This window comes from Rhea pennata, chromosome 6, assembly GCF_028389875.1.
Source record: "Rhea pennata isolate bPtePen1 chromosome 6, bPtePen1.pri, whole genome shotgun sequence".
Classification (NCBI taxonomy): domain Eukaryota; kingdom Metazoa; phylum Chordata; class Aves; order Rheiformes; family Rheidae; genus Rhea; species Rhea pennata.
This window is the reverse complement of record NC_084668.1, coordinates 42,845,653-42,987,950: the sequence shown is the minus strand read 5'-3', so window position 1 is coordinate 42,987,950 and position 142,298 is coordinate 42,845,653. Positions and strand designations below refer to the sequence as shown.

At 41.8% G+C, this 142,298-nt stretch overlaps 7 protein-coding genes across 18 annotated transcripts in view; 2 read left to right on the top strand and 5 right to left on the bottom strand.

Moving 5' to 3' along the window:
- Positions 1–35,697, top strand: part of SH3BP4 (SH3 domain binding protein 4) — a 67,096-nt gene extending 31,399 nt beyond the window's left edge. For all 3 annotated transcript variants that reach the window (XM_062578962.1, XM_062578960.1, XM_062578961.1), the window contains 4 exons: positions 14,130–14,394; positions 18,257–20,619; positions 31,986–32,174; positions 32,500–35,697. In XM_062578962.1, coding sequence (XP_062434946.1) covers positions 14,277–14,394; positions 18,257–20,619; positions 31,986–32,174; positions 32,500–32,724 — 2,895 coding nt within the window. In that variant the 5' untranslated portion in view covers positions 14,130–14,276 and the 3' untranslated portion in view covers positions 32,725–35,697. The remainder of the gene's footprint in view (positions 1–14,129; positions 14,395–18,256; positions 20,620–31,985; positions 32,175–32,499) is intronic.
- A 12,659-nt stretch (positions 35,698–48,356) lies between these two features.
- LOC134142377 (UDP-glucuronosyltransferase 1A1-like) lies at positions 48,357–55,320 on the bottom strand. Its single transcript, XM_062579365.1, has 5 exons — positions 54,460–55,320; positions 51,548–51,679; positions 51,203–51,290; positions 50,158–50,377; positions 48,357–48,654 (listed from the first exon to the last, which is right to left on the bottom strand). Exons 1-5 carry the CDS (start codon positions 55,318–55,320, stop codon positions 48,357–48,359), a joined length of 1,599 nt encoding a protein of 532 aa, XP_062435349.1.
- Positions 55,321–56,559: 1,239 nt separating this feature from the next.
- Positions 56,560–57,429, bottom strand: LOC134142376 (UDP-glucuronosyltransferase 1A1-like). The gene has a single exon (XM_062579364.1). The coding sequence runs from the start codon at positions 57,427–57,429 to the stop codon at positions 56,560–56,562; it is 870 nt and encodes a 289-aa protein (XP_062435348.1).
- A 15,099-nt stretch (positions 57,430–72,528) lies between these two features.
- Positions 72,529–73,401, bottom strand: LOC134142375 (UDP-glucuronosyltransferase 1-6-like). The gene has a single exon (XM_062579362.1). It carries the CDS (start codon positions 73,399–73,401, stop codon positions 72,529–72,531), a length of 873 nt encoding a protein of 290 aa, XP_062435346.1.
- Positions 73,402–80,583: 7,182 nt separating this feature from the next.
- On the bottom strand, positions 80,584–81,447 carry LOC134142374 (UDP-glucuronosyltransferase 1A9-like). The gene has a single exon (XM_062579361.1). It carries the CDS (start codon positions 81,388–81,390, stop codon positions 80,584–80,586), a length of 807 nt encoding a protein of 268 aa, XP_062435345.1. The 5' UTR covers positions 81,391–81,447.
- Positions 81,448–84,352: 2,905 nt separating this feature from the next.
- On the top strand, positions 84,353–123,489 carry USP40 (ubiquitin specific peptidase 40). Of its 10 annotated transcripts, none has more exons than XM_062578729.1 (33): positions 84,355–84,373; positions 86,313–86,367; positions 87,271–87,487; positions 88,025–88,092; positions 89,115–89,228; positions 89,850–90,014; positions 90,641–90,787; positions 93,969–94,112; positions 95,020–95,148; positions 95,789–95,890; positions 96,264–96,371; positions 97,639–97,963; positions 98,463–98,544; positions 99,640–99,811; positions 100,678–100,762; positions 101,959–102,029; positions 102,901–103,220; positions 104,139–104,265; positions 106,437–106,494; positions 107,142–107,195; positions 108,879–108,967; positions 109,715–109,801; positions 111,181–111,217; positions 113,082–113,146; positions 113,762–113,836; positions 115,013–115,139; positions 116,305–116,390; positions 117,549–117,667; positions 118,039–118,104; positions 118,351–118,561; positions 119,334–119,429; positions 120,322–120,416; positions 120,861–123,489. In XM_062578729.1, exons 3-33 carry the CDS (start codon positions 87,289–87,291, stop codon positions 120,967–120,969), a joined length of 3,732 nt encoding a protein of 1,243 aa, XP_062434713.1. In that variant the 5' UTR covers positions 84,355–84,373; positions 86,313–86,367; positions 87,271–87,288; the 3' UTR covers positions 120,970–123,489. The 10 variants fall into 10 exon arrangements, with proteins under 10 accessions (XP_062434706.1, XP_062434707.1, XP_062434713.1 ...); XM_062578727.1 differs by having other exon boundaries at positions 84,365–84,429; XM_062578724.1 differs by lacking the exon at positions 84,355–84,373 and adding an exon at positions 84,425–84,429 and having other exon boundaries at positions 88,043–88,092.
- A 3,813-nt stretch (positions 123,490–127,302) lies between these two features.
- LOC134142335 (anterior gradient protein 3-like) lies at positions 127,303–132,891 on the bottom strand. Its single transcript, XM_062579282.1, has 7 exons — positions 132,750–132,891; positions 131,772–131,835; positions 130,939–130,991; positions 129,911–129,987; positions 129,282–129,345; positions 128,625–128,708; positions 127,303–127,352 (listed from the first exon to the last, which is right to left on the bottom strand). Exons 1-7 carry the CDS (start codon positions 132,889–132,891, stop codon positions 127,303–127,305), a joined length of 534 nt encoding a protein of 177 aa, XP_062435266.1.
- Between the last annotated feature and the right edge of the window lie 9,407 nt (positions 132,892–142,298).

Genomic DNA, 142,298 nt, shown 5'->3' with positions numbered 1-142,298 from the left:
CACCAAAAAAAGCTCCTTTTTAACCTGGACACAACACCAGAATCAATCATTCTGTGCAGCCAGGCAGTCACACCTTCATGGCTTGAAATCCTGGAGGCAGTGTCAAGGGAATGGGAAATGAGGGAGGAAAGATGGTTTTGCATTCTCCCTCCTAACCAAAACCTTATTCGTCCTCCTGGCACAAAGCTGCAACCAGATGTTTGGAGACCCTCATAGATGCTTGGAGACCCTCATAGGCCAAATAAGCATTTCCCTTTTGCTGGAGTAATTATCTGTGGTGTCTTGCAATGGCGGATGAGGCTGATACCAAGCTTGAAGCCCCTTTGTGGGGATAAGCATGGGGTTCCATGTGCCGAATAGGTCTTTCCCAGAACATACACTTTGGCAAGGCCCTGGACCGTGCCGCCTTCATGATTCCTTGCAGAAGTTGATGGATAGATACACAGGTTTTACTCTGCCAGTTGTGGAAGCTGAAAGTCAACTGCAATGCAGTCCATCAGTGGGTGACCTCAGAGATGAGCCTCAGGAGCTTTTACTTATTTTTTTTGCATTCTGCCATGCTAGGGTGGGTGCGAAGAGGCCACTGGCAGTTTGAAAAACTGTTCTGTTTTGTCAGAGGCTACAGTGGGGCATCCAGTGGGCCTGGCTGGGTCCACGCTGACTTAACCTGTGTAGAGGATGTTGTGTTATTCACCTCCTGCTATATGTTGGAAGATATGTTAATGTGAGCATGGAAAAAGCAGGTAAATTTCTAGATGGTTTGATCACTTTCTGCTGGGCATAAGCACATCAAGTGCTGGAGTATAAGACCAATGACAGGTGTCAAAGGTTGTGTTGTAGCGTGCAGTCATGAGGATGATATTGAAGGTGAAGATCTGGAATATGCAGGCTGAAGCTGAGTCCCTAAATTAGATAGTAACATAGTCTAGTCTGTTTGCCAGAAGTGTTCTTTTGGAGAATGTTGCAACTAAGAATCTTGTTTCTGTTGGTACTCCCCAGATATATCCTTTCCTGTGCAGATACATCAGCAAAACCAACTTCAATAAAACTCATTCTTGCTTGCACGACCACAGTAAGCCATTGTGAAGGAGTCTTGTTCAGGCAGTGCATAATCATTCATTTAATGGTTTTACTCTTCTTTGAAGAGTCAGGTGGGCTCAGCAGAATGGGAGATCTAGATCTGCCGAGCAGCCTGGCCTCAGACAGCTCCTGAGCCTAATACTGACCTACTTTCCCAGACACGTCTACTGGCACTCTCTGAGCAGATGGTGGTCATCTCTTTTGAGAATGGGGTGTCCCTTCTGTGTGCAATACCCTGAATTTCTGAAAGAAAACTCTTGTGACAGCTTGTGCAGCCTTGATTTAATAAAGATTTTGTAACTGAAATAAAAGCATGGAAAAAAAAAATATTAAAAAAATTATAAAAAATAAAAATAAAATATTTTCCGTAAATTTGTTGTGTAGAATGAATGCGGTCTGTGGATAACATTGGTGCTTCAAAATGAATTTCTAACTATGAACAGTTAAATTCACTTGAGCTGAGCATAAGTGTGTTTTCTAAAAACCTCCAAAAACACTTCCTCATTTGTATCAGAGTTGGGGAAATTTGACTTTGGAAAAGAAAGGGGTGAATTAAAGCTAATTACTAACAAGTGCCTAGAGTTGATCTTGGCTTTACCATGGAAAGTTGTAAGAGGATGGTGAGTGACTGATTAGAAGTTCGTTCTTTTCTTTCCATCTTTCAGCTTCTAGCAGGATCCGATATAGATTTGACTAATAGCTCAAGGTTGTTAAGCAAGGGATGTACCTGGTTTGAAGGCTGCTGCCTGGCTTTAAAGTGGAAGTCAAAGATGGAAGATTTCTGTTGAACTCTCTTGGAAACATCTAGGTGTGATCAAGAGGTAATGCTTTTGTTATGTCATGTTATGAGCGGGGGTCATGAAGCACCCACATGCTTTTTCCACTTTGCAGGATCTACTTGTCTGGTAGGGCTAAAAGCATATAGGGCTTTGTTGAATGAGTTCTGGCAAATTTTGTAGCAGTAAAAAGATATCTGCACCCTCTTGTTTCTCTGCCAGAGATGCCTATCTTGCAGCAGAGTTACAGGGACAAGTCCTGCTCCCACACTAGCACCCCTTGCTGTTTGCAGCCTGGCCCCTACTTGAGTCTCAGTATGAGGTGAGGCTGAGGAGCATCCTAACATCCTAAATCGTGGCAGTTTTGTGGGGCTATATGACTCGAAGCCTTCACAGTAGCTCCTTAATTTTGACTACTGCATTTCCACAGCTCTTGTCTGATTGGCCTCAAAACACTCTGAGACTTGAAAGAAGTCAAAATCCAGGAGCAGATGTTGCAGTAGAGAGCTCTAGCATAACCTTGCCCATGCAGCCACCTGGTCTGCGTTTGTTTTATAGCTCAAGCTTTGACTTGTTTTTTTGTAGAATAGCCATGGAGCGTGCAAATATGGTATTTAAAACAGGGTTAGCTCATCTTGTGTCATTCTGGCTACTTTCTCTGATGTTGCCTCTGGGCACAAGCATGTACCTTGATGGGACAGAGGGCCTTATGAGTAAGGTCCTGGGCTTAGTTGATCTTTTGACCCAGCTCGGTGATGTAGGGGGTGAGGAATGGAAGTGAGTCAGTCCCTCTCCCTCCACACCTTCATTCCCCGTCAATGAATATGCACATACTGGCTTTTTTCCCCTCACTCTTTACCCTGCCTGTTTGGCCATGTTGTGGAGGGATCTGGCTCCATCTCCAACTTGCACGGTACTTAGTACCAGGCAGCTGTCTTGGCCCTCCCAGATCTTATCGGCACAAATTCTCTGCAGTCTGGCATTTTTCAATCATTTAGGCTTTTGGATGAGCATGGACTCTCCCTGCTGCCATGTGATCCTTTCCCTTTGAACCTTGTGAAGTAGGGCCAAAAGGGAAAGAGCAGATCCCACATACCTTTGATTTGCAGTCAGTGCTTTAAGGAGAGGAGGTCAGACCCTGCCTGGCACCTGTCCCAGCAATGTGTTCTCCCCGTTCTCAATCAAGCCAAATTCTCTTCTCCCTGGAAATGCTGACAGCTATGATCTATCACCTGGGATGCATAAAGCATCCCCAGCAGGCTGGCTTATCAGCCAAGCATGTGAGAGCAGCCGTTCTCACTGGGGCAGGCAGAACTTGCTTGCTAGTGGAATTTGCAGCCTTAGAGACTAAGGCTGTTGGAAAGGGGGAGGCAGGAAAATGGGCAGGATGGTGAAGGAGGATATTTTCATGCAGCTGATTTGGGAAATGCAGGAGGGGCTTCTTATAGGTCGTTTGGTCTCTTGTGACACAGCAAAGAGTTGACTGGGACAGAAGTTGGCTTTTGGCCTCTTTGATTTGCTGTGCGTGATTGAATTGAGTACGTAGGTGTCACACTGTGTAGCAAGTCTTGGATAAAGTCTTGTTACAGGGTTCTGAGGTGTGCCCCTCTCCCTAGTGAGGCTTGGGTTCTCCCTTTGTATAACTGAGAATACTTGCAGTGATTGCCGACTCTGATGGGTCACTTCTTTGGGCTTGCCTGTCTTGTCCTGTGCTTGGGGATGTTCCCACAAAGCACCTGCTGCAACAGTTCAGCGGCTTGTGCTGAAGTTCTTGTAGTGTTGGTATCCTCAGCTGAGGAAGACTAGTTCAGACAGTGGCTAGAAAACAGGTATTTAATTGAAAAATGGTATTTGAACCCCCTTGGGGTAGAGCAAATATTGTTTACTGCCTTCAGGCTGTGAATTTGACTGTGCAGTGCAAGCATAAAAATAAATGCACAGCACTGTGATTCACTTAAGAAATGCAGGTTGGAATTGCACAAGCAGGGAACCATTTTTGCTAGTGCTCACACACCGAAATGGGGAGACTGTCTCTCCCCAAGTTGCATCCATCTATTTGTCCTCTACTTTTTATTGTCAGTCTGGAAAGCAAGTTATAAATGAAACTTTTCCCAAACAAAGCACTGGAGATGCACAGAGTTAAATTGGTAGCTCAATCAGGCAAAGGCACAGTGCAGTATTGGTAGGAACATAGCTGGGAAGTAAGGTGTTAGGCAGGAGTGGGTTGTCTAGGCTTGAGGAGCTACCTCAGCCACAGGCTGTTATTTGAAGTTTTCACCATCATGAACTTCTAGCAACAAGGCAGCAGCACACAAGCATCCAGCCATTGTACCATCCTGCAGTGGGACTAAGACATGCACCTCCACCTCCAGTGTGAAAGATTTAGACTGAGCAAGGCAGCCAGCAAGCGATGGCCTTGCAAATTCAGTTGAGTTGCTCAAGAAGTGTCAGCAAACTTTGCATTAAATTATAGATCTGTAATCACAGATCCTGTGCTCTTGTTGATGCCATCTGGAACTGGATCACCACTGCATCCTTGCACACCCACTGAAATCAAAGAGGACGTGGGTTGATCCTTTTTGAAGTAATGGGAGTTGAATAAGGAGATTACGTCTTGCGTGGGGCTTGAAGGGTGACTTATTGGATATGTCAGGGAGGAAGTAGGGCAGGACTGGGACAAGGGCATCTGTCCATGAGGCACAAGAGTGTGCGAGGAGTGAAGTCGCTGGCTCTAATCAGGAAATCACTTTGGATCATAGACTCGGTAAGTTTGAAAGGGACTCCTAGAGATCATTTAGTCCAACCCCCTTGCTCAAGCAGGGTTACCTACAGCATGGTAGACAGGGTTGCAGCTGGGCAGGCCTTGAAGATCGCCAGAGAAGGAGACTCCACAACCTCTCTGGGCAGCCAGTTCGAGTGCTCTGTCACTCTCACAGTGAAGTTGTTCTTCCTCACATTCGAGCAACACTTCCGGTACTTCAATTTCTGTCCATTGTGTCTTGTCCTGTCACATGGGACAACAGAAAAGAGTTTGGCCCCGTCCCCTTGACACCCTCCCTTCAGGTACTTATCCACAGTGATAAGATCCCTCCTCAGTCTTCTCTTCCCCAGGCTAAAGAGGCCCAGCTCTCGGAGCCGTTCCTCATAGGAGAGATGCTCCAGCCCTCTGATCATCCTCGTAGCCCTACGCTGGACTCTCTCCAGTAGCTCCATGTCTCTCTTGTACTGGGGAGCCCAGAACTGGATGTAATACTCGAGATGACACCTCACCAGGGCTGAGCAGAAGGGCAGGATCACCTCTCTCGACTTGCTGGCAACACTCTTCCTAATGCAGCCCAGGATACCATTGGCCTTCCTGGCCACAGGGGCATGATTGCTGGCTCATGGTCAACTTGTCATCCACCAGCACTCCCAGGTCCTTCTCTGCAGAGCTGCTCTCTAGCATGTCAACCCCCAGCCTGTACTGGTGCATGGAGTTATTTCTCCCTGGGTGCAGGACTCTGCACTTGTCCGTGTTGAACCTCAGGAGGTTCCTCTCCGCCCAGCTCTCCAGCCTGTCCAGATCTCTCTCAAAGGCAGCACAGCCTTCAGGTTTGTCAGCCACTTCTCCCAGCTTGATATCATCAGCAAACTTGCTGAAGAGGTAATATGTCTTTCATCCTGATCATTGATGAATGAGATTGGACCCAGTACTGAGCCCTGGGGGACTCCACTAGCCACAGGCCTCCAACTAGACGCTGCGCCACTGATGACAACCCTCTGAGCTTTGCCTTTCATCCAGTTCTCAATCCACCTCGCTGTCCACTCATCTAACCCACACTTCCTGAGCTTATGTAGGAGGATGTTCTGGGAGCCAGCGTCCAAAGCCTTGCTGAAGTCAAGGTACACAACGTCCACTGCTCTCCCCTCATCTACCCAGCCAGTCATACCATCGTAGAAGGCTATGAGATCGCTTAAGCAGGATTTCGCCCTGGTGAATACATGCTGACTATTCCTGAACACCTGCATGAAATGGGTGTAGAGGGGAGCAGTGTGTTGGGCTCTTGCCTTTATTTTTTTTCTTCTAAACTCAACCAGCAGTGCACTGGGAGGAAAAATACCAGTACAAAACTTTGCACACATGAAGATTTCTTTCACCATAGTTTAACTTCAGGCTTGATTCTGTTTTTCCTGTGGATTTGGGATGTAGCAGAAGAGCTCTGACAAAGTAGATGCGAATATCTGCATTTCAAGTGAGAAGGGAGAATTGCATATCCATTTCCTTGGCAGCAGAGCATTTAGCCATTACCATTTATTAGCGTACAAGTTTCAGTTGGTCACAACTTTCTCTGGGGAACTGGATTTGAATTAATGTTTGTGGGGTTTTCTTCAATCATAATATTTGAAGAGTTGCCTGCAAATGTTACTACTTAAATGCAGAGATTTATGAACATCATGACAGTTGCAACAAGTCTCCACACTTTGCTGGCATCCCTTCTCTTCTGTGCTGCAAGTTTTCTTGGTTAGGACTGTGTTTGCTGCTGTTTAGGGACTTGTCCTGTATATGGCTAGTGAAGCTCTAGCCAAAGTACTTGGTAGTTTCGTGGCAGCAAGAGATGCTTTGCAGCAGTTCTGCTCTCCATCTTGCCAGCTCTTGGGCAATCTGAACTTTTCCCTTTCCAGTCTTCGTGGTAGCATGCACATACATGAAGCAGCTTGCAAGGAAGTGTACTGCATTATGATTTTTCTCCTTCTTCAGAGAGCGCATTTGATGGGGAACTGTAAATCTGCTCTGCTTGGAAGAAGAGCACAGGGAAAATAGACCTGGAGTGATCATTGTGAGCCATCCTTGCCATTCCTCCCAGATGTCAGCAGGACCTCAGACCTTCCCTGCACAAAGGCTGCTCTTGAGCTATCCAAACTAGAGGATAGTGCAAATTCATGTTTGACATTTCAGTTAAGCTCTGGCCCTCATGGAAATTTAAGGCTGCTTGTTCTCCCATTTTATATTCCTGATACTTTTTGCTTTTAGGTACTTCCATATTTTCACTGTGTTTCTTTGTTCGTGGAAATGGAGCTTATAGTGCCTATGAGTAGTTTGCCAGCAATTGCATTTCTGTACTAATCTGGTTTAGTGTGGCTGGAATGCCTATGCTACATCTTTCATTTTTAATTTAGTGGTGACTAAATTCCCTAGATAAGATATGGACGGTTTTATAGGGAGACAAGGCTGATGTTGGAAATAAGCATTGTACAGGGAGAGACTGATGTATACTTTAATCCAGTTCAGCATTAGTATGTCCTGGCATGCTTGATATCCCCCTGGCTGTAGATGGGAGCATTCAGAAGGACGGAGTTTGCTGTTGGCCTAGACATGTCCTAAGCCCATGTTGAGGAGGACAGTGGGCATTCATGAGGAGCTTTGCTGGGTCTGTGGAGTTGAATAGATAGGAGAAATAAGGCGGATGCTGAGAACTGCCAGCAGCTGCAGCTTGGGGAAAGAGCAGCCCAGAGCACAGCTCCGTTTCCGGGCTGAATGAGCCCAGAGGTATTTTTGAAATTATTTTTAACTCTTTCTCTGCCCTTTTTCTCAAGAAAAGAAGCAGTCCGCCACCACCATGACATCTTACCAAGATGCGGACAGACCTGGCAGGAGTCCCGTGGGCAGTAAAGGAGAGGACATACCCAAAGTATGGGGAGGGAGAGCCTGTGTCACATACTGGGCGGTGGTGGGACCTGGTTACTGGGAACTGTCATTTTGGCATGTGATTTTAATACTGCTGGCCAAGGAGTCCTTCTCCCATGCCTGAGCAAGCTGCACTTCCCCTGAGCACCTTGAGAGGCTACCCTGCTCCTCCTGCCAAGAAACAGCAACAGCCAGAGGCAGACCAGGGAGGAAGTAGTTAATCTATCAGCCCCAACAGGCTGTCTTCATCATGCAGAGCTGCCGTCCCATGTGAGTGCTTGCTGGGACTCAGAGTCCTGCTCCACCCGGGCCACTGAGCATTGCAAAACTGTCTTAGACCTACTGCTACGCTCAATGCCGCACTGCAGGCCTCTCTGGGTATATCAGCAGGGCTTGCCTTGGCAGGGCTGTAAACGATGCTTGCTAAGAACGCTCCTCCTGTACAAGTGATCCAAAAGCAAGTATGGTTTTTTATTCACAAAACAATGCTGATTCAAGACCCTGGAAATTTTGCCAGCCTTTCCCCAAATCACTGGGGCTTGTGACAGCAATTTCATGTGGAGATAATTAGCCTTGAGAGGCTGAGGGGAGTGCTGCTACGGTTTCGGGTATTGTCTGGGTTGACATTTGTCCTGTGTGTCCCATCTGCCAGCGTCTCATACTCCCCCCTCCCCCAAATTCTTAGTAGCGTCAGCTAATGCAAAGTTGAATCTCTTCTGAAGGTCCCTGTTGAAAATAGTGTATTGGCCTCCTGACAAGTGAATCACAGGATATGAATCCTGTGACTAGGGTTGTCAAGCCAGGAACTGAAGTCTAGCAAACAGGGTGGGAGGAGAGAGCAACTTCTGCGTCACCCCATATGATGCCAGCCTCGAGGGTCCTGGCTTGCTCCAGCCGTGTTTTACGCTAGTGGTTGGAAGACTGGGGGGATATTTGCTGGCTGCAGAAACCAATCAGGTTGATGTTACTGTGAAACAAGCACAGTGTCAAGCAGCACTGAGCTGATTAAGTGCTAATGTAGCTTCCTATATGTAGAGCTAATACCCACACAGCTCCTGTGCGGTGGGGAGAGAGAGTCTCCCCTTGGGTCCTGGATGGGGTGACATCGTGGGCAACTCCCAGGAAGGAAAAGAGGATAAGTCTGCTGGGAAACAACGTTCCCAGCAAAAGGAGAACAGCTCCTTAGCTGATTTTCCCTCTGCAGCTTTGCCTTTCCCTCATGGGAGGAAAAAGCTAGCATTAAAAGAAGATGCAAGTGTTTCTGAGCTACTTACATGGAGCTGATTACATGTTGAGACACACTGTCTCCTTCCTTGCTCGCCCAGGGTGAGCTCTGGTTGCTCTGGGCTCCTCATTTTATCTTTAGGCACGCCGCCGGAGGAGGACGTGCTTCCTTGAGGATGATGTCTTCGTTAAGGTGTTGTCTGTTTGCTTTGCCCCACCCGTTTAGGATGTGGTGCATCAGTTTGGGCAAACAGATGTCACTGTTTTTTTTTTTTCCTATTCTATACTTAAAGTGCTTTCAGAGGAGTTTGCAAACCATTGTCTCAGCCTCAGTTATACGAAACATTTCTAAACAAATCCTACCCCATCCACCCTGTCCTGTTCCTCTCTACACTACTCCTGACTCTCCCCTTTTCTTCTTTCATAGTCTGAACTGGAAGCAGCAGACTTACTCTTGCTAGTTACCTGTCCCGCCTCTGCATTTAGAAAGGGCTTCAGTCCATCCCCTGGGGCTGTCGGCTCCAAAATGCTGCTCTCCTCCAACTCCCCACTGTCCAGACTGAAAATTGCAGTGGGGTGCATGCACCTGCATCCTTGTATATGTGTGATACTGTTGCTGCCTCCAGAATGGGCTGAGATACAGCTGAGATGCTGTTGCAGGGAGAGGAAATATCTTTCCATAATCAGTCATTTTAACATACATTCTTACTGTCTTTTACAACTTCAGGATGCATATGGGACATAACTTTTCCAGATGTTTCTCCATACAGTCACATCTGTCACAGACTTTTAACATAAAGCTTCCCATGTAGTTACACAAATACTGGAAGAGGGACTGTAACTGCAAACCATAAGCACTGAGGCTTGCGGATATGTCTGTGACAGTTGTCAGCACGCAGCTATAATTATCGATAGCAAATATATTAGACACTGAACTACGAAGCAGGTATTTAAAAATAGGCTTACACTCTGATTCACAGGAAAATCACCAATCTGTTACTCTTTTTCTTCTTGCTCAGTAAAACTTCATGCAATACTCACCAAAAAAGGGTGAACTTCAGGCTGTTTTTCTTTTTTCTTTTTTTTTTTCTTTTTTTTTTTTTTTTTGCCAAAATTGGAACAACTTTACCACTTGAGCTTTTTATGTGATGACTCACACCTGATGCCTGAATATCTGAGCTTTAACCCTCCTGTGACCTAGCTGCCGGGCTGTGACTTTGGGGAGGCGCAAATGTTTCTTCTCGGCAAGCAAGAAAAACCCTGCAGGATCCTACCAAGTTTCTGAAAGGTCAATTCAGGGAGTAGCGGGAGACAGCAAGAATTAGGGTCTTTGCACACTGCCTGAACAATGTATAATCTGTGTAATGTCTGTGCTTTGCAAAGGGGCAAGCTGGAAGTGAAAACTTTAAACCACCCTGAAAGGATCCAGCATGATTCCTCAGCTGGGGCCATGGGTTGGCAGATGTCTTTGATAGCTTTTTAATGCCTTCTTGGAGAGTGGTTTATGAATACTGCAGTGAGCTTTGCATTCGTTACCTACAAAGGTTTTATTCTGGTTAGGAGAGGTGTACGCAGAGGATTGCTTATAGGAGCCTCTTTGCTGAACAGCCTCCTGATGGACTAAAGGATGGCAGTTATGCCTTTGCTTGCCTAGCTTCCAGCAACTTAGTGTTGATGGTGCAGCATTTTTTGGACAAGCAGATGCCTCTTTCCTCCATTCTTCACTTCCCACTGAATGGTTGTTGCTTTTTTTTTTGTTGTTGCTGTTGCTAATGGCTGCTGCTTTTCTCCAAGTCTCCTATCTTACCTGGCCCGTATTCTTCGATAAGTACAGTTTTGACTCAAAGCCTCGTTCTTTGTGATTGCCAAGTCCTCTCCCTCTGGAATGCTCTCGGCAGGACCTGAAACAACCTTTTCACAAAGGGAAAAGTGTTTGCACAGAAGCTCTCTGTCCGTCTTCTGTCAAAAACCTCATGCATCCTTACAATTAGCTGCATTCCAGACATTCCGGCTGAGGATGGCTTGGGAAAGTGTCTCAAATAGGCTCAAGTATCTCATGCTCAAACTATCCTTCCTGTAATGCAAACTTTTTTTTACTGCATTCCTGAAAAGGGCACTCCACTCCTTCACGAGTTGATACTCCTTGTGTTGCCCGCAGAGAAACCCATTGGTTTAATAACAGCAGCCAGGGTAACTGGCAGCCGAGCACTGTGTTTGTCTTCACATTTTCATTATCTTAATACTTCTAGCACAGCTCTGCCATCTAAGGAATTTGGTTTGGGGGGTTATTTTCTGCTTGTTGTTTATTTTCAATTAGGAAAGAAAATTGTGCTGAATGGTGCGAGGAAGGGGAAAACAATGTTAGGAGCAGATAAAAAACTCTTCAGGTTGCTGAATTCAAGCAGTTTGGCAAGGAATTTGTATTTCGCTATAACTTTCCGTTGCATGGGGCTTTATTTTTAAGGTCTCTTAGTGGTTTGTGGGCAGGCCAGAGTTTGGCACATCTGTAGGGAGTCTGACCCCCGGTGGGTATGATTTGCCAGCTTAGAGCTGGGGTGGTGCCAGGTGCATTACCTGTAGTGGAGTTAGACTTCATACCTGCTCACTGGTGCAAAACCTGAATTAGCAAAGTGTGGCTCTGGCTCCAGCAGCTCTGTGCTGCAGCCTTGCCTTGCGCTAGCAGAGAGGCACTGGGCCTGCTTCTCATCCACGTGTCCCCAGCCTTTCTGGTCACCCTCAAAGCTCCAGTGGACACATGGATGACACAAGAGGAGGTCTTAGCCATGCTTTTATCAGACCCAAGGCACTAGGTTGCGGGTCAAACTCCTGGCATGTTCCCCAAGCAGGTGGGGAACGGGTTAATTTTTCTCCTGACATGGGTGCAGCTGTTCTTCCACAGTGTTTAACCCTTTAGAGCATTTTTTGCAAGTGTTTCTGAAAAAAAAAAAACACCTCCCCCCCAAAAAAAATCCCAAACCTATTTTGTTGTATTTTTCTCCTTCCAAAACAATCCGATTAGAAACTTACCTTCCCCCTGTTACCATCCCTCCTCCTCATATCAGTACTGGTTTCATGTAGCAGCTCAAGTGAGGCAAGATAGTCATTAAGAGAGGGGAAGTTTCAGCGCTTTCCACCTGATCTTGATTTTTAATGGTATTCTTGTGCCTTTTAGAAAGGGCATCTCCAATGTACCGGAGTGACTGATGGATCTGCCCACCGTCATCCCCAGCAGTGTCGTGGGAAGGGAGGGTATCAATGTAGAGGGTAGAGACGATGGGCTCCTACCTGCCAAAGGGACTTTGTCAAAGGGGAAAGAAGCATAAGGAGCAAACTGAAAATATGCCGGGATGAGGGGCATCTCTCCCTTTGAATGGTTTGTGTTAATCCCAGACTGGTCAAAATAGACATTGGGGACAGGCAGCAAACTATTATGAGCCTGGAAACTTTGTAGGAAGACACTGGAGAGGCAAGTTTAGCCTTACTGGGTTTTGCCAGGAGCTGAGGAGGGAGTGGACCAGTCCACTTGGCATGTAGCAAGCAGAGGAGCTATTTGGAGCTGGCAAGCTGCCTTAAGATCCTGTTAGCAGCTACACAGTATCAGAGCTAGCATGTGGAGTAGTAATTCGGAGGGGATTTGGAGGAGCATCCCAGGGAAATATTTGTGCATGTGGTGGGGGCCATGGGTCAAATACAGGCAGGGGACAGCTGGCTTTTCTTGTGAGCTGCTGCCTCTGGGTGCCTCAAACCTCGAGTCTACCACGTGATGCGACGGGTGCAGTTAAAAATACCACTGCAGTGCTTTCTCCTAATGGCCAGCTGAGATGATGATGGCATTGTGGTTTTGGAGGGGCCATGGTTTGTGTTTGGAGTGTGGTCTGAGAGCTGTGCTTAGCATGTGATCGTTCTGTGGCTGGTATTTCCTGCTCTGTGCTGTCTGGTGTCCCACTGAAGCAAGCAGTTTGCAAAGGAACTTCCTGAGCCCAGACCCACAGCCACAAAGTGCTGGTTTGTATTTGCTGTCATTGTCCTGTTACTGGATCTCGTGACCACTTCACAGGGGAGGAAGATCACGTCCCCTTCAGTAGCATTGTGCGTATTTCTGGGTTATTAGAAGAGCAGGTGTGTGCCCAGGTATTTTCTGGATTCATTTCAAGCACCTCGAAATCCATGTATGTTTTGGGTTTAATGGATGTAATCAAAATGGGAAAAGGGCAAGAGACTGGGGAAGACCGAGGCAGTATGAAGTTGCAAGACAGGAAAATCCACTTTACTTTTAGAGGTTCGCATCAGTGGATGACATCCAAGGCTGGTCACATCTCTGGCTGGTCTTGTTGGGGAGGCCAGTGGCAGACGTGTCTGTGCTCTGCACTAGCAGCTTCTACTCCTCACCCTGCTGGATCCGTTGACATCTCTTATTGATTGTAAAAGTTATTTATGGGTCACTGGGGAAGGAGCTTCTTTGATGCCCACCATTTTGCTGGCTTGCAAAGTGGTACACATAGACTGTGGTTGCTTCTGAGATCAGTCATTCCGCAGACATCTTGCAAACAGTTTCTGTGAGATGTAGGGCTCAGCAGGCTTTTTTTTTTTTTGCCTGTGAGGCACAGGAGATTAAATAGAGGCAGAGGAGGCAGGTGTCAGAGTGCTTGTGAATTTTTTTGCCTGGCTTAGGATCACTGGAAGGAGCAAGCAGGAAGAAGCACTTCTCTTTCCAGAAGATCCTGATACTGTGGTAGGAGGCAACAATGACCAGGTTTACCATGCAAAAATTGGTCACGTGAACCCTCTGTAAGCTAACTTGGTAATCGCTGTCCTGGGATCCCACAGCCTCAGGTGCCATCTGGGAGCAGTTTATCATTTTATAAATATGTATTGCAGGAGTGTAAAAAAATACCCTAAAGTTCAGAATTTTTACTAAATAGGAAAAAGGACCAGTTTGTGAGCCAGGGAACAACATACCCTGAGGTAACTCTTAGGGGAAAGAGGGCTGGTTTTGTACAAGGGAGATAGTGAGCAGCAAAGTAATGCAAGAGGAGGCTGTGTATGATACTCAAAGCCTTTGGTGATTTATATGCGATGCCTTGCTTGGTAGGAGTAGCACAGTGCTTTTGATGTGCTTTCTCGATAAGCAAATAAAGAGAGAAAGGAAGCATACAGCTGGGGAAGTGAACAAAAGGATAAGTAAGTTGCCCCCAGACTGACATGAGGTTGAAGCCGTGGAACACGGTTAGTTCTCATCTTTGAAGATGTGTTGCAGTGCTGCACTTGCTGCTTGCGTTCTCCTCTCCAGCTCGAGCAGACCATCGTTTGCTCGTGCAAGCTGTGGGTATTGTGCTGACAACTGGGGCCTTCCCTAATGTTTTGCCTTTCGTTTTCATTTGCAGGCTGGTTCCCCAAGCTGCAAGGGTGCTGTCGTGACAGCGGGATCCCCATACCAGCTTTGCCTGCGCTTGCCTGACAAGCAGCTCGCTGCAACCACCATGGAGAGGTCGTGATCACCTAGTGCTCCGTAGCTGTAAGGCGGCTTCGAGATGGCGGCTCAGAGGATCCGGGCAGCCAACTCCAGCGGCCTGCCACGATGCAAGTCGGAGGGGACACTCATCGACCTCAGCGAGGGGTTCTCAGAAAACAGCTTGAGCGACGTCAAAGGTGAAGGAGGCCAGGGCTGCTGCTGGCATGTGTCTTACGTGTTCTTTCTGGATGTTGGTGGAGCACCAGATAATATTTAAGCTGTTTGATTTAAGGTCAAACTTCTTATAGCTCATGGGGTTGGATGGTCCTTTATTTGTTTGCTCTAAAGTAACAGGAAGACTATCAGCTCCATCATCAAACTTTGTACTGTGGTGGAGGAAAGAAACTGCATCCCAAAATTGCTCTGCAGAGTTTGCTTGATATTTCAGGGAAATGACAAACCTTGGAGATGCCTTGATTGAAACTATCCCTGCCCCAAAGCCTGTGAGAATTTGCTGGGGGTGGCAAATGTGCAGCTGCACAGCAGCTTTCTGGTTGTGTGCTCACCTCATCCAGCACAGCCCCATGGGTCTCCCGGCTTGGTGCAAGCTTGGCCCCTAAGCATGCCTCTGTGCTGCCCCGCTTCAGCACCATCCTGCTCAGCACCAGCATGGGCTGGGCTTTCCCCTGGTGTGGCATAGTCCCAAGTGGCGTGTGGGATGAAGGAGAACATGGACATACATGTGGGCAGCACATGCACACGTATGGAGAAGTCTGCTTGGAAGCTGGATGCAACGCTGCTGGTTCAGCTCAAGTCGCTTTTAATAGCTGCATGCTGCATCAGCCCGGATATGTTCAGAGGCACATGTAGGTCTGGATGGAGAAAGAGAGAGGGGAAGCATGAGGATTATTTTACAAGGGAGACAAATAAAAAACAACCTGATTGAGAGAGACGGAGCGATGAATAATACACCTTCCTGTTTACTGTCTCTTCTTTTTTTTTTCCCAAGATCAGAACAACAGGATATTCAGTGAAATTGAAAGGCAGCTGATTTTACAGTTTATCCATCTCTTCAGGTAGCACATGGCTGTTATTGCTGTGAGATAAAGCTAAACGAAGAAAAATGCTTTAATTCATAAGGCTGAGTGGGGGTCTCTGTTTATCACAAACAGAAAATAAGCTCTAAGTGCAGAGTGCTTTCACCACCCCCTCTGTAGGAAATGGCTTTCAGCTGTTAAGGAAGGAAAAAACAGAAGTGAAATTGTGTCTCCTTGGTTCTGCAGACCTTCAGCAGCCAAATCTTTGTCCCATCCAGGGCTGCAGTTGAAACCACGTGCTTTTCCTGGTTGGAGGCCTGTCAGCTCTTCACTGTAGATAACTAAAAGTTGGATTATAAATTATATCTGAGGGGTTGAGGGGAGCTCTGTCTCTGTCCAGGTGGAAGAAAAAGTTCACATCAGATAAAGCTAATATTAGGGGCGGGGGGAAAGAAAATTATTAGAAGGAGAAAGATTGTGGAATTCTGCCTTTCCCACTCACTCCCAGTTTTAATATTGCCATTTTTCCCCCTTAATTAAAAAAAAAAAGTGGGGGGAATAAAACTTATTCAGAATTTCAGACCAGTTCTCACTTCAGGGGGGCAAGCAAAGCTGTGAGAGAAGGCTGGAGTTGTGCAGGCACAGCATTGTGCCCCAGCTTTTGAGAAGTGGGACCTGGTTGCCATTGGTATTGCCCTGAAGGGATGCGTCTCATCCTTCCTCCCACAGGAAGATTGTGGTAGCAGCTCCCGTGCAAGAGCCAGCCCTGTGCATGCCCATCCAGCCCTTCCTGCTGTGCTGGGGTGGTTACCCTGCATCCCTGAAGGACACATAACATCCTCAGGCTTTACCTTGACTTTACATCAACATTACAAATTGTGGGACCTGGACAAGGCTAAAAGACCTCAGCTAAGGAGCCTCTTCGAAACACAGAGGAGAGGTGCTGCTTTCTCGTGGTGCATTGCTTTCTTGAGCAGTGGCATCACATGGAATGGTCACAGCAGCACGGAGCATCCCTGGGAGAGCAAATATCAGAGAAGGGTTCACTTGTAACCCCGAGCTGTGGTTCTCACCAGCTGAAGATGTATAGCTAGTTCCATAGTGACTTCCTACCAAGGTGGCAGGAAGGTTTCAATAAGGATATTTTTAATGTGATTTTGACATTGAGTAAATGTCCTCACGACTTTCACTACCTGCTGTGAGAGGGAGGGATCAGGAAGCGGATGAATGATCAGTCATTTAGTGTGAATACAGACTCTTTTTTGCAAAATTGGAGGCCTTAAAATCCTTGCTCTTGTTTCTTAAGTTACTTTTTAATTCCGTAGTAGCATCGCAAGTTGCTCTATGGCTCCTAAAGGTCTACTGTTTTGTAATATTTTCCTAGGGTTTGTAAGGCTGGGAGGCATCCTAACATTCCAAGCATCCTCCTTTTTCATGTAACTTTAGTGTTCGAAAAATACAGACTATCTGTAATTAATGGCTGTATGAATGACTCTGTTCTGTCATCGGTTTGTCTCCAGATTTTAAAGACTTCCACATGAATTTTTATATTCCTCTTTTCCCTCCAGAGAGCTAGCAAGCATATTGAAACAGGTGTTGTCCTACTTCTCTTACTGCCCTGTGTTTGCGAAAACGCAACTCTTCTTCCTCTCCCCTGTCAGTGTTTTTTCTTAGGTTTGTCTAGTAAGATAATGAACGTTTGAATGCTGACGTAACATTATCTGCAGCTTGCTTAAAATCAGTAAGTCCTTAACGGGAGACCAAAAGCAATAAATACAGTGACGTCTTGAACATCTGTAGTCTTTCCTGAGCTTGCCTTTTTTTTTTTTTTTTTTTTTTTGTAATTGGGATCTGTTAGTACAAGCAAAAGCACTTTCAGCCAGATTTGCTGTTAAAAACACCATGCTGAAAGGGAAATTGGAGATGCTGCTTAGTCCTTGACAGCACTGTGGTAAGGGGATACTGTGCTTATTTCTGGTGACTCAGACTACATGGCTTTCTTTGCAATTGGTGTTGATATTTTTTGAGGAGCTTAGCTATAAAAGTGGGAACATGAAGTATCCTTAGTGGGTGTCCTTAGTTGTTTCTGATGATGAAATTTAGGATATTTCAAACATTCAGAAGAGGGATTATGGCAAGATGAAAACATTTTTAGCCTGCAGCCATTGTCTTGGGTTATTGTGTAATCTGCTTGAAAATCAGATGTCCCCCTTCAGCAGCAGAATTAAATATTCACAAAAATCAAAACAGCAGTGATTAAAAGAAAAAGTTGGTGGTCAAAGACATTGAGATACCACTGACCAAATTTGTAGGATAAAGGCTATGAAGGATCACCTGGGCCACATAGCCTCTTCCCCAGGTGGCATACCCTAAATTAATTTCTGTCATTTCGAATGTGAGCATTTATGTTTTTGTTTTTGTTTTTTTTTAGCCCTAGCTTTTAGGAGCTCAAATCCCCACATGCCGGGTGGAAAGAGGTTGTAGTAAAAATTGACTCCAATTCCCTCAAAACTCTCACCAACCCACCTTTTTGTGCAAAACCTATCAGTGAATTTAGAGGCTGTCCTACTCTGGCTTCTCCTGCAGAAGCAGCTGTGAGAGGCCCTAAATCAAAGGGTAGGCTATATGATCTTATTGCTAAAACACTTGACTGCATCAGGAGGAGAGCTGTTTTTCCTGCACCTGTGTTGCTATGATGGGGCTGTAACAAATTGCTTCCTCTCCTATCTGGCTCTTGCTCCTCTGCCCAGTTGCTTTGATGTTTGACCTATTAGATTACGATCTCTTTGGAGAAGACATTCTCTCTTGCACCATTACAGATACATCAAAAGCAGTGGAGAGAGACTTTTTGTTTGAAGATTTTAGAGGGAAGAATAGTCTCTCAAGCCTAAAGATATATATAAAACTAACTTGGCCTTACTGGCTAAAGTAGCATGGGTTGCTTACCTGAAATAAATGCTTGTAAATAACTTGTGACTCTTGTTGATTGCTTACACTGCTGTTTTTCTTCTTTACTTTGCAGTGCCTTCGCCTAGTGCCTTGTTGATTGACAATCCCACATCCTTTGGAAATGCAAAGGAAGTAATAGCAATCAAAGATTACTGTCCAACTAATTTCACCACTTTGAAGTTCTCCAAGGGGGACCACCTCTATGTCTTAGACACATCAGGAGGCGAGTGGTGGTATGCTCACAACACTACAGAAATGGGTTACATCCCTTCCTCCTATGTCCAGCCTGTAAACTACCGCAACTCTTCCTTAACAGACAGTGGGATGATAGACAATCTACTGGAGAGCCCTGACGAGGGAGTCAAGGAGTTGGACCTGCTTGGAGAATGGACTGATGTGAAAAGAAACTCTGCCAAAACCTACAATAACAATCCTTTCTTGAATGGAGTCCAGACGAACCCATTTCTTAACGGGAATTTGCAAACAATGCCCAGTTCTGACTATGAGTCCAACTCCAAAGCTGCTGTTGACTTGCTGCTCTTTGACACAGGAGCTCCTAATTCAGCAGTTTCCAGCTCAGCTGCTAATAGCAGCATGGGTAACATTTTCGATGAGTTTCCATCTACAAACAGGCTGGAGCTGGAACAGACTGCGAAACGAGACAATCCCTTCTTCAGAAGCAAACGCTCCTACAGTTTGTCTGAGCTGTCTGTTCTTCAAGCAAAGTCAGACACTCCGACGTCATCAGGTTTCTTCAGCGGCTTGAAGTCTCCCACTCCAGAGCAGTTCCAGAGCCGGGAGGATTTTAGGACCGCGTGGCTGAATCATAGGAAGTTGGCCCGGTCTTGCCACGACTTGGATTTGCTTGGTCAAAATCCTGGCTGGGGTCAGACACAACCTGTGGAGACCAACATTGTCTGCAAACTGGATAGCTCTGGTGGAGCTGTTCAGCTTCCAGACACCAATATCAGCATCCATGTGCCAGAGGGTCATGTGTGCCCTGGGGAAACACAGCAGATCTCCATGAAAGCGATGCTGGATCCGCCACTGGAGCTGAATAGTGACAAGTGCAGCACCATCAGTCCGGTCTTGCAGATCAAACTCAGCAATATGGAGGTGAAAACCTTCATCATTCTGGAGATGAAGGTGTCAGCAGAGGTCAAGAATGACATCATGAGCAAGAGTTTGGTGGGATTGCAGTGCCTGCGGAGCGACATGAAAGAGGGGCCATACACACCAATGCAGCTGAGCTATTCATATGGGGACACAATACAAGTCCAGCTGGAGAATCTGGAGCCTTGCATGTACATCGCAGCCGTAGCCCAAGGGCAGAACATCCTCTACCCTTACACTGTATGGGATTACATCAGCAAGAAGATCACGATTGGTGTTTATGGCCCGAAACACATCCACCCTTCCTTTAAAACTGTCGTGGCTGTGTTTGGGCATGAATGTGCACCCAAGACTCTCCTGGTGAATGAGGTCACACGACAGGCTCACAATCCTGCTCCCGTTGCTCTGCAGCTTTGGGGTAGACATCAGTTCACTTTGTCTCGGCCTCAGGACCTCAAAATCTGCATGTTCTCCAACATGACCAACTATGAGGTAAAAGCTAGTGAGCAAGCCAAAATTGTGCGAGGCTTCCAGATGAAGCTGGGCAAGGTCAGCCGCCTTATTTTTCCCATCGCGTCTCATGATCCCAATGAGCTCTCGGACTTTACACTGAGGATACAGGTCAAGGATGACAAGGATGCCATTTTGACCCAGTTCTGTGTCCAGACGCCTCAGCCGCCTCCTAAAAGTGCCATCAAACCCACAGGGCAGAGGCGGTTCCTCAAGAAGAATGAGGTTGGTAAGATCATCCTTTCACCTCTGGCTGCCACTGCCAAGTACCCAGTTTTTCAGGACCGGCCAGTGTTGAGCTTGAGGTATGGCAAACTGCTGAAAACTGTGGTGCGGCAAAATAAAAACCACTATTTGCTGGAATACAAGAAAGGAGACGTCATAGCCCTCCTCAGTGAGGAGAAGATCAGGTTGAAAGGGCAGCTGTGGACAAAGGAGTGGTACATTGGCTACTACCAGGGGAAAATAGGCCTTGTGCACACCAAAAATGTCCTTGTGGTTGGGAAGGTCAAACCCAGCTATTTCACCGGGCCTGATCTCACTACTAGCTTGTTGCTTGAGCAAATTCTGAGACCCTGCAAATTTCTAACCTATATTTATGCCTCAGTGAGGACTCTGCTCATGGAGAACCTCAGCAGCTGGCGGTCGTTTGCCGATGCGCTGGGGTATTTGAACCTGCCACTCACGTTTTTCTGCAGAGCAGAGCTGGACAGTGAGCCAGAGCGAGTGGCCTCCGTGTTGGAGAAGCTGAAGGAAGATTGCAACAACACTGAGAACAAGGATAGGAAATCTTTCCAGAAGGAGCTGATGACGGTGAGTCCAATGTCTACTGGGGCATATTCTCTGTGATGTATTCAGAGCGATCAGTATGAACAGGAGCTGGAAGTTTCCTTACTCAATGTGCAAAAATGAAATGTATTTTAAGGTCTTCTGCAGCCCATTCAGCACAGTCAGGTGGAAAATTCTGCCCTGTGATTATGTGTTGGCAAGTTTAAAGATACGATGTCTGTAAATGAGAGCCCTGCTGCACAAAATACATCCACATTGTTTTGGGGGAGCAGACAGACCTGCTAAGGTAGCTAATCTGAAACCATTCAACATCAGTGGTCATTTCGGTCCAGTATTTTCAGAGCACTCAAGTGAGCACGGACATATTAGTCCTTAGGGGTATGTAAATGAGGCATGCTTAAAGGAATCACTTGAAAGTTGCTAGTCCCTTCATCCCAGATGTGATAACAATATCTGTGATGAAGCTTTTGGCTGTCATGGCAATACCGGTGACAGGACAGAAAACTAGAAAAGGGCAAGAAACATAAAAGCTATTCCTATATTGCAGTAGGTAAGCCACCTCTTGATTCACATGATTTTGCATCACTAAGTAGAGCAAAGCGTGCTGGAGAGGAATTTATGGCTACTGTGAAGAATGGGTGCTGCATCTTTATGAGGCAACCTAAAATTATTGGGTTTTTTTTTAATAATCATAATAGTGATGATGTCTGATCCTTCTGGATCTACCTGGTCCTTGAGTGACATCTAAACCAAGGACACCTTTGAATTAGGATACTTTGTATTCAGCTGTGGATCATGTTTGCAAATTGTCTAAAATACCTGCCTGCCTTATGTCCTAAAAGGCTTTCTACTGGCCTCTGGGGTGAAGTGCTGTCTGTGAGTATCCTTGAGATGCCGTTAGGAAGTCTCTTACGAGAAATCATCCTCATGAGGACAATTCCTAACATATCATAGGAAATAAGCCAAAGAAAAGACAGGACTTACTGACTCAAAGAGATTTGCAGCTCTTGACTTTTAACAGTCTCTCCTGCAGAAGCAGATAACTGGGTTATAGCAAATCATGTGTTTTAAAAGGCCAATTTAATTATAGAATAGCAAAAACTTCTCTTGGCAGTGATGTGCATGGGCAGTGCAAGAACATGCAGCGTGCAAAATGAAGTTATGAAAATATCAATGAGTAACCTGGGTAAAAAGGACTGGAGCTAAATGAAATGAGTCATATCACTGCTTCCGTTTAATAAGAATGGTGAATTTTGAGGATTGAATATTAGGTGCAAGACATTATGAAGAGTGTGAAGCCATTCATTACTCATGGAAATCCTATCTAGCATGTTCAAGGGGTTACTTGTGGATTTATTTCCTCAGCCTAATAGTGCAGTAGAATTAATAACTTTATAAGAAGCCCTGTTTGACTTTTGGTGTCAGTGTGGAAAATGAGAAGGTAGTTTCTGGAAGGTGTGACTCACACCTGTTACATTGCAATTAAAGTGATCACTGGAGCTGTTGTTGTGCGTGTTCATTTAGGGTAAGTACGTTAAAGTACAGGATTGAACTGCTCAAGGGAGCCTAGGGAACTTCAAAAGCTTAGGCTGTAATTACTGGAGGATATTGCTGGTTCCCCTGTGCTCCTGTGGCAGGCCAGACCAGTTTTCTTCCAAGTTCGGCTGGATTCTTACCCCTTTTTGAAGGGAACTTCATGCTAGTCTGATGGAGTTGGGAAAGGAAGGAGGATGGTGTTGCGGCGAGCTTTAAAACCTGAGGGTTCCACCTCTTCAGAGAGGCTCCCGTTCTTTGCAGATGTCAGTTGGCGTGATTAGCCATTTTAGTGGCCCAAAAACCATGATTGCTCTAAACTATAGGTCAGTCACTGTGTCAAGGATCTGCTGGGTTGCAATCACTGATTTGGCCAAATCGAGATTAGAGGAGAGTGCAGGTAACCTTGCTTTGTGAGTAGCAATTTGTGGCTGATAGGGCTGTTTTGGCTGCAGACTCCAGGCAATATCACCAGTACTGCTGCTTTTTAGGGGTTCTTGCCGTCATATGCAGTTGTTTCTTAGTCTTCAAGGCCATCCAGGAAGGAAAAATACCGCTGTGCAATGTGTTTTCTTTTCTCCCATTGTTGAAGGCAGCTGCAGGCTAGCTGGACACTGGGCTTGGCATTGTGGATGGAGCAGCGTGTTCCCATCCATTTGTTCTGAAGAATGTCTATAAAGACTGAATAAAAAAGGCAGTAACAAAATGCCAAAGTGTCTCATGGAGACATTTAAAATCCTCAGTGGCCAGATGCTATGTTTGAGAGGTAGAGGTAGAAGTAGCTTGTAAGTGAAAACCTTCATGAGGTGAGATCTGCTTAAAAGGGATCAACTATAGCCATATTGTCCTGCCAGCCCCAAATGGTGCTGTAGCAGAGCATGGACACTAGTTACACCTGAGTAACAGGCAGATAGGAAGAGAGCTTAGGAGGAGCATAAGGGAAGAGCTGAGTCTGTAGCCCATGTCTCCCCTCGCAGCCTGCTAGGAAGGACTTTGTGCTGCTGCCACGTGCGCTTGCCTGCTGCACCTCCAAGTGAAGCTTGAGGTGATGGTTTGCATCTCCAATCCATATGCAGAATGAAATCAATGCATTTTGGGCACAACTATGTCCAATCCCGTGTTTTGCCAAAGCTCATCTCTTCTGGCTGGAGCGAAGGCTGCAGTCGAGGCTGGTTTCTGGCCTTGGAAGCAGCCCTGTGGTTCCTTCAAAGCAGGTTTTGGTCCTTGAAGCAATAGCCTCAGTGAACGACAGGGTGAAATACATATTTCCGTTGCTAAATACTTCAAGGGCTTTTTGCTGTTTGCCTTACTGCTTTGAAAACCTGTCGTAAGCATTACGGTGTCTTGTCTCCGAGGATCAAAGGCAATCTGTGGGTCATGGAAAAGCTGCGCCAGATCTAAATGGGTAGAGGAACAGAAAGTTTAGGCTTTCTAGATGCTCACAAACCAGCTAACTCAAGAGGAGAGCCATTACTTGCCTGAAAAACATATTGCTCCCAAAGGGATGCACCTAGTGCAGAATCCCAGAGCACGTTTTATTTTCCTTATTCAACTGGAGATTAACGCTGAACACTGACTCTGTTTCCTATTCTGTGTGAGATCTTTGTGAGTCTGAGCTCACTGCTGTCTAATCCTCCTTAACTTCCAGAGAAATTAGATTAAGCACAATCTTAAAAAAATAAATAAATAGGTGTTTCAGAGGACGACAACTGAGTGGTAATATTCTTTTATTATGTTTAAATCTGATTTTATTTAACAAGTGGACTTGCTGTTCGGCATTTGCTGGTGAGAAGAACTGGTTGGATTAAACTCTGATCTGGCCATTTCATGTTAAATTTGGGTGCCTCATTTCAAAGGAGGGGGGGAATAGTAAGCAGGCTTATCTAGATTTCGATGTTGATTGCACAAAATCATGCTTACAGAAGTATCCACCAGTAGCCAAGCGTAGAAAAGCCTCCCAAGTGAATGACATGCCCTGTCGTGAGGGCTAGTTAATAAGTAAGCTGTGTTTAACTTTTTTCTTCTCCCTTTTTTTTCATCCTAGCATTAGCAGCAGTGTGTGAAGGTAACTGAGGAGAACCTTCTTCAGAAATTAGTCACCACATCAGAAAGAGAGCTATACCCCTCCTCTCCTCTCTGCCTTTCAAAAGCAGACAACACACAGATTGCCTTACTAAAAAACCCTGTAATAATTAAAATCCCAAATTTGCAAGATGCTTTGAGTTGCATTTATGCCTCTCACTACTCAGGAAGACTGCACTTTGCCGAGTGGTGCCTCAACAGGGCCTGCATGTGCTATGTCCTTTAACAGTATTATGGACAGTATTACCTGCTCAGGTTGGCAGAGATGCTTGCACTGTGCTCAGTTCTTAACTGTCCACTGTGCTCACAAATAAGCCTTGTTTCTAAGCTCTGCTCCCATCGGGGAAGAGGTACTTTCTCCAAAAACATCTCAGGCAAACCTCATTCCAGCCAGGCCATAGTAATTGGCTGTGGGAAAAGTGTGTTTGCTTACATCTCCATGGAAGAGCTTTAAGGTAATTTGTTTCTCCCACATGTACAGAAAGCACCCCTGTGGCCAGTTACTGCAGCCCAGATGACAGGGGGAAACTCCATTAGAGTTTGCAAGCTTTCAGCATGCAAAAACCCCATAGGTTTCAGACTTACGAGAAAAAAAAACACCTGGGTGCTTTTGTAAATGTTACTCACCTACCGCCGCATAATCAAATACACTCAAGTTGCTACATGGAAACATGCCAAGTTTCATTTGAGAAACAAGACCCAACTTGCCATACGGTGACTACATTACCTGGTCCTTTGGAGCTGGAGTTAAACGTGTGATGGGATGCAGCATTTCTCTCCCTCTGGATTTTCAATAGTGTTTTTATACAGCCTTGCATTTTTCATCCTTTCCAAGAAATGCTGCTGAAGGGGAAAATATTGGTGCCACTAGGTATGTTAGCAGAGATTGCAGAACTTATTTAGCTTTTTCTCCTCCAGACTACTTCTAAAGTTCATACAGAAAAAGCTAATTTTTCCCCCAGTCTGTTTTCCATCCATTTGCTGTGACTGCAGGTATCTGTGTGTTGCCTTTTCCTACCAAAAGACACTGCTCAGAAGCATTGGAGGGATAAAGATATTTTCTTGTTCATAGTTTGTCCAGACCCCTAAACAGCTGCTGATGGACCTGAATAGCTCTGGGTCCCCTTAATCTCCCTCAGTGTAGGATGTATATTGCCTGGACTTAGCATGGGTGAAGCAGGCCAGCCAAAAGTTGCTTATACTAGTCCCCCATTGCTCCTGCATCCAGAAGCAATCTACTGGCTGGTCGTAGTGCCTGTGCAGTGCTGACTTGGTGTCCAAGGTGGAAGCCATCTTCTGCCTTTTCTCTGCATTTAGGGGAGCACATCCCCACCTGCATATGTAGATATTCTCATAAGGAACTTACCTAAGTGCCGCACTGAAGTTGGTGGGAATTTTTCTGTAGGATGTAGGATTATGACCTGGATGAGGGGACAGAGTGCCGCTGCAGGAAGTTTGCTGATGATACCAAGCTGGGAGGAGTGACTGATACACCTCAGGGCTGTGCTGCCATTCACAGAGGCCTGGACAGTCTGGAGAGCTGGGTGGAGAGGAACCTCCTGAGGTTCAACAAGGGCAAGTGCAGAGTCCTGCACCTAGGGAAAAATAACCCTAGGCACCAGTACAAGCTGGGGGCTGACCCACTGCAAAGCAGCTCTGCAGAGAAGGACCTGGGAGTGCTGGTGGATGACAACTTGACCATGAGCCAGCAATGTGCCCTTGTGGCCAAGAAAGCCAATGGTATCCTGGGGTGCCTTAGGAAGAGTGTTGCCAGCAGGCTGAGGGAGGTGATCCTGCCCCTCTGCTCAGCCCTGGTGAGGCATCATCTCGAGTACTATGTCCAGTTCTGAGCTCCCCAGTACAAGAGAGACATGGAGCTACTGGAGAGAGTCCAGCATAGGGCTATGAAGATGCTCAGAGGGCTAGAGCATCCACTACCTTTCCAAGCCCACTGAGAGTGCAGCACTTAATGTCTTTTCAAATGAAATGATGCCTTCAGCACCCCTGGACCTTCGCTGGGCACTGTGTTCAAGGAAACTGCTCTACTACAGAGCCTGCACCTTAATGTGTTAGGCAGAAATAATTTCATTGACAATGGTGAATGTGTAGCACAGTGGTTTGAGGGGTGTATGACTGCTGCAATGGCATGTATGAGCCAGATGGGAGCTGCTGAATGGGACCACAGTCTCTTCCAGCAATATTCTGCTGCGGGGATGCTTCCTCTGCCACGCACTTCCCTGAAGACCTCTCCTCCTTCAGCTTTTAACTCAAATCCCAATCCCTGCCCTCTCATGCATTCCTGTGGTAGTTAATAGGATACTAAATATTGCTGCTTCCTATAACCGCCATCTCCTCCTCCATTCCCCACCACCACCCAAACGCTGCCTTAGAAAAGTTTCAGACGTTGATTAATGTGTAATAACACTTGGGCTCTCCAGGGTGCTTTCCAAGTTAAATGCTGTTTAAGAAATCATTAGCTAATTAAAGTCCATTTCCATAATGACTTCCTTCTTGTGCTTCACTTGGTGGGTGTGAATGATTTTTGCATCATTTTACCCTGCTGGGGCAAAGAAGAAAAAGTTTTACACCTCAGTTTCACTGAAGGCCAGGAAGAAGGAGGTACCAAAAGTTCAAAGGGCTTCACCAAACTGCCAAGAGAAACGAGTGTCAAGGCTAGCTTTAGGCCATGGGAGACTGCATGCATGCATGTGCAAGAGAGGTTAGGGCCTGATGGCCATTGAGTTGGACCAAGACAACTGCACTTGTAAAAGGGAGCCGTAAGCGTGCCGTGGCTGGCCTTCTGCAACTGTGCATGTGTAGAATGGGCTGCCTGAGGTAGCCACACACATGTAAGCAGTCTCTGTATCTGCCTGCTCCCTTTGGTTTTTGCTTTCTTCTTGCATAAGCTAAGACAAATAAGCAAAACCGGGGGGCAAAAGGGGTGTGCATGTAGAATTGTCAACCCCTAAACTGCACAGAACAACTGGCATTTGTTAGTCTTTTTCCTCAGCTTTGCACTGAAACCCCCTCAGGGTTCCCAGCGCCATGTTTACTTCGATGATGTTTTCCATGATTAGAGAATGGAAAATGAGATTCTGCATTTCAGAGCTGAAATGCAAATTCTACCTCCCTAGATGCATTTTAAGTATAGGTTTTTCTGTGCCACTTTGAAATGGAATTTGAATATCAAACCATCTTTGCTATGTTGCGTGCTCAGCTGGTGGAGCAGGCTTGGAGGCTCTCTGGGACTGATGAATACTTCAGAGAGCATTGACAATGCATAGCTTTATAGCAGTGGCAATATGGGAAGGGAGTGATTGTGCAAACTCTGTGTGTGTGTGTGTGTGTGTGTGTGTCTACGCGCACGCGCGTGCAGCTATCCTGAGAGGCTTGCGTAGGGTGAGTGAGGAAGATGGAACAAAAATTATAGCATAATCCCGAAAGCGCCTGCTGGAGGATTAAACTCTGTTGTGAACCCTGCTAATCCCAGCTGGGCTAGTCACGGCTTTCAAAAGAGCCCTGAGCCTGCTCATAATTTGTGTATTTCTGTGGCAAAAAGGATGAATTGTGAACCAGCCAGGAATTGTCTGGCACGTCTGCATTTGACGACTGAAGTTGCTCCTTACTGTCCCTAGAAGACCCTACTGCACTATGGGCTTTTGTGGAGGTTCCTTTGTGTATAGATGAAAAATATTTCATCGTTACCGCTAGTTCCCTGCTTTGGCTTTGACATTTGAGCCAGAGGCTCCATCCCTCCGTGGCCTTGTGCCCAGTCTCTCCTGAAGGGCCTCCAGGCCCATTCAGCTCTTTCTTCACCCTGTTCCTGCACAGCTTTGCCACCATCTGCTCTCCCTCATTTTCCCTGGCTCTTCTAGTGCTCACGATACTCCCAGCTCCCTGGTTTCTGCTGTTCAGAAAAGCTTCCTGCAGTGGGGCAGACAAAGCAAGGATGTTCCTGGCCTCTCTGCAGCAGAGTGAGCATGGGCCTGATTGTGTGCGGCTCGTCCTTGAGCTCTGTGCTGGACTGGGTTGGGGGGAAGTAGCCAAATACCAGGAGTATCGGGGTCTTGCATTGCTGTGGGCCATCACAGAGATGAGAACAGAGCCCAGAAAGGCAGCAGGGAGGCCCATGTGCCGGACTGGCGAGCCCTGCCCTCTCTGCCACCTCGCTCTCTGCGAATGCCATAGCTCTTCCTTCTCTTTGTATCCCCTCCCCACACCATTCTGGCAGTGTTTTACCCCCAGCATATACCTGCAGAGCCTTCCCAGGTAAGATAACCAGAGGTAAAGTGAACACAGCAGGCTTTTCCATTGTTGTCTGTAGGTTTCAGAGTTAACCTGCTGAGCTGAAGGGAGCAATTTGTCTCTCTCAAATCTGTTGCTTTGAGTCATTCTACATTGCTCAGTTACATGGCTCACAGTTGCTTTACTCAGTGACATTTTCTTGTTTACTGTGAGCAGCAGAAAGACCCAGAGTATCTGTCTTCTGCAGCACTAACCCCACCAGCGCCAGCCCTTTTAACTCATTAGTTACAGTTTGTTCATAGTGGCCAGCAAGAAAAGCTATCATTTAAAAAGGCTCTTCAAACCTATCATCCCCCCTGTTATCCAAGGAGGAATATCCACAACGGCTTAGTCAAATGTGTTTATTAACGCGTTGGTTACCGTTTTGGAACATGTGCGTCTCTACTTCCCTGAATTTCAATTTATTTTGGCTGTCCGCAGCCAAGTGACGTACTGAGGAGCCTTTTCCAGGCAGTGGCAAGTGGGGCTTTACCAAGAGCACTGCAAGAACTGGTTGTTGGATCCTTTTCCCCAATGTCCTGGTGCACGCCCCTGCTTCGCATCTGCCTGTTCTTTGGCACTGTCTGCAATTAGCAGGCTGCTCCGCGGGGAGCAGTTGCTGCCTCCTACCTCCTTTGACTCCAGGAAGAGATAAAGAGTGTCTCTCTTGTAGTGTTTGCTTGCTCTACTGTTTGCTAAATACCAGATCATTTTTGGCGTTTGTCCGTCGGCGATTAACCTGTCTGCGAAACAGCACCAGATGCTTGCCCCATTTACTGTAAGCTGGCTGAGTCTCGCAGCGCTGGGGGTCACGTCCTATCAGTTCTTCAGTGCTTTTTCTCCCATCATGTCCACCAAATGGGTAACAAGCTCCTGCCCCTCAATTGTCTCACTGAGACCTCTAAAAAAGGGTGATTTTGTCCTGGTTGTATGCAACGGGAGATGTCTCGTCCCCCATGTCAGCCTGTGCCTGAACGTGCAGCGGGCTGAGCAAGCCTCTCTCCACAACACCAGGGCCAAAGTTGCCTGGGTGTGGTGGTTTAGCCTAGGTTTCCCAAGAAGATGGGTTTTTCTGTCCTCCCTGCTCTTTCTCCACAACATTACTTCTTTTTGCCTCTTTTCCTGGCAAGCTGAGGTGTGTTTTCATTTTTAGCCTTGAGAAGCAAATTGTGTCCAACTCAGACCAGGGACAGCTGATTGTACCCAAAACTGCAGCTGAGCAGCTGGAAATGAGCTCCATCACGTGTGACTAGAAGAGTGTGCAGAGGGGGCATGGTACTGTTGCATCATTTATATGATTTGTAGTGGTTTGTGCTTGCTGCCTGGTGGTTTCAGAGAGGACTCCAGAGTGCAATCCTTTGCCTCTGTAGGATCATCTGAGCCCTCCTGCTCCAGATGAGAGAGCAGTGAATCTATGGGTTGTTCATTAAGGTTCTGTTGCCAGAGAGCCAGACTGAAGAGTCCTCTACAGAGGCAGTTATGAGTACAACACAGAAGTAAATGCTTTTTTAATGCACATTAAAAAAAAAATAACGCTCTTCAAATGTTTTTTCCTTTGCTTGCTTAACACGAGGGTTTATTACTTCTCTCACTAATACAGGAAGCCCATGTAAGCACCGTGCTTGAAAAGCTAATGCTGGTCCACAGCCATAATTAGATTCGAGCCCTGCTTTGCTTTGCAGTAAGCTGGAAACAGATAAGGGAATCGACATATATTTGCTTTGCAAATTGCTGGAATCGTTTCAGATGTTACCCTCTTCTCCCAGCTGTTTGCTACTGTCCCTGAGAATTGGCATTAACCCTGTCTTGGATGCTCACTGATTGTGCATCCTAATGCCTAAATGCCAATGCCTGACACAGGCTTGCTAAAGCAGGTTTGAAATGAAAAAGAGAGGTATTAGCAGGAGAAAGGAGGAGGATTCTTGACATGTTCGGAGAATTTCTCCCCAGTTCTGCAGCTGTGATAGCTATAATAGTACCGCTGTGTCAGTAGTGGTATGATGGGTGTCATACTGCTACTCCTCATACCTGATGAGAGTCAGTGATTCGGGGTTTTGCCCTCTTTATCCTGGAGCTGTAGTTTGCATTTGGTAAAATGAGATCCCCTGTTAAAATGCTGGGTGGCATCCTTTGTGTTCTGGCATCCTGGACCCACAGTCCTAATTCTGCTCTTTCCTTGGCTCCAGCGCTTAGCAATATAAAAACAAGAGGGTACTTGACAAAGCAGAACGGCAGCAAAATAGAAGATGTAGTGAGGAAGTCCTTTTTATAGCCCAGGATTAACCTGTGGAAATGACTGCCTTCCCAGGGCAGGCATTATAGAGGGAGGTGAGGAATGATTAAATGTTTCTGGGTGGTAAACTATCCCCCAAGGGATAGTCTTTGGTTTGCCTGCTTTGTTTTGGTGTTTTTAAAAAGGGATGCTTGTTTCTTGATTTCAAATACATTTCAATAGCCACTTGACCTTCAAGAGGTGACTTTTTCCGTGGATAGGGTTTGGTCCTAATGTTGTTGCATTACAAGCGCTTGACTCTGGCAAACATTGGAGAGCCTTCAGTCAGCTAGATGTCAATTCTGTTGGTCAGGTCTTGTGGCCTGATAGTTGCCTTTAAACCCTTCATTTCCAAAGCCGTATCATAGGTTTCTGCTATTGTAACCTGTTTTTCATTTTGAGCAGACATGAATGTGATTTTATTACCAAAGATAGCAATCCTCAGCAGATTTTCAAACCCACTCTGTCCTTTATTCCTGACTAAAGTCACTGCTCTATGGAAACCTGTTCCTGCTGTGGGTCTCCCTAGGTGAAGCATTTTCTTCTCTCCGGCTCTTCAGAGCCATTTGCACTTTAATCAATAAATGACTTAAGGAGATAGTTTCTGAACTGACTAAGGAAGGGGCAGTGGCAGTGAAAGGAGTAAGAGCATCTCAAGCAAAGCAACCACTGTGGTCAGGTCTTAAAATGCTCCAAACTGGCCATTCACCTGGGTCTCACCCCGGCTTATCTTCTCCCAGGACTGCTGTCCAGACCTTGTCCCAGAATGTTCGGTTTAACCCATGGCTGCTCAGGGAAAATCCTTGGGCCCTCTTGCTGCCTGTAGCGAAGGGACAGTTCTCCAGGTTTGGGGATGCAAGCTGCATTGATCACATTGGATTAATTACCTTGATTAAAGGCATCTGTTTTTCTCAGCTCTGAGATGCTTTAAATTGCTTATGTGGGGACTGAGCATCTTGAGTGATTGCCTGGAAAATAAAGTTATGCTGGCCAGCCCAGGCTACAGACCACATTGAACCAGGGTAGGGTACCTTATTCAGTTAATGAGATTACAGCTCTGTTGAGTCTGTTGGCCTAATTTCACCAGCTGTTGCCATAAAGGAGGTGGGAGGATTTGGGAGTAACATCTTGAGAGATTTCCTTGAGTAATCCCTGGGTAACATGCCTTTTGCCATCCTCCCTGACCCTCTCTGTTTGATTTTTCATGATGGTCCTGCAGGCCTTGCTGAAAATGGACTGTCAGGGGCTGGTCGTGAGGCTCATTCAGGACTTCGTGTTGCTGACCACAGCTGTGGAGGTGGCCCAGCGCTGGAGGGAGCTTGCTGAGAAGCTAGTCAAGGTCTCCAAGCAGCAGATGGATGCCTACGAGGCCCCACACCGGGATAAAACGGGGGTGGTGGATAGTGAGGTGAGAGTGGATGGTTTTCAGTGTTGAAGGGTTTCATTTTCTGAGGTTGTTTTTGCTTGTTGCCATTGCTCCAGATGTCTTCAGCATGCTCTTATGATGTGCCTTTAGGGAATAAATGGGATTTTAATATGCTGAGGACATTCTGGGGTGTTTTTACCTGGAATATGTTTGTTCGGAGATCACTGCATGTTGGGGATAGTATTACTCGCTTGCTGGCTTTTCTGTTCCAAACACAGTGAAAAGCAGCTGCCAGAGCAAACTGTTGAGAACCTGAGCTTTGCATTCAGCTCTGCTTTTCTCCTTCCCTCTCTCCTGTGTGATGCAGGCCATGTGGAAACCAGCATATGACTTCCTGCTCACCTGGAGTGGCCAGATCGGGGATAGCTACCGTGACGTGATTCAGGAGCTGCACATAGGGCTGGACAAAATGAAGAACCCCATCACCAAGCGCTGGAAGCATCTCACTGGCACGCTGATCCTCGTCAACTCCTTGGACATGCTTCGGGCAGCTGCCTTCAGCCCACAAGACCATGAAGATTTTGCCATTTAAGTGGGGTTTCCTGGAACGATTCATTCTTCCACATCTCGTTTGTTGGTGGTGTCTTTATTTTCTGCGTTTTCCCCCTTTTTTAGCAGTTGGTTTTAAAAATAAGTGGAGATTACTCTCCCCAGGTTTTAAGAGGCCAAAGTTTGCAAGTTCTCACCAGGACTGGAAATCAGCAGGAGCTCTCCTAGTGAGAAGGCACCCAGAGTAGATATTTTTTCTATGCTGTAGAGAATTGATACCGGTTAGACTATTTCTATTAAAAAATTTAAAGCTGGCAAGGGGTGGAGAGGGAAGTGGGAGGGAAGGATCACAAAAAGAGGACACATTTTTTAGGCAATTAAAAATCTTAATTTTTTAATGAGCAGTAAAGGTTGTAACCTCTTTAGGGAGAAGTTGTTGCTGTTTTTAATGTTGTAGAAACTGCTTTTAAATTATCGCTTTTGAGATGAACATGAATCATATAAATATATACTTAAGACAAAGCACAGTGAATGCCCTCTCCCCACCTCTGCTGTCAAGACTTTGGCTAACCATCAGGCATGACTCTGTAAAACACCAAATCATCTTGGATGTCTTCAACCCAGCAAGCCTCTTACACTGAAAAGAAGCTTTTTCTTTTTCTTGTCCATAGGCCCCATGACCCTTTTGGTTGTTTTTGTTTTTTGTTTTTTTTTTAATGTACTTGCAAACATGCATTTTATCTTTTGTGGATGGAGAGATGCTCATTGCCTATTTTCAAATGCACAGGTACCATTTTTAACTGGGAGAATTGGTGTGGCCCCTCACAGCTGGCTGAGGTGATAGTTCATCCCAGCTGGTTGCTGCAGGGGATGTCTGGAAGAAGCTGGAGAGAGTTTTGGTTCAACAGAGACCTGCTCCTTGCTGCCTTGTGATAGAGGCTGGAAAGATGCTGGGAATGGTTAACCCTGCTATTGCGGTAAACTGTGCTTGGACACCTCTCACCTGGACTTCATGTTCTGGGGCAGTGGCCAGAAGAGCAGAAGGAGTTGTTGTAATCTACGTAGCCCTTACAAAAAAAAAAAAAAAAAAAAAAAAAAAAGAGGAAAAAGAGAAAATGTCTCACCGTCTCACCTAACTTGAAATCCAATCCAAAACTCACTGGGGACTTGTTATTCACTGGAGATCTGTTGTGCAACTTAATGCTCATTGCCATTAATTTCAGCGGGCTTTGAATTGGGCTGTTCAAGGCTACTGAATTCCAATTTAACATGTAAAGATTCTTTGGTATAAAGCCGGTGCCACTGAGTACTATGTGGCACTAAGTGCCCATACCTTTCCCCTTCTTTCCCCTTCTTTTTATAGCTAACGCTTTTGAATGACCTCCTCCTTCCTCCTGCTTCCCAGCTTTGGAATATTTTAGATGGGAGGAAAATATTTTTGCACAGAAAGATCACTTTATTTTAAGTGCAAAGTTCCTTTATAGCAAAATGCTGCTACCACAGAAAGGTTAGTTGTTAAGGATGCTTTTTTTTTTCATGTCGATCCAAAAAAAGAAAACCTCAAAATTGGGAAAGATATGTCTTTTAAATCCCAGAGTTTTATACTAGTAGGAGCACACAAGAAACGGGTTACTGTGGCCTTGCTGCCAAGCAGGATGGGCATTTATCAGCCAGGTGCAGGAGATGGTAACCTTAGTCTTTTGTTTCTCCACTGCAAAGCTTAGGAAGTTGCAGGTGACATTAGCTCCCCTGCTAGAGCTGTGCTTGGGACAATTTGGCTGGCTCGTATCGTGTGTCTTCTCCCTGTGACCTAAGATACAGGCAGCTTGATGCAATAAGCCTGGTCCGGGCAGTACATGGGTATTTAATGGGCTCTTGGTACATCAGTGGGTCATGCTAGCAGGACAGTCTCTGAAGGGAATGGTCCTCTTGCAAAAAGCAGCCTGTCTGCTCTCATATCCTCTTCCCCAAAACAGGTCCCTGGAAACAGTTGCACTCACTGGACCTGACAAAAAGTAAATAGCACCTTACTTTCTCCTCAGGGGCTTTAAGGAGTTTCCTATGCAACTTACTGTAGCACAGAAATAGGGTCTGTCAGGCACCTGAGCCCACGATGTATCTGCTTTTTATCTACAAGAATAGGCCACCATAAGAGCATGTTTTCCATGCATCAAGCAAAAATCTCCTTTGCAATGAGGAAAACTTCCTGTAAGAGAAAGGTTGAGCACATGCTGACAGGCGGATCTGCTAACAGACCAGCTCATGGACATGCCATGCAGTTTTTCTCATATGCTTTACCCAAATATTGGCTTTTGCTTTTTGAAAGGCTTGTACTATATGAGGTTTGGTCCTGCGAACAGAGCTGTGCTGGTCCAGAGCTCTGCAGAACAACCTCACTGACGCTTGGCTGAGGCTCTTTGAGGGCTTGAGCCAGGCCAGGTTGCTTGAGGCAAACAAGGAAAGAGGTAGGAGCAAAGGCCTTGCTTGTCTCCTCAGCAGCCATTAGCTCCCCAGGGCAGAAGTTTTAGTCTCCTGCAGTTCTGACAAGTTAGGGACATCCCTGAATAATTTCAGCATTTTGTTTTCCCCCTTGTTTTTTCTAACTACCTCAAGTACCCTGTACACCCAGCTTAACATTTCAATGGCAGCCTAAAAGATACCATGCTCAGCTCTTCTGCTGTATGCATCTGCCCTCACCCTTCCTGAGAACCACATGAGCTCAGCATCACATTTGGGGATCCATGAACTAATCGCTGTGTTAATTTGTCCCCATTCTCAATCAGAAATCCAGTCTCTGCTCATGTAGTGGGACTGAGTGTACATCCTTCAAACGCCTTTTGCCCACTAAGCGTCATGCCCTTCTCCAAAACTTTGGTCTGGGCTTTGCATTACTACAGTTTGTGCAGTAACTGGTTATTGTACTTAAATTTTAACTTTTTTTTTTTTTTTTTTTTTTAAGAAAAACGTTTTGGAAAAAAAAATAATTGTGATTAAAGCTGTTGTTATTCCAGTGCTACTGAGTAGACCTCATCTACTGTTGTTTCATGGTCACAGGGTGGCTTTGATGTGTGGGATTAATTTAATAGGTTTTCACCATATGAACAACTGTACCTCAAAGCAGCTTTCTGCATCTAGAGCCAGCGCTTCTTTGGGTCTTAAGCCTGGTTTTTAATCTCGATCAAATCTCAATTCAGGTTGTATTTCCATCGTAACCTTTTCAGAGGGAATTCACTGAAAACAATTCCACTGCAGCTTGGTGGTTTTAGGAGAGAAAAGCAAAGTGTAAACTTACTTTTTCTAGCAGTGTATCTATTCCAGCCTCCCAAGCTACTGTTTGTGTCCAAGCACTAGATAAGACGTAAGAAATTTTTTTAAATGGGAGAAGATTTGGTTGCCCCTTTGCAAGATTTGTTGTAGTGCAATATCTTCCAAAGACTATTTCTGACTGTTTTCTGAATGGAGAAAACATATTTTATCCTTAGTCCAAGGCTATTTAGACAGTTGAACAAAGTGAGTGGATTCATAAAAACAGACTTTGCCATGTCTCATATTAGAGCATTGTATTGAAGACATCAAGGCATAGAACTGCCAATTGCATAATGCGCATATTCCCAAATCTTTGCTGCCAGGTTGCTTTTAACCCAGCAGGCTGATGCTCTAGCCACATGGACTTGGACTCCCACCTTAGGCTGGCGGTCACAGTGCCATCAGTGTGATCTGAATTCAGATTTCAGGACAGGAAACTGAGGTATTTATCCTTCAAGGATGAAGGATAGACATGATGGTTTGATTTAATTTTTGGCAAATGCATCTTTCAGTCTGGCACAGGGATGTACATTCAGCTTGCTGAACCAGGACTGCTGCTCGTTTCAGACGACAAGGAACATATATCGTACAGAGGGATGTGGTTAGGCCTTGCTTAGTACCCATCCATCTGTCCACACCTCTGTGGGTGTTGCACTGTGTTTTCCTGAAAGCTCATGGTTGTGAGGAAGTGAGAGAGCTCCAGCTGCCTTAACACTCCCTGGAATATTTTTCACTGAAAGCATCTCTGCTTGTGGTTGAAGTTTGAAAATGCTCATTCCTGGAGGTCCAGAAAATCCAGGACTTGTCTGCAGTCCTGTCTCCCAGTTGTCTGTGTGCTAGGTTTAAGAGTACATGGGATTTGCAGGTACTGGTGAGGCTTACCTAACACACCACCTAAGAAGAGTCTGGTGCAGACTGTTGCTTGCAGGAGGATGCACATAAGCAGCCAATGAGAGCATGAGTCCACATTTCCCGGAGTGCTCGTCAGTGAGATGTATTTGAGTTCATAGTAGTGCTGCCTTGCCCTGACAGTCTGGTGCACAAGTGGCTGAGGGCAGATGCAAGACATGCTTCACCTAGACCACTAGGAGAAGAGGTCAGTGCCGAAATCTGGTTGCCTCTACCTCTGTTGTGCTGGTTGAACTGCTTGTGCTATGCTCCCGGATCTTATCGTACAAGGGACTAAATGGGCAAAGGAAGGTCTGCTATTTAACCCACACATTATGGTGCTGCATCTGCCCAATCCATGTCCGTGCTGATAAAAGCTGACATGGCTCATGGAAGAGGCTGGAAATTTCAGCAACAATGTTACCGAATTTCCAAACCAAAACCAAGGTCCAGCCTAGGGAAACATAAAGAGAGCAGGAGAAAAAAATCAAATAACCTTTTTTGTGGAGCTCATGAGCTAAGCAAGGTATGAGGCATCCCTTTGCGTTGTGAAAAGGCATAAACAAAAGAGTGTTTTTCTTCCCAGACTCTTCCTGGGAAACAAGGAACAAGCTTTTGGCTCTCTCTTCCCCCTGTATTTTCACCTCCTCAGCTATCCTTTTTTTCCCAACTGGATTTTTTCTATCTGCCTAAGCAGTTTTTCTGCAGCCCTACCTTCAGGCAGATGTTGGCCTCTAAAGCAGAACGACAGAGGTATTACCAGTGCACTGCTCCAGCTTAGCCTTGCCCAGCCTGTGCCACATCTCCTGCTCAGTTCAATCTCCAAACTTGTGGCACTCTCATAAATTGAGCTAGCTGCAGTCCAGACACTGTGTAGGTGCTGTTGGATCTTTAATCAATTCAACCATCACAGTTAAGACCCCCTGTGGAGATGTTTGAATCTGGAGCCACTGTCCTTTAATGTCCAGTCTTTCCATTGGGTTATTCAGGTGCCAACATCATCATCTTTGATCCATGAATGGCTTTTCTTGCATTCAGATGGCACTTGACCCAGTAACAGATGCCTGGGTGCTGGGGTGGGGAATTCCTTTGGAGCAGATATAAAAGGAGGTGGTTTTCAGTAGTCAGCCCAGCAATGGCCATCGCTTGCTGATGGATATCTCTTGGGGCAGCTTTTTTCTTCGCTGGGGGCTCTGTTGTCCAGCTGACATAGGCTGGACTTTGTGCCATTGCTATCCACTCTGCTGCTTCTGAGAATGCTGCTTTCTGTGGTTTGAAGGGTTTTTTCCTGAGGCACTGCCCGCCAGTCAGCGGTTTGTGCTCCTCTGTCCCTGTACAAAGGGCCTCATTGCTTTCCTTTTGTGAAGGCATTATACTGAAGAGCCATGCCCTGATTTTCTCAGCTGATGCATTAATGCTGGCTCCTGGTCCTCATGCAGTCCCAGATTCATGGCTGCATCTGTGGTCTCCTGGTGCTGTACGGAGGAACTGCTCACTGTGGGTGCTGTTAAGAATATGTCAAGGTAAACTGAGATGCTTGATAAAGAGGCAATCCTTAGGAGAGAGAATCATTGGCAACTCTAAAATGTGAGTACTGCTGTAGCCCTAGGGCTCTGCCTCAGGTATTTGAGAGACGCTTTGTCTTGGCCAGTGTCTGGGCTTTAAAACTGTGCATTCTGGACAATTGGACATTTGTTTTATTCAGGGGACTTTGTAGTTATCTACCATTTTACTGTCTGCTTTTTATTCTCAACCGTCTGATGTTTTTTCCAGCTGCTTTCCCAGAACTGCTTTTTACTTGCTTTGTGCAGATAAACATGCTTTGAGATGTGCATAGACCAAGATGAAGAACAGCAGAATAATGATCCAGTATTAGATTACACCAAGGGATCTGCCATTTCAGTAATGATACACTGGCCTGCTTCCTTAGAAGATGTTGATAACTGTGTATTATATTGCTTTCCTTTCTTTTCCCTCACTTTTAATTGCTAGCAAATCTATGCTGATAGCAAGGTCTCTGAATTTGACTGCCCTTCCTTACCCATTTCCTTTCCTCTGTGAAATGAATCAGTATCAGTAATCTGTGGCTGGAGTAATGATTGATATTGGGGCCCTCACAGTGTAGAGAGACTCTCCAGCCCAGCTAGCCCTGGGATCCTTCCAGATCCTGTGATGCAGATGTTTCCCCACCACAAGTGCCCTGTAAATATTTTCCACCTGGAGACAAATAACCACCAGGTTTTCCTAACGTCTTCCCTGTTTCCAGGCCCTAGGCTCACTTCTCCCAAGCTCTTCATGCTGAGCATGCACAAAATGGGTTGGTCTCTGCTGGAGTTATTGTTCCCCTTCCAACTGCACCAGCCAGAGTGTATGAGTATGGGGAGCTGCCTGTGCTATGCTGACTCCCTCCTCCTGTCCCCAGAGGAAGGTGAGACCACTGTGGAAATTAAAGTAGCCCTGATTTGTGCTCAGCTGCAGAAGTGAAGCAGATTCACCCTGAGGATAAATGTGTATGGCTGGGGAGGTAGGTTGCTTTAAGGCGGTGCCAGTTCATCAGTTTTGTGCTTTCCTCTGTTCAGTTTCTCACTGTGAATGACTACTTTTCTGTAGCCTATACTTTTCTATGTCTCTTGAAATTGATGTCTGGTTATGTATTTCAGCCCTTATCCCTGGATTGCTCTTATGTAATGTAGGCAGAAAGGGTACTAGCCATCTGATTTGAGCAGTTCTCCATTAGCTGTTTCTCTGATGACTGACTCCTGCTACAACTTCAAGGAAACAATCTGGTTCTTTTTTTGGGGGCCAATCAAAGGATAGGCCTGCTCCAGCATGGGTCACCTTGGAAATGTATTCACACCCTCTTCTCCTCTGCATAAGCCATTAAAACCAAATGATCATCTTGCATCAGCTCAGCTCATGTCAGTAAGTGACTGAAAAAGACACATCAAAAGGGAAAGAAAATGATCCCCTTTGGGTTATCAGTGCCTACAGAAAAGCTGCTGTTATCTATGATTTTTGCTTTTATCTTCCTCAGCTCTCAATGTCTGGATGCCCAGTGCAGTTTACTAAAGACTCTGGCAGTCTCTGGGCATCTGTTTCCATCCCTGGACATCCCTGCTGAAAATGAATTGCTTTACTTCCTTGCTAGCTCTTGGTTCAGTGCTTGTTGTGAATTATCTGCAGACAGGACACCCCTATCTTGCAATATGATGAGCTGGTCATGAGTGCATAGCAGACAGAGATTGGTTAGAGGACACCTCTTACATATTCCTGTCAGTGATTGTTTTCTTTTGCCACCAGAAAATGGTTGTTCTCAGTGCTGTCCCACACACCTGTTCTCCTTCTCTGACAGGACCACCTTCCCTCTCATGGAGTTAAAAATGTTCACTTTGTGCAAAACTGTGCTGGAAAAGCTAGTAAAACCTCCAACGGGGGCCATGTTGTGCAGCACTTGGATTTCTGCCCCCAGTGCTTGGGGTGAGAGTAACTGGGGGAAAGCTCGGACTGGCTTAAGGTAACTGGGAAGCACTGGAGAAGGCACCTGACTCTCAGTAGCAAGGTGGCTGTAGCCGTTGGGGAATGGGTGAGATGGGGGTCCTTCTTTATCCCACCACCTTGTGGGTGCTGGGCAGAGTGTCAGTGTGTCTCAGAGAGGATGGCAAAAGCTAAAGTGGCTATTGTTTGTGCAGACGGCTTTACTGAGTACCCAATTGGTTAGGAACACAGCCACCACCTTGATTTTCTGTACTGAAGCCACTTACGTGCTAAAGCAATCCTCTTCTCTATAGTATTTCCATTAAGGTTGTGTAATTGTCTGCAGAGAGACCATTGGGCATTTGACTTTGCCAACATCCCAGACATATCTGGCTCTGGAGTCCTATTTCAGGTTTGATTTTGTTTCCCTGTCTTCTAGACCCTCATAACCTTTTCACCCTAATAATGAAAATTGATTTAATCAGTCCTGATCCTTCATAAGACATGGGCTCAGGTGACGGCAAATTAACCAAGACAGTCATTTTCCCTTGAAACATAATTCCCACTGCACATCAGCAGCATGACCCATTCATATCTTCCATCATGAAAGCCCTTTATTTGATAACAGACTTAAAATAAAGATTTCCTTGGGGCTTGTCTCTTTGCAACTCAGCCAGACTTAATCCATCTGTGAAATTCAACCATAGAATTGGAGAGTTCCAAGCAGTAAGTTACACATTGGGGCTCTTTTGGATAATTTGAAAAAAGCAAAATATAAATGGATGTTTTCCCAAAGGCTGTTTGCAAGTGAGATTGGCCAAAATAGTGGCAAGCTTCATTCGTAGGGTTGTCTGTTCTGAGATAAGTGATTGATGGATTGCCTTGGGATTGTGGGACTCTCATGTTCTACATGAAAGGGAAGAAGCCTCTGGCTGGGGAGAGGAACATGTTATTTTGGTTAGCATTTGGTAGACTTGTTTGATCTCAGTAGCACTGCTAGTTGTGTTTCCCCCTTCCCTCCCCTGCCCCTCGCCTAATCCATCCTGTCCCAGGTCACCTGTAGCATCCCTCTTACAACGAGATTGTCTCAGACTGATCCCTCTAAGGAGTTATGACCAACCACTGATGGCCAAAACTCAAATAACAGCCCCACCATCTCTTCAGCAGCCTCCCGAGGTTAATTATCCTTGGGTTTGTGCCCTGCTTTGATTACCCCCCACTGAACATTAATTAAAGCTTCCAGCAATTGCTTTGTGAAGTCTCATCTGGTGCAAACTAAGTCACTGGGACGCAATCTGGTCCCTTGGTGGGAAAAATAAATGAGCAGGAGAAGGTTGCTTAGTAACAGATGCAGCTTTCTTTAATCTGTGCCCGCCAGCGGGCCTTTGTTTATCGCTGTGTTGGCTCTCAGTGTCTGCATCAGATAATTCAAGTGGCTTTGCTGAGGGATTGCTAGGAGGCCCTTTCTAGCCTTGTCCTTCTCAGAAGGAATAAGATGCTCACACTACAGGGCTGGGGAGATGCCCTTTCTGCTCACTGGCTGCTGGTGCCATCCAGCCCCACTGCCTCACCTCTGCCAGGATGAAATCCCAGCTGCTGTCGGAGCTCTGACACCCCTTGATTTTGAGAGAAGTGTGCTGACAGACTGGAGAAGGCAGGTGGGGAGACCCTAGACTTGAGGAGACCGTGCTCCCGAATTACCTAGGTTTGCAGCCTTTCAGGGACAAAATCTGCCAGCTCCATTCGTTTCAGATGGCTTTTGAAGCAGGATTAAGCAATAGATAAGCCAGTATCTAGCTGGGGGAGTTTAGGTGCCTGAATGGGCCAGGCTAATGATTTGCTTTTATCAGCCTGAACAATCAGATCCTAGGTATGAGACTTTTCTCCTTTCCTTAATAGAAAGGGAATTGATACTGGGAGCACCTGCTAATACCTATCAAAGCAGAATAATGCAACAGTAACTTTTTTCATCTGATTAATGTAAGCCATGTTTGATCTTTGCACAGCTGCCTTAGGCCTGGCAGCAGGAATCCAACCTGTAAAAGATGAGCTTTGAGTCGGCATCTCCTCTATCAGAAATGCCAGTATCCTAAGCTGGCTCTGACAATAAGGAAAAAAATCTCTGGATGGAGATTTGATCTTCCCTTCCCTCTGTAAGCCTGGTTCAATCCGTGCAGCCCATGCAAGTAGAGCAGAATGGTGCCAGATGGACAGTGGTAGCTCCCAATTTATGCATGACTCTTTCTAATTTATTCATTTCCAAGCACATCTTTACTGCCCTTGCAATTCTCAGATGGGAAAAGTGAGGCATAAAGATCAGGCTCAAGCTTTCTTGAACTTGGTTCAATCTAGCCCAGCTCTTGCAAGGTTTGGGGCAGGTGCTCATTCCTCAGCCCCTTCCTTGTCAAAGCCCGAAGCTTTACCTTGGTCCTGAGCTGTGTGATAGCATGTACAATAAAATGTTTCCTTGTCCATACAGGTCCCTGCTGCCTCAGAGGCTGCTGTGTGTTGGGGCAATCATTTCTAAGGAGGCCCCAGTGGGCTAATCCATGCTTGTGAATACTCTGTCCTTCCTCACATTGCCAGCCATGGGGCTGCAAGCTACAGACTAAGTCTGACTGCTTTTGCTGTTGGGTTATAAAAACCTACCTTGTAGGAAAGGAGCTTATAATGCAGTAGCAAAGGGCTCCTGAGTCTTTCCTCCACTGTTTCTTAAAGCAGACATTTTTCATAGTTGGCATGGTCAGAGATCTCCCTGACCCGAGTGCTGCCAGGACTATTCCTGACTAAGCTTAAATACAAGGCCTGTGGCAGTTAGCTACCTCTCTGGATTTGGTCAGGAAAATTCTTCCCCTGAGAGGAAGAGGATGTCCTTGATTTTTTGCAGCTGGTTCACTTTGGGCAAACGCTTTCTCCAGACTTCATTGCTCTCGCCAGTAAATAACTCCTAAAAATATCTCTGTGGGTGATAATTGATTAGAGATTTGTACAGCTGCTTCAGCTGGAAGTACCTGACTTGTGAGTGCTGGCTCCAAATCTTCCAACAAGCACAGAGTCACGCCTGAGACCAGGGCCACCACGTGGCCCATCACGGCCACGGGAAACCTCTGATCCCCTGGCCTGGCTGGCAGGTTTTTGCATCCTAAGCCATATCCTGAGGTGCCATATTCTGGAGAAAGGCAGCAAGTGCAGCCCTGACTGGAGCCTGGACATGATAGATGAGGAGTCCAAGTTTGAGGCTGTGCTGCTTTATTTATCAGCATCTCCCCCCCCTCCCCTGCTGTTCTGAGCTCACAAGATTTTAGCAAGCAGGAGCATTGGGCTGTGGGCCATCACATTGCCCTCACCCAAAGGGAAGCACATGCCAGCTACCCAAATCAGCTTCAGGGATGCGCATGCGCATGCTACGCTGGATAATTTTGAGCTTTTAGGGCTTTTCTGCAATGTAAAACAAGATTGACGGAGCATCCAGGAGCTCACACAAAGCTGCTGGACCTGGAGTTGCAGGCTCGCAGCCCTGGCTGCTGGCAGCAGGGAATTTCATTTATTTAATTATTTATTTATTAAAAAGCCATCCAAGCCCCTAGATTAAAAAAAAAATAATGATCGCAAGGCTTAGAGAGAGCATCTGAGAGCGAGACCACAGGATGAAACAGTTTGTGTCCTGCAGTCCTATCAATGAGTGCTTCACCATAGAAACTACAGCCAGAGGCTTCTCCCTCCTTGAGTGCCTAAAGAAAGGTTCCCAAATCCATGTTTTGGCAGTAAATGAAGCATTTTTTTTTTTTTGGCCATAAGCATGGCCACAACTTGGTGAAGTTGTGGGGTGGCTTTGGTTCCAGTGGGTGACAGGCACTGGCCCAGAGGCTGCCCCCAAGCCGGGGCTTCAATCCAGCTGTGAGAACTGCAGATGTGCAAGGGGCTGAATTCCCTGCTGAGCTCTGCTTGGCGTGGGCCATCAGGACATGGTCACGGCCAGAGATGGGAAGGAGCGAAAGAGCCTGAGAGCCATCCTTGGCAGCAGTGGGAGATGCCTTGCTGCTTCCCTTGGGGACCGGAACCCGGAGGCGAGTGGGAACAAGAACCAGCCCCGTCACCAACACTGTTGATGCAGAAAAATGTCAGCAATTCCTGCCATTTCCTGCAGTCTGTCTGAGGTCTGTGTGTTAAAAAACAGGCAAAAGAAATGCGAAATAAAGAAGTCCTGGTGAGAGAGCGGGAAGCAATGGCTCTGATCTCCTTTAAGAGCTTTGGAAGGTTGCTAAATGAGCACTTTGAGACAGCGAGAGCTTTGTGAGGCTTGTGACTGAGGTGGAAGCATTGATACCTGTCCTCTCTTTAAGAGCAGCAAAGGAATTTTTGGCTGCTGAGGATGCATCTAAAGAGTTTGCATGGCTAAATGCCACTGGGTTTAAAAGCAGAAGCTCAGCCTGCAGCTCTGGGCTGTACCAGCGTTTTTCGTCTATTTTTCTTCTTTTTTTTCCTGGCTGTTACTCAAACTGGGACATTGGTATGAAGGGTTTGTTAGCATCAATATTTGCTAGGTGGACAAATAAAAAGTTGCCTTTGACTTCCAGAAACACTGGGTTTCAACATGGGGAACAGCAGTGTGACCAAAACAAAACTGCTGGGAAAGCATCTTTCTCACCCTGCAAAGCTTCTTGCTGTTGCAGCAGAAGTGGAGGGTTGCTTTTGATCAGAGGGAAAGATGGAGGCAGGAAAGAGAGCAATAATTCAAACAAAGTGGGGAAATCCACCTGCCTGCACTCACTTAACAGGGAAGGACTGCTTTTTCCTTCCTCTTTCCTTGCTGGATGACGTGTATTAGCAATATCATAGTGTCCTCTGCTGGGCACAACAGAAATGGGACACAGCCAAGATATTTCTCTAGGCACAAACCCTCGCCCACTCCAGCCTCAGCAGTGCCACCCAGTCGCATATGAAGCCCCACATAGAGGTTTGCTCTCATGTTTTTATTTCTGCTTTTCTTTGGCCTCCTGAAAGCTGAGATGAGCTGGGTTATTTCCATGCCTAACTCCAGCAGCAGAGCTGTACTCCTTCACCTTGGGCTTGTGAGGTGTTTTTAGCAGGTTGTCAAGTGGATAAAAAATAGTGAACATTATCGATAATTGATTAAGGGTTTCAGTTTTGTTGTTCTTAAATTTCAGTTTTTCTCCCCTTTTTCTCTCTCCCTTAAAGGCAGTGAAAAGTAAAAGGAGAGGAGAAGGATACCTCCATCTGATGCTGAAGAGCTTTCCAAAGTGTAATGCAATCCATAGGCATTTTGCATCATCCTTGCTTCCCCTCAGCTCTTTTCCTCCATCTACACAGAAAGTTTTGAGTTTTATGTTTATTTTTATTTTTTTTAAGACCATGAACAGCTACGGTCTGGATTTTTTTTTTTTTTTTTTAATTCTGTTCATCTGATCTGAAATTAAGGTAATTTTCACTTGTGCACCCAGAGAAAGTCACTAGACTGAACTGGAGCAAGTCATAGACTGATCTGGAGCCTGTTTATAGTAGGGTACATAAAAAGCTTCACCATAATGATGTTTTAAAGTGATTTTGTACATTTTCAAAGGCTGAAACCCTGTGCTCAGAATTAACTGAAGATTTGGTTCATTTTGGTCCCCCTCTACCTTGTTAGATGGCAGCAATGAGCCCTGTGTGGAACAGGTCAGCAAAGGTGTCTGTAAAAACGCTCTGAGCCACCTGGCTTCTCCCCACAGCATTCCTGTCTCTCACTGTCCTGTGTGCCCCTTTCTCGGTCTTTCCGTTTGTATTTAATGATGTGTTAGGCAATGCAAGGCCTTGCTGGGGCTCGTTTCCAGAGACACCAAAGAGCATTGTGCAGAAATGCTGCTGTGACCCTCCCAAGCTGTGTTCTCGCCCCCTCATCCAGTTGGAGACAGTATCTTGGAGGCCACCAGAGCTGTCGCTTCAGGACCATGCAGAGCTGAGAAAGCTGTGTTTGAAAAAGTCAGCTCTCATATACTGCGGGCACCCTTTCCCCCTGCGGAAGGCAAGAGATTTCCTTACATTACGGGTAGAAGGACGGGAGGGGAAGCCAGAGGATGAAAAGTCAGTGTTGGTCCTTTGCAGATTGCTCATGGCATGAATGTCCGAGAAGACTTGGCACTGCTGCAGGAAAGGGCTGAGGTGGGCTCTACCTACCTCCTTTGCCTTCTCCTTGATTCTGCAAAGACATTAAATTTGCCTGGGACTCTATAACAGAGTGAGCATGGTTAGTGCATGTGAGAGGAGGAGAGGGATCATGTTTTTCAGCTTAATGGCTTCACTAAGGTACCCACATTTTCAAATGCAAATAGAAAATAAAAGCAGGAGGTACGTAACAGGACTCCTGTTTGAAAGGAGGGCTGCCATGACATACCACAATGCTCCAGCCCGTTTTGAGTCCTGAATATTAATTTACACTTAAGGTCTTTTCTGAAGTATGGCTCAGACCTGGATGTACTTTTCCGTAGGTAACACATATAGGGAGAGTGGGATGGCCTGAGGATCTAACCTCTTAGCACTTAGTCAATCAGCACTTGCTAAAATGATGATATGTGGGAAAGATGGAGGGATTGGTGTTCTCCAGCAGGGGTGTGTGTTTTTGGGGGGAAGGATAGTGTAGTGGTTATCACATCTGCTTTACACACTGAAGGTCCTGCATTCAAGCCCCAGTGGAACCAGCACCACGAAATCTTTGGGAGGTTGGACTAGATGATCTCCAGAGGTCCCTTCCAACCTTACTGATTCTGTGATTTCTCTGAGACCTGGGAAGTGAGAAGCTGAATTGATAGGGTTGTACTCCAGAGAAAGGAGACTGGTGCCCATGGCCAACAGATGTGCATCCTTATCTTTCAATCCATTTAATGTCAATCATTTACAACTAAGGGATTTATATGGTTGGTATTCTCAGGAGACACATAGCATCTCTGGTTCTTTTGCTCAAGTATAGGCTAAGATGGTTGAAGAAGCAAGCTGGCAATTTTGTGATCCTTACAATACCCAAACATGTATTTGCATTCAGAGAACCCTGCGTTTTCCTACTTTCTTGCTTTGGGGGTGCATGCAACACTGCATTCCTTAGTGTTGAGAAATGGCTTTTATGCATTAAGATGGCTTTCTCTGAGGATGTCACACACTACTGCATTGAATCTTCCCCTTCCCCAGCTCCGTCTTCATCACAGTCCAGCCCCATACCTCTCAAGTTATAAAACACAAAAGCCATTATTGTTAGTATTGGGGATTTATTTATAGGGCTGGGGCTTGGGTCTTTAACAGAATATCGTTTACAAAGAGTAAATCAGGTGGATTTTTAAAACATTGCTCACAAAGATTGTCATCATCTAGTAGGCCAGTTCCACATACAGAGCTCTGCCTGGTGGGGAGCCTGAGTGAAAAAGCAGGGGCTTTACAATCACTTCTGCGCTGAAAAGAACTGAGTTCAGAGTATTGTAAACACACACACAATCCATTTAAGATGCGTGTCTAGCTTGACTTATGTGATACATACTGTCAATTTATAACATTTGCCTCTTCTATAACAGCTGGTATACAAAGTTTTCAAAGTGCTTGGTAAACCTGACACTCTTACACTAGAGCAGATGTTTCTACTAAAGCCATTGGAGCAAAGTCTTATAAAATTCCTGTATATCTCTCATGCATGTAGGAGGTTTAAAAGAAAAGAAAAAAAAGAAAGAAAGAAAAAAAATGACATCATGAGTCCTTAGCACACTGAAAAGTGGAAGCCAGGAGACCTGCTCTTCCCACTGATACCTTCCCAAGTGACTGAAGCACTACTATATGAATTATTTTTAACAACTGATTCTTAATTAAAGGCAAAGATTATAAAAAGTGAAACAACCTCCCTTGTGACACTAGTGGAAATGCTATAATTTCTTGACAGAAAGTCAGTAATTACTTTATTGAGATTTGGGATGTTCTGTAATCCTTGCATATGGGAGTAGAAGCCTTATCTCCCACCACCAGTTTCATCTGCTAGTGGGACTTGGATTTGGCTGGTTTGTTGGTCCTTCCCTTCTTAAGGAAGCACCTCCGGTAGCAGAAGAGGCAGCACTTCAGAGAAATGAACATGGAGAGAAGCACCACAGCCAGGAGGAAGGCAATGACATCCAGGGAATGGTACTGTATCCAGTTGAGTTCATGAGCAGCAGGTCGCAAGTGAGGGGCCCCTTTGTGTCTCATCACAAACTCCACCCAGTGCACGGCCAGGTCCAGGGGGTGGATGGGTCTGTCGAGATGAAGGTCTGAGAGACGTTTGATGTTCTCTTTGTACCTGCCAAGAAAAGAAGTTGAGTGTTTCCAATGACTTTGTGTTTAGAAAGTTTGAGAAGGCTGTGTATCTCTAGGAAAAAGGAATGATATAGTGTCTGTTGTCTGATGGACCACAGGGAGATTCCTTGTGTGTTCCCCACTGTCAGAGGGAAGGGCAATGGCAAGGTTAGGGACCTGCAAAAGTGCTGTTTTCAATAGCAGATAATGGAGAAAAGGTATCAGAAAAAGAAGTAGAAAAGCTTAATTTGAGCTGTCAGCAAAATATCTGAGATGATGGATGAAGGCAGCTAGCTGAAATGTGAGACGGGTTGTAGAAAAGCCGTACATCTGAAGAGCAGAACATATAAATTATCAAAAGATGAACAGTGTTTAGGAAACAATGGTAGTAAGGTAGCATTACTCAAAAACATGATGGAGAAGAGGATGCCAATGACTGAGAGGCCCTAATGACAACAGAGAATGGGAGGGGGGAGAGAAACATATGTTTTAAAGCTCCTCTTTGCTGTGATGCCTTAAAACCCCCTGGGAATACGGATTGCAATACTATGCTGTCTAGTGCAGTTCCTTGCACCTCCTCAGCTATCCTTGCATATTGCTTCTACTTCGTGCCAGATTTTGCAGCATTACTGAGCCAGGCAGCAAAATATCTATGAATACTGCTCTTTATGAATCCTAGAGAAAAAGAAGTGACTGAGAAAACTGGTCTGTAGAATAATTTCTTGATATTAGCTGTGGTTAGTAAATCTTGCCAGCTGACAATGCCTGCAGACACAATACCTGCCTCTGGACTATTCTGGGGCTCTACCACTTGTCTCCTTCCTCCTGCTGCTGTGCAGACAGCTTCTCTGGTTATGCCTACCCGTACATTATCCAGCCAGGAGGACTGATATAGCAGGGGAGGCAATTCTGATCTGGAGGCTGTCCCACAAGGTAGAACCTCAGGACAGCCAGAAGAGAGGCAGCTGGGATGAGCAAAAGGTTAAAGGGAGCACCAGAAAGGAGAATGCTCTAGCTGAGGAGCTGGAGTTAGTTGCTTCATGCAAAGAAAATCGGTGAGGCAACTGACCCTTTCAGCCTTTTCAGGCTTACCACTGATTTGTTTCACCACTGATTTGGGGAACAAAAGCACAGTTTGCCACACCTTCCTCCACTGTTTGCCTTTCCTACCGCATTGTGTCAAAGCCCTCTACATCACTGCCTGGAGTACTGGCTTTAATCATATGACATAGCTTTTATCAACCTGATTTTCTCCCACTGCATTTATATCCCATCTTCTCAGATACCTGCATCCTTTCAGATCAGCCAGGTCTCATCACCTAATGCTCATAATACCAAGCAGTGAGGACGATGCAGCTAGTGACAGGATGAGGCTAACCCAGGGCAGGCACTGGCTTCTCAGTGATGTAACATCTTTTATATAAGAAGGGGAATAATTAGTGTTCTGTAAAACTGGAAGCTAGAGTGCAGCCACCAGCCAGAAGAAGGCTGTGCTCCTACTACTGACTTTTTATCATTAATAACTGCATGCAGGGCATCGGATATGTCCTTCGAAGTCATTTCAAGTATATTCAGTGTCAATCCTGCTCCCCGTGTCTCGATTCGCTTGGCGTTGTCCATCTGGTCTCCAAATAAAGGCATCAGTACCATTGGCACTGCATTGCATATGGCCTCGTAAATACCATGTGAGCCTCCATGGGTAATAAAGGCACGAGCCTTAGGGTGAGCTGTGGAGGAAAGAAAGACTTGTTTAGCCATTTGATTTGTTAAGTCACAGTAGGATATCCTGGGGGAGAAAGTTGCAAAAAGTAGCATTTATTTATAGGTATAAATCAATAACTTTATACTTGTTTGTTGGTCATCACTTATGGACAGACTTAGGGCTGCAGGGAACAGGGCATTATGGGGGACTGAATGAACATAGATTGTAGAGTTCCATTGTGATTTTGGTAGCCTCTGAAAAGCCCTAGATATTCCTCTAAAGCTTCTCATATTTGAGGCTGAAATCACAGTCCAAGGGAAGTCAAAGAGGTTGTTACTACTGATTTTTTTTTTATCATGTCTTTCCATTTGCTTGTTTTGCAGTTCTCCTATAGCCAAGCCCTGCCACTTTCTCCCTGTTCTCTAACTAACATACGCACTTCTGACATGTATAACACCACTGCTTTAAAAACACAAGGATATGCCTGGAAACACTCACTCAGAGAACTTAAATTCCCTCTTCAATCCGGTAGAGAACAGCATGGCAATAATCCCTGGTTGGGTGTTGAGGCTAGATAGAAATAAAACCCCACTTTGACAGTGAGCATAATCAAGTGTTGGAACACTTTTCCAGTGTTCTTCTATAATTCAGCAATTTTGAAATCACAAGCAGATGAGTTTCTAAAAGACAAGCTCTGGTTCAAGCAGTAATGGCTTTATGGAAATCCTGTGACCTACTGTGACGCAAGGAGTCAGTGCAGGTAATGGTAATGGTGTCCTACAACTACCTTATCAGATTAAAAGAAACATGCTGAGTTATTTGCAGGTCACCTAAGGTGTCTCAGACCTACCTAGAAGATCATTCTGTGGCAGCCATTTGACGAGCTTTACGTTCTTTGGCAGGTTGGGGGGCACCTCTCCTGTATAACGCCAGAGAACCTTTCAGGAGGTAGAAACACAAGGTTAATTCTCAGTAAGCAACCTCTTGCTGCTCCTCTGTGGGTTTCATAAAACAAAGCTGAAATGTCAGTGAAGCACAAAGCCTGTTTCATTAACAATTGTAGCCGGGATGACATTTTGTTCTGCCGAAGGGATCAGGAAAAAGACAGGAAGACTGGGCACTCTAGAAGCCAAAGATACTATATTTGAATACAGTGTTGAATTGCTGGGTCGGAAGGGGGAGAGGCAAACTGTACCGTCTGAGAGACTGATCCCAAGGCTTCTACGATTTCTATGGCTTTCTTCATTGGGATTTCAGAGACCATGGAGCCCAGAGAGAAGACCACAATGCCATGTTCTCCAGAAGCATTCACGATGGCTTCAAATTCCTGCAAACACAACGAACACCCTCAGTCAAAATCCTTCCTGTGTCATAATCTATAATTTCTCTTGCACATCCACCCAATTATCTGCAAAGGCAATAAGATGAACAGGCAGCATAACTAAAATTTTGATCAGGAATTATTTATCTATATGTAAATGAGTCCCCAAAAAACAATTAGGACAAGTGGATGAGTGAAGTTAAACAGGTGAATGTCTGCAGAATTGGGGCCCTGGGCAAGATTCAGTATGGACATGAGAAAAAGTTTACTGAACAGTCTTGCAGCAAATTCTGCCTATTCGAAGTCTTCAGTTTCTGTGCAAATGAAAAACAGGAATTAAAAAGGATGAACTGAAAAAGACTAATTAAACAGATCTATTCATCATCATATTTTGCCAAGCAACCAGCCCCTAGGTAAATATCTTGTGTTTTATTTTGACATTTATTGTATGTCAGATGATCTGGGTTTAATAGCTGACACTCTTCCTTTCAGACCATCAAGTTGCAAGAGAGAATTAAAAAAAAAAAAAGAAAAAAAAAAAGAAAAAAGTGTCCTGAGAGTAAAGAGCTTTACCTATTAGTATCTGCATTTATTGGGTCTGTCTTGGGTATGATAATATCAAACTGCTGCCAATTTTATTATCTGTTTTGTTTATTTGATTTAAATAAAAGATAGACTAGAAGAGCTGTCACTAGAATGCAAAAACACAAGAATTCTGATGAAGCATAAAACCAGCTGAAGGCTGGAACAAAAATCCTGTGCTACAGAGAAAAAAATTGGGGAAGCCAGGGAAGGGAAGACAAAACTGGAGGGAACTGCTGTGAGCATCAGGCATAAAATGAATATTTTCATCTTAATAAAATGAAATAAATGTTCTTGCAAGTCTGTCAATTGAAATGTAATGTCTAGGGTCTGAGGGATAACCAGAACTGACTCTCTCAATTTATGCTCCGTAATATGTTTTCATGGCTGACCAGACTACTGCAGCCCTTTGTTTGAGAACGGATCCCAGATGGAAGGAGCCTTGGAAGGTTTACTGATAGAGGCACCCTGAACAGCAGAATGGATGCTCTCATACTGGCAAACCAGGTAAGCTCTAACTCTAATTTCAGGGCGTGACTCTGCCATACAAAATTTATCCAAATACATGTTCTCTGTAAGTCTTTGGATACCTGGTTAGGAACTCAGGGCTCAATTCTGTACAAATTCACTGACATTTGAAACTGCCTTGGACTCCTAGATGAACTACAAACGTGCTTCTGGTACAAAATTCTTTGGTCAGTGGCTGACTTGCTTTTTTAAGTTCCTCATCCAGTGGATCCGATGCACCATAGATGCTGTTTCAAGGTGTATTTAGCCCTATTTATTTTCTGTGGGGCCATTAGTTTTGTTCTATTCTTTAAATGGTTTTGTGTACCAAGGTCTGCCCTCCGGCTCAGAAATGCCCTTCACTGCCATTATGAAACTTTTTGCAGCCATGCTTTGAAAATATGCAGATTATTTTGCTTAAGTCTTTCATACAGACATATTTTAATCAGTATCTGCTCAGCAAGAAGCAATGCTCAACATTTAGACCTACCCAACCAGGTGGGTGCACCACACCACCTTCACAGATAGAATCTGCAGTAGACACTCACTGAAAAATGAGAGAAAGCATCAGGAAACAGGCAGACCGCATGCTGGAAAGTGGCAGACATCCCATCTCTGGGATGTTTGGTATAATTTAGGCAAAATACACTTGTAGTCCAGATCTGAAACAGACTTTTTAACATAAAAGAAGCAGATAACTTGCTACTTCACTGCAGGGCAAGGATTTCATTCATATCTGCCACAGTCTCTGAAATTCTTCATAAATTGTCCTCTGTTCAAGGGCAGAGGACCAGCATTATTTGGTCTGTTGCACTACCCTGGCTAGCAGCAAGTCACAGAATCACTGAATAGTTAAGGAGATCACCTAGAGCTGGTTACCCAGGATGCTGTCCAGATGGCTTTTAAATACCTCCAAAGTTGGAGGCTCCACAGACCCGCAGGGCAACCTGTGCCAGTGTTTTGTTATCCTCACAGTCAAGTAGTTTTTCCTTAGGTTCAGACAGAGCTTCCTGTGTTTCAGTATGTACCCATTGCTTTTCATAGAATTATTTGGCTTTGTCATAATTCCTCATAGAATCAGTAAGGTTGGAAGGGACCTCTGGAGATCATCTAGTCCGACCTCCCTGCTCAAGCAGGGTCATCTAGAGCATGTTAGACCGGGTTGCATTCAGGCAGGCCTTGAAGATCTCCAGAGAAGGAGACTCCACAACCTCTCTGGGCAACTAGTTCGAGTGCTCCGTCACTCTCGCAGTGGAGAAATTCCCCCTTACGTTCAGGTGGAACTTCCTGTGGTTCAATTTCTGCCTGTTACCTCTTGTCCTGTCACTGGGCACCACTGAAAAGAGTGGCCCCATCCTCTTTACACCCTTCCTTCAGGTATTTATACACATTGATAGGATCCCCCTCTGCCTTCTCTTTTCCAGGCTAAACAATCCCAGTCAGTCTTGTAAACAGATACACAAAATGAAATTCCTGAAAACAGAAAACAGATAGATTTTCATGAGTGCTTGTCTGGAAATCTGAAAAATCTCTTACAAAGTAACTTTCTCCTCATTGCACAAAGGATGAAGGGATGCAAAACATTTCCATAGCCATTTCCACTTTATTCTTTCACCTATTACTTGTTACTGCTCAGAGCTCCATGTGGAAGCAAACAGTTCAGTCATATCTGAACAAAGAAAAAAAAAGTAACTAACCTGTGACAATGATTGTTCCTGAGTGCAGCTTATGCCTCCAACTAAAACCATGTTGGGCATTACAGGCCTGGGGTACTCAAACACAAAATCATATTTCATGAGCCAAATGGATGCATGGCTTAAAAGTTCGAGCAATGTTGCCTCTTGTTGGAGGAATTCTTTGATCAAATGATCGTATGGTGAGTAAAGAAAAAGACAAACCAGAGAATTACTCAAGCTAACTATAAGATTATGCACACGCTGAGAAAATGTCATGTGATCTGTATAGCGTGTGAAGAACCGTGGAATGTAAGAAGGAGGATTTGGACAGAGGGTAGCATGGAAGTCTAGACTGCATGGAAGTCCCTTTAGGAGGTAAACAGAAGGTACGGCGAGATGTTCAGCCACTATCTGGCCACATGGAAAGAAAGGATCCATAAGGACAGCATCAAATGCACTTTCTTCAAAGTATTTGATCAGCTGTTGGTCAGCTAGTAGCCGTTTGCAAGAATCAAAAAACATTGTTGTAATATTTGCCATTTTTGCCATTTTTTCCAAGAAGGGTTGAGGTGTGAAAATCTTATAGCCCAGCTTTTTAAATTCTGCCTCCACATACTCCTTGCTGTAGGACACAGAGTATGTTTTCATGGTGTAATGGGCTGATGAATGTATTCGCAAATTTATCTCTGGCGCAAGAACCACTATTTCATGTCCTCTCTCTCTGAGCCGCTCCACAACCGGGCGCATGCTGAGCCAGTGACTGCCATCGATAGGTACAATCAAAAGCTTTCCTCCTTCAGAAAAGGTCCACAAAAGAAGGAAAAATATAGCCCAGGCAACAGAGGAATTAAATCCTGGAAATAAAGAAACCATTTTCCTCATGCGGCAGAATATGCCAGCAAAGTTTTAAATGACAGCAAAACTATTGCAGGAACAAAGAATTGGTTGTGTGTTACTTTACACTCAATCTTAACTAAGGGAAAATGTTTAATTTTTAATGGATGTTTGCAAGAGGAAATGAGGATAATATTTAACTTCTACTTGGGTAAAAGTTGAACTACTCATCTGCACACACAGTGATGACTCTAAGCCACTGGGCACTGCAGAGTAAAGATGAATGCCTGAATTAACTCTAGGACATTCAAATGCTGAACAGAGCCATGAATGGGAGGTAGCATCGTACTAAGAGATCACAAGCTTACTAATAACCAGTTAATTATGAACTTCTAGCCTTGAATCAGTTCAGCTGATTGGACAGAAAGCATGTAACAGAAGTGTGACCTTTGGATTATTTTGTGCTGTTAGTTTAAACAAGAGGTAACAATTGACAGAGATTCGATAAGCTATGGGTTGCTACAGTTTACCTTCAGCTTTGTTTCTGCATTATAGCAGATATCAGAGTGAAAGCCCTAAGTTCACCAATTAATGCAGTGCAATCCTAACAATACCTTCTGCTGTTGCAGCACCTCTGTGGTCTGAAAAGCAGTGTCAGTGACTGATATCTGCTCTGTTTAAACAGCCCACTAGGGAGATCTAAACAAATCAAACAGTGGGAGCAGACAAAATCCTGCTCCTGAAGGCTTCTTTTTCTAGTCATGTATGCTATCTTCCACTGCAACCTACACAACTCCAGAGGCAAAACAACTCCCTTCACTATGTTTAATTACACACCTTGCTAAGTTTTAGGGTATTCATCTTCATCATCAATCTCTATAGAGTCATTTCTAAATTCCCCTTTGTTTTGTCCAATTAAGTCTCTGGAATTTATCCAATATTCCACAACTATTTGGGATATTAAATCTAATGACTTTCAATTTATTTGTCATTTATGTAGATATAGCACATATACCATGAGTATCAAATATGTTCATGCCTAGCTAGGCTCTACCTAGGAAAGGGCAACAACATGACTAACAACCTAAGCTCGCCTTGGCAGAAACCTTTCAGCTGCTTGCAATGTAACAAATCTATATTTTTTGTGATCAGTTGTTAGAGCCTGAGACTTCCAAGTCACAGCATCTTGGCATTCAATCACATATTGTCTCAAGCACAAATACTATATAGGAAAGACTTTAAAAAAGCAAAGCTCTTAAATAATCTCTAATAAATGCAGCAATACTCTCAACCTAAAAAGTGACTAACCTTTGGTAATGGTTTCTTCTGCTTACAGTTGATGCCTCCAACATAGACCATATTAGGCATTATTGGGCGTGGATACTCGAAAACAAAGTCATATCTCATCAGCCAAATGGATGCTGTGCTAAACAGTTCCAGTACTGTTACATCTCTGTGAAGAAACTCAGATGCTAAGTTCTCATATTTTGAGTATAACAGATAACAAAGTAAATGCTCTGAAAAACCTAACAGGAGGTTTTTCACACGCTCTGTAAATGTCATGTGGTCTGAACTGGATGTGAAAAATCTTGGCACAAAAGAAGAAGGACTAGGACACTGGGCAGCTTTGTAGTCTAAGCCACAAGGAAGACCACGCATGAAGTACACTGAAGGGAGGGAGAGAAATTCAGCAACAATTGGTCCACAAGGCAACACAGGATCCATCATAACAGCATCAAAGTTGCTATCCTGGAGGTGTTTCATTAGCTCTTCATCATATAGAAGATGCCGACAGGTAGAAGAGAACATGGTGGTTATTTCCGATATATTTTTGAGTAAACTTGCAATTTTTTCTAGAAGGGGAAGGTTAAGAAAACAATCTTTACCAATGGAATGGTAATATCTATCCAAAGATTCCTGTGTGTAAGGCACAGAATATGTTTTGACGGTGAAATTTTCTGAGCTCTTCATGAGCAAAGAGGCTTCCGGAATTACTGCAACAATATCGTGTCCCCTTTCCCAGAGTTTTTCCACAACCACACGCATGCTAAGCCAATGACTTCCATCTTGAGGCACAACCAAGAGCTTCCCAGCTTCTGCCAAACTCCAGAAAGACAGAAGAAGAACAAGACCATCATTTACCCGGTACCTCCACATGACTGTCATGAAGCTGTTAACAAGAAATGAAGGAAGGAAAAAAAGAACTGCTCCTTTGTACCTTTTTCAAGAAGTATATGAAAGCAAAAACTAGGAGGACCTCATTTATAACTTCATGATCTTTAACCTTTACCTCTACAAAATATTTGCTAAGATGGATTGCTGGAGATCAAAGATCGCATTTTAAACTATGCTAAAAACATTGATAAGAGTACTACCACCGGAGTTCCAGCAATAAGTATTTAAGTTATCTTTAGTACAATTAGAAGGATCTTAGATTATGAGAGCAGCCATGTATGGAGGGATTTTTCTGGGTCAGGGTTGTTTGAAGTGAGTCATTGTTCACATGACTCTACTGTGCCACATTCAAGTCAGGAGTGCCACTTCCTAACTTTCACTGCCACTAAGCTTCTCCAGAGAGTTTGTTTAAAAGAAGCATAACATTCATTAAGAACTGCCATTGTGCTGTTAACATGCAAGACCCAAATCCCCAACTTCCTCTCTGAAATCTTTGCTGAGAAAGGTTTCTGGAGGTCACATAGCATGTTCTAAAATGTGAGAAGTCAGCATTCCAAACAGTGGGGGTCATTGGAGTTTGGATAACCTATTAACCAAACACCTTTCTATGTAGTTGATGATGCAGCAGAATTTGCAGTCCTCGCTCAAAAGGGGCTATAAGAGTTCATAACTGACTGCCTTTGGGCCAAACAACTTTTTTGAATTTCTTGAAAATCCGTTCTAAAGGGAGCTACTAATGCTTGCCTGTGGTATCAGCCAATAGGAACTCCACACTTCTTCTGTCCTGTGGTTACCAGAAGCAGGGGGAGACTGAGCATCCTTGCTCTACACAGCAAGAAGGACTGTGACACCTAAGGAATCTGTAGTAAAGGGGAAAGAATTTCAAACTTCACGCTCACACAGATTCTCTAATTCATCAGAAAAAGACAGAAAAGATAATGTCATCCCACTCTAAGACCTGTTTAAGCAAAATTTTATCTCTAGTTGATACAGTAAGGTAATAATAAAGACCAAAACCTGAAAGAAGTGTATGGAAGGCATTCTCATGTGCCTTACAGTGAGTTAGCTGCAGCAGCTACATGCGCACATTTTTTTTCCTTGATAAATGGGAAAACATCTCACTGTAACAGGGAATCACAGAATCACAGAACAGCTGAGGTCAGAAAGGAGCTTTAGATAGATAGTTAAATAGATACAGAGATACTCAGATACCTTCTTTGAAAGGAGAACTGGAATTTCTTGGTAAAGAAAAAGAAAATCAATTTGAAACCCTTTCCTATCACTTAGTTAAAAATACTTCTCTAAGAAAATCTGTGATACAAGGTGGTCTAGAGAACATAGAAGCTTACAAGAACATGGAAAAAACAGAATATGACAGTGTTAAAGTTCAACAGACTATACAGACTAATGAGAGTTCTCGATACACCAGATAACTCCCACCTGTTTCTACTAGATGAACAGTAAAGAGTGGTCTACTAAAGAGGCAAGTGTGGTTCTGGATGGGACTGCATTTCTGAAAGCCTTGCATGGGCTGAAGCTTTTGTATGGGCTAGAGACGTGTCAAATCCACATCACTACTCAACATAACAGAGGCCACTCCTTTCTCCATGAGCAAGATCTTCCACCTCTCTCTAGCACTGCAAAGCCACGCTGAGATGAGGATGTCAGATTCCCAGCATTAGCAAAGCCTCCTCACCTTCATAAAGACTTTGGTGACGGAGCGTGTCTGTGGAGAAGAGAGAAGGTGGAGAAAGAAGCTGCTTCCAAACAAGGCAGCCTCAAGACCAAGGCAGAGGAAATGCATGCTTAGTGGAAGGGAGGGAGAGCACCACAGTACTCCTGAATGTTAATTTTTACGAGACTCTTGACCAATACCAGATATGAAAGAGGTGTTTAAAATAGTTCCTAGAACGACAAGATTCGGGCAGGATAAAAATAATACATTCAGCATCCCATCAGAGGAGTAGTAGCAGTTCCTGTAAAAGCACAGTGATAATTTTGATGCAAATGCCCTAATGAGACTTGTGACAGTCTGAAGATCTGGACCTAGAACACACAGCAGTCAATGCTACAGGATGTTCTTTTGTTATACAATGATTGTGCCCCAGGGTATGAAAGCTGGGGGAGTTGGAGGGCAGCATTGTTCCCTCTTCCACCTCTTTAAGATTTATTCTTAAAGAACTTTTCTCTGAGGCCTCCTCAGTGAGAAAGGTCCATCTACACTCTCCTCTGGGAACAGCAGATGATCTGTCTCTATGCTTTATCTCTTTGATCTTTAGTAGGAGAACTGTTCTGCTGCTGCAGAGCCAACTCTTTCACACCTCTTCTGACTGCAGTCATCTGCAAGCACAAAGAGCTGCTGACTGCCATACAGCAGCACCATAAGCAGCTGCTTGTTTGTGACAAAGGGCTCCTGAGAGGGTCAGATCTCTAGCGATTTGAAAGTGAGCATGGAAGTGGTAGCCTTGCAGTCAAAAATGTGCTGAGCAATACACGGATAAACTCTTGCCGCTTGCAAGGGCCCAAATGTTAAAAGCACTTACATTGCAGCAGTACAGTAATAAACTTTATCAGCCCTATCCACTGTTCTCTTGAAGAGCTTCTGATATGCTGCCTAGCCAGTTCTCATTTATGGGGCCTATGTGGACTGTGTGAACTGTCTTTAACCCAGGACACAGGAGAATGTGCCACTGCAGTCTTCTGTCTCTACCTTTTCACTGTCAGCACAGGATCTCCAAACAATTCATGCACTGCCGTAAGCCAAATATTGTCTGCAGGACACACAACCCTGACATAGCTACTTCCACTGCACTGACTCCTAGTACAAGTCTGTGATGGGACATCTCACTCTGTACCTTCTTCCAGGTCATTAATAAATAAGTTGAACAGTATTGGACCCAGTATTGACCCCAGGAGACACTGCTAGCTACAGGCTTCCAATGATTCTTTGCACCACTGATCACAATCCTCTGAGCTCTGCTGTTCAGCTAGTTTTCAGTCCACTTCACTGTCTGCTCATTCAGTCCATAGTTCATCAGCTTTTCTACAAGGATGAGGATTTCTCTTGAACTTCAACAACATCAGTAAGAAAATCAAGGTGAAAATCATGCCAAGTAGCTTTAGCAGCTCTCTTGTTTAGGACCAGGATCTACTAAGCCACCATAGTAGCCTTTTCAGGCTCTATAAAATTGATTTGATCTCTAATCTCACATAGTCATCATAGAGGCAAAAAGTTCTAATAAATGCATGTAAACAGAGACAGCAATTCTTAGCCTGAAAGTCCACAACATGTTATATTCTTGTTGATTCCTGCCTTGATAATGTCCTGGTGAAGAAGCAAATTCATTGCAAAGAAAGAAATAGTTATGCAGCAAGGGTGCCCTAGGAAAGAAGTCTGAAGTGCATTTCTCTGTACATACCAGACCCTGCTACATAGATATGCAAAATGTTGTGGTTCATACCCAGCTGCATGTTTCTGACAACCACTCAGACTTGCCTGTTGCTCCTTCATCATTCTCTGAGAGAACTAAGAAAGTACAATGTTATGTAACATACCACAAAATGTATTTCAATATATGTCCTAAAAAAGTCAACCGTAATAAATCCAACATTCATTTTTATAGATAAAGTTACTTAAGCTATGCTTGGTTTCTAATTCTAGCTAAAGATTCCAGTGAGGAGCATCACTGGCCTAGGATACACAAAAATGAAGTCACATCTTCAGAAGTCAAATAGAAGAATGATTTCCTACTGTAGGAAAAGATAATACTATCACTCAATCAAGCATACTTTTCAAATGAAGAGATGTATCTATCCATGCAAAAAAAAATAGAAACTATGGAAGAAAGTGAAGGAAGCATAGTTTCCTTCACAAGTTTTTTGATAAATCACCCTAATTGAAAAGGCTTAATTCCTATCTCCAACACAAAATTCCACTCTTGTGAAAGTAGAGAATTCAGAAGTCAGAACAAGGAAAAACAGAACATGACCCACCTGAGGTAACTTCTCATGAACACAGTTTACTCCTCCAATTACAATCATGTTGGGCATCAATGGTCTTGGATATTCAAACACAAAATCTAACCTCATGAGCCAAATAGATGCATGACTTAAGAGATCTGGCACAGTCACGTCCCGCTGAAGGAACTCAGAAGCCAGATTTGTATATGGATGATAAACAAAATCACAGAGAAAAAAACGTGGGAAGTCAAAAATGAGATTTTTCACGCGCTGAAAAAAAGTCATACGGTCAGTAGTGCCTAAAAACGTCCTGGGGACATAAGAAGGAGGATTAGGACACTGAGTGGCTTCAAATTCTAAACCACATGGTACTCCCCGCAAGAAAAACACAGAAGGGACTGAAAGATACTCTGCCACTATCTGCCCACAGGGTAGAAAGGGATCTGTAAAGACAGCATCAAACTTGCTCTCCTCAAGGTATCCGACAAGCTCTTTGTTGAATAGTAAGTGTGTACAGGTAGACAGGAATAGGGCAGAGGTTCTTTTCATTTTTTGGTACATTTTAACAAATCTTTCCAGAAAAGATCCTTCTTCAAATATTTGTTGTGAAAAAGAATGGAAATGTTCATGCAGCTCTTCCTTTGTGAAAGGTACGGGGTACGTTTTCATAACAAAATTCTCTGATGGCTTGATATGTAAGCTTATTTCAGGTGCAATGACAACTATTTCGTGTCCTCTCTGCCCAAGACCATCCACCACTTCGCGCATGCTGAGCCAATGACTCCCATCTATCGGCACCACCAGCAGTTTCCCACCAGCAGCCAAATTGCACACGGACAGAAGCAGAACCAGCACCACTGTGATTCGTAGGTGAGAACTAAGCTTCAGAGCCATTTCTGCAGATATCTGGTGAGGGCTGCACAGAAAGAATGCCAGAGCTTCACACTTTGAAGCTCTCTGTGCTACACTTTTAACTATTGATCTTTGGACTAATTTGCTGTGTGGTAAATGTATAATCAGTGACATGGCAAAAAAATGGAATAAGAGGTACTAAAGTTCAGCAAACTTGGCATGGCTGTAATGAGAGCAATAGCTAGACTGACGACTTCCAGGTGTTTCTTCTGGATGAACACTAGGATTTAAGGAAAGAAGGGGATCCTTCATCCAGTGGCTCCCCTAAAAAATGCTGACTAACAAATCACTATTTTTCCAACCAAAGATTTTTAGCAAACAAAACAGTTCCTTCCCTCCTGCCATTGTAATTCATTCTGTGTGTAAAACAATAGAAAAATATTAATTCTTGGTATGGGAAATTAGTTTTTTTTGTTTGTTTGTTTGTTTTTTGTTTTTTTTACATTTTGACCCTGCAATGAAAATGGAAAATTGACCAAAGTTTATTTTGCTCAAAGGCCTTTTGGGGGGAGGAGGTAGAGGCTGGAAGTCAGAAGGATAAGAGCATGTTTTTTGCCAAATCTATTCAAAATAGGTTTTATAACTCATAAATAATAACTCATAAATGTTTTCTGGAACAGCTTGGGAAGAAAATGCCCCCGAGGCATGAAAGTAAGCAACACTAATGCATAGGCCAGGATTTGCAGACAATCTGCAAATATTATAAAAATATAGAAATTGATTATAAAAATGATTGCCCATAAGTATTGTTCACAATACAAGAATTTACCATGGAGATTGCTAGTATACATCAGATGTTTTTTAATGGACCTTTACTGGTCCATTACTACTCCAGCTCTAGATACAATCAGTTTTGGGAATCAATGTTGTGAAAGCATTGAGCCTGAATTGACAGAGCAATGAGAACATTGCCCATCAGTTTGACACATTATGACACTTTATGTCTAAATTTTGCAAAGATACTTCTGTTAGCTGGAAAAAAACAGTTGTTTCTAAAAATCAGCTGTGACAACAAAATATAAAGAGTTTGAGGTACAAATAGCTGCAGCCCCCTGCTAGTAGCACATGGACCACCTTCACTCATAGCTTTGTGGCTTGTTAGTCAGAGTGTTGTGATAAACAACAATTATTCCTACCCAACCAAAAGAAAAGACTGTCTAAGCAAAAATGCTAACTTCCTGTTAGAAGAGTCCCTGCAATAATGGGAGAGGAGAGAATTGAAATCAAGTCAGTGTTTCATCTTTTTTCCTCCTCTTTAAAGTGCATCTTACAGCACATGTAAATCCCACTAACCAATGTTACATACACACAGAGCATACAGCAAGGTGCTTGCAAATAGCATTTTCCCTTCAAACTTTAATGTATTTTAATAAGGAAATCACTGACCTGAAGTAATGGCTTTCTCTGTCCACAGTTTATACCTCCAATAAAAACTATGTTGGGCATCACTGGCATGGGATACTCGAAAACAAAATCCATTCTTTTAAGCCAAATGGATCCATGACTTAAAAGCTCTTTCATTGTTATTTGTCTATGGAGAAAATCTGAGGCCAGATGTTCAAATGGCAAATAAGCAAAGTTGCAAAGAAAGGATTCTGATGACTTCAGAAAAAAGTTTTCCACTCGCTGGATAAATGTCATGTGGTCTGAGTAGTCTGTAAATGTTCTTGGGACATAAGAAGGAGGGTCTGGACACTGAGCAGCCTGCAAATCAAAACTGCAAGGGAGTCCTCGTAAAAAGAAAATAGACGGGACAGAGAGATGGAGAGCCATTATTTGTCCACATGGTACAACAGGATCTGTGAGAACCGCATCAAACTTATTCCCTTCAAGATACTGCATCAGATCCTTATTGTGCAGTAAATTCATACAGGAGGAGAAGTAGAGATCAGAGATGACTTGAACTTTTTCATACAGTGTAGCGATTCTCTGGAGAAAAGGTCTTCTCTCAAAAAGATCATTAGCAAATGAATGCATGCTTGCTCCCAGTTCTTCCCTAGTTAAAGGCACTGGATATGTCTTGAGAGTGTAATGTTCAGATGGCTTCACGTTCAAATTTACTTCTGGTGCAACAACAACAATTTTGTGCTCTTTCTGGCCGAGGGCCTCCAGCACTGACCGCATGCTGAGCCAGTGACTCCCATCCATTGGCACCACCAACAGCTTTCCGCTATTCGTCAAGCAAAACAGAGACAGGAAAGCAAAGACCCCTACAGAGACTAGGGAACTGTGTTTACTCACAAGAGCCATGTTCCTAGACATCCCAAGTCTGGTCCTCTGCCCTGAGCTGACAGATTTTATGTAACCACACACAGTCCCCTGCCACATTCTCACATTCCCACTTAACGATCCAGCTTTTCCTGTAAAACCAGTTGCTAGCAACCATTCAATTCACTGATGAAAACTTAAGGAACCTGATGAATGAAACTGGGTGGAGCAGAACCACATGTAGTGTCTGGTGCTCCCTTGGGATTGCTCCTTTCTGATTGTTTCACTTTGCTGACTTTAAAAGTATGCCAGATGTCAGTTGCAAAATAAAATTAGATTTTATTAAAAAAAAATTCCAAGCCTTTGAATAGTGCTGGCACTTGGAAAGAAATGGGCTTGCTGAAAGCATGTATTAAAATGTTTATTATTCATGCTGTTTCTAACAGTGTTTTAACACGAGCAATAGCTAAAGCATCAGGTTAAATTCTCCAGCCAGTGAAGAGGTTATTATGATTTTCTGGAACAAAATTTTGCCATTATTTTCACAGGTGTTATAACTGAGGGGAGCAAGGGTTCCTCTTCTTGAAAATACTAGTACTATTAATATTTTAGCACGTTAGTCATAGAGCCAAAATTAAATGATGTTGTTATGTTTGGAGTCATCAGAAAGTGATAGGAGATGTAGTCCAAGGAGTTACTCTCCTGGAGAGTGAGCAGGAACTTGCCTTTAAGAAACAGTCGGTAGCTAATTTTGCTGAGAAGGTGTGGCAGATGCCAAGATAGTTTGCCTTTATATCCCCAAATAGATGAAGGCTTTGATCAGACTGAGAGCCTGGTGTTTTCTGCAAATTCCTCACTTTTAAACTTTATGTATATGGCTTTCTCAGATTTGGAACTGCCATACATAAAACTACACATGGACAAGGTATATTAAAAGTATGTCTGGCTGCAACACTGCCAGTTTCTTAGCCAGCAGTAAAGAAACGTATTTGGGGGGGGGAGGATTGGTGTTATGAAATACAGCATTTCCTGACTTATTAATAAAGGTTCAGAAGTTGTTCTCTCCCTTTCTTTCCTTTTTCCCCTCTTTCCTTCTCTCTCTCTCTTTCTTTTTCTTTCTCTCTCTCTTTTCTTTTCTTTCTCTCTCTCTCTCCTTCCTTCCTTTATTAAAACCACTATTGGTAGAAATGATCTGAGATAGGAGTTCTACAGTTGCTCTGAAACACTCATCAGGTTTATGCCGAAATCAAATGATAAAATAATGCCACTGTACACCACAATGTGCAAATCTTAAGGAGGAGGCTCTGTGATTTACATACAGTTCAGCACAGAGGCCAGGTGCAACTCCAGCTACCAATGAGTACAGGAAACATCACTGCTGCAGCAGCTTGCATGAGCAAAGGAAAATCTCTGAGTCTGTGGTATCGTACATGACATTGCTTCATTCTCACCCTATCCTATCTCTCTATGCTTCCCTGGAGCATTGTATTCTTCTAGGAGCAATAGGAAGGAAAAGCCCCTCCATTCCCCATGTACTTCACTAGGTACAAGAAACCAACACCATTTTTTTATTTCTGGGTAGGAATTGATTTTAAATAGTAAGTCATGGTGGTTTTGGTTTGGATGAAAAACTAAAAGAAAGATGCCATGTCTCAGCACTTAACAAGTATTTATGATGGACACAGGGCAAACTGCAGAACTATATTTGGCCATTAGACGTAATTTTGTGATGCACAGGCATAGTAGGAAGAGAACAGATAAAGAAGTCAGGACTGGAAGTGCTGCTGAAGATTGTATAAAGAATTGTTATTCCTGTAATAAGTATTGCTGCTGGACTATGGCCTCTAGCCCCTGAGCAAGATTAAAATGAGAGTGAGCTTGGTCTTCGGAGAAGAGTCTAATTTTAACTTGCAACTACCAAATGGGCTCGCCTGCAGGCAGAATTAGTCTCACTGCTTTCCTGGAGGATCTGCCTGGGTTTGTCCCTGAAGTCCATTAAGCAGCTCTGATGGACAGAACAGATAGGAAAAGGCACTACTCTAGTAAAAGTGGGGAGATTGAAAGCAATTTGAAAGAGACATTTGTGAACAAAACAAGATTTGAACACTAGCAGCCCCACAGAAATGATCAGGACTTTCAATGGGTATCATCAGATGAAGTACTGGGGAGGAGCAGTAAGGCAATGCCCTGAGAGCAGTTAAGGATAACTGTGGGGAAGCTGTGACATCACTGGAAAATGCCAGTCTGTTTTGTTGTGAGGCCTCATTCATTCCTGTTCGAAAACACCTAAGAATGTGGGGGAAGCGTAGAGGTGCTTGCAGACTGGAGGGCACAGGAGGAAGCCATTCTCTAAGACTAAGAGAAAGCTGTCAAGTGAAAAAAGAATAGAGAAGAGCCTGTTTCTTTTTAAGTAGCATTCACAAAGGGTAGCACTTTATCCTTGTAATGTGATTTACTGCTGCATGCTGAAACTGCTGTATCACGCTAGCTATAGATTCAGCAGCTGATGATGACAGCTATATCCTCCCTTCTAGCCTTTTCCTGCTATCCTTCAGCTTTGCAGTAAAAGGCTGTTCTTACATCCCATGCGGCAACAAGATAACGTGTATCATGAGGAGCAACAAGATAGAGGTATTGAAGAGCCCATAGCATTCAGTGGAAAGTGTCGCTGAACCATGTAAGAGCACGGGCACGAGCAAATGTCTCTTCAGACTACATACCCAAGCAGCCACCCATCAACATTTCCTTTTCTGAACCATATGTCTCCAAAAAGACTTCAGTTTGGAATTCATCCGTCTAGTTCTTGTGGTGGAAGCTGCTGTTAGCCCAAAACTGTTTCCCCACAAAGTTACAGCTTTTGACTCATACACAACACGGCTGATATAGAAGACAGAAAATAACGCTATTGCACATAACCCAATGAGTTACTTTTCTGAATGGATGAGCAGCTTATGTTCTTTAAACAATTGTCTCTTTCGTGGGATTTTTTTTAAGAGTTGTTATAATCCATCTTTTTGCATTAACTGAGCAAGTGATGTCTGACTGACCTGACTTCAGCTGGAACTAAATACAGGGTACCATGTGACTCTCTCCCAGAACAAAATCATTGTGTCAGGCAGACCCAAGAAGAGGAGGTGGAATCGCATCTTGTTCTGTTAGTCAATTATACCACTCTGTTCTTCATGCAGATATGAGCCTACTTTTTGCTAGCAGGGCTTGTAAATTTAATTTATAAGGCATGGGATGAATGTAATGTGAATGTAATGTGAAGCAGCTACTCTCATCCTACTTTCTGTATGGTGATTCATAAATATCCTATGAGTGCCTTAAACCAAATTAGTTTAATCTGCTGCCAAGCTGAGTATTTTTTTTATTAATTAATTGATATTTGAATAAGACCATCCACAGCAGCAATTAACAAAAAGAGATTCCCTAGGTAAATAATGCCCACATCAAATAGGCTATTACATGTCACTCGGATCATGCAGGCATTTGACTGCCTGAATTTTTCCCTTTTTACACCTATCCCATACAGTCACTGACCTGAGATAATGGTTTCTTCTGTCCGCAGTTTATGCCTCCAATGATAATTATATTGGGCATCAAAGGCATGGGATAGTCAAAGACAAAATCCGTCCTCTTCAACCAAACGGATCCATGACTTAAAAGCTGTGTCATTGTCATTGGCTTTTGGAGAAAGTCTGAAGCCAGACTTTCAAACGTTGAAAACATAATATTGCAAACAAAAAGCTCTGAAATGCTGATCAGAAAGTTCTTCACTCTCTGAGGGAATGTCATATGGTCTGTATTGAGTGAGAACAGTCGCGGGACATAGGATGGTGGGTCTGGACTCTGAGCAGCATGACTGTCTATAGCACAAGGGACACTCCGCAAGAAGAAAGCAGAAGGGATAGAAAAGTACAAAGCAATTATCTGTCCACAGGGTGTCAGGGGATCTGTAAAGATGACATCAAACTTACTTTCTTCAATATATTTCATAAGCTCTTTGTTGTACAGTAACGATTCACAGATGGCTTTAAACAGGTCAGAGCTCTTTTTAAAATTCTCCCAGATGTCCAAAAATCTGAACAAAAAAGGCTTTTCACTGAAAGTGTCCACACCAAATGCGCGCACAAGTTCTTGAAACTCATCCTTTTTGAGAGGTACAGGATATGTTTTCAGCGTGTATATCGCGGAAGAATCTACGAGCATTCTGCTTTCTGGCGCAATGACAACTATTTCATGTCCTCTCTTGCTCAGCTCAGCCAGCACCTTCTTCATACTAAGCCAGTGACTGCCTTCCATTGGTATCACCAGCAGTTTCCCTGCAGCAGCAGAGCTTAGACAGCACAAGAAGGGGAGCAGCACTGCAACCAACATGTTGTGAGCCTGCACACTAGAGAGGCCAAGGATAGTTAGCAAGCTTTTGTAGCTACGCTCCACCTGTGCAAACACACCTCTTGCCAAACTTTTGATACCTCCACCCCTTTGAATTGCTCACATTTTAGGCGTTTACAAGTTTGCACGCGATGGGAATCATGGTAGAAGATTAATGATTATAAAAGATTGAAATGGGTGTTGTACTTTGAAAGCGGGTTTGCATGAGAAAGAGGTGTATCTCCTATCATAAACTTCACTCTCCCAAGCTGTGATTACAGCTCCTGCCTCTCAACCTCCTTTTCTCCTTGCCATACTTGGACCTCAGCCTCACAATCCTTCTTACCTTTGGTAGCCCAGCAGTTTGGACCCCAATTCATCTCCTGTTCTTTGCCCAAAGCACAGCAACCTTTATCTTGCCTCTTCACGCTTCTTGTCTCTGAGCACAGCAGATGGGCATACAGAGGGCTGCTAGCTGCCAGATGAATCAGCTCTGTTCTCTGGTAGCTGACTGCAGTAACTATACAGAGTGCAAACAACTACTATCCTGAGGTGACCTGAGCATAGGGTAGATGTTCATTGAAGATAGTGCATGCCCAGCCTTACATTTTGTTTTAGTTACCTTGTATGCTGCCAGGTAGTACTAATAAATAACTGTGTGAATGTGAACAGAAGTCATGCAAATGACTGGGAATAGCTGCTGCCTGTCCCCTATTCCTCCCCCCCCCTCCCCCCCGAAAAAGGGTTTGGCTTACAGTTGAACCACACCTCCCAGAGCTGTGATTTTTTCCTCTGATATCCATATATCTGAGATAATTTCTAAGGACCCAAGTCCTCTCCGATCTCCCACTGTACTCTTACAGCAACATTAACCCAATGCAGCATGACAGCAGGAATGATGTGGAAGGGAGATGCAAATTAATCTCCCCTTTCCTTCTGCCCAGATCAGACTGAAATAGCTGGGCACCCAATCTACTTGCTCTCTGCTCGTTTCCCAGGGATTGTCCCATGACACAGAACTGTGGGTGGCAGTTATGTGGGTTGATGAATATGCCACATCTCTCAGTTTCAGATGGGGAATGTTTGTTGCTGATGCCAAGGTAAACCCAGGCTTCCAACTTTACATCCTTTTGACAGAATACTTCCCAGGTGCACAGATGGCATTGCTCTGGGTCACCATTAGCTGACCATACAAATGTGAGTCTGCAACTTCTTACCATCATATTGGCAAACCAGTTATCTGCCACCATGTTTAGATTTTGTTCATCTATGTAATTGTACTGAACTTGCCACCTACCTAAATCATTACATCGTTCTTATCACCCTGGAGTCTAAGAGTTTCAGACCTTCATTTGCTCCCTATCCCACTACTCTTATAAAGTAGGGCAGAACTATTCTAACCATCTTACAACACTACCGATGCAAGTGAAAACAGGAGATTTGTCCAAAGAAAATCTGTCGCAGCATGGGAAATTGTCTCACAAACCCATGTGATATTCTTATCATTATGTAAGCCTTCCTCTCACATCAAACACAAAAATGCCTCCTTGAAACTCATGTACCTTAGATAGGCTTCTCCCCTTCTTGCAGCTGATGCCTCCAGTGAAGAGACTATGGGGTGAAATGTGAACGGTATCTCATTATCCAGAGACCTTCAACAAAGTGTTGGTGGATGCACGCCTCTGGACTTTGAATCAATGTTTTAGAATCTATCATGAAAGTCCTTAGATAGCAGGCTCTCTAGCATCCTGAGAAGTAGGTTCAGCATCCATAGGGAGATTGCCAGGGGTCTGTGTAGCTGGTAAAACACCTTGGGACATAAGAAACAGTATTTGGACATTTACTGACATGCTCTAAATAACATGTGAATCCATGCACAGAATGAACAGACAGAAGCTTTACGAGGATCACCACATTGGTATTACTGGGTCTATGAAAAGTGTACCAAAGCTACTCTTTTCCAGATAGTGTAGGGGTTGTCTGTCAGACAGAAGGCTGTCATCGTTGTCACAGATTGTAGGTTTTTTTTTTTTTTACAATTATTTTCTTTTCTAGTGAAACTGAGGCCAACTATACAGTGAAACATAACTTATAGTAAAGATATATATGTAAAAATAATGTTGACATACCTGTTTTTTGACCTTTTTAATAACCAAAATTAGTTGGTACAATTGAGAAAAATGACTTTGTTCTTCCATTTATTCAAACTTGCATTTTTTAAGGTAAGCAGCCAACTGAAAATTTTTTCCCACTTCTACATGCAACTTCCATCTACCCCCTGATCCTTTTAGGCATGAACTCTGTGGAGTTAAATCCTTCTCAGTCACAAATTGCTAGGCTTTTAAACACTGCTGTTTAATGGCAAGAACTGCTCACAGTGAAAGTTTATAAGTAGGTGGCTGGATAGGACTAATCCCCAACCAAGAAAGATGTGTTTGGGATATGATATTCTTCTCCAGGCCATTCAAGGCTCTGGTGAGGCTTCATTCCACATGAAGTTTCTGCATACTTATTTCCAAGTCTTGTGGGGAAAGCTTCTACCATATTGCAAGCCTACATTCGAAAAGAGCTGCGAGCTCCATTGCCAGCACTGTGCTACCATCAGCAGCTTATGACTCAGGAGTAAATTACCAGGAATTTTAAAATAGCTCAGAAGAAGGTGATGCACAGAACAGACCCTTTGCTCATAATCACTGAAAAGGCTGTCAGATGAACACTGGAAGAAGATGCTTTCAAGCTGGGCTCTGGCAGATGAAGACAGACATTTAAGCATTTATTGTGTGGTGCATTTATAGACATCTGTTTGACTTGACTTCATGGGAAAGATGGAAATGAACCAGTCTGGCAGATGGATGTGACAGAAAAAGAATTGACTAATAACTGAAAAGTTAAACCTAGAACCTTCAGTGTACATAAAAGGAGAATGGATACCTGGAAATATCCCCAGATATATCTTTGCCCTTGCCAACAACCCCGATGCCAAGAGTGCATTTTACGTTAGGTTTGAGTGCCTTCCATCCTGCCAGCTTCTCATGAGACCATCACCAGAACTGAACAGCAACACCTACAGCACACAGCTCCCACAGCCCGCAAAGCCCTGATTGCTCCTGACATGCCAGTATGTGCCTGAGCTGTCCGGATGGACTGTCCATGAGACAACTGAGAAGGGAGGACAACATGGGGCAGACAAAGAGCAGGCTTTGCTTATAGACATTTCTCAGGCTATTCTTTCAGAGCAATACAGCCAACTGTGGGAACAGGTCTCATGGAGATGGACATGGAGTAATAAACTTGAATGAAATAGAAGCTATCAAGTCTACGTCATGTTTAGGATTAAAGTTTGCCAAAATTCATACAAGCTTCACTTCGGCAAAACACCTTGTTATTTGTACAAAATTTGCATGACACTTAAATTTTCATACCTGAAAGGGCTTTAGGTTGCCAGGGTATAATTTAATCTTAATGCTCTACACTAGGGATACTTAATGCTGGATACTGCATTTCTGTATCATGTAGCATTTGTCACTGGCTTTCAATCTTTAAATACCCAGCTGTGGTTAGTTTTCAGTGTAAAATTTTTACACATTTACGTTATTGCTCTTTCAATAAAAATAAAGTAAATTTTCATACCTGAGACAGTTTTTTCTTCTGACCACAGTTTATCCCTCCAATAAAAACCATGTTTGGCATCACTGGCCTTGGGAACTCAAGTGCAAAATCATACCGTATTAGCCAAACAGATGCACGGCTTAGAAGGTCTGTTGCAGTCACTTTCTGCTGAAGAATCTCACGTGCAAGTTCTTCAAAAGGTCTAAATAGAGGCTGACAGTAAATAAGCTCCAGTATCCTGACCAGCAAGTTCTTCAAACGTTGAACAAATGTCATGCGATCTGAATTATTCAGGAATAATCTAGGGACATAGGAAGGAGGATTTGGACACTGGGTCGCTTCAAAATCCATCCCACAGGGAAAACCCCTCAGGAAGTAGACAGAAGGAACTGAAAGATACTCAGCAATTATCGGTCCACATATCAGAACTGGATCTGTAAGAACCACATCAAATTTGCTCTCTCTCAACTCCTGCATCAAGTCTTTGTTGTGTAAAAGGCTCTTACAATTGGTAAAAAAGAACATGAAAATTTTTAACATGCTTTGATACATTGTAATAATAATATTCAAAACAGATTGTTCGATAAAATGGTCATTAATAAATGACTTGAGTGTAAGAGTTAAGTGTTCATGAGCATAAGGTATTGGATACACTTTCACTGTATAATTCTGATGCTCTTGCTTCATATACAAACTTGTTGATGGTACTAACACAACAGCTTCATGTCCATTTTGCTGAAGTTTTTCGACTAACGGGCGCATGCTGAGCCAGTGACTTCCATCCTGAGGTATCACTAGGATCTTTCCGCCATCAGCAAAGATTAAAGATGATGTCAGAAGAAGAAATATCACAGCACATTGGTAAAATCGTAGAAATGGAAGAGGCATTTTGGTGGTAGCAAAACAGAATGTTCTGCTCTAGAGACAGCCAGCGCAGACTTTTATATGAAGATCTATGCAAGCCTTAACTTTCTGCAGGAAATTTACTGACTGCACAAATAAATAAATAACTTTCACAATATTCTTCTAGTTATCCTTCAATATTTAACTGCAATTGCCCACATAACAGAGAAGAAATGCCTCTCTTTGTACTTTTAGTTAAATTTTAAAATTAGAAGTATGTCACCATTTTCCTTCCTTCATGTTACTAAAAAGAGTTGTCATTGCAGCCATTGAGTTGATAATTACCAAGTCAGAAAACTGACCTGTCTACTTTCAAAAGACAACCTTTAAACTAAGCCCAGCAGAGTAAATGGAAATTGCAAAACTTTCTTTCACAGGCTTGTCTAACAATTGGAATGCTTAACCTGCATGTAAAAGGCTGATGTTAAATTCCCACCTACTGGAAGCAGTCAAACACGCATTTCTTACGCATTTATCACAGCTACCAGGCTGTGGTTAATCGCAGATATGAGGAGGAGGGAGGAAGAGAACAACCTGCTCTGGCTTTTCACTCTGTGGTACTAGACAATAAATCAACTAAATGATGAGATCTAGACAGATGAAGGCAAAGGAGGTCAGAGAAGACTTCCTAGGGTTAGGGCTGCTTAGCGCGGAAAGAAAGAGTCTTGGTCTTTGGCTACTGCCCTGAGAACCCTGTTTATATATTGTAAGCAAGATAAAGTCTGGGAGGTGATACGATAGCTTTTACTAAAATCATTGATACCACACGTGCACACACACATGAAAGACCCAACAAGAAAGCAAAGCCTCTGAGCTATCCTCCTTTCACAGATACTGGGGGTAAAGTGGACACCCATATCAAGCTATGGGTGTCTGCACCTCTTCCTCACTCTGGGCCAAAACTGAGCTGCAAACTCATCTCTCCTCTCCTACATTCCCTTTTGCAGAGTGGCCCAGCTTTAATGGTAGGAGAGATCCTTTCTTGATTAAATTAGCCTGGAACCTGATGCCTGGAGCTGTGGATTTGAAACCACTCAAGGGAGGCATGAGTTGTCCTTAGAGCTCATGTTGCCTGAGGGGGATCTGATCATATTATGGCCATTATAGCAGAATCTGGTGGTAACATCCCTGTCTGGGTTTCCAGACAAAGCTCTCACTGGGGTGGTGCAGACCCCTAGTTTGCTGGCATTCAGCAATTGCTCTGGGAATATGCAGTAAACTGAAGCCCTCAGGGCTTTGCTGCAGGAATGTTTTGTCTTTATGCAAGTAAGATAAATAGCAAACCAGAGCCTTTTGGATGGTGCTAAGGAAGAAATCTTCATGAACAAAAGACCTGATTGTAAACTATCAGCAGCACGAAGAAGTTCTTTTCCACACTTTTCCCATTATAAGCAGTGGTAGAATTCCCAGCATTTTTAGTATGGAGCATAAGACCCTTACAGCCATAGGCAATTCGACTTGTCTCTGCTTACACAAGAAGGGTGCTAGCACTTTCCAGAAAAATCAAATCTAGATAGAAGAAACAGCCTTAGTGTGACAGTGTGGAGCTATTAGAGCCTATTTCTAGAGAGGGCTTAACATGGGGGAGTGAGAGGCAGGAATCAACTTTGTGAGGCACAGGCTCAAAGTATGCAACTTCACATGTTTATGAATAATTCTGATTAAATGTCTAAGATTTGGAGATCAAGAGTTTATTGTAAGAGTTCTGGTAGGAACTAAACAAATTCTTGTGGAACTTGCTACTTGGTGGTATTTTTCCCTGCACTTGGACAGGATTTTCAACAGTAAAATTAGTTGGCTGTAAACAGCCAATATAAAGTCCATCTTCAGTCTCCAGACAAGCACAGGTCACTTGCTTGTCCCCTGTCAGACTCTCTACTTTTTGTACCTGGCCATCAGAGAAAAACCTGCGGAAAAGGTCAGGCAGCAACAGGAAGGACAACAAAAAGGGGAGAGAGAGAAAAATTAGGGATGAACCATTTCAACAGGACACAGAGAACAGCAGACAAACGGACCGATAAGCTCTTCGATTAGCACAGAATAAGTTAAAGTCAGATCTAAGCTGGATAATTATTACTCAGAAAATTAACCGGTTCATTTTTCAAAAAAAAAAGGAAAAAGAAAAGAAAAGGAAAAGGAAAAGGAAAAGAAAGTACATTTGCACGTGTTTGTTGTTCTTTGTTTTGCAGTAGCCCAGGGCACCTGGTCCCTTGGAGGTACGAAGGTGTGAAGTGGGTGGTGCTCGTTACTGACTAATGACTGCTCACTACTGACAACAGCAATTACTCATTGTTGTATTTGGAGAGCAGCATCTCTGAGGAGTTTGAGTCACCACCGGCACAGAGCCCTCCGAGAAGGAGAGCAGTGTGCCAGCTCTCGGCAGCTGTGAGGAAAGCATGGTGCTGTGAGGAAAGGATGGCGTGGGCCTTCCTTCGCATTTCCATTGTGTGATAGGGATAGGCAGCCCTGCTGAAATGCCATCTCAGTCTGAAACAAAGTTAAAGCTACCTTTCCTGTTGGCTGTTGAAGGATAGAAAATACACACTAAGCAAGACTTAAGGTTGGGTCACCCCAACTACAACTTCAGATTTGTTCACATTCTCCCACCTCCAGCCCCAGAAATATCTCTTGTGTTATGGCTTGTGTGCACCACAGACATAAAACTGGACTGGTTTTCAGGGTGTCTCTTTGAAAAGGCACAGAGCACTACAGCAATGGAAACAGTGCTGCATTGGCATGGTAGCAGCTTTGAGTAGTTGAGCCTACTTGAACTGATGCTGCCACCATCTGTAATCATGTTGAGGAATCCGGGTGCAGGTGCAGTTGATTCCTGCCTCTCACTCCCCCATGTTAAGTCCTCTCTAGAAATAGGCTCTAATAGCTCCACACTGTCACACTAAGGCTGTTTCTTCTATCTAGATTTGATTTTTCTGGAAAGCAGTTGCGCTTTAGCTGCTCTCAAACTGCTTGTCTCAGAGATGGGCTGGCTGTGAAATGTGGATTCCTTCCAACTTGAGCAGCAAACTGAGTGCTGCCAAGGGAAAAGGACAGCAAACGGATACCTCAACAGCTGCTTGTTATGTGAGCAGCATTGGACTTGGGGCTATTTCTTAAGGCTAACCTGGAAGTGCTGGTTTCACCCATTGGTTTTGTTTTCCCATAGTTAGATGATATTGCTCACCTCCTCATGCTCTGGGACTGAGAGAATGCAAGCAGGAAAATGCTGTTCACATGCATGCGTGTGTAGACTACATAATGTAATTTCTCAGATTTCTCTGTGATGGATCAGATTAATACCTTTTGTCAGCAGAAATCCTTGTGTAACTGAACTTGGTCCATTTTGATGCTAAACAGTGCCAGGCAAAAGGATTAGAATAAAATGCACAGTGGCAGCAGCTAACAGGAACTTGCCTGATTCCAGTTTTATGTTTTGCATGGCTATCATTCCCATGGAGCTATACCGGCATGTGGCTGCACAGAATGAGGTAGTATGTAGTTTGACTAGCATGATTTCAGAGGAAAAATCAACCCATAAAATGGATATGTTTACTGTAAGTTAGAAAGTGACCTTACTATAAGTATCTGCATTAGCAAGAAGCAGTCACTAAGCAAATCACAAGGCACAGATGATTTTTAGGACAGCCCTGTCCTGAGCAACAAATAGAAATCAAGTGAAAATGGTAGTATGTGATCATAAAATTAATGATTATATCCAAATATAAAGACATATGACATTTAAGACTGCCTGAGTAACTGTAATCAGAATATTTCCTGACTTTTGTAAACCAGTGTGCTTGATATTTGCAAATTTAATACTCATAACCTCTCCAGTTTTTTGTGCACAGACCTTTGGCAAATACTGTACTTTCAGCTTCATGTAAGAATTGCTGTTTTAATTTAACCAGAAAAGAAGCTTTCTTTGGAAAGGGAAACTAAGGCAGTTGTTTCATTACCATGACATGAGGGAAATTTTGGAGAAATAACTGTGCTTTATAGTCTCCTTTAATATCTGTTCTTTAAAGTATGGGAGGGACAGTGATGTGGACAAGGACAGACTAAAGAGGACACTGGGATGAACTGTTTGTTTAGAATAGCCATTTCAGGTTGATGAACACATTGATAGCATTCAATGCACAACTACCAAACTTGCTTTTTTTGAAGACTAGTGCATCTTTTACTTTCCGGATGTTGTATATCTTTCCATTGCTATATAAGGCAGACAAACAGTATTTCTGGTTTTAAAGGTGTTCAGCATTCTTTTAAAAAGTGTAATAAACAGATACTAATATGTTATCAGGTTTCTCTGAACTATCAATAGGTTCACAAACACTTTGAGTATTGCACCAAAAACTGACTCTAGTATTTGGTTAATGAATAAATCAATGACTATCACTTTAGTGCTGAAAATGAAGAGTTCCCCTATAGACATACTCCTATTAGCAACCCTGTTAACAAATTAATAGTACCTGTAGACACAACAGATTCCCTTGTTAGGTGACATGAAGTGACATTTAGATTGTGCAGGCTTTCGAAAGGTGTTTCTCAGTGTAGACATGACAGAATCCTTTCTTAAATGACACAAAGTGATACTTGGTTCGTGCAGGCTTTTGAAGGGTGTTTCTCAGTGTACCAGGTACGTGTGTGTCTTTTAGTATGCTTAATATATTCTTTGACTTCTAGCCAAAATTTTTGAATGCCACTTCAATTACATTTTTAAAAAGACCATTTAGAAATGTCTCCTTATCAGAGCTTTCCAGATGCTGCTGTTTCTGGCAATAGGGTTTCAGAACAAAGCCTGAGCCTGTTTTCTTAATAATTAGTAGTTATCATAAGAGGTTTGGACACAGTGCCAAGCTTATTGCTTAATCAGGTAAATGAATTCCAATGCATATATCGGATTTCAGATTGGTACTCAGATTGAATTTCTCACTTCTGAATTCAGTTCAGTAAGTGATGAATTAGGAAGGTAGCATTTGCTACAGTCATCTCTATGAGAGAACAAGACACTAAAGGAGATATACGTGTTTACATCAGCCCGATATGTTTGCCTTGGATTCCAGTGCCACAGTCACTCCCCTTCCATGCAAGCCCTGGGTCAGCTGAGGACTCTTGCCTCCTCACCCATTTTAATAAGAATAACCGTACTGAATCAGACTGAACACCCATCTAATAACCCTGACATTGGATGTTAGAGGAACGCTGAGGAAGGGTATAAGAAAGCAATGGTAATTATATGCATCTGGAATACTCTTCCAGCCTCCAGCAAAAAGTGGCTCCAAACCATGTGCCTTTGTATTATATCCTTTGATGCATTCTTCATGAATTCGTCCACTCAATTTCTGAATTCCTGTAATTTCTTTGCATCTATAATAGCCACTTGCGAGGCATTCCAGCATTCACCTACACAGTGGAGGAAGAATCGCCTTCCTCTCCTTTCTTTGAAATCATTAAACCATTACCTGGTAGTTTTTTCCCAGTGTCCCTTAGTTTTTTGCCCTAGAAGAGACATTGAACTGATCCTTTCTTCATCTTCCCCATGTCATACACAGTTTCAGGCACTTTTGTTCTATACATCTACTTTGTTGTTCCCAATACAGATGTTTTCCATACCTTTCATCAATCTTGTCACCTTCCTCTATACTATTTACCATATTATTTCTGAGATAAGGGATTAGACAACAGTCAGCATGAAGGTATACCATGGACTCATTTAGTGCTTAAAGATCTTTTCTATTTTGTTCTCTTCTCTTTTCCTAGCCATCCCAGGTTTTTGTTTTCTTTTCTCTTGAGCAATGGGCTACTGAGTTTCGAGGAAATATCTATTCTTATCACAAGATCATATTCCTGAATGGTAACGATCAATTCCAAGCTTACAGCTGTCTGTGGATAGGTAGATATTTTCCCCATGTGACTCAGATTGCATTTGTTTACACTGAAATATATGTACTAAATTATTGCTTTGTTGCTGTTCAGAGTGAAATAGGAGAAAATCTTTCTGCTGAAAATATAGTCCCGAGGAAGAACTAAATAGGAAAAGCCAGACTGAAGATGGGAGACACCAGTGTTTCGAAATTTAGAATGTGTGATTTCCACCAAATGACAGTGTGAAGACAAGTGAAATCAGGTATAAAATGAATGCAGGATGCTTCTATCACTTTGGTAAATAGCAAGGCAGAAAATGTATGCCATTTTGACACTTTCAGGATATAAAAGCAACAACCACGCAACCAGTAAGAATGTGTTATGGTAACTCTTAAATCTCAAACTACAAGTGCCATTCTCTCTAAACCACCATGAAGGAATGTCTGCAATCAACTTACTCTTTATTTGTCTGAGAGTTCAGTGGACTCTGTATAAGCCCCTCAAAGAGCATAAAAGAAACAGGAAAGAAGGAAGAAAAAAACTGCAGCTCCAAAGACATTGTAGTGCAAGGTGATAGGTATGATCACAATTCAAAAGTAACGGAATAATTTCACGGAAAAGAAAACGTGTCCTGCTTTGTGCATGGAAATAATTGTTCAGTGCTATTAATCGTTTTACACACTTTATGATAACTATCAAAATAGATTTAAATTCCTAGATTAGCTTTAAAAATCTGTGAGAACAACTGTGTTAGGAGTAACTGTCAAGAAAGAGAAATGAAATCATATCTGAATTTTGCATATAAGCATCTTTCTCAAAATATACTATTTCAAATTAATTCCAATTCACTTTGAAATTTAGGCTACACTATAGCCTATAAACAGAAATAAATTCACACAGATAGCCAGTTAGGAAACAATATTTCATGAAAATAAAGCCAAAGCAAACTGACTGACTTTGTTGAGCCAAGAGTTAAAAACAAGAAAAAATTCTCAGAGCATGGTCTTTTGGTTTTTAGTCAAGAAAAGGATAAGAAATGTATGCCAGAATCCATGAAAATGAAATCAAGACTGCATTTGGTCAGTGAATAATATAAATCCATTGAGGAGAGTAATTTGTAGTTAGCAGATAAAATAGCATTTTTGTTGGACTTGTCAGCAAATCCTCATTAATTTGAGTAACAGTCATCTGCTTCTATAAAGATAATTTGGTGTCAGCCTGTGGAAATCATATGCCAAAAAACAGTTGCATTAAATCAGGTAAAAAAAAATTTTCAACAGCACTAAAGCTCCACAAAACACATAATCACATTTCATTGGAAAATGTATAATCTGGAGAAAAAGAGCATACCTTTGACAGTGGTTTCTTCTGAACACAGTTTACACCTCCAACAAAGATCATATTGGGCATCACTGGTCTGGCATATTCAAACACATAGTCAAATCTCAGCAGCCAAATGGAAGCAGAGTTTAGAAGGTCTAAGAGGGATACATCCCTTTGAAGAACTTCAGAGGAAAACTTTGTCGCCTCTGCATATAAACCATTACAGTACCCAAGCTCCAGGATTGCAATCAGTGCATTTTCCACTCTCTGGAAGAAAGTCATGTGGTCTGAGTTAAATGTAAATAGTCTTGGGACATATGACAGAGGGTTTGGGCACTGAGTTGCCGTATAGTGTAAACCACAAGGAAATCCTCTCATGAAGAAGATGGAGGGGAGTGAAAAATAATTAGCAACTGTTGCTCCACACATAAAAATAGGATCTGTTAGGAGAGCATCAAAGTCACTTTGATTCAAGTACTGCATCATTTCTTTGTTGCTGAACAGGCCCTTACACTGAGAAAAAAATACCTTGAAAATGGCTATAGAGCTGTTATACAGTGCCAGAGCTTTCTGTAGGAAAGGCAGACCCTTCAAGTGAGAAAGAATATATTCATGAAAGGCACTATCCAGTTCTTCTAATGTGTAAGACACTGGATATGTTTTCACAGTGTGTGCCTCTGTCATTCCCATCTGCCAGCTTACTTCTGGTATAATCACCACCACTTCATGTCCTCTTTCTGTGAGCTTTTTCACTACTTGGCGCATGCTAAGCCAGTGACTTCCATCCATGGGCACCACTAGTAGTTTCCCTCCATCTGAAAGGCCAGGAATGAGGAGGAGAAAAATCCAGGCAGCAAGCTGAGAGCAAAGCCAAAAAGTCATTTTCCTGTGGTCAGATTACTGAACGTGAAAAAATCTTCTCTTTCAGGCTGAAACTAGAAGACGCTTTTGAAGGAAGCCTACCAATTTATCTGCTGAGTTGTCCTGCTTTGTCATTACCTTGTAGTTAAAGATTTACTGTCTTGATCTGTGTTCAGGGATGGCTGAGAACCAGCAGGGATTGTTTTTTGTAGTTATCTGGAAGGCCAAATGTAATGACCTTTTCCTTTGCTAAGTCACTGCAGTTCTTCAGTGCTCAGTTGAGAGCTGTTTCCCCAACACATTAATCAGATTTGTTAAGACTTTTCATTTGATCCTTGATGTGTCTCATCTTTCCTTTTGGCCAGGGCTAAGGAAAGCAAGTCTAGGGAGAGCTAGCCGAGAAACACAGTAAAAAATGAAAAGAGCCATGACAAATTGCATAGAGACACAGATGTTTAGATGAATTCTCTGAAGACAGAACAGGAGAAGCTCCAATCAAGGGGAAAGAGCAGGTGGGCTAGCAGACTTCTGAGATGGCAGGAATCAGAGTAACCCTACAGAGTACAACAGCACCGAGACTTTTAAAGAGATTGACCTAGCAACTGAGGCAGAGATCTATAAAATGGAGCCTAAGTCCTTGCTTAAGAGCAGTAGGTTGATTTTTGAACAGTCTAGGGGAGGGCTCTGACTCCCAGGCTTTTCTGAGGCAATTGAAACCCTTACTGATTACCTATACATTGGGTAGATGCCAGGAGTAAGACATGTACCAAGTATGTTTTCAGGACTAATTCCACTATGATTTAGGCCCAGATATGGAACATGACTGTTAGCTAAAGAGCAGCTTCAGCATGACTGTAGATTTGCACAAAACTGGGAATCTACTGAAAAGGTGTTGTGGAGAACTATCAGCTTCACAACATTGCTTTGAGGTTATCAGTGATGCCTAAAAGCACTCTGACATGGAAAAATAATGAAGCATAGGATATTTAGAGCCTTGTGGCCTCTGTCCCATAGATGCACACCTGAGATACAGTCTTGCATTTCTGTTCCATACAACTATCAATGCATCAATAAATTTTTCTAAATTTATTTTTCCGCTTTGCCAATGTCTAACTTTTTCCATACGTAGAGAAACTACTGAGTAAGTGGCAGAAGGCTGAAGCTTCTTTTTTCTTTTAGGCACATGATAATATCAGCAAACAAAACCTTTGACATTCAGAGTGGAGAAGGGAAGCTCTGAGGTAGAAGAGTAAAAAAATAATTTCAGAATTCTTTTGTTATTTTCAACTACTTGAAAAAAGATGAGCAGCAACTAAAATATGTTAATACTTCCAGAATGAAAAAAGACAGTAAAAAAAGTCATTAGAAAAAAAGATCAATTTAACAAACATTTTCTCATGAAAATGGTGTTTTATTTTTTTTTTCTAATGGTCCTCTCCATTTTCTGAAAAGAGTAAGGAGACAGCTTTTAACACCCTGTGCCAGTTAAATTTTTGGCCCAATCCACAACAAATGTTCTCTTGCATACTCAAATGATTGTTTTCTATATCAAGATGAGTCCAAGTCTTGAAGCATGCTTAATGTGGAAAGCAGACAGTGCAAAGGAAGCTTGGGGCACATCAAGTATAACAGTGCCTTGGAGGAGTTCATGAACACTTGCCAGTGTCTCAGGGGGCTTGGTTATCTGGCAGCTTTAGGAAAGAAGTTGTGTAACAGTGTGAAGAACTACACATCCCTAGCTTCTTTCAAAGAGAAAACTGATTTTCTCTGATTAGTTGTGAGGTTTATCTGGTATTTGAAATTGCAATGCTAGTACAAGCCCTAACCGATGTCTGATGGGACCATAAAACCCCAGAGAAGGAGCTGGAAGGCTCTTAAGGGGCTGTGGAACAAACCTCCGTTGCAGGATAGTGCTGTGCCTAGAGGGGATGACCAGGAGGGGCCAGTGAATAAACAGCTCCAGCCTCAGGGGAGTCTCCCTGAAGTAGAGGCAAGCACTTGGTCTACAAGGGTTGTAGCTTTATAGGGCTATTCCCAGTGCTGTCCTTAGTGATTTGGGCCACCATGGAACTGGGACACTCTCCTCTGGCGGTGCCCGTCATTCAGCAGTAGTTGAGGGCATGTGCTTTAATTTGGCCTCTTTGGGAACAGCCTTGTGGCCTCTAAACGGAGGCCGTATCTGTGGCTGATGCCATCCTGCATCACCCCCTCCAAAATGCTCGCAGGCATGCCTGAATTTACTCAGGTAGCAGGGCTGAGGTAAGTGGCAGTGGCTGCGGTGGATGTGCCACGCTGAGGATGTCCTCCAGGCACCTCTCTGGTCATGGGGGTAGCGGGTATTGCCTGGTGCAGGATAGCCAGTGCCGAGTTGCTATGGACCGCCCCACGGGCAGAGACACTCAGGCTGCCATGGGGCTGTAACTGGTGATGGGGGTGCGGTGCCAGACGGGTCTCCACGTTAACACCGGGCCTGCCCGAGCGCCAGGGAGGCCTCACGCCCACTGACACGGCACACGGTGGCCGGCAGGAAACTACAGCCCCCAGAAAGCCTTGCCGGGAGGCTTCCGCTCCCGGCGGGCAGTGCGCGGCCCTGTCGTTGCCCTGGTGACGCTACCCCGCGCCGCACTACAGCTCCCAGCAGGTTGTGCCGACCAGGGGCAGTTTCGTCGGCTGTTGTTTCTGTTCCTGTCGTGTCGCGCATGGGGTGGTTCTTTCCTAGCTCTGCTAAAAAAAACGCCCTGCGAGTTATAGGCCAAAGAAGTGGGGGAGTGGGTTGAGAGGACGCCATGATCCTCTCCGCGGGCTTGGCCCGGTGCACTGTGGGAGGTGTAGTCCCGGAGATAGCAAACGGCCTCCGCGTCCCAGCGTGCTTTGCGCGGCGCCAAAACAAACATGGCGGAGGGGGTGGCAGGTCCGTGGGGTTGGGGCGGCGGGCGGCGGCTTGATTCCGTGTCCCAGCAGTGAGCGGTGAGCCGGGGCGGGCGGCGGTGGCGGCGCCTTCTTCCCCGGGGCTGGCGGCAGGCAGTGTCTCGTCTCTGCTGGGTCCTGTGCTGCGGCGGCAAGGGCCAGCCGCAGGTAGGGCTGTGCTTGCCTGGGAGCTGCCAGCAGGCCCAGGGCAGTGACTGTTGTCTTCTCTTTGGTACTGGTGAGATCACATCTTGGCACTGGGCCCAGTGTGGGGCTCACCAGTGCAGGAGAGATCTGGGCATACTGGGGAGAGCCCAGTGGAGGCCACTGAGATGGTCCAGGCCTTGGAGTATATGGTAGCTGAGAAGAGACTGAGAGAACCGAGTTTGTTCGGCCTACGGAAGGGAAGGGAAGGGGAGACCCTGCTGCTGTCTGCAGCTAACTAGTGGGAGGATATAGATGGAGCCTGACTCTTCTTGCTGGTGCACAGGGATAGGATGAGAGATGCAGATGCAAGTTGCAACATGGAAGTTCCCATTAGAGATAAGGAGTACATTTTCACTTGGAGTGTTGTCAAGCATTGGGACAGAGGCTTAGAAGGGTTTGGTGATGTCCTTTGCTGGAGCTATTTCTGCTTTTCCTGATCAAGACCCTAAGCAATGTGATCTAAGCTGGCCTTGGTTTGAGGGGGTGTTGAACTGGAAAACTCTAGAGATCCTTTCTAACATATACATACATATATATGTGTATATATATATATAATATATATATTTATATATATATATATATAAATGGAAGGCAACTGCTAGCAGCAGTGCTTTGAGGATCCTGAAATGAGCAGTGAGGGAGGGTTTGGGGCTACCATGCTGAAGTGCTTCTCTGGAGAGGTGGGTGGTACTGTGGACTGTCAGTAAGGCAGTCATTGCCTTCTAGATATACAGCTTTTCATGGTGACAAAGCCTATTATGAGCAAGAGGAGGCATCCTGATGTGCATTCAGATGAGGAACATAGAATGTGTCATAATCTTTGCATAGTTAAATGCTGAAGTACAACAGGCCTAAATGAAAAAGAAATGAAGTTTGAGACACAGATTGGAAAGGATGCTAAAACTAGCAATTATACCTTGAAAAGCTTAATGCAAAAAGATCAAAATTATCTTTTTTTTTTTTTTTTTTAATCTATGTTCATTAAGAAGGAATTCCAATCAAATAATTTTATTTTGTGGGATTATATATGGGGATATTCCTCCTAGGAAGTAGTGAAGAGGAGTTATAGAACAATTTGAACGTTGATACATTGCTCAGAGTAGCTAACTGTATAGCAATTAGAACTAAAATGTGTTTTTGCTCTTTTAAAAATAGCAAGTTTGATAACGCTATTTTAAAAAAGAGCTTTAGGAGATACCTGGAGAAATATAAATGGGTTGAATGGGAGCTCTCAGCTATATTTGGATTTCAACAGGTCTTCAAGAAGATTTACCACTGTAGATTTAAAGAAATCTAGCTGACACAAGAGGAGAAGGCATTTTTTTGCTTGATTAAATAAATAGATAAAAGATAGAAAACAGAAGGTTGACTCTCACGGTGGGAGTATCTTTGTATTTTTCCTAGGGCCTGTATTTTCAGCATACCATAAGCTTTCAGGAAAAGCAGTCAATGTCAAAATGATTAATTTCATAGTGATGATATTCAGTGTAGGTGTGTAGAAAGAGACAAAACATAGGTCAGGGATAATCACAACTTTACATAAGTGCATGCACACACACAAGCACACACACACACACACACTTTATAGCTTATATTTGGATGAAATCAGGAAAATAATATATGTTTCATTTAGAAAAGGCAATTTTGTGCTCAGTAGTTTTGCAATAAGAATTAAATATAACGTTATTTAGTGATGGTGGTCTTTGGTTTGTGCACATCTTTAACATTTTATGCAGATGTGATCCTCATCTCGGAAAAGGTTATAAGAAAAATTCAAGGGATTTGGAGAAGGTAAAGTTATTTAAGGATAATGGAAGGGTGCAGTTTTGGTTGTAGGAATGGATACATCAATGTTGAGCCTGTTGTCTGGGGAAAAGATGAATAGAATATCATTAAGATCTGTAAAATTACGTTTGGAAAGAAGGTGATTACTCAGTGTTTCAGTATAACTTATTGATTAATCATTTCTAATACACAAACTGGAATAGAAAATGCAATTATCAGGTGGCAAATGCTTAAAAAAAAAAACAAAACAAAAAGGAAGTAAATGCTAAAAGATCGTATGGCTTCCAAAAAGGACTGGGGAAAAAAAACATGGAGGAAGAATCATTTTGTTGCCGTTGAGTTTCTGCCTCTCAAATGTCCGAAGCAAAAAGAATAGTTTGGTAAAATAGCACTGTATTTTTGCCTGTTTCTTAAGCTCTACCTATCTGAATTGGCCAACAGTAGAGACAGGTTATTGGGGCACACGAATTTTTTCAGACACAGTGCAGGCAATTCTGGTCAGTTTTTGAGGCCTTCTTACCTTTCCTTCAGGGAAGCAGGCAACCTGAGCATTAGTTAATTACAAGTTTTTAGAAGTGTTTAGTACAATTTTACCCTTTATTTTTGTATATATGTTTTTGCTGAGGCACACAAAACTGAAATGTGATGTACATGATTCTAGTTAAAGGTCTTTATTCTAACCAGTGCTAAGACAACATTGCTTTTAACTCACCTTTTTTTACTATGTTAATGCATGATTCTGTGTATTTATTATTTGAATGAGCTGAATAGAATTAGACAATATATAAGAAAATTCTTTTTTCAAGGCTAAGAGGCTATCTTTGAGGCTTTTCTTGAGGACAGAGCCAATCGCATTTTTTTATAGTAACAGATTATTTTATTTATTTATTTATTTATTTATTTTTAAAGGGCTGTTTTGTCTTCACAATGTTCGGAGACTTATTTGAAGAAGATCCCTCCTTTATTTCAAATAATCAATGTGGAAAAGGGAAGAAGTCAAAGTACAGAGGTGCTGAGCCTCCAGCTCCCAGGGAGTTCACCAACCTAAGTGGCATCAAAAATCAGGGTGGGACTTGCTACCTCAATTCCCTTTTACAGACTCTGCTTTTTACACCCGAATTTAGAGGTACTGTATTCAAAAACTTCTTCAAGTAATCTTTTATTTGATTTTGATATTGTCTAGTGACTTGCATTACTAGTTATTTATTAAAAAACACCACAAGTGCACATCCTTTTCCAGAGAGGTTTATTTTGATTCACTTGAAATAAGTATAGAATACACAACTATCAGTCTATAAAATTAGTTTTGTCACTACTGCACAAAGCATAAGTATTGTAAACATGTAACTTTCTCATTGGTAGACAGGCTAATCCTTGCATAAATAAGAGAGATTATTGCTGTCCATAATGTGACATTCATTTTTAAATGCAATCATTGTTTGTTTTATTGCTTTGTTGCTTATTTATACTTCATTGTTTAGCTTGAACTAGTTGTATGGCATAAATGATGTTCAGAAACATTTAATATCTTTGTTGAAAAGCGTGTGAGACTGCTACAGTAAAATAAATCCTTAAAGAGAAGACTCTTGAAGACTTTTTTTTTTTTTTTTTTTTAAAAGGGGGGGGGGAAATCTTTTTAAGTCATTTTTCTTTTTAATTACAGAGGCACTGTTCTCTCTAGGACCTGAAGAACTTGGGACTCTGGATGATATCAGTAAACCAGATGCAAAGGTGTTTAAAACTGTTTAATTAGTCACTGCTGTATGTTGATTCAGAAGAGTGTTGTTTTACTTCACATGAAACTTCTCATGAGAATAAAAATCTCACATTAATATTGAAAAAAGTTTGGTTGGCAGATGCTTCATTTTGCACACAGATGTAAGCTTTCAGTGCCGCAGATTTTACTGTAAAAGTAAGATGCTGAACCTATTCCTGCTGAATTTGATAGACAAGGTCCTTTTTCCTTCACACTCAAAGTCTGCACAGTGCTTTTCTTTTTTATTTTATTTTTTTCCTCCTCCCTACTGTAATTAAAGCTGTAGTACGATAGCTTATTTGTTATCAGTAAAAACACTAAATTTGTGTCAGCCTAGTTGCCTGCCGTGAGGCTCTTTGAAGGTTTAGCAGCACATACATGCACCAGATATCACAAGACTGGAATTTAATCTTTGTTTAAAAACTGCTTATTCACGTTCACTACAGAATTTTATTCTTTAGCTCTTCTGCTTAAATGACAAAATTGACTGCTTGGGAAAGTGTTTATCTTTGTACATCAAAGATGAAAAATAGGCAGCTGATTGAGCTTGTTGGCATTAATCCTTCTCCTTCCCATCTCCTCTCGCCCCACTACCCAATCCTTTACTGAACGAGAAATAGATCCTGATAAGTCTGTATGCCTTGATGTCTTGTGGGTGAGTTCTTAGGGTTTAACATTATGAAAAATATAAAAAAGTTGTATTTTTTTGCTGTGGTGGTGGTTTAATTTTGGTCTATACAATTTTGCTTTATAACAAAACTTACATTCCTTAACTATATTTAGCTGACTAGGTGAAACATTGTAGATTTGGGGAGCTAGGATTGGCTGATCTTCTATATGACTGGGAGCTGAGCAAACTATATTATAAAAGCCATAAACAGTGGTAATTAATTTAGTACTGAAATTATAATAGATTTCTGTATAAAATTATATTTCATTTTATTTAAATGATTGGTTTAATGTGTCTTTCTAATCTGACTTTTTTTTTCACACTTAGGTTCGAATAATTCCATTACAGCTTCAACGGTTATTTGCTCAGCTCCTGCTCTTAGACCAGCAGGCAGCATCTACAACAGATCTTACTGAGAGCTTTGGGTGGAATAGCAATGAGGTACAAATTCCCATATCTGACACTATCATTGATAAACTTTTTCCTAAAGAGGAAGTATTTTTAGAATCTATCACTTGGGGGGAGAGAGAGAAAAAAAAAAACTTACTGTATTTTGAATTGTGGAGGTAGCTTTTAATTGGGTCAACTCTTACTGTTTTGTTTGCATCTCCACATGAAATACATGCCAGTTTGCAGTGAGCAACAGAAAAAGTTACTCCTTCAGAGAAGATTTCAGTAGCTTTTCCTTTATTTTTTTGCAGGAACATTTTTCCAGCAGTTATTAAGGTTAAATAAATAGATTATTACCTGAAGTGACCTGTGTAACTCGTGTTAAAGTTTAATGGGAGTATACTCAGATGAATGTCTCGTGGATTGTGTTTTGTGTGCTTGTTACAGAAGAAGCATAACTTTAGTCAAGAATGACAAATAATAGTAAATGGTGTCTCATAGCAGTAAATACTTGGGAACAAATAATAGTAGATGTCTTTAACAGTAGTAATTGCTTGAGTAACCATTGAGGCAGCTCTCTGCTGCACTTAATGTGTGTTGTTTCTTAAGAGGTTAGGCAGAACAATAAGTAAAGCAGATGGCACTTCTTCAAGTTTGCTTTTTATCATGCAGGAAATGAGGCAGCATGATGTGCAAGAATTAAATCGAATTCTGTTCAGTGCTTTGGAAACTTCTCTTGTTGGGACTTCAGGTCATGACTTGATTAATAGGTTGTACCATGGTATTGTTGTCAACCAGATTGTTTGTAAAGAATGCAAGAATGTCAGTGAGAGACAGGTAAAGTCACTTTTTTTTTTTTTTCCCCAGAACCTATTCAGCTTGTTGAAGATATTTTTTGTTGGTTTAAATGTGGTGGGATTTTTTTTTTTGCTTATTTAACTCCTATAGGAAACTACATCTTTTTGCATGTCACTGGTGATCTGTTGAAGCTAGGTAGTATGTATGGCTAGGGCATTGCAGACTTATAAAAATACGGAGTTTATGCATGACTTTGGCAAATCTTGGCTGGTATTTTCTAAACTACCTACATCATGGTGTGTGATGTGACTCATCGGCAAGGGGGGAAAGCATTATTGCATCTTCTGAGTTGCCAAGTATTGCCTTTAGTAGATGCATTTAGCAGAGAGATGAGCAGTGAAGTAATAACAGTAAAAAAAAATCTTTTCATCTTTTTTCTCCCTGCTCTTTCTAAAAAAAAAAAAAAAAAACCAAAAAAAAAAAAAACCACTCTTGAATAAAAAAAGGAAGTTGAAATGATGTAATTCTTATTCTGTCCATATATGTTTTGACCTGTCAACAGTGAATGCAAAATAAGTGCTGCAGTTGATGGGATCAGTGTCTTCCTAGTGTACCATAAAGTTGCATCACTTGTTACTTACTGTTATTGTTGTACTTCTGTATAGGAAGATTTCTTAGACTTAACTGTGGCTGTAAAAGGTGTCACTGGCTTGGAGGAGGCCCTGTGGAACATGTATGTGGAAGAAGAGTACTTTGAAAATGATAACTTGTATCGATGTGGAGCCTGTGATAAACTTGTTGAAGCCTCAAAGGTAATATGTTTGGCGATTCCCAGTATTCAGTTTGGTAACAATTAGGAACTGAGCTTATATTGGTGTGTTCACCACCTACTCGCAAATTGAGAAAATCTGCATCTTTAATCAGATAGCATATAATAAGAAGATATCAAAAACTCTTCTTATATCTTTGACACAGAATGTGTTTTTGTGGCGTATGCTTGTGTCATACCCATCTGCCAGCTTATTTCTTGTATAACCACCACCACTGCTTCCTGTCCTCTCTGGGTGAGCGTCTCCACTACTTGCTGCACACTAAGCCAGTAACCAGCAGGAGTTTCCCTCTCTCTGAAAGGCCAGGAATGAGAAGGAGAAAAATCCGTGCAGAAGAATCATTTTCCTTCAGTCAGAATACTGAATGTGAAAAAAGTCTTCTCTTTCAGGTGGGCTTTTGAAGGAAGCCCACCGATTTATCTGCTGAGTTGTCCTGCTTTGTCATTATCTTGTAGTTAAAGATTTACTGTCTTGATCTGTGCTCAGCGTTGGCTGAGAACCAGCAGGGATTGTTTTTCTTAGTTATCTGGAAGGCCAAATGTAATGACCTTTTCCTTTGCTAAGTCACTGCAGTTCTTCAGTGTTCAACTGAGAACTGTAGATGTTAAGCCTGTGATATCTGTTGGGAATGGTCCTCAGAAGTGCAGGAACATGCAGACTGGAACACTCTTTCATCTGGCCCAGTTCCCTGACTTGACCCTTGAGTACCTTGGAGAAGCTGTAAGAGTGAGGGAAGTGTACAGTCATACCTCCCTGATATTTCTTTTTCATTCCAAGTGATGTCATCCAGCTTTACTACTAAAGCCACCAGGCTTGATTCATACTTAAGACACTTTTTGACATGGGTATCTTCCATGACCTTTAGCTGCTGTTTTTTTTTTTTTGTTTGTTTTGTTTTTTGTTTTTTGTTTTTTTGTAATATCAGCTTGAATATAGTACAAGTCTTGCAATGTGGAAGGGAAATGATGTGTCCTGAGCTTGCCTTTGCACTAAGTGTATCAATGCCTTGGAGTTCATGAACACTTGCCAGTGCCTCAGTTGGCTTGGTTATCTGGCAAAAGTTTATTTACAATTTAAACTTTGCTGGGTTCAAGGGAGTGCAGAATACAATTGCTTATCTATCAAACTTAGTCATCTGCACAGTACAGCAGTCAGAACTTTGAATGTGGGTAAGAAGTCGCATAGCTGGGGAAGGCCAGGGAGAGGAGAGGACAACATCAGGTGAGAGGGACTGTGCTTTAAGGCTGTAGCAGTAAGGAGGGAACTGATAACAGCATGACTGCTGCTTTTGGCTCTGTAATTCCATAGACATGGTGTGCGTGATCACAACGTGATTGCTCTGAGAGTCAGTCCTGACAGCAAGTGTGGTGCAATTTGGTTCGCTCCAAGGTTGTTTGTAGCTTTGTGTAACAGTGCGAACATCTATTTGCACCTAGCTTCCTTCAGAGGGAAAGGTGGTCTGTGATCAGTCTGGCCCATATTTATACATGCCGTTCCCTCCTTCTAGTATTTTGTGGAGCTCTGGATATGATTTTTTTCTACCTTCTTTTGTCTTGGCTGTTGAAGAAACTGGTAATTGAAGGTATCAACAGCTTTATCAAATTTAAGTCACACTACTAGGATTTTCACTCCTAAGTTGGAAGAGTACGCAAAATACTTTGTGCTATTAAGCTCTGCAAAGTAGCCTTCACAATGGATACAAATGAAATACCAAATTCTAGGATTTTTTCTAAACTATAGGTGTGTTTTTGCTAGGCTTGGTTCTGGCTCTGCAAATGGAGAGTTGGATGGGGACATTGGAAAGGCCCAAGAGCACAGTCGCTGAATTTGCTCTTATATTCAGAGGATAGCTGGTTTCACTTTGCAGTAATGTTCCTCCTGTGTGCACATGCACCAAGATGTTATGCCTCAATGTGTGTTCTACCTTAATGAATTAGATTATGTTGGCTTTCCTTCCTTGAAGGTCATCTCTTCCATAAATGGGGGAGACTTCAGTCCTTGCTTGGGTGTTCTCTGGCTGTCTGCAGCTCTTCTAGAATACGCCAACTCTTCCCAGTCAGCCATGACATCTTGCTCATTTATTGTCATCCACAGACCTTAGTCAAGACCCTTTCCTTCAAGCAGTCATGAAGATGTTAAGCAAGAAGCGACTGTGATGTATTTTGGTGATATTCTTAGAGCATTTCTGTTATATGATGAAGCAGCCCAACAGCCTATCACTTAACAGCAGGCTGCAAAATAAATGTAAGAATGATCCCTTTTCTAGGCAATACACATTTGTCAAATGTAGTTATATCACAGATAACATCATGTCAGACTTCTACATTTGAAACCACAGTGGCTGTATGAGTCCTGACCTACACTTGGTGGAACCCTTTGGAACTGTAAGGTTCCTAAAGGGCATTGGAACAAATCTCAGGTGGAGTACAGTGCTGTGCCTGGAAGGGTGGGGGAAGTAGAGGAAATGGCCTCAGTGAGGTCTCCTCCTTGCAGTAGGAGCAAGCACTTTGGCTTCAGGGTTGGTAGATTGAGCTTCATTCATAGCTATTCTTCTCTGGTTACTTCAGGGGGGCCTATCACAGGTGCTGATTTGAGTGCCCCACTGTTTATCTGGGAATGACAGGCCACCATGAAGCTGGGTTGCTGTATTCCTGTAGCATGTGCTATTTAGCAGAAGTTGAGTAAAGGTACTTCATACTGGGGTGCCAGGTTCTGTGCAGGACTGATGCTGTACAAGGGGCCAAGAGCAAAGTTGATGTAAAAATGCTGTATACCCTGACTTTGTGGGTAAATGTAATCCCAGTGGTATGAAGGCAGTTTCTTCATAATAAAAAAATTCAAAAAAATCCTCTTGCAAAGAATATGTGGGGCAAGGAAACATAATTGCTGGCTGTAATTTTGGCAATGGCCTTCTTCCTTTCCTGTAGAAGGATAAAGTATGGGACTAGTGATCAGCATTCAGGGAAGGTGTAGGGCATAACTAGAGTGGAAGGAGCTTGATTTGCTTTTAGGAAGGTTGGTTGGAAGGAGAATTGAGAAGGGCATTTTTAGTTGTGCCTCCTTCGTTGTAACAAAGTTTTCCTAGAACATACCATATCAGATTTGCTCATAGAGTGATGGAAACATTCTTTATAACTGTGTACTTCTTTTTATCATTTTACAGTCAGCTAAGCTACGTAAGTTGCCTCCTTTTCTCACCGTTTCTCTCCTGAGATTTAACTTTGACTTTGAAAAGTGTGAACGATACAAGGAAACCAGTTGCTATACATTTCCTGTTCAGATAAATCTGAGGCCTTTTTGTGAGCAGGTTTGTATTGTTATGTTTGTTCAAATTACTATATACTTGGCAAAGAATTGATACCTCAAGGACAAGCTATCTTTCATTTTGCATTTTGCCCAAGCAAGATATTGAACAAACGTGTGGGGTTCTTTTCTGTCTCTAACTCCCTCTTTTGGAAATATTTTGGAAAAACAAAGTTGGAAATACCTTGTAGCAATAGAAGGGAGGAGAGGGTATTAACGATCTAAAACTTAATCTAATATTTGCTTGAAAGAAAGATTTATCCTCTGAAAATTGAAATTAAACTTACTTTTTGTTGACCTTGTCTGATAATACCATATATGAATTTAGCTACCTATATTGTATACGCCTGTAGCTGTTTCATTTTTTTAGAAATCTGTCTTTAGTATTCTTATTTTTGTATTTAATTATTAACTGAACTATGCCATTGCCTGATGCCAACTTTGATCCTTAAAATAAATAAAGAATATTCTTAATAGATACACCATTACTGAAAAGGGATTTATTTTCTTATTGTAATGCTTCAATGCAGGTTGTAAATCTCTCAGTGTTTGCATTTGTGGAAGCCTTTATTCAGATGGTTTGTGTAAATAAATACCTTGCTTGTTTTCTGTATTCTTTTAAACAAAAAACAATGCTTATGAATCCGCTGGTTGAACTCTTCTATTAGTTGTGTAAATATTATGTCATTATGGAATGTATGAATTTCCAATCTTGATTAAAATCATGCTTAATAAGTCCATGCCTTTGTCCACACTTTGCTTTCAGTTCATGCTAGTGTTCCCACTTCAATCTCCATGAATGCGAAGAGACAGAGAAATACCACAAGCTGTGCTGTTGATGTAAAACTGTCATTGTGTGAAAGACTGGCTGTTTTTTTCCACTAATCTCTTGTTGTTCTTGTTTCTTAAAGACTGAATTGGATGATTCAGAGTATATGTATGAGCTCTTCTCTGTTATTATACACAAAGGTGGCTGCTATGGAGGACACTACCATGTTTATATCAGAGATGTGGATGAATTAGGGAACTGGCAATTACAAGTAAGTTGTTTTGAAAAAAAAAAAACACTTTTTTTCATAGTCATTTTTGTGGTTAGCTGTTACAGTTAGACACAGGTTAGCTGTTTGTAAATAAATGTGTCTTCCACTAGAGGAAATTGATACTAGATTTTTTTTTTTTTTTTGGTGACACTCTGCATCCTATAGTAAGCTATAGAGGCAGCTTATCAGAAGAACTTGTCTGTTTGGTAGCTAGCTTTCTGCCACACACATCCACACAGTGGTCAGTAACTATTCTGTTATGTAACTGTACTATAGGAGTCTTATCCACTAACGTGTGACAAAAGCACAGAGTCAGATGTTAGGAGTGCAGGCACACCATTCATCTGACTGCAAGCTGTTTGAATCCTTTCATACAAAACCATGAGTGGATCTTGGTCATGTGTTGTGTGCCATATGATGAACTGAGTGCTTCCATCTGGCCTCCACATAGCCATATAAAGAGGCTGGAGGAAACATCTGCGTGAAATGTTATGCACAGGCTGCTGTACAACTTTTGCTTTGAGGATTTTCTTTACATTTCTGAATTGCACATGCTAATGTTAGTGCAGACTATAACAGAGAACTGCCAGTTGTATTTGAAACAACAGTATTTGAGAATCCTAATATTCTTCATATACAGGAGGAAGAGCATAATACAGTTGAAGATAAAGTTTTAAGAGATTCAGAAAATACCAAAGAAGTAGAAAATCCACTGGCAGTGTTGAAAGGGATTTTAGCAGAGGTATGGTATGTAAAGAGTTTATTGCTTCTAGGGTCGCTAATATCAAAATCAAAGAAGAGGTTAAAATATGCAGGAGTGGGTAGGTTAAGAATACAGATTTTTTCTGGACTTGTTTGAAGCATATGAAACTCATAAAACTCATAACTTAAGTAGACTTTAATACTTAAAATGTCTTGTTCATACTGAAAGAGGTCATTTTTTGAGTATTTCTTAAATTGCTTAGCTAAGCTGTTGCAAAAGGTGATGTTACCTTGGCATATTAAAAAACAGGAATGATTTATGAACTTCAGAATTGGGTTCTTTGCAGCTGATCTCTTGACGTTCATAGCCCTCCTCTTCATTATCTTAGTTTTTAATTTCTGTGTTTCTGTAGGAAGAATCTAAACAAATGCCTGTCAATCAATTGGGACAGAAATTATTGGAGAAAAATGGGATGTCTTGGAACAAGAAATACCGAAAACAATACGGGGCGTTAAGAAAGGTAATCTACCTGTATGTTAGTTTTCCTTAAATCTGTTAAAAGAGTATTAGCTTATTACCAAGGTAACTTTATATTTGTATTCCTGTGGAATAATCAATAGGATGGTAGCTGAAAGCACTGGCAATTTGACTAACAAAATACTCATATATGGGAGAGACGAGATTTGTAACATAAATTAGCGTTCATAATTAGACTGGAAGATACAGATTGGGGAACATGGACAAGATCCTGAAGGGATTTCTGCCTGAAAGAAAGCCTTTTTTTTCCTTCTTTTTTTTTTTTTTTCCTTCTCCCTCCAGCCACAGTCTGGCCTAAGAAAGAATTAACTTCATTGACCTAAACCTTTTTGTATTTTATATATTTTTTTGTGTCTATGGATGAAACTGCACAGGCATTGCTAGTGCTTGAACACAGAAACCCTGATGAGAATTAAAGAAATAATGCAGTGTCTCTTCACAGTCATGACAGAAATGAGTATTTGAATCCATACACAATTTTGTTTTGTATAACGTGGGCACCAATCCTGTTTGACCTGTCTACATGCTGCTAAAATGAAGGTAGAGATTAGAGTGGATAAGCTGAGAGAAACTGAAAGAGTAGATTGTTCAAGTGCCACAATGGGTAGTGTTAATTTAGCTGACTTAGATCAGTTTGAGGTACGATTCCGCAGACCAGAAGTTAGCCTAAGGTCCGTGTTGGTAAATGTGGAGATTGGGGAGCGGATGGATAGAGCAGTATGCTAGTTGGAATTGGTACTCTCCTGTGTGTCTAATAAAGTAGAAGCTTTTTAGTCACCTTAGAGCATCTCTTTCCTGTTTCCTTTCAGATAGCAGAAAGTGTGCACTTCTGAGAAGGGTTTTAAAAGGAATCCAGTATCTCAAGTGAGCCAATATCCTTGAAATTCAGAACATAGTCTGATTTAATTCTTAGTGATGCATGTAGGTCAAAGCAATACTTTCACTGTTTCTTGCATGTTAGTTTGCAGTTACGCAGTTTCAGATTTTGCTTCCTGTATGTGAAAAATACCAGGCAGAGAAGTTAGTGAGGCGGAAGGAATTAAATTTTCCTGTGTAAAATTGAGAAAATACATGAGGAAGCATCATAAAAACAAATTTTCCAAAGACATGGAAGTTGGAAGGGCTGGGGGTTTTGTATAAATTTGAGGACAAATCCAGTGAGGTAGCTAATGCAGTCTGCTATGTTTAATGCCAGATATTTTCCAGTTCTAGAAAGCTGTTTGTTCATCTTGTCCTTGCTTTCCTTTTAGTATTTGCAGAATCATCCCCAGATATTTCAGTTCAATCCTAATGAAAATAAGGTTGGTCTTAAGGAGAAGTATCATAAACTCCCATTGAAGTCAGATTCTCAAGGAGAAAATCTGCAAAGCCCTCATCAGAAGAATGATGTCCAATGGAATTTAGGAAAAACATCTACAACACTGAGGGACAGCTCTGCTGGTGGCCGTTGGTTTGATCTGAATGATTCAAAAGTCCAGCCAATTAAGGAGAAGGAAATTGAGAAACAATTTCAGGGTAAAGAGAGTGCCTACATGCTGTTTTATCGAAAATCTCAATTAAAAAGACCACCAGAAGGTACAAAAAATTTATCTTGATATGCTTTGACACTTGTTTTGGAGGATGAAGGCAGTTGGGCATTTCTGTGCTTTCCAAATATTGATGATACAGTTGCCTGTCTTGTGCTCAGTGAAAAAGAGGCTAGCTAGAGATAAGAGATTACCTCTGCAAAGGGAGTGTACAGTTAACCTGACTATAGGTGAAGCAGACTTTTTTTTCCAATACTCTTCTTAAATACTAGCAAAAAAACTAGTGGAACAAATAAAAATCGTTGCTGATAGCATTCATGTCTCCTTTTCCCTTAAGGAAAAGTTGGTGGGAACATGAGAGGAAGTTAAAGAACTCGTTTATTTTGTATCATCTTGCAATTTATCCTCCGTATTGCAAAAAGCTGTATTGTTATTGGTCAGAATTTTCAAGATTATCATACTAAATGTCTCATCTTGATCACTTCTCTTCTTGGCCAAAACATGCTTTATGCTGCTGAGACCAAACTAACCTGTATTACTTGTTCTAGCTCGAGGGAATCCAAGGTACCAAATTCCTGAACACCTTTTGAATGAAATGAATGCTGCTAATACTGAGCTGCAAAAAAAGAGGTATATTAATTAAAAGTGTGCTAATCTCTTAAACAACATTCTTAATCTACAGATCTCTAAAGCAATTTCAAATGGAAGGAAGTAATTTAGTAGATATAGAGTTCAGATACTAAAATAACTCAGCATCGTAATTGTAGGGATACAACCTGTATGTGCAGATAGTGTCTTGCTGGCCCCCTACTCCACAGCTAATAGCCTACTTAAGTATTTTCCAGAACTTCAGAGCAAACCTCCTGACAGCTTCATATTGTACCAGATTTGTATGAAAATCAGTGCAGTTCTGGAAGGAGAATGTTATCTTAATCCTTATAGAGGGAGCTGGCACTGGGAGAAGAGGGAATAATTTGACCTACTGTGAAACAACAGGTAAACGGTTTTGTTTGCCTGAGACATGGAGGAAAGAGCTAGCAGTGTTCAGATTGTGTGAAAATTTTCCTTGTGGTGAGGCCCATGCAGACCTGATGATTTGTGAGAATCACAGTTAAGGTGTCAAAATGTAGACATGTGGAATATAGTGATGTCTTCTGTGCTGCCTGTGTACTGTGCAAATTTCACTCCTTTATTTTTAATGGCATGTTTGCTACTACATTCATCATCTTGCTGATAAGACTGGATGGAAGTATAAAGGAGGAAGGCATGACTACTCATTTTCCATGCAGTTTCTCCTGTGTGAGAGTGTTTGTATACACCTGTACACGTTCTACAGAATATTGATCTGGAACACAGCCTGAAAAAAAATCCCACAAACTCCTTATTTCTAAAGATTAAGTTTATTGTCCTGTTTGGAAAGGTATTGTAGAAGCAAGCACTGTAACGATATGTTCTCTGTGTTTGTGGAGGATGTCTTAGCTAGTGTTGTAATCTATACAATCTATAGATCACTGACACCTTTGAGTGCTTCTTTGCATACCCACTGAGGGAAGGAAGGATGTGGCAGTGAATTTTTCCATGAAATCAGTAACACAGGATATCAGTTCTAGGATGGCTGCACAAAAACTTCTCTGAAATAGAAGCTTTGTCACTTTTTTGTCACTTTGTGTCATCTGCTTGTCACTATTAAGTACACCAACTTATTATTGTGTTGTTCTTTCAAAGGGCTGAATGTGACTCAGCAAACAATGGCATTGATTTACACCTCCATTTGAGCTCATATTACAAATTTCACAATGGGGCTTTGCACCCTTCACTTACTTGGAAAGAGAGTGTTGTGGATCTGACTATTGACAGAAGAAAAACTCTAGGAGACCTTCGACAATCAATATTCCAGGTATTTACTATATTTAGTGAACCTCCCACGCTTTTTTACTTGAGCCACAGAAGCATTTGTAAACATGCTTATGTCACAGTTTTTATCTCAATGAAAAATTTTGAACAGTAAATGAAATTTTAGGAGGCTGATAACTTACATGGATTTACAGAAAGGGAAACTTTGGCTTGAGGTTGGTTCTTGAAAGACAAAAAAGTCACAAGACTGATGAAGTTTTAATTTTGTAGACTTTAAAGCTGATATAAGCAAATTGTTTTATATCTGGGCAGCCTGTACTTGGGCAAGGGTTGTCACTCTGGACTCTAGACTTATTATTAACATTTGAGTTATGACAGGTTTGTCTTTGTATTTCTAACAAGCTAGCTGTCCTCTACAGGAAATGTAGTTTAAAAATAGTAGTTTAAAAATTAAACCTAAGTAAACCTAATCCTGTAGTTTAACTGTTGAATGCGATATCTTTGCCTTTATTCTTTATTAAGCTATAGGAAAGTCACAAAGAGGGCATGATAGCATTTGGTTTGAGTAGAGATACAGAATTTGTGAAATGCTTTTACATACACATCTAAACTAAAGCTAACTTTTTTTTTTGGGGGGGGGGGGGGGAGGGGAAGTGTTAATTGTGTTTCCTATACCTTACAGCCTTTGGCTAATGTCCACTGGAAATGTTACTCTACCCAGTAGCTAACTGAGTCCTAGGTACTTAAATGCTCCCTATGTTGCTCGCCTTGTTGAAGTAAATAGCAGTGACATGTTAACATTTTAGCCAGGCTGTAACATCTTTCAGCAAAGTTGTAATTTTGAGTGGGATGAGTTATTGCTTGCTGGTATTGTATATATTTTTTTTTCCCTCTACTCATGCCAATTAGATGTTGGAATCCTGGGAAGGAGACATGATTCTCAGTATTGCTAAGCCTTTACCAGCAGGACTACACCTTTACCACTCTCTTGATGGTAAGACTATGCTATTTATATGCTGTATACATTACAGACATAGAGGATGTTTGCTTGTAAACGTCTCTGAGGATGTTACTGAGCACTCTTCAGTCCTTAATAAGCTTAGTTGCAAATCTACTGCCATTATATACAACACTCTTATTAGTGTTAGGAAACTTTAAACTTTTAAATGTAATCTTTGTTCTCAAGGACAGTAAGACAACAGGAAACTAAACACATCTGCTGACAATAAATGTCTGTTTCTTTGTATTTTGAACTTGATATGCTTATAGAAGTTTTGCTGTCACAATATTTACTTAATCAGTAGAGAAGAAGATAGATGAAAGCAGCCAGAGTGATCTTAAAGCAAAGTGTACCTTAAGCCTGAACAGAAGTAGGAATTTGTAAAGGAAAACACTTGCATAAAGACCACATTAATTTCAACATGAAAATTAATATTTTAAAACCATGAGTTCTGACTTTTAAGTTTTGCATTATTTTCTAGGTGCTGACAGCCTTGAAAATTCTCTTCAGCCAGTTTTAAGTTTTATAGTCCATGTAGTCTATTTCAGCAAACAGATTCTGCCAGAATGTAACCCAGCTTTCTGTAATAGGACATCAGAAAACAGATGCAGTCATAGCTTCTGTAAATATTCCTCCAGATCCTAGTGCATTTCTTTAAATGACACTGACTTTTGGGGCTGAGAGGAGGGAAAGAAATTGACTTACAGTAGGAAGGTGAAGGAAATTTCAGTGTAGGCATCAATATTTCAAAAAAATAGGCTTGGCAGGTATGGTATGTTACTCATTTGTTAAAGCCAACCTTTTTCTTAAATCTATTGATATGTTGTTATACCTCACCTAGATAATCATGACTAAACAGATTCTTCAAGTGGTATCTTTGCCTCAGTTTGCTAGTGAAATCGAATAGGTGGACCTGTGTGCTGGGCCTCTTCACACAGTGGGACAGCTAAAAGGATGTTTGTCTTTTTCTTTTTCTTTCTCTCTCCTCTTTTTTTTTTTTTTTTTTTTTTTTTTTGATCTTACTATGTGAGTGAACCCTGACTTTAACCCCTATAAATGATGATGGCACAACAATATTTGTAATGATATACTTGGAGTCAAAGTGGACTGTGCCAGTGTATTTTAGTTCCTCAGCTGACCCTGCTTATCTATTTTGGAGAGGGGAGAACTTAATTATTTACTCTTTTTAGGAGATGAACTGACACTGGATGCCATTGGGCTGGCTGATGGAGCAGACATCTTTGTGTGGAATGGGAAAGAGGTAACAGAACCAAATACCCTCTCTCCTTGTCAATTCTGAGGAGAAAGGATGCAATCACCAGACACATTTTTTGGAAAATTTAATCTGTTCTGGAGATGTGCTGCTGACATATTAACATTGGCCACTTCAGCCTTCTCTAGGGTACTTTTTGCATGTTGTCACTGTATCTTGTGTATGCTGTGCAGTGTGCTTCTTGATAGAATTATAAATAGAATTATACCACGTGGAATGTGATATGGTCAGATCAGTAGATACACTGTGCCAGTTACATTGGGATATATTCTGAAAACATCTGGTGCCTCTTGGAAGGAGATCAAATGATAGCAATGCAATAACAAAAACTTATGCTCTATGGCAAATTGTTCCACACATAAAATTAAACCTGTCGGTGACTTCTTCTATATATGGTCTCCCGGAAATATCACGCTCCCTTTACAGACTGTTGCATCTTTCTTCTAATATCAAGGTTTCTGCATAACCTTCAGATGCCTGTCTGTGGTTATATCACAACAGCAGAAGATTGTCCTGTCTCTGCATGAGTTAAATGAAATATTACTTTAGAAAGATTCTTGTTATGAAAGTATACTTTTTTTTTGATAATATATCAAAAATAAAGATATATCCAGTAACAGAGTTGTTTCTTGTTTATTTTCCTTTGGTACGGTCTTGACTACTTCAGCTGCCTTCATGGTCAAATTGCCTTAGGCAAGGAACTATATTCTTGACCCAGGTATATATTTTAGAGAGACAAGGCTCAGTCTTTTTGTCTCAGTAATCTTAATCTTGTCATATACTTTTATGCGGCTTTGTCTTAGTAAAAAGGTGTGTTTTACTGATCAGCATTGCATAAATGTTACATTCTTTGTTACAGGTTGGTGGTACAAAGCTGTTGACTGGCCTGGATCATGAACCTGTTATTGTAAACGTTCTTTGTTTAGCAAAGTATAATGAAGGAGGGAAAGGTCAGCACTTCACAGAATCCCAGCACATCATTCCGTGCAGCACAGAACTAGACACTCTGCGCAGAGCCTTAGCACCATCAGGAGGAATCATCTTAAAGAACAGCTCAGGCCTTGGTAAAGATGCCAAGAACTGGGAAGTTCTTCCTGAAGAAGATATGAAGCAGACAGTCAAAAGTGTCGGTCTGACAGATGGATGCTCAATACTAATTTTAGACAGCCATGACCAGAGGTAACCATTTTGATTGTGAGTATAGTTAAGCAAAAAAGCAATTATGGCAAAATCTGTTCAATTAAAATTATGCTAGTTATGTATTCTTCTAAGTAATTGTCATGTTATAAACATTTTATTCCTTAAGTTTTTGAAATCAGATATTTATCAACTATTAGATGTTTGTTTGCTGTTAAAGTGCAGATGAAGTCATATCTTTTGACTTACACTGTAATGGGAAGAGTCTAGTGAGAGCAACTGTGTACCAAGTGTGCTTGAATGTTTTTGGAGTAACTTAAATATCTGAGTTGTGAGGTTCTCCAGGAGACTAGGCGAAAAGAGGGAATTGAGTAGCATCATAACACCATGCAGCTCGGCCAAATCTCCCAGTTGAATCTCAAGTTGCCATGTATACTAAGCAAGCGTTTAGTCTCATTTCACATCTCAATGTACAGCATTGAAGTTAGGTTCCCGTTCATAGAGACATGGAGATATGTGCTTGTTATAAAAATGCAGACTTCCTAGTCGAAACAGTTCTGGAAGAAAGTTAAATGAAGCAGTGAGTTCCTCACCAAAGACTGTTCCTGTGCTTATAATGAGTGGTAGACAAACAAAGTCTTAAATTTTAGTCATGATTCAGTATGCTTTTAAAATATCTTTTCCGGAAGTGCCTTCAGAAGCTCAAATCCCCTTGAAACCTAGTTACCAAAACATAGTTGTTACTGGCATCCTCAGTTGCTAGCCTTGAAGTGCCTGGATTCTGTCTAAGCCTCTGTCTGTGTGTGCTCTCGCAGCACTCGGTGACATGCATGACTATTAACCACCTACACATTATTGATTTATATGACAGCTTTGGTATTTAGCAGTCTAGCCCTGGTAATGTAATTTTCTTGTCTTTATTAAATTTATTAATGCTCATTTTTGCACTGCTCTTTATAGCTTGGTGAATGTAGCAAATGGCAATTTGACTGCTTTTGCATATGACATCAGCTGGCTCCAAGTTAAAAACTTCTGCAGAACGGATGCTGAAGAGGAACAAGTTAAAATTACTGCCACTGTTGAAACGGTAAGAAATCTGATTGGTTGTTCAGAGTTATAACACACACTTTCTGTTTCTCTGAACGCTTTTGGCCAGTACAGTTGGCCAATTAATAAAAGTATAATTTTGTCTGTACATGGGCAAAATAGCAATTTTGCTTATGACTTTTAGAAGGACTGGATTTATCCTCAAGATATAATTTTTCCTTTGAGAAAATAGTGTGCAACTCAGAGTTACAATTTCTACAGGCAGTGACCAGAATAAATTGTAAGCTTTAGATGAATGAAATTAAAACAGGGGATACTTTGACTACTCAGTAAAAAGAATGTAATGCCAGTAACTTAAAACACTTCAGCATACATCAGTGTGTTTTACTCTGAAACACTTTTCTCTCTGGGCCATCCTGTAAAAGTACTTTGGGAGAGACCGTGTCAGTAAACACCACCTGAAATGGGGAAAAAGGTATTATTTCTTGCTTTTAATGTAAGATAGGGAAAAATACTATGCTGTAGTTTAAAATATTCCGCAAAGTCATAGCATATAGCAGAATCCAAGTAGTTCATCTTTGTCCATATTTTCCCAGCTAAATCTGTTATAGATGTTTTAACAGATTACCTACTTTGTATAGAAACTGAAAATTCCCTTTTCCTGAGAATTAATTCTCATCTTCCTTAATTTTCTGAATAAGATCTTCCTAAGGGATCATTTTCTCTGGCACCTCTTCTGACTTTTTAAATAATTTCATGTTATATGAACTACTACTAAGTGCTTTGATCTCTACATTACATTACATGATCAGTTGGGTAGTTGCGAAATACTAGTCTTCTACTAAATCCCCAAATTAAATATCACTTTCTTTTCCTTAGAATACTGTTTAATATAATCATATTTAATATGATATTCATACAATTATATTTGTGGATTTTTTAAAGAAATGCTTAGATCTGTATAGTCTTAACAGGAATAAGAATGTAATTAGTAAGCATTTCAAATGAAATTTTGTTGATTGGTATTTGAACACCATAGAATCAGTAAGGTTGGAAGCGACCTCTGGAGATCTAGTCCAACCTCCCTGCTCAAGCAGATCACCTAGAGCATGTTAGACCAGGTTGCAGCCAGGCAGGCCTTGAAGATCTCCAGAGAAGGAGACCCCACAACCTCTCTGGGCAACCGGTTCCAGTGCTCTGTCACTCTCATGGTGGAGAAATTCCTCCTCACGTTCAGGCCAAACTTCCTGTGCTGCAATTTCTGCCCATTGCCTCTTGTCCTGTCACATGGGACAACTGAAAAGAGTTTGGCCCCATCCCCTTGACACCCTCCCTTCAGGTACCTATACACATTGATAAGATTCCCCCCTCAGTCTTCTCTTCCCCAGGCTAAAGAGGCCCAGCTCTCGCAGCCTTTCCTCACAGGGCAGATGCTCCAGACCTCTGATCATCTTTGTAGCCCTGCGCTGGACTCTCTCCAGGAGCTCCATGTCTCTCTTGTACTGGGCAGCCCAGAACTGGACGTGTTACTCGAGGTGTGGCCTCAGCAGGGCTGAGCAGAGGGGCAGGATCACCTCCCTCAGCCTGCTGGCAACACTCTTCCTAATGCAGCCTAGGATAGCATTGGCCTTCTTGGCCCCAAGGGCACATTGCTGGCTTGTAGTCTATTTGTCATCCACCAGCACTCCCAGGTCTTTCTCTGCAGAGCTGCTCTTCACAAGGTCAGCCCCCAGCTTGTACTGGTGCATGGAGTTATTCCTCACAAAGTGCAGGACTCTGCACTTGCCCTTGTTGAACCTCATGATGTTCCTCTCTGCCCAACTCTTCAGCCTGTCCCAGGTGTCTCTGAATGGCAGCACAGCCCTCAGGTTTATCAGCCACTCCTCCCAGCTCGGTGTCATTAGCAAACTTGCTGAGGCGGCACTCTGTCCCTTCATCCAGGTCACTGATAAAGAAGTTGAACAGGATGGGACCCAGTACTGAGCCCTGGGGAACTCCACTAGCCACAGGCCTCCAACTAGACTCCGCAGGACTGATGATAACCCTCTGAGCTCTGCCTTTCAGCCAGTTCTCAATCCACCTCACTGTCCACTCTTCTAACCCACATTTCCTGAGCTTGTGTAGGAGGGTGTTACAGGAGACAGTGTCAAAAGCCTACCAGATGTGTTCTTGGCATTTTGCATTAGAGACTTTAATACTGCTTGCTTTTAGGTGATGTCAGATATCAAAATGAAAGCAATACAGGAACTTCAACTAGAAGAGGAGCTAGGTAAGTGTTCAACTGCTTTATTTTTAGATGTGATAATGTTAAAATTTGCTGGCTAACTTCCTGGTTGATGTGAGAGAGTATTCAAAACAGCAGAATTCAGTGCTATGAAGTTCTTGAATGAGGAAGAGTGGCAGTGACTTACTGAAAATTCATTCGATTCTGAATAAAATGTTTTTTTCTTAGCTGGAAAAGTTTATGATAGTCTTAAGAAGTATATTTTTATGAAGTTTTTTCGTTCATCTACTAGTTTTTCAGAATCTGTTTTAGTTGCTGGAATAATTCTCATCTTACTAAAATACTACACTGAAAACAGAAGCAAACTTCTTGCCTTACTCTCTTTAAGGTACCCCCATTTTCTTTCTTTAAGGCTTTTACTGCTCCCTTTACATATGGGACATTTGGCCAGTTTTATAGTGTTTTACTGATTGTTGCTAACAGCTGACTTCAGAGAGAGAGTATCCTTTCAGGGAAAGGATTAAAAATAACTAAGACCGTTCATGAGGTCTCTAGAAAACTCTTCCCACACTTGACAACTTGTTGTTCTCATAAATTTTAAATATGTTACCTGTCTAAACTTCTAAGCCAAATTTCCTGTCATTTGATATAGTTAACACATCTAACTCTGTTCTCCATCCCTCTTGTTACAGCAAATGACAGCTGTCTCAGACCTATTAGTGGAAATGGGAAACTTCTCTCTCCAGGTAAGATTTTATTTTTTTGTATCACTCCCTGAGAAGTTAAATTTGGAGTCTTTGACCTTCTCTTCATCCTTTCATGGGAGCTGTACACATATGTACTCTAATTTCTAACTGAAGTAGTTGTGTTTTTTCCAGTTCTGCTGCTGTTTAGTAACAATATCAATGCAAAGCTAGTAATTAAACTTAGCATTCAGCTCACTTTTTTTAACTTGCATCTTCAATGACCAATAGTGAATAGCACACTTGAATGTATTTGTTGACCATCCACCATGTGCATTAAGACTGGGAATTAGTAGAAAGTTCTATTCACCACACTTGTTTTATAGACTTTTCAAAATAGACCACTTCTAAACTGAATCATATTTGTATCATTAGCAGAGTAGCTTTCCAGATGCTCCAGGAAACAGAGTCCTTGGTTTCCTGTCTTTCTAACTTTTATTTCTTAAAACGAAAAGGGCTAAAGGTATTTGTTAAAGCGTATTGATGCACAAGGTTGGACTGTAATACTGCTTGAGTAAATAATCAATAGTAGACTTGAATAATGTGGTGACAGATGAAACACTAAAGCTCTGAACTATTACATTCCCGTTTACTGTGAGGAGGAAGCTTGTCTCTGATGCAGGAAACATACAGTTACATGCTAATTTTCACTTCAAAAGTGCAGATTTCTGCTTTCGTGAGAGTGAAGGAGCATGCTAATGCCATAGCCTGGTCTTCAGTTTAAATGAACGTATGATACCATCCATCGCTATATAACAGTGCTCCTGCTGGCTACTTTTCAGCAGAAAAGAATCCCCAATTTTGCTTTTGGCACTGCTGTGCCTGTGGTGAGAAATTAAGCGTTATCAACTTTGTGCTTACTGGAAAACATTTTCTCTGTTTTCACTAGTTTGCTAATACGCTGCGTTAGTAAGAACACAGTCAGGAGGCCAAAGATAGATATTAATTCCCTTCTGTTCAGCACTTGTCAGGCTGCATCTAGGGTACAGTGTCTATTCTGGGATTCCCCATTATAAGGGGGGAAAAAAACTCTTCTAAACTAGAGCCAGTCCAAAGGAGAGCATCTAGATGGTTTGAGATCTGGAGCATGCAATGTAGGAAGGAAGCTGAGTTTTTTTCAATGAGAGGAGAGAAGGCTCAGGGATATCTAATTACCATCTTCAGCTTCCTAATGGGGAGCTGTAGAGAAGAGAACCAGGTTCTTCTCAGAGGTGCATACTGAAAGGAGCAGAGGCAAAAGATAGAAGTTGCAGCAAGGGAAATTCCAAGTACGTATGAGGGGAATTCACAGAAAACGTCGTCAAACACTAGATCGTGGGACATGGAGGGGCCCACATAGGAATTCCTTCCTTGAAGGTGTTCAGAGCTTGACTGGGAAGAACTTGGAATGACCTCAGCTGACTTGAGCTGGTCCTGCTTTGAAAAGGGGTTTGAACATGCAACCTACAGGTGTCTCATCCAACCTAAATTATTTTGTGACTCCATAGGCAAGAGATGGGGAGTGGAATTTTAAACAAACGTTGCTTTGCTCTGTTTAAGGCTTGCTGATTTAATGAATACACTGTGAAAATGCAGTTCTCTGAATGCTATTGAATGCTTTTATACCCTAAAAAGCAATCTAATAGAAAGAATATTTTCAGGAAGCAGCTTTTTAATGGTGTTTTTCTTGTTTTCATCTCCCTTAAGTGCCAGAGGATTATACTGTCAAGGAAGCAGAATTGAAAATGGGAAGCTTGTTAGGACTGTGCCGTGGAAAATCTCCAACTTCCACTCAGGTAAAATAGTGCTGTGACTGAAAAGACCCTATTGGTGCTTTTAAGCTCTGCTCACATTTCCTAATATTTCATGTAGTCCTTTATTTCCTTTTGTAATGATTGCAGTAATAAACTGGAATGAGGAGGGAAAAAGAATATTGTTCACTTGCATTGAGAGTTATATGTAAAAACATTAAGGCTCACACTGTTTATTTCCATTGCAAAAGGTCAGGAATATATCTGTGACTAGCTGATATAGCTCACTTGGCTAATGGTAAATCATTAAGTTCCAGTAATTTGTCTGTTTGCAGCTGTCCATCTTCTGTGCTCTGATGTGCATATACTTTAGCAAAAATCCTAAAGTAAGAAAAGGAAGGTATTATGTTTGATATCTACAAGTTGTAAATCTGTGGGGGGGGGGGGTGCTGACTTGTAGATTTCTGAAGATCATAGTGTTTTCTTGTTTTCTCTGCTGCTAAGATGATGTAGGACAAAATATGGCTTAAGCTAGTAGGTTTTGGTTCTCATTTGTGCAGGCCGAGGGCATTATGCTTGGTTAATGATGCTCAACTGATGGCAATAATTCAAATACATGAGCTCCTCTGTCCCTACTGCCTAGATCATTTGATCTAGCTAAAAGCAATTTTAGTGGTTTTCTACTGATGGCAGGCATGCAGTAGCTGGTATATGCATGCACCCAGGGAATATTATTTCACAGCATTTCTATCCTTAAATATATGTTCTGATAACTTATACTTGCATTTTTAGCTCTTCCTGTATTTTATTGTTGGGAGTGACCAACAGACAAGCCCTGAGATGGAGATAGTTGTGGAAGAGACTGCCTCTGTCAGAGAGGTAAGTCTAGATGCTCTTAAAACATTTTGTGATGCTTGGGCTAGTTCTACTACTAGAGAACTTTTTCCTCGAACCATGTGTTGCTCAGATCATCAGGTAACGCTGAAACAAAGGAAATATTTCCGCTCTAAAAGCCATCAGGGAGGAACTCCTTGGTTTTTCAACAAGTAGCAAGTAGATATCCTTACTTGTTCTTGATGAACATAGTCTGACTGTTCCTAGGAAACATGTTGTTCTATGCTTATCTCAAGAGAGACATGGAGCTCCTGGAGAGAGTCCAGCGCAGGGCTACAAAGATGATCAGAGGTCTGGAGCATCTGCCCTGTGAGGAAAGGCTGTGAGAGCTGGGCCTCTTTAGCCTGGGGAAGAGAAGACTGAGGGGGGAATCTTATCAATGTGTATAGGTACCTGAAGGGAGGGTGTCAAGGGGATGGGGCCAAACTCTTTTCAGTTGTCCCATGTGACAGGACAAGAGGCAATGGGCAGAAATTGCAGCACAGGAAGTTTGGCCTGAACGTGAGGAGGAATTTCTCCACCATGAGAGTGACAGAGCACTGGAACCGGTTGCCCAGAGAGGTTGTGGGGTCTCCTTCTCTGGAGATCTTCAAGGCCTGCCTGGCTGCAACCCTGTCTAATATGCTCTAGGTGACCCTGCTTGAGGAGGGGGGTTGGACTAGATGATCTCCAGAGGTCCCTTCCAACCTTACTGATTCTGTGATTCTGTGATCCATGTATGGTTGGTTAGCTACTGCTTTTAAAAATAACAATCCTTGAAATGATGTGCAATGACAGCAGAGCCCATCACAGTTGAATTTTGTTATATGGGAGTGAATATGCTTTTCAGTTGTTGTTCAGTTACTCTCTATAAATCTACAGATCTGCAAGTTGAGGTTGGTCTGACAGCATTGCTTAAAGAAGACTATGCAGCTTTCAGCAACAGCCATGGCAAAGTTAAGATAGCAGTATTTTAAAATAGTGAGGAGTCTTTAGGGATGTATATTCAAAAAGCTATTCTAACATGCTTGAAGTCACCAGCTTGTTTTTTTTTTTTTTTTTTTTCTTAGTAGGTCACTAGCATTTTTCAAATTTTTTCAATAGAATTTGCTTCAGAAAAACAACATTGACAGCACTTTTAAACAGTTTGTGAAAGCTGACTCTCCTGTTGTAGTAAATTTCCTACCTGAAAACTTGTTTTGTACTTCAAGAATGTAGTATGTAACTCAAGTATACCATGTATACATAATTATTTTGTTCCTAGGTATTTACCACTCAGCTGCTCAGTTTATATCCACTATAAAACCTAATGCAGATTTACTGAAAATTTTCTTTCTCAACCTATGCATTGAGTTAAGCCTCACCATATATTTCTCTTTTTCTAGTGTCTAAATTTAATGCTGGAAAAATCTGGATTATCAGGTTAGTTGAATTATCTTACTATTTAAGAGTTATCTTTAAGGGATTTCCAGTTTCTAAAGAGCTCTCTTGCTAACCCAAAATATAAAAATGTCCTTACTTTATTACAATGGTTTATGTGTCATTGTAATATGAGAAGGACAGAAGAAAGGAATTTAAACTTGGAGTTTTGCTTTGATAAAGGCTGGCTGTGCAGTAGCTTTTGAAACATCAGTTTCAGGCTTTATATTTAATCTTAAAATGACAAAATCCACACTTTCTAGACTGTTTGCTTGAGTGCCTTTGCAGATGAAGGTGTTTGGCTGTTTGGGCATTTGTGTATTGCAGCGGAAAAACATTGTGTGAAGTTAATTGTAAAAAATCAAAGTGTTTTTAGGCTGCTTTGTGAAAGCCAGTTAATCAATGTGAGGTCCCAGTTTCGCTGTTATCTGGGAGTCTGAGTGGTAGCAGTTCTAGTTTTAAACTGTAAAATGAGGATTAAGGGAGAGATATAAATAGCACTGACATCACATGTGTATTTCTTGGCTCAACATGATGCTGATGAGGAGGAAGAGAGAAAAGCCTGGTGTGTCATTGTGTTTTCGATCTTTAGGTCTAACCTAACCTTTATTAAATATCGAGTTCTCTCTTACTGGGGGATAAAAACTGCAAACTTGGCCACGCTTTTGGAAACATAAAAGTTCACCTGAAAAATATTACTATGAAAATACACACTGAGTAGCCCAAGTGAAAATTAAATACTGTGCACTTGTATACATATGCATATGGGCGGAATAGTCAGTAATGTCTTGAAAATAGAAACTTAACTTTTTAATTTCCTTGTGGTATAAGTTCACTGCCGAGAAACAATGTTTCTGTTTTTATTTCTTGCTTTATATTACCATTCTTTTGAAAATTTTAAATTTGGCCTTCCATAGAGATTCATGTTCTGACTGCTCTCTTTAGAAGAGCTGTCAGAGTTCAGTGGATTTTGAAGCTGTAGTTTGAAAAGGCTGCCAGGTACTGTTTTCCCATCAGAAATCACTGCTGAGATTCCATTTGGGCTTTTAGTTATGAACGTCCAATTTTGGACCCTAGAGAGAATTTTTAAGTGCATTTTGATCTCTCACTTTTGATCAAATAAAAATATGATTAAATTTGTTCCTCTTGTACATAATGCTTCATGTAGGTGCTAATTCTAAAGTATTTTAGTTTCTGACTATATCTTTTCTTCCTCTAATGTGAAGTTTACTGGAAATGTACAAAGCAGACAGAATGGGAGAGAGATGAGTTTCTTCCTTACAATATATTTTTTAATTTTTACATTATCCTTATTAGTATTATATTATTATTATTACAGTATCATTTTAAGGTGCTTTTCATCAGTTTAAATGGTATAGTGACAACAGAAGTTCATTGTCAAATTCACACTCAGCATTTCTGCAGCTGAAACTTTTTCCCTCCTAACTTGTTAATTTTTTCTTCTGCAGTTTTTTTAGCTACATGTTGCCATTTCATTTCGTTTGGTTTCTTCCTGAACCAGGGAAATTAGGTAGCTGAGGAAGTGTTCATAGAAACAGACAGACATTTATAAAAATAAGAGAAAGTCATTTTCAGGAGGCAAAAGTGTTTTTTCTAGGGCCCGGGGAAGGAAGCTGAAGCTACTTTTTCATTCTTCAAAAATCTGTTTCTTTTCAGAATCTAAGTTTGTCAGAGTTGCAAGAATGGGAAGGCTCTTACACTCACCAAGGATTAAGGAGGAACACTTACTAAGAGTTTTTTTTTTTTTTTTTTTTTTTTTTTTTTTTTTTTTTTGTAACAACAGTGTTGGCTAATAATTTTACCTCTATTTAGTTTTGTGTGTTTATTTACTTATTTATTTTTGTAGGTGGCAACTGGCATTTGAGAAGGTTTGACTGGTGCTATGAAGCAGGGGAAGCATTAAGTCAGGAAGTAAGAGGACCTTCTTTTTGATTTGAGTCACACAATACGTAGTTTGTTCCATTTTTCTTTAGAGACTTTTCCTGAAGAAAACTGCATTAAAGCAAATCTATGGAGTTTTTTGTGGGTGATGCATTGCTAGGCACACTGTTCTGTTTTCTCATGGTCTCGTGAAGACAGTGTTGGCTGTGGTTTAAAAGGTAAATCTTAAGCACTTGACTCTTCTTTTCAGGGATTATTAAGCCACATCCACATAAGCCACTTTTCCTGAAGTCTAAACTTAGCATGAATTAAAGATGTTCAGATCTACCAATGATAAGCACAGGGTATTAACTTGTAAAACACAGAGGTGCAAAGAAAATAGATGGTTCAGTGGGATATTTCGGAAGGATTCTTGAGGTGCAGATGGAATACTTAATGTGCTCTTGCAAAGTTGTTTCGAAGTGCTGGATGTTATGTGGATATTTGTGCTCTTCTGTGGAAAAGCAAAACACCATGGACTATGCATGGCATTAAAAAAAAAAAAAAAAAAAAAAAAAAAAAAAAAAAAAAAAAACTTCAGGCTTTAGGGAAAAAAGCACAAGGACTTGCAGGCTCGTAAATATACTGTGCTTTCTCTTTCTCTAGACTGCCACTCTGAAGGAGCTTAATGTTTGCAGAGGGGATACTTTGGTTGTAACTGAAGGAAGACTTCCACCAAAGGTAAAATAATGGGGGTTGTTTGTGATCTTTAGTCAATTGACTTTTCTGGAGACTTGAATATGATAACATTCTTTTTTTCCTCTTATTTCAGAATTTTTCTACTGAAAAAATCAAGCTTTTTGTAGTTTCATAGTTTCTCAATTATGAGACTATTATAAATAGTCTCTCTGTATCTATTATTCTTTCAACCTCAGTAGCAGAAGTCTTGCCTGTTGTGTAGCTTCCTAGTCTAAATGCATCTTAGAATATTGTTAAGGTTACTAATCTGAAGGAAATCACTATTTCTGGCAAGCAAGATGAGCAATAATCAGTGCACAGGAGTCCTCCTGAAGGCACAATCCTTACACTTTTATATCCTCACCAAACAGTAAAAATAGAGGAACTTATCTGTTTGTCTTGTTGTACTGAGTATTGTATTTGAAAATGAATGGCCCGTATTGGAGACTGTCTTGACAGCAATGACTCTGCAATTAGAAGGGCTCTGTGCTAACAAATCTCAAGTGGTGTAGGGCATTATAAGTCAAAACAAAAGGCTAAAACACTTGGCAGCAGGCAGACAGTGCAGCTCTTAGCAAATGTATGGTGAATAAAGCTTCATACTGGACAAACTTGGATATTTTTGATAGCTTTGTTCTCAAAAAATTGTGGGATAAGAGCTTCTCTAACAGTGAAATGAGTGGTGATAAACCTGCATGTGGAGAAAAAAAAAAGAAAAGAAAAAGAAAAGAAATACAGTCTCTAAGAAGAGGAGAGACATCAACTTAAGTGTCCTTTTCTGGCCACACAGAGCAGATGAGGAAAAACTCTGACGAGCTGCTGAAGTGGCAAAATACCTTTGTAATTAGTGAACTTAGATGAGTACAAGGTCTTCCATCAAGTTCATGTCTGTGTCCAAATCTGCAGGAAACAGTCACTCAGTTGCACTTGTCGTGTCACATGCCATGATAGCAAAACAGGATGGGTGATTTTATGCTACATAAGGACAGATTTTTTTCACTTCATAAAAAAGTAGGAAGTCAGTGTAGGTGATGTAGAATCCTAGATGAACACGGATGCCTTCACAAAAGCTGAGACTTGAACAAATCTTGTCCATTCTTCCTGAGATGGAAGCTGAACGTTGTTTGTTACCTATTTTGGAACACACAGGCTACTAGACACTTTTTGTTTGCTTTTCAGGGTTTCCTGAAAATACCCATCTGGTGGTACAGCCCTTTAAATCATACGGAACATCGAGAGAATGCACGAGACCAAGTGAACGGCGTGACCTGCAAGATGGAGGCTTTGCAGGTGTCTCCAGTAGGAGGTGAGCTCAATCAGTTTCTGAAAGTAATCATAGGGTCTAGTTGCCTGTGATAGCACACAAAGCCCTCAGGCTTTGAGTCAAAAAAAAAAGTCCTTTTTTATTTTATTTTATTTTTTTTTTACCCCAAGCCTTAAAATACTCCTGAAACCTAGCTATACAAGTCTTAACAAGCTTATTGTGAAAGAAACCACATAAGAAATGGTTGTAACTATATTACTAGGGCAGGAATGATGGAAGGGACTGTTTTTATGCTCCTTAGTTTGGTCAAGAGCTCCTATGCTCCTTATTTGGTCAAGAGTAAAGATCTTCACTGAATTTTGAAGCAGAAGCAATTATCTTTCAACAAATAAAATAGCTACTGCATACTTTGAGTGGCAGTATTGTAGGACATCTTCTCAAAAAGCTTATGAATGTTTGGCTTCAAATACCAAACTCCTAGTACTGCTTTTAACTCACCTCATGCTAAATTGCTTTATGAGAAGCTATAAAATGAGAGATGAATAAATGTGGTGTGACTCTCCAGTACACTACGTGCAGGTATTTTAATTTGTGTTTGTTATTCTAAAAGTCAAATCCAAATCAAAAACAAATGAGAGTAGGAAAAAGTAAGGATTGAGAAGGAGGAAGGAAAATGAAGTGAGGACAACTGCAAGTTGGAGAAAGGGGAGCAAACCAATGCTCTTTTATATAAGAAAATAAAATTTTTCCTTTGCTGTGGAGCTGTGTTGCACTGTATAACCCCCATCCTTTTAGAAGGATTTTTGTTTTTGCATTTTTCTCCTTTTCTCTCAAGAGTTCCATTTTCTTCCCTGTTGACTTGAATAGTGTAGGTGAGAGCACTTTCATTTTTCTTGTGACACACTCTACATTTCAGAATCATAAAAAATAATTATCAATTTTTATGGGTTCCTATGACCAGTTATATTTTTAAAATTTGCCATATAGAATCAGTTTGAACTCTTTGTAAGCTAACGGAAGGTATTTTATTGACTGTATATGTTTCTTTAACTATGCTCAAAGAAATCTACATCAGATGCCTTCTAAACTAAATGAAATCTCTGCTTAAAGTGACTATTTTCTCTTAGAACAATAATACAATGATATTGACTCTTCTCTCCATCTCTCTCTGTCTCTCTCTCTTTCTTGTGTCTCTGTCTCCCACCAGAATATATCCAAACAGACATGGATCTTTGTTACGCTGGCAGTATAGAAATAGCAGGAGAAGCTTCTTTGGAAGATCTGAAGATTCAGGTTAGATGTTCTGCTGTGTTCTAAATGTACAGCAACACTGATTAATTGAGCTATATTAATACATATTTTTTATTTCCTTTTCCCTTGTCTCCAGTATGTTCTGATATGGCATTTGCTTATATGCCATGTTCAGTGGTAAGTATCAAGAGGCAATTTGAGCATGTAGCTCAGATTATTTCCTTAGTATGTTCCCTGCAGTTGCCATTCTACCTGTCACGTGTTCCCAGCTGCAAAAGCCTTGTTGCACTTCATCTGAAACTTAGGGTTACAGCCGTATTTTTATTTCACAATGTAAAAATGATTAATGAGAGGAATGCACCCATACAAGCACTTCCTAAAGAGCCACTTGCTATTTCCACATCATTCCTATATTAGTTTTTTTGTGTGTTTTCATATGTTGAACATAATGAATGAAGAATTGCTTTAGATGCAGAGATGGTCGTATCTGTCATTTGCGAAAGTGTGGCTTAGTTTCCTTGGCCAGAAACTAAGGTACCTTTTAATGCTTTTTAGTAAGAAAAATATGATTTATTAAGCTTACAAAAAAACAAAACAACAACAACACAAAAACAGCCAACTACCAAACAACTCTTTTGTAAAGCTCTTCCACTGTTTAGCTAGTTGATTGTTCTAATTAAACTGCAATCTTCCGATTCTGACCCATACCAACACTTGCTGTTTTGGGTGGATGTCTGTTTCTCAGTCTCGGCCAAACTGCTGCTGTGAAATACTGTGACATTTGCATCTTACGAACATGGAAATGTATCTTAGTGTGGAAATAATATTGTTTGGTTAAAGGCAGGAAGGAGCTTGCTCAGCACTTGACTAGAGATTATGGTAATGATTTTGTTAGTCTCATTCTTCCAGTTATAAAAATTCTGGTTGAAAAAAAAAATCACGACTTTGTAAGAGACCTGCGTTAATTGAGAAATGCTGGGAGGGAGTGAAGTCCAACTTGCTTTGAGGTTGAGAAAAGAATCTTTCCATCATAGCCTCCATCTGTAAGTTGCAAGCAACCGTTGGTGCGGGATAAGTCTAAATATCCTGCCATATTTCTAAATTGTTTTAATATTGCACTGAGAAGCAGTCAAGGAATTTTTTTCATCTCTCCAAGAAGACTGGCTGCTGAAATTATTGAAGAGATGTTTGGTTTTTCAGGCCATGACTTTGCCGTGTTGCCAGGAGCAGATTGTTCCACTACCTGCATTTCTCAGAGCCTGGACAGTGGAAAGTAAGCGCCTAGGCAAGCTTTTACGAAACAACAAACAGCAACTCAAGTAGGTTTCTTATTGAACGCTAAAGTAACTTAGCAACAGACTGATGGTTTACTGGATTGTGAAATGGATTGGTGGAGAGAGAAAAATCAGTTCAGTCAAATGTCAACAGAAAGCTCTTTTCTGCTTGTTTCAATTTTTATAAGTTAAGCACCTGTTGTAACTCAAGTGCTGTGAAAGGGAGAGGTGGGAGCATAAACAAATCATGTCATGCTTATTCTGCTAAGCTTTATTTTAAATGGTTTGAATGCAATTTATATACCTTCCTGAGTTTCAATTTTGGTTCCAATTTTTTCTTACTTTGGTTTTGCAGATAACTGAATTTAGAATATATGACTGAAAATATATGCGTATAATCTTTGTTTTGTTATCAGTGAATATAAGCTGGGATCCAGAGTGGAAATCTGCATAGAACCTCTGCAAAAAGAAGAGAATTTGGGGTAAATCCTCAAGATACTTGATACTTATTGGTGCATGTTTGAGACTTAAGCTAGCAGCTTTTAACTTAAATAGTTCCTGTTAGGATTACAGATATCAGTAGTTTGTGCAAGAATACTTTGGAGCTTTCATTTTTTGCTGGTAGAACCTTGCTTTAAAATTGAAGGGTAGGGTGGGGAGGAGTAGTGATTTGGGATTCTGAAAGGATGATTCGCAAAAACTGTCTGTCTTTCTCTTCCTCATGGCAGCCCTCATGAACTGTTGCTTCGAGTACAGATGGGCATACCAGGGCAGAGGGACTACTACTGCTCCACAGATTTGGTCTGGGATATCTCCAAGGAATGCACTACCTGGGCACTGAGGCAAAGAGTTGCTTCTCATTATTGTCTCCCTGTAGATAAAATTGAAATAGCCAAATACTTTCCTGAAAAATTTGAGTGGCTGCCGATATCTAGCTGGGTAAGATCTGGAATGACAGAGTCCAACAGCTGTTTTGAGAAAAGTGTGTGTTGGTTTGTGCTGCAGTCTTTGAGTATATATATTTGAGTGCAGAGCCTTATTTTCCTGCAAACTGTGGAGTGAATTTGGAAAGTGGGTGGAGGTGGTTTACTTCCTCAGGGATCTGCTTAGGTCTTTTTGAAATCGTAATAAAAACAATAGGTGTTTCATCACTTCTTCAATTAGCAGATCTTGCAGTTCTGCCAAGTTAACCAGGTGGAAATCTTCTGGGGAAGAGAGCAGTTATGGTTAGCAGAGAACACACCACTCCTGCATCCTGTCTCTTCTGAGTCTAATAATTGAAAAGTTAGTTGCAGGTCATGAATGTGGAATCATTTGCTTTGCAAATGTGTAGTTTCATTGAATTTCTCTATAGCTATGGAAGTTAGATAACAGAAATACTGGAGATTTGCAGAGGTAGCACAAAATGAAAGCATTTCTCTTCACTATAGTTTCTGTGGTCAAGGGTCACTGTTAACAAGTCATGAAGTGTCATTTACTATGGTTAACATAGCAAGCTGGAAGGGAAAGAGACAGGTAAGTGTTTTTTGTTTTCCTTAAATAAGCTGCAGCTGCTGACAAAAGTAGCTATTTAATTTTCTTTACAATAAGCCTTTAATATGGAAGAATAGCTACTGGGGACCTACAGATTTAGAAAGAATTGTCAGCAAATATCCATTTAAGTAACTTTTTGAAATCTGCTATATATGTCTTCTGCTTTGATTTTTATCAGACTCAACAGATTTCAAAGAGGAAACGGAAGAAAAAACAGGAGAGTTTACAGTCAGCACCTTATCACCTGAAAGATGGAGACATCATTGGAGTGAAGGTAAATGTGTTTTACTTTATTGGATTAGGTTGAAGCACCCCCCACACACGCACACACCACTTGCAGTGTCTTCATTTCTTCCTTGTTTTTCTGCATCTTGTTACACCTGTATGAAAGTGCTGATATGTGGATCTGGACAACACATCCTATGGACAGGGGAAATTTGTTGCTGCTGATGCTTTTTGTCCCTTTTCTCCTGTTCTTAACTAGCCTGATGGAAATGTCATGCTTTCACCCTTACATCCTGCTGCAGACACTAGAGGGCGATACTTAGAGGCTCCTGTGCAACTCTCCCTTAGCCAGTGCAAAATCAGTTGTTGGTCTATGCTCAAATGCTATCTGGAGGAAACTGTGGATTTTTCTTGCCCTTGTTCTATGAACTATTTTTTCCAAATTAAAATGAAATCCAAGGACATTTTTCGTTTAAAATATTCTAAATTTAAATCATAGCATTTTTCATAGAAATATTACAGATCTGTTTAAATAAATGAAAATAAATAAAAAAAAAGATTACCCAGCATCATATTGAGCTCTGAATTGTCAGTCAGGCTGATTTATGAGACTTCTGAAAGAACATCCTCTCTGGGTTTTAAAGCAATACAGGGGAAGTCCAGTGTCCTAGTCTGATGAATTAAGCTATTGAGCAATATCTCTGATGCCAGTTCGTTGTTAAATACAGTTCATTGCTAATTACAGAAACTAAAGAGCTGCAAGGGTTTTTTTTGTTTTTTTACTTTTTTATTTTGCATGTAGTTACCTGAATTTAATTGTTTTAAAACTAATTAGAAAAAATGCTCTGACAATGAGTTGTTTAAACTGAGCTACATATGAGGCACATTTTTTTGGCAGATGAAAATAATATATTAATACACTCAATCCCTTTTGACAACAGAACCTTCTCCTTGATGACACAAAGGACTTCAGCACAGTAAGAGATGATGTTGGAAAAGAGAAGCAAAGGCAGCTTGCTTTAGAAAAAAAGAAAAGGTATTGAGTATTTACTTTTCTGTTGAAATATTCAAGGTGTCTTTTGCTGCTTTTCACACTAACTTTTTACTTGGATATCTCTTTAGCATAGTGATAATGGGATGTTCTTAGAGCACACAATCGCAGTAGCACTAAAACACAGCACTAAAAGAAGCGCTCAAGTTAATTAAAAGCAATTAAAAATTTCCTGTTTTAAGTGCTATGTTCCTACACTGAACCTCAGCTTTTTCCTTGCAACACACTCAGTTTAGCTCTGTCTCTGGAGATGAAAAATGAATTCTTTGTCTGTGCAGACCTTATATAGGATGTGAGAGAGAGCTTGCAAAGTTGTTCGTACACCTAAATGGAAATCAAGTTCTAATCCAACTGGCGTATGCCACTGTTGGTGCTTAGGCTAAACCCCAAATTAGGCATCCTTCTTTCTATCTTTCTTTCTTTTAATAGCCGACAAGCTGAACGTTTACAGAACTACATTCTTTCTGAGGAAAAGGTGAATGTTAAGCACCGTAAACCAGAAGTGGCTCTTTCAATCAATGTTGGAGTTTTCAGATAGCACCAGGCAAATGATTTCTTCACCAGACCATACTGCCGATATACTAAATTGGAATGGAGTACCTCAACTGGACCAGCGAGAGGGATGGACTTCCCTGAAGTGTCTTCAAGAATCACCGAGACAGACTGAATATGGGATTTAGGATGACTCTGGTTTTCTTTTAGTATCTCTTGGTGAAGTGCTTTAGCATCCCTTTATCCACGTGATACTCTCAGGCTAGGTATAATGCACTTTATCCATGGGAAAACTGATTAATATATTGTGTAACCTTTCAGTGACTGTTTTGTAATCACTTTAAGTGTTTTTTTTTTTATCAGAAGAACTGGCATCTTGCACCATCACTACAGAGTTTGCTAGAGTTTTTAATGCAGTCATAAACCCTGTTTTTTAGAAATTACTGTACCATCTCTCATCACTGAAAATACTAGTAATAGTAGAATTTGATTTTTCTATCTGATATATAAATCTAAGTCAGTAGTAGCTTGAATCAGATTTCACACATGAGAGAAATGTGGAAATCTGGACAAAGCATGCTAAATAGACTCCAGAGAGGAGCAAGTTGAAAATTTGTTGAGCTTCTAAAACCTGAAGACCCGTAATTTTCTGAGATGAAACAACAGTGTGGTAGCCTTGAATTTCAAAGTTGCTATTGCTATTTTGTTGTCCACAAGCTTTGTTAACAAACAAAAAAGGCAAAAAAAAAAAAAAAAAAAAAAGGCAGATCTGATGGTATTGGGGGGTTTTATTTTATTAAGGAAAAAGGCTTGTATTTATTTTTCGTGCTCTTATTCAGAGGATTTTCCTTCACATTTGTTTGGCTGTTTTAGTATCCTTTGAGTCATTTGAGAAAGAGCAAGAAAATGCTTATCTTGATGGTGATTTACAGTCCCCATAATAGAAGGGACGACGTATGTCCTTGAATACCAGCTGAAATGAGTATCAAAAGTTCTTGTGTATTAAGTAAAATGTTTACTGAATGGTTGTAGGGTGTTCTCAATCTAGAGATCCAACATGTAAGTATCTGATGAGAGGCCATATTTTGTTACTGAGGCTGGGAATCAGGGTTTACTAAATGTTGATGTTTCTGTTGCCTTTATTCAAACAGTGCAAATATTTACAACACTTAAATAGTATTTCTCTACTGTATGCGATTAGCCATAACTTAATTTCCCATCAGGTTCATAATTTTCTTTGAGTATAAGTAGTACTGACAAAATAACGAAAACTCTTAATGGAGTTATTTGCTTATAGTTAGACTTTAAGCCTTTTTTCAATGATAGGGTGAAAAAGGAAAGGAAGAAGATAACACATAAGCTGTTCTGTGTAGCAGTAGAGTGCTGATGGCATGTAAACGTGTTTGCTTTTCTCACTGGAAACCTGCATAAATTAAGTCTGTTATCAAACATACTACAAAGCCGTGCTGAACTGTACAAATGGCTGGCAAATATCTTTTGAAATGAGTAAGGTAATGTTCAAATACAGCTTTTGAAACATAGGCTGAAGTACCTTTTAATTAAAACTGTAATAATGAGTGAACAAAATAAGTGCAACTCTTGAGGACTACAGTAAATGATTTCATGTATGCATAGAGGTTTCTGTTGTAAACATGCCAATACAGCAGGTTACTAAAGTTTTGGCTGATGTGGGAAGATCCTCTGATATAATTTTTACAGTTTAACAATATTCTGTTGTTTTGGACAGCTTCGAAACAAAACCCTCAGTTCTGAGGGAACAAAAAAAAACCCGTCAGAGCATCACCTTATCTTGAAGCCTATGAACAGTAATTATTTCACATATTTTTAAAATTCAACAATTTGCTGATTCAGCCAATAAGACGGTGTTATCATTTCCAACTTTTTTGGTTTTAGGTTTTACTTGAATAATTCAGTCCTAGTTTTATGGATAGATTTTTTTTTTTTTTTTTTTTGATTGAGCCATTTTTCCCCCTCTGAGTTACTTTGCATAGCCTCCTTCCATTTTAATAGGAGTTTTTGTGAGCCACAGGCTTACAGAAATTATTGCACATGCTGATTACCAAGGTAAACAAGGAATCTTTGCATTTGCAAATTATTCCATTACATTGCACTTACTTTGCTGTCACTTTAGCTCCTCAAATCCCATTCTGGACAGCTGTACTGAGCTTGACTTTTTCCCTTGCCTATGTTTTAATCTCTGGTCTCTTCCTGAAAACATGAAATTTGGAGAAATTTAAATACAGAATACAAGCACTAAAATGGGGATTTTAGTATGTGCCTTGTTGAAGTGTAATGTAGTAGTGCCTGCACTGAACCAATATTGAATTATTTCTAATGTTGGCTCAAAATGAATATTTTTTAGAATTATTGTGGACCATTCCACAATGAAAGAGTTTGTTAAAAATGGGGGGAGAGGGAACATCTTTTTAAAATGGAGTCTTTGTGATTCCACAGTTTATCCTGATTATATTCCAAGGCATAGAAGAACTTTCTTCTTTATTTTTCAAATGTACTTCACAAATAAAGAGTCATTTATATATGTCTATTTGATTAGTCTCTATATGTCTGACATATCTTGATTGGGAATGGGATAGATTATTTTCTAACACTGGACAGGGCACAGACTCGATTATTTATTTACTTATTTATTTTGCATACCTGTTCCTAGGACTGCATCCTGATCTGTGTGAAAAGTTCCCCAGACCTGGCTGGGCTTGCGCTGTCATCCTAGAGACTGAAGTTCAGTAGGAGGATCGGGATTTTGATGCGAGCTGAAGTGATTTTTTTCTTGTCTTACACTTTCCCCTTTTTTCGAGAAGCGTGATCTTGAGTTTACTGCCCGTAATTCTAGCTCCCAGTTATTGTATGTGTGCACACAACCATATTAATCTCGTCTGTTTTTCAAGAGAAACGGCCTAATTCTTCTAGATGACTGTGGATCTGTGTAGAATAAGAAACAAGATTTCTGAAGAATAAGCTGTTAGCTTGTTACCTGTGCCTGATCCTGGTAGAGTTCTTCTAAAATAGCATTTGGTGCCTTATGTTCAACTCTGGGAATCTCATTAGGAGAAAGACTACTACTTCTTCTTCTTCTTTTTTTTTTTTTTTTTTTTTTTTTTCTCCCTTCAAAATTCATTCCAGTTTGCTTAAGTGATTAGGGAGCTGAAGGAAGCGGCTAGTTTGGAGAACTAAGCTATCCTCTGTTGAATGCTCCTTTGAGAATACTCTATGGGTAGCTTGTATTTTGAAGCATTTTGCAAGTATAAACCCCAAGCAGAAAGAGAGCCCAAGGTAATATAGGGTGACGTGCCTGGGACAGGTGAACTGATGACAGAAGAAGGTGGGCTGTATTCCAGAGAAACAGCTTGATTGTGAGACTTGCTAACCGCTTGTGCAGCTTCTCCAAAGCTGTGGCTAACCACGGCACTACGGAGGCTATGAGAGCAAAGCAAGACTGCTGCAAGAGCAGGGCTTGCTGCTAGTGCCCTCCAGTGTGGTTAGCTGTGGTTTTTGGAAGCTGCCAACATTTCTGCTTAGCTTTTCAGTTACAGGCAAGTTAATCTCCAGCTTTTGCCATAGCTGGGACACTACAACTTCAGAATAAACAATGCCAAGCTGAGTTTGCAAGCAAGCTTAGAGAAGTAAGCATGTGAGCTCTAAGCCCTTGCTTCAGTGGCTAGAAAGCTAAAAACTAAAGCTTATTGTCATCTGATTTGACCCTCTTTGCCAACCTTGGTGAATCAGGCAGCATGGCTCTGTGTGCCGTTATGTGCAAAAGATACGATGATGGTGATGATGAAGATCCATGCCAAGAGCTCTGCTGTAGCCAGGCACTGGAGCCTGATCAACTGTCTATACTGAATGGAGTTTGCAAGTACCACGGCTTCTGTACCTGTTGTGATCCATAAAGTAGAGTGCTTAATAAGGGCACTGTATTTTCTTAGAGTATCTCGAAAAATAGGTTACTGGGTTATGGGCGTCTTGCTAGAAGAAACAGCGTCAGTTTCCTGTTTCACAAGTCTTTTCCATTTTAAAGCTTTGCTATGAACTTTAAATGTACCCCAGAATTTGATTGCAGTGGGTTGTATTTAGACTGTGATCAGTAATGGTCAAACACCCACTTTTGCTGAAAACTTCTAATCATCAGAGAGAATTATCTTAAAAGACAAAAGAGGGAGATGGGGGGAACTGGCCTTAGGCCACCATACATGCTTGCTTGCTGACAGATTTTACTGGAGTAAGCAACAGTTAACTTGTTCTGGCTGGTTAACCATTTTTCACTTCCTGCGCACCTTTATTCTGCTGTAATGTGCAAACCTTGGACAGCCATTCCTGGCTTGGCTTGGAGGTTCCTCCTGGCTGTCCCCACTGGGCAGCATCGTTCCCATGCTGGTACCACGGGAATCCTCACCTCCAGGCCACCACAAATACCCTGTTGGCACTCAGTGTGTTGTGGGCCTTTCTCAGCTGCTCCCACCTCTGCTCTGAACTAATTTATCTGTTACTAGCTCTGCTATATAAACCTGTGGTTGCTTTTTCCCCCCTACTACTGGTTCCTCTCTTTATTTGCCCTGTCTGCAATTCCCCTCATTTGTTGTGTTCCAGGGGCTACCATGTTGCCAGCTCTATCAGCTGCAGGTCTTCAAATTGCTCTTCAATTCCCTTTTTCCTAGTGGCTGCAGGGTATCATGGCTTGTTTCTGGATGCACTTAATCCTTTGTGCAGCTGCGGTGCAGAAGCTGAAGAGATTATGGTGTGCTTCTGCTGCTGTATTTGTGTCCCCTTGCTGCTGGCCATCCTCACTGGTCAGTGCTGCACTTTGCTACAAGCTTCCTATGGCTTATGCACTATTGCTGCCCTTAAAGTAAATAAATAAATAAATAATAAATAAATAAACAAGAGAATTCAGGAAGCAGGTGCATTTATATTTAGCAGCCTGTGGTTATAAAACAGCTTCTGGGTGACTTCTGTGAATTATACTGTGGAGTTTAACCCCCCTTCTGCCGCTGGTTTGTGTTTTGTTTTGTCTCCACTGGATGCTTAGCACAGGAACAGGTTCTGATTTTTTTGCATGACAAGCTCAGTATGGCCAAAACAGTGGTTTCTGCTCAACTGATGTCTGTTTGGGTTCCTTAACAGAAGGTTAAGTTTACTAGTGTTAGACTTATTACCATAGAAACAATACAGCTGTAGTTGTAGACTACAGCCAGAGAATATTTTTTTTCCTTTGGTCAGCAGAGCTATTAAAAGATTCCCTAGACGGAGTTTATTGGTGCTGACTTATGAATCCTTGATTTTCAGATCACAGACTTAAGTTTGCATGGCTGGCAGGGAAATGAAATTTGTTAAAAGGCTGATAGCAATAAACAGGATTTGTTCAATCCTGCAGATTATCAATTTGCTGATTATGGCTATGCACACAAAATTATATGAAAAATTTGGAAAGGAAAGAGGCTGCTGCTTTATTTTTGTTGTCTGGACTACAGAGCAAAAGCTTTTAACAAAAACAAAAGAAGTTTCGGAAATACATACTAATAAGCATTCACAAAGCAATAAAAATACAAAACCTGGAACCCCAAACCTGTGTGTCTTAATTTATATTATTGCATGGTTTTGTTTCTGACTCTACAAATTACATTTTCAAATATTTAATACAGATTTATGTGTTGAAAAGGGGAGGGGGAAAAACAAATAAAAACTAGGTGACAGAAAAGGTAAAATAAGGATATGATAACCATGCCCAATTAAAGAAATACTAAATACTGTGGTTTGTAATGAAATGTCACAAACCAAACTGATCCATTCTTAATTCTTCTGGTTTCTTCACAGAAATAATTTGAAAGCAAATCAAGAGCTATGCTCAATTGCTAGGTTGTTAGCTCCTTCTGTTTGCTTGTGGGAAGGAGAAGATAATCCAGAATTAAAAGATCTATGGCTTAGAGGAAAAAAGAGTTACGATGTAGAAAATTGACTGCAACAAGTACACTCTAGCTTAGGCACAACACAAACTTAAAATGTATTTATAATGTGAGTATTGAGCCCTATAATGGAGCTGCTGTATTTGATCCTTTTCAAAATTAGGCTTACTGGGGTAAAGAGTTTGTCAACATGAGCAAGGAAAGTTCCAGTACATCAGTGGTAATCCTAAAGTCATTAAGATAAACTGCTACTTAAAAAATGAGCAGGCAGGTAGTGCATCGCTCCATGTATCGATTGCATGTGGACTGCACCAAATTCTCCTGAAGGTGGCTTTTCTGAAAGGGTAGCTGGGGGAACGTACAAAAAAATGCTGCCTTGGGTTTTGCTGGGTTTCTCAGCACTTCAGTCTCCGTGCATGCAGATTGGAGGTACCCACCATTCAGAGTTCTGTGTGGAGAAGTGACTTTACTTGTCTCATGTTTTCGATCACTGCAGAGAAAGCGCTGGCATTACACTCCCCTCCCCAAAAAAAGAAAAAAAGGTATTTTTTGGCATATACTGCCTAACGCATAGCATAGATGTTGTAGCCACACCTGCTGAGGTCAGAAATTCAGGCTGCTCTGGATAGCTTGACTTCTAGAAAGTGTTTAAAATCATCTTTCAATTATAAAAGGTAGTTTTGACTTTTGTCTCAGCAACAGGGCTTGATTGGAATTAGCATCTAGGAAATATCAAGCTACTGGTTTAGGAAAAAATGTGTATATGTGTGTGTTTATGTGTATGTATGTATATATATTTTCCTGTTAGACTATTTTGTTAACTTCTGGTAGTGGCAGAAGTGTATATAATACGTTTTAACCAGTGCTCCAGAGAGAGTTTCTGCCATTAGAATATGCCGGTTCATCTGATAGAGTTTATGGATGGCATCGTGTTATCAGGTATGCAATGGAAGCTGGTTTTTGTCATCTTTGCAGCTGTCCATGGGGTTCAAAGCTTTGTTTGCATGTCAGATAAAAGTCTGAAAATGCCCTCTGTGTACTGCTGGAGTGCAAGAGCTAGAGGAGAAAGATTGTGAGCCTTAATAGCAGTATTGTTCTCTGCTTGTCTATGGAAATGGGTTTACATTCTTCTTTCTTGGTTGCCCTACGGCTTTTGAATCTGGCTCATTCCAATTTACTATGGTCTGGGGTTCAAGGCCCCAGAAAATTACAAGTCTTGAAAGTGGGAAGCCAAGAGAGGGGAAAGCAGAGGCACCAACCCTTAGGAATTTATTACAGTATTCATGGACTGCTCATTTTTTAAACTTTTATATTTACCCCTTAGGCCTATAAGTATTACAGCTGGAAACCACTTCTGAGGTTCAGTTGTTCTGGATTATGAAACAGAACAGCAATACATGAAAGTCTGCAAATGCCTTGAACAGAAGCAGTTTGAGGGTTTGGGGGCCAAACTTGCACTGCGTTTGGGAACACCACCAGCTTCCTGACAGTCCTCAGGATTCAGACACTGAGGACAACCCTTGCTGTAGTTCACAGCTCCATTTTTCAGAAATATTTGGCAGTGTTTTTTTTATTCTAGAGAGGACTTGCATTAAATTAACTTCATTCATATCTGTGAAATAAGTGCTGCGAGCAGACTTTACGACAGAAACAGATATGGCATTTCTAAAGATTCTCCTGTGCCTTATTCCTTTACCCATATTTGTTTTGTATAAACTTGAGATGGCTTAAAAAGGACCACTTCAGTACTCATTTTACTCACAGGTTGAAATATCTTGTGGCTCATAGGTGTACATCCTGTTCCCATATTTGCCAGTTATATCAGCTCGAACTGTCATAGAAGGATCTTGAGAGATGAAAAAAAAGCCAAAATATTATCGATACAGGGTTTGTAGGGTAGGGAAGATGTAGTTAACTTTGTGAGAAGAAAAGAAAAAGGTTTGAAAATGGTGTTTGGTCCTTTCGTGGCTGCAAAGATGCATTTTGAAGCACAAGACTCTAAGGAGCTGTGTTTTAATGAAGGAAGTCTACTTCTGAGACCCACCACAAGAAGATTCTTTATGCACAAGCTTGATGAGGTGGCTCAAGAGAAATGGCTTTTGTCCTGGCAATACTCAACAGTTTGGTGGATTTGCCTTTTGTGTAGTTGTCGGTTGTGGTTCACGTGGGGCCTTTTCTCTGTCCTTGAGTGAAGTGTTTATCAGTCGTTTGAGCACGTGCTTAGAGTACGAGGCCTAGTTTGGCTATTTCCAATTAAAGTTTCCCTTTTGAAAGTCTTAGTTATTCCTACAGTACTAGTGCTCAAAAGAATATGAGCTGTTACTTGGAGCACGGAGGATTCAATGGGGACTGTACAGAAAAAAAAATGCCGTTAACTGGCTGTTTTGTTCTGATTATTGTCCCAGCCCCAGAGACTTACCGACAAAGAGGATCCAAGGGACGTAGTGGCCATCAGGCGCCATGTTATTGTCGCTACTGGAATGCTGTTGGAGAGTTAGGCTCTTAGTGATGGGTATCTGTAAAAGCACTCAGAGTGCTAGAAATGGACTGAATCAGCTGAGCTTGCCTTAGTAAATCAGCCAAGCTTACCTTGCTTCACATCTCATCTACCTCCTCTCCCAACAACTCACAGTTCTGGTCTGCTCAAATATGCCAAGCTCTTCTCTTTTGTCCAAGTTGGCCCATGCAAGAAGCTTAGGAGAGGGAATACCCTGGATGTACAACTCTGACAGCCTGATGACTGATTTTTTTTTTCCTTGTGGTTGTTTCACATTGCTTGTGGTTGGAGAAGGCAAAATTGTATACCCTTACCAATATGTATGGGTGTATATATCTGTGTAAGGAAGTGTCTGCCTGCCCTACTTCAAAGGAGTAACTGTGCTGGATGTTTTGCAAATGCTGTTGTATATTCCCTAGGAAAGTTAAAAAGTATATATATATATTGAATACAACTTTAAAGCTGTCCAAAGTTAATCCATTTATGATTTTAAGATGGTTTGTTCCACTCCCCAGTAAACATTTAGATAAATATTTTAAATTCAAACTTACTACCAGATTAAGCATGATGAAATCCTCCTGAGCCATCTGCTGAATCTCTGAGCTAGAAGCAAAAGCCTTCTTTAAAGCTAAAAGAAAGAGAAGTAAGTTTTTTGATGTCTATGGGGGAGGGGGAAGGGAAGTTGGCGTCACTGCTTTTCATGGTTTTGCAGCATCTTTTATTGATACTAAATCCACCAGGATGTAACGAACAAAACTTATTGACAAGTGCATATCACACAAAAGTTGGAGGTCGTAGCTATAGTAAAAGAAAATGCAAAAGATGTTTAGAGAAACTGAAATGCTGGTGTACTGAGATGGTCCCTTCCCAATGAGAGGACGCACATGGCATAGCTTGACTTTATTTAGCAGCTTATGGCCCTGCACAGGAGTCATCTGCACAATTTATGCAGTTGGGAAAAAAAAACCTTAAGTTGAATAAGAAATACTGGAGCCAGACTTCCCTGACAAACTTAACTTTCTTTCTTGATAACCCCCTAGGTTATTAAGTGACTGCAAGTAGCTTGACATGCTCAGCAGGAAGCCTCATAACAGTAAGCAGAAAGGTTCTCCACTATATAAAATAGATGGTTGCAGGTGCTTTTGCAGGCCAGAAGATCATTTGCACTTTCCAGTGCAGTAAACTATAGCACTTCAAGACTTTTGCCTGTAGATGAAAATACATAGCTAATGCAACATTGCAGTCTCTGAGAACATGAGACTAAAATGGTAATTTTCAGTGTGTGACTCTCCCTGCTTTCAGAATGCCTGTATGGTGAAAGTCATGGTTTAAAAGAATGCTATCATTCTTAGCAATGTGTCTTAGCCAGGGAAGTTTTGACCCTGAGCATGTTACTGCCCAGAAGAGTTTTACAACTTTTATTCTCCAACTTTTCTCAAGAGTCCCCAGTGGAATTACTGTGTCTCCACCTTTTCCAGCGCGTTCTGGGAAGATTTCACACCAACTGCTCTGTAGGCAATGAGTGCTGACAGGGAGAGTTTGATCATCCAGATCATTTGGAAAGATTTGCTTTGCTCACCTTGGCTGTAAGGACATTCTTCCAGATGATGAATAACCTTCAGTGGCTTCTTGCTGAAACAACATTGCAGAAAAGGAGAAGAAAACAAGTCAGACCTTTTACAGATAGCACCCGCAGAGAATTAAACCACTGTGATGCTCTCAGATATATTTATACTGCAAGGAGCAATAGCAATCTGGCTATAAGGGAGGTGCAGACACAGCTGTATAAAGAGGAGTGGATCACTGAGAAGGTGACACCTACTGGAGGCACTGCAAGGACATTAGAAATGACCGTGTGTTCTGAGCTCCAGCCTCAGCCCGTCTCAGGAGTGGAGCTGTACCCAGCTGACTTGGCTCATGTGCATCTGAGGGACTGAAGGTGAACCATGGTACTGCTTGCCCTGAATCTTTGGAGGTCTTTGCCTGCAGGCCTTTCCCCCTGTATTTGTTATGGCTGTGGAAACCAACATGGAAGGAAATAAGTTCCTATAGCTATCAGGTATTCTTCATGGCTTGTGAGTACTAGAGGCTCTTAAAATCACTGCTAAAAATTTCAACCAGGGCAGCAAGTAAGAAAGGATTTGGAGAGGTATGTCAGACTCAATTCTAGAAGATGCTGGTGAGCACCTTTATATAGGTGAACTCCCTCCAAAATCTTGTTCAGCCTCGTTTGCTTAGGCTCTGCACAATACAGGTGAGCACTGCTTACAAAATATAGTTCAGAGTCCAAGCATCATGTTAGAGCCTTCTGTACTTTACATGATCAGCTCATAGCTTTCTTAGGTCTGTGCATGAACACAGCTACGCACACACTTAAACATATGCGCTAGCACAACAAGAACTGAAGATTACCTTTGTCTTGATCTTGCTAAACCTTCTTCATACATCTGCACCCACTCAATGTCATCTCCCCAGCCTGTTCAGAGCAGCTTTAGTTATTTTTTTTTCCTCAATATGGATGAAGATTCTCTGCTGAGTAGCACTTGGATAGCATAAATTAGTTGCCTTCTCTCAGGATATTCAGGGCTTCTGGATGGTTTTGGGATACCAGGAAATAGATGATAGGGAAGGGGCATGAAAATCCATCCTTCTTATGGCCCAGGTGGTTGATAAGGATTATGGACAGGTATTTCCAACCACCCAAAGATTGGGGCCCACAGTTCCTCCCTAAACTCATTCAGCTCTTCCAAAGAGCCAAACCAGGCTTGCTGTTTGAACTGATATGGCTTCTTGCAGTAAGGGATTGCTCAACAGGTTGAGGGCTGGGTAGGGTAGGGAAGTGGGCATATTTTTGGTGTGAGGTGCCTGGATCTTATTTGATGCTGGGAAAACATAGAACAATCCCTGTCTGAAGTGAAGCTTGGACATGAGTCTTGAGCCCCATCCAAGGGATACAGCACCCTGCCCATGCCTGGTAGCACCCACTGAAAATCCCAGGGAGGAGGAGGACATGCTTGCTGCCTGTGCCTGACCCACAATGCTGGCAAGAAAGAGGACAGCAGAAATGTTGAGCTGGCTCTGTGACTACAGATGCCTGTTCACTCAGTGTGCCTGGGTAGGGCTAGTGGCTGCTGGTGTGGCTGCCTCCAGACTGGCACCTGAAGAACTAAGCAGCAGCCCGTGGGATAGTCTGCCTCTTGGCTGCCTCCCCAACCCAGGTTTGGAGCAAAGCATCTATACCTGTTCCCAAGTACAGGGTGTGAGTCCCTCTCCCCTGCTGAATGCACCAGTGCTCTTGGCTGTGGTGCAAATGGCACTTACTTAAGATAAGTTTGGGCTTCTGTATGTGAACGAAGGGAGATCTCCCAGCCTCTGCGCTCAGACATTTACCTCGAGAGAGAGTTTGTGGGGTCCGTATCTGTGCAGGGCTTTTCTCCTCCTCTTCATCGGGGAGCTCCTGGACCTTTCTCTGTGTAGCCACCATTAGGCCATTGCAGAGAAGGATGGAGAACAGTAATGGAAAGGAGGGCATATTTCTGGCTGACAAGAACTGAGAGAGGAAAGGATCAACTCAAGCAGGTAGAGCTTGACAGATACCCTAAAGCACTGGGAGAAGAAAGGCCCAGGAAATATTCATCTCCCTGTTAAAACTGGCTGACTTCAAGGTGTCATAGCAAAAACTTAAGGAGACACTGAAGCAATTCTGAGTATTCTTCCAGCTACTTGAACCTCATCAAGAAAACCAGATGCCTATAGTAAAAAAACACCTCTGCAGTTTTTCTTGTGGTTGAATTCCAGCATTCGTTTGCATGTTTCCTACTGCTCACCTGAGAACATACAGATAAACTACTCAGTCCACTACAAAGTGGCCTATATTTTCAATCAAGCACTGATCACCCAGAGCTCTAGTAAATTTTCATGGAGGATACAGTCACAGAGAAGCAATGCAAATCTGGCCATTTCTATCTAGAGGCCTGAACACACCTAGAGTCTGTCAAGTGACTTGGAAAATGTAGGTTATGGGGCAGCAGGTACCAGCTATCCCATCACTAGCCTCTTTTTATCACAGTAATCTCTATGTTTGTGAGTTGTTTTGGCCAAGCAGTCCTCCTTTGCTTGGCTGCTATTCAAGGGTGTAATAGCCAGCTGCGACACCAGGCAAAAGCCCAGCCACAAAGAATGGGCAAACTAGTAGGAAAGAAATGCCCTGACTTCCTCAGAGAGGAGACAGTTCCATAAAGAACCATTCACTTGGAATGGATCTCTTACCTGGCAGCTTCTGCTGATGTCTCAATGTGAATGTCCTTGTTGCAGTGTCTTCACTGTGGCCCAAATAAGGTAAGGTCTCTTTATACCTGTGTATTTGCACAATAGCAGAGGATGGGCGTCAGCTGAAATTCCAGGATATCCTGCTCCTGGCAAGGTGCAGGGTGCACAACAAGGTTTTTCTTTTTTTCTTTTTTTTCTTTTTCTTTTTTTTTTTAACAAAAGTTTTTGTTTGTTTGTTTGTTTGTTTGTTTTTTAAAAAGAAAGCCCAGTAATATGCATGTTTTTAATCAAGGTATATTGATTTATGAAAGCATTCCTACAGTGTTCAGATGACACTTAAACATACCTAACTCGTTGGAGGTGTACCGTGGGTCTCCCAGTACCTCAGTTCAGCTTAAATGAATTTGAAATGTTTGTGCTGTTTCTCATGTCCTCAGACAGACAAAATTAGCACCATTTCTGCCACTTCAAACAGGCAGCGTATGTTATTCAAAACTTCTCAGAGGTGCCTTAAAAGAGAAAAAGGAGTAATGGGATCACCCTTTTCTTTTTTTTCATTATCCTATGTTTATGCATCTTTGAATGCGTAGGATTCAGTTGTGGTGGAAAGGTTAACTGTCTAAATCATCTAGCTTCCTTGGTATAGTGAAGTCTCCCAGAACTGAACTGTGAGAGATACAGAGAAGATGCACACACCTCTCTCAACACCACTTCACACCAAGCAGGTGCAGAACACAGTGCTCTTAGAAGAGGTTTACCACAAGTATTTCTGTAAGAAAAAAAAGACTGCTAGAGAAAACAAGTAATCAGACGTAAACAGAAACACCCTGGTATGAACTGAACCATGTCATAGTTAACAGGGAACAGTAACATAGTAAAAAATCCATGTAAGGATATCACTGCCTAAAGAGATGGTCTACACCTGTCATAAATTTTAAGGACGTGAAACACCATGCCTTCCCATGAAGAGATAACAGCTCTTGGCAAAGATTTTATTGTCTCACATGAAAAATATTTCATTTTCTGTTGTGAAATCAACCACTAGCCTGTTAGGAAAATACTAGCTCTGCTGTTACACACAGTCACATTCTGGTCTTTCTTTGTGTCTGCTCCATTGTGCTGAATAAGAGAAGGGGTCTTTGTGAGGACCCTCCGGTGGCATCCCATAATAAGGGCTCTGGTGTAGCACATGGGTCTGAGAGGTCAAATTGGGGATTTAGAAGGGCTGGAAATCTTGTCTCCAGGCTTTCTCATGCTTGATTACTCAACCAGAAGAATGCTTATTTTAACACTGTTTTGTGTGAATAGCTTTCCTTGGCATTTTTTGAAGAATGTGTTTGAGTGTATTTAAGGCCTAGCAGAGGTTGGGCCTTAAACTTCAGCAGTTGCTTCTGACACCTGAGTAACAGGGGCAGATTTGTAGATTGTTTCCCAGCTGGACGTTGTGGTTGGTGATGACTGGGCTCATAAGAAGGGGGCAACCTAGCACGCTAGGGAAAATGGGTATAAATGAGCCAATGAGGAAAATATGGCTAGGCTCTTTGTTTTGCCAGCCCTTAGAAGAGCTGCTCCAGCATTTTCTCAGAATCTTCAGTGCTAAAGGACATGTAGAATCCACTACAGGTTGTGGGAAAGTTTATGGTAAAGTTAACCTGAGAGATTGGAGAGGAGACCGTCTCATGTCTCTGCTGTAGCACAGTACAGTGAGATTTTATGGGACAGAGAAAAGACACTGGTATGGCATCATACAGGTCATCCCTTGTAAGCAGCTAAGTCCCATGCAAGCCAGAGATAGGCCAGAGCCATCCTGTGGGATTAGGAGTCTAATAAGTCATGATGGCATAAAGAAAAGTCCAAGAGCCAGAATGTTGAGACCTCTTCTTTCCTTTGACTTGCCCTCTGTTTCCACCCCCTGCTCCTTCCCATTTAAGTTTCTGAGAGGGATCCTGAAGATAGCAATGCTGATTTCTCAGTTTAGTTGCTTTTGATAGAGAGTAAGAGTCTCAGTTCAGAGCCAAAGCCTAATCTAGGTGCTTTGAGCCACTCTGCACGGTCATACCTCTTCACTGAGCCAGCAAACCCGGTCCCAGGCACAGAAGGCTGTGTATACACTCTCATACATCATCAGTAGTTTTCTTCTATCTCTAGTTCATGCTCAGGGTAAAGGGGCAGGATCCAAGCACAGAGCATCACAAAAGCAAGGTCAGAAGCACTGCCTGGACTTCATGTGCTGTTTCACCACTAATGCCTTGGAGCATGTTGCTAGGGCTAGGTTGAAGTTTGCAATGGATAGAGAGTTGCTGAAACAAGCAAACATCACGTGTTTCTTGAACCAGAAGAGTACTGCATGAAATCTAGATGGTTATAGATCAGTTGGGAAAGTTGAGTTGAGAAAGGTGGACATTCACTTCACTAAAATTCAAAAACTCTGCTTATCAGTAAAACTAGATTCTAAGATGCATGGATGTTGCTGTGCTCTGAATTACAGGCTTTTCTGATGAGATAGAAGTAGAAGCTGGCGTGGATAGTTTTAGCAGAGGTTACCAAGAGGAAACGAGCATGCAAGTAAAATTTTAAAAGGGGGAAAAATCCAGATAATGAAATTACACTCATTTGAGACTCAGCTCTTATGAAAGTTGCTGTTTTCAATTTCAGTTATGGCAGGGTAGATAAAATGGATCCAGAGCATAACAATATTTGGAGACATGATTTAATGTGTTGTTTCAATAGACCTAATGAGAACTATTTTTCCCAATAAAGCAAAATTGTTTGTGCAAAGTATGCCCACTAACTGCAAAATCGATTTTATTTGATTTAACTGAATAAAACAAGCCTTTCTGTTATGGAGTAAGCATGTTGCAACTCAAAGGCTATTTATTGTCATATGGGTTTTATCCAATAAACCAAGCACAACTTGCCAAAGCCAATTTTGCATGAGAGTCCTGAACAGTCCCTCTATTAAATATCTTAGATAAAAAAATAAGAAAGAATAAAATATTTTAAAATGTTTTATTTAGAATATGTATTGAAATGATCAAAAAGAGCAGGAAGCATCTCTCTAGGAAATCATAAAGCTCTGCATTTTCAGTCATCTCTGCACATGGTGTATTTTAAAATATCTGATCAACTGATTGATTTTATATCTTCAAAATAACCAACAAAGGCTGTTTTCCTTATTTCCCCCTTGCTTTCCACATGCAGCAATCCTGAAACATAGCATCTTTTTGTCACTGTGAGGGACAGCAAGGTCACAGTAAGCCTGCTTTACTCTTGGGGGCGGGGGCAGGGGGGGGATCAGCCAGCGAGCTGCTTCTCTAGCTCTAGGACACTTCTTTCTACCTGGAGTGTTGCTGGATGACAGACATAAGGCAAGAGAGCCTATGCAGAGCTGAAAATCCTACAGAAATGCCTCCTAACAAGTAGCCAGGAAATGAAACAGTACAGTGAACAGGCAGTGAAACAAATCCCATAGGCCAAGCAAAGTCCCACAAGAGATATGGAAGATGCCAGGTTCTCATCTGGTAGACAAATATTAGATGAGATTTGTCCTTTATTCAAAACATTTTAAAAAGTGTAGAAATCATGTATGCTATGACTGTGAATTATGTACTTGTGACTGAGTAGGCTGGTACAAATAAGTTCTTTCTGATATAAACTTCATCCTGCAGCCCGTGGATCAGATTTTGAAGTGTGCTCGGCATGCAGTCACTTGCAAAGTTTTACAAGAGCTGCTAAGCACATTAAGAAGTCTGCCCACTTTGCTGAGATACCACAAGGGAGCCAAGCAGTCACTATCATCTGTTAGCTTATTGCAGTGGTGAGCTGGAGCTCAGCTGCCTTTGAGCAAAGGGGATGTACCCTGGGATTTCCATCCAGCACACACAGGAAAGGAGAGGTATGGGTCCAGCTGATCAGTGATGATGGCTGAACTTCAGTACTGTAATCTGGAAATCTGATGTTTCACAGAATAAAATGGCTTTTCCTGTTGCAAATAATAAGCAAAGATTGCAAATGCTGGCTTAGCAACGCAGAGCCAGCAACGGGGAACATGCTTAGTGTCAGATGCCAGCTTCATTCACCTTTCTAAACATTGCAGGTTCCCCATCACTGCCCTTTCTTGCGATTGGAACTAAAAGCATAAATGAAAATGAGCAATTATTAGCCCCAGAGTTGTGGTCACCAATTTATTGAGTGGTTACTGGCAGGAGGAGAAATAGCTAATACGACATTGAACGCATACAAAGTCCTGCTTGTTTCTGTTCTGTATAAGCAGAATTGATTTTGCAGGCTTGTGTGATGACCATTTAAGACAATATACTGGGACTGCGTAAGTGTTTCCAGATGACAGTTCTGCTCACTGCGAAGCCCCATCCTTGGAGCCTGTTTTCTAAAACATTCCTAAGATGATGCCATGCTGAAGTGTCTCTGGTACGTGCATCCAAGTGGAAATGGTTAATTTTCCCTTGCAAGAGAGTTGTGCTATTTAAACAGCAGGGAAAAGCAGGGCCACTAGCCCCTCTTTAGTTTTTTCTTGTTAAGCTTAAAAAATTGCCAGTGTAGCATAGAATGTGTGAATTCATCTGACCTAATTTATTTGTCTGATGAGCCTGGCTGCTAGTGGAGTGTGATTCTTTCTGACCTAAATGGGCATCTAGATGAGGCCTCATAGCTTGTCCTAGAAAGCAAACTCTCACCTCTTGTCAGAAAGAAAACCTAGTTGCTGATGACTTTAGACGGGATACCAATTTTCTGAATAATTTTATAAGCCCAAGACTACATTTACTGTGTGAATATATGTAAACAGGCCTTCTTGTAAAAGGTCTCAGGGAGTGCAACATATGCTCCTTGCAGTGTTCAGCCACTGCACTTCTCATGGGGAAATGCAGCATGTTAAAGCTGGTATCTGTTCTGGAATTAGCGGCAGTGGCATAGGAGAGAGATCCTGCACAGAATAAAGCATATCCAGAGATGTAGAAAGGCAAAACATGGCTTTTAAGGGGTGATAGCAATTTAAAAAACAAAAAGTGCAATTGTTTAATGGAGGACAGGGAATTAAAGCAGATTCAAAGGAAGCCTGTTTCTCAAGTAAATGCAATCATTTCCTTGTCTCAGGATAACTTGGTCTGGTTGCTATTTGTGATGTTAGGATAAGGGGCACTACATGAGTGTTTATTTCTGCTTCAGGAGTGGATTTTAATGTAAAGTAAAAATGTAAAAAATGATCTTTGGAGAAATCCCCACTTGTTTTAGAATTTTGCACAACTACACACTGTTTGGGTTTTTTATCTTTTTTAAAAAAATCTTAAAATTTGGAAACCCAGTGAATCATGGAAAACTGCAGAATTTATCATAGATATAACAATAAAAGTTGAGTGAATCCTCTCACATTTCATTCTTGTTTCAGAAAAAGCAGTATTTATGGGGCAGGTGAACCAACCAGATGCTTCACTTACTATAGTGGCTTCGGCTCAGAGTAGATAACCGAAGACTCTGTCTGTTTAAACTCTGCAGCTAAAACGAAGTTTAACTGCTAGAAAACAGAAACACCACCTTCTTGTGTCTCAAGAAGCTATTGCAGCCTGTCAATCTGGTATGCCTCTTCCAGCTCTTTGCAAGCTTTCAGCCAAAAAATGGTTTTTTGGCTGAACCAAAAACCAAAAAAGTGGTTTTTTTTTTGTTTTTTTTTTTTTTTTTTTTGGTTCAACAGACTACACACAGATTTGGACAGGATCCCCTGCTCAGCTGTTTACTATCACTGCAAATGTTGCAGGACTTATTCAAAGATCACGTAGCCCGTATGTCCCTTCACGTTACTACTGCCCTGATACCAGTATCCTCTGGTCTGGTCTATACCAGAAATGTCTTTTAGATAGGAAGTGGGTACTTTCTATTGTCAGGCTGCACCTCTATTTTTCAGGAGCATTTGGTAGTTTGGCTGATGTGGGTTGGAAACTGCACGTGTATATGTATATATACATATATATGTGTACATATATGCTACTGAGATCATAAGGTCATTTGAGAGTGGAGATAGTATTGTACTGTTTGTGGCATGTAAAAACCGAACCAAAAAAACAACCCAAACCGAGCTAGTTCGGCTTTGAATACTTGGCCAGCAATATATAGTTTAGTGGTGTCTTGCTGCTTTCCAGCCTACTTCAGCAAAGGAATTTGGCAATACCAAGTCAAATTAGTGGCTGGGAAGGTTGGGCTCCCTGCTGTGGGAGGGGATAAAACTTGGAGGAAAAGGCAGTATGCATTACGTCTTTTCCTGCTTGCAGTAGCAGTGGTCTTCTTGAAATAGCAAGTTTCTCTGTGACCCTCTTGACACTAGGAAGAATTTTGCAATGCGTGTGAGACCTGTGAATCTTGACATGAGTCAATCTGTAAGTTGCTTCATATCCTATTGATGCTATGCAGTCAAGAGCACTTCCCACTGGCATCTTCAGGAGGATTGTGTGAAATTCTTAATGCAGTATTAAAGATGTGTAAGCACTTCTGGTCCTTACACAATTTACTAATTGTAGTTGCTTTTGTGGCATGTTTATTGTGTTTACCATGCCTTAGATATTCTCTCTGAATATATTTTCAGCCCATGCGACATGGTCTCAACTTGCCCAGCCTCTACTAGCAATTCTAGTCCAAGGCCTTCCAAAGCGCTAGATCTCTTGACTAAACCTCAAGCTATCTGTTTTGTGGTTTTAGGATAATATTTACAGTTCCAGTGGACCTGAAGGAAGGCACACGGATTTATGGAGCTTTTGTGAGTTGCTAGCTTTTGATTCTTCAGCTAAATTGAGCCATGCTTCCTCAGGGTACTACCTTTTCAGTGAAATGAGCGTGGTAAAGGTCAAATTTAACAAAGCCCCATAGATTTCTTCTCAGGCTTTACAGACACTTCACAGAGAGCTGGTGGCAGAAGTCCAGATAAACCACATGATTCCAAAATAAACAAACCCTCTTCCCCAGAGCAGCTTCTTCCCAGTCTTTTTGCTTCCTCTGAGACCCCTTCTGATGCCCTTGGATGTAGAAGCTGTCAAATACCTCATCTTCTTCCCAGGCTCATCAGATTCTATAGTAACATTCTGTCTGGGAACCTCATCAATTTATGAATGTGTCAGATTGAGAGAAGAGACAAATTGGTTCCCTACAACTTCCTCTTGCTGAGCTACCTGCTCTCAGGAGCCCAGGTATTCTCTCAGCATGCAAGCTGTCCACTTGTCTTTCCCTGCAGAAAAATAACCTCTTTCCATACCTGAACTAATACTATACAAATCAACTTTGTAATGCTCTTCTTTTCATTCCAAAATCTGATTCTGATTCATTCTCACTCAGGCTCAGCACTTCTGATTTGAAGACTTGGCATGGTAGAACTTGTAACAATTCCTTTTACAACCAATGTGATGAATGCAAAGTCCTATTTAGCAAGGCAGGTGAGCTGCAAGTTTGAAATGTTAAATGGGCACGCAGTCACAGTGCACAACAATACAGACTGCATGTAGCCCTATCGAAATTTAGATTTCAAAAATTAATGGTCATGACAAGCTGAGCAGAAAAGCATCATTTTCCTTCTTAGTGCCCCAAACATTATCAGAAAAATAGGAAGGAACATGAACAAGCTCTGGGGAATAAAGTTTTTGCTTTTTGATAAAGGTTGTAATGTGGGATCCATGAAGTCGTTTGTGAGGAGTATGTAGTACTCTGTCTGGTGGAAATGTCCTTGTCAGATATAATGATAGTGCTGGTAGTCCTGTGCTGCTTTTTCCCTTCAATTAGCTTGTCCTGACTTCAGAGGGAGTGTGATATGCGATCAGAGAATTTGGTATTTTTTTCCTTCTTCTGAACCTTACTCTTACTTTCTACTTCTTTATGTCAAGACAATTAAAAAAAACCATAAGATATAATTTAACTTTATAAGCACTTAAAGCTTCACTATTTTTCTGATAATTATTCATACAAGAGACAGGGTTTTGACTAGCTGTGTTGAACAAAATACTTCTAGGGTTAATTCTATGGACTCTTTCCCAGATGGTCCAGCTGTTCTAGCATATCTGGACACCTTAGATCTTAAATTTTATTCACATAATAAGCTGCTACATCTTATACTTGCTTCACTATGCTTTTATTTTGTAAATAGTGCCTGAAAACAGAGCTGAATCTTGGCCAATCTGGGTATCAAAACTTGTTTAGCTTTAAAAGAAAATCCAAAGGTTTCTGCAGCTGGAAGAGCTAAGTCTTGAATCCATTTTCCATTTCTGAGTATTCTAGAGGAGGACTTAGATATGATTAAAATGATGCTGCATTTGACAGATTTTATTTTGTAAGAAGGCTACTCTGTGAATAGTATTTGGAGAGGGAACTGAGTTTTAACACGTACATGACAGAATTATTTCCACGCTACCCTGACGTCACATGGACTTGTGGCCATTGGGCAACCCTGAACTAGCTTGCCCTGGCTACTCCTCACACCATGCTTCAGAACTGTTTGGTCAGAGCAGGACTAGATAGAAATACACACTTGTCTGCTGATAGCATGTGTATTGCTCTGAGGGACTGTGCAGCCAAAGTGACTTGGGTGCTTGGGACATGTCTTCACACAGGTGTGCCCCATAGCACCTGTGGCCCCTCCATGGCTGCCAACAAGAACTGGAGTTGCTGTGCGCGTGCTGT

Excerpts from the sequence above, each read along its gene's own strand:
- LOC134142377 (XM_062579365.1), bottom strand. The coding sequence starts at position 55,320 with ATGAGGAAAATGGTTTCTTTATTTCCAGGATTTAATTCCTCTGTTGCC. Across the intron at positions 51,680-54,459 it reads AGGAACAATCATTGTCACAG|GAATTTGAAGCCATCGTGAA; the intron begins GTTAGTTACTTT and ends TTGTGTTTGCAG. Across the intron at positions 48,655-50,157 it reads GCAGTTATTAATGATAAAAA|GTACAAAGAGAACATCAAAC; the intron begins GTCAGTAGTAGG and ends TTTTCTTGGCAG.
- LOC134142376 (XM_062579364.1), bottom strand. The coding sequence starts at position 57,429 with ATGTGGAGGTACCGGGTAAATGATGGTCTTGTTCTTCTTCTGTCTTTC.
- LOC134142375 (XM_062579362.1), bottom strand. The coding sequence starts at position 73,401 with ATGCCTCTTCCATTTCTACGATTTTACCAATGTGCTGTGATATTTCTT.
- LOC134142374 (XM_062579361.1), bottom strand. The coding sequence starts at position 81,390 with ATGGATGGAAGTCACTGGCTTAGCATGCGCCAAGTAGTGAAAAAGCTC.
- USP40 (XM_062578722.1), top strand. The coding sequence starts at position 87,289 with ATGTTCGGAGACTTATTTGAAGAAGATCCCTCCTTTATTTCAAATAAT. Across the intron at positions 107,196-108,878 it reads TGGGAAACTTCTCTCTCCAG|TGCCAGAGGATTATACTGTC; the intron begins GTAAGATTTTAT and ends ATCTCCCTTAAG. Across the intron at positions 119,430-120,321 it reads GAGACATCATTGGAGTGAAG|AACCTTCTCCTTGATGACAC; the intron begins GTAAATGTGTTT and ends TTTTGACAACAG.
- LOC134142335 (XM_062579282.1), bottom strand. The coding sequence starts at position 132,891 with ATGCCCTCCTTTCCATTACTGTTCTCCATCCTTCTCTGCAATGGCCTA. Across the intron at positions 131,836-132,749 it reads CCCACAAACTCTCTCTCGAG|GCTGGGGAGATGACATTGAG; the intron begins GTAAATGTCTGA and ends TGCTCTGAACAG. Across the intron at positions 127,353-128,624 it reads GCCACAAGATATTTCAACCT|TGATCGAAAACATGAGACAA; the intron begins GTGAGTAAAATG and ends CTTTCTCTGCAG.